Consider the following 144,179-nt stretch of genomic DNA (forward strand, 5'->3'; position numbering starts at 1 on the left):
CGTCCAACCACAATCAATGAGATGCGCAATTTCCTGGGGCTAGCAGGCTACTACAGACGATTTGTAAAGGACATCTCTCGCATAGCCGCCCCATTGACTCAGTTGACCTGGAAGGGAGCCCCTTTCGTTTGGAATGAGGCTTGTGAGAGCAGTTTCCAAGATCTCAAGCAGAGCTTGGTTTCAGCCCCAGTTCTTATAGTACTAGATGGATCAAGTGGTTTTGTCATTTATAGTGACATGTTCAAGAAGGGGTTGGGATGCGTATTGATGCAGCAGGGCAGAGTAGTTGCTTACACTTCATATCAGTTAAAGAATGATGAATAAAATTATCCCACATACGACTTGGAATTAGCAGCAGTGGTTTTCGCTCTCAAAATCTAGAGGCATTACTTATATGGAGAGAAGATACAGATCTTCACCGACCACAAGAGTTTAAAGTACTTTTTCACTCAGAAGGAATTGAACATGAGGCAAAGAAGGTGGTTAGAGCTAGTGAAGGATTATGACTACGAAATTTTGTACCACCCAGGAAAGGCAAATGTAGTGGTAGATGCCCTAAGCAGAAAGGTGGCTCATTCAGTAGCCCACATTACTCGACAGACTCATTTGTGCAAGGAGCTAGAGCGGGCAAACATTGCAGTAGCAGTAGGGAAATTCATGGCACAATTAGCGTAGTTGTTAGTGTAACCGAATCTAAGGCAGAGAATTATTGATGCGTAGCGATGTGACCCTTATCTGAAGGAGAGAGTTCGAATGGTGGAGTCAGGCCAGGATGGTGAATTCTCGGTATCAGCGGAAGGTGGTCTTCTCTATCAGGGATATTTATGCGTGCCAACAGATAATGATATTAAGAATGAGTTTTTCAGAGGCTCACAGTTCTTTATTTTTTATTCATACCAGCAGCACCAAGATGTATCAAAACTTGAAACGTTATTACTGGTGGAATGACATGAAAAAAGAGATTGCGGAGTTCGTCAGTAAATGCTTGGTGTGCCAACAGGTGAAAGTCTCGAGGCAGAAGCCAGCAGGCTACTTACAGCCATTGAGTGTGCCAGAATGGAAGTGTGAGCAAGTGTATATGGACTTCATTGTGGGGTTGCCATGGACAGTCAAAGGTTTCACTGTGATTTGGGTTGTGGTAGAAAGACTTACTAAATTAGCACATTTCATACTTGGAAAGTCTACCTTTTCAGTAAATAAGTGGGCACAGATATACATGAAGGTGAAGGAAATCGAACACGAGGATTTCCATAAGCAGCGGAAAGATCATTCCAAATTACAATCGTATATGAACTTTACAATTACAACCACAAACAAAAATATACAGTTATGCAAAAATACATAAATTACAGCATGCTATACAAATGATCAGGGACAAGAGCAACACATTTTGGTCGACTCATCACAAAGCTCCTTGACCACGAATGCTCGATCACAACAACACAGCAATACACGAATGCTCGTCCAACAAGATCGCTACACTGCACGATCACCATGCATCGAATTCAGCAATTGCTTAGGTCACGAACACCCCGAACAACACGAACGGCCTCCACAGAACTCGAAAGTTTCGAGTTGAGTATGACACCGCTAAGAAGGCTACCTTGGTATTCTCGGTGTGAGAATCCAGAGGGTGGGCTCTATGTGGACTTGGTTTGAGGCAGAAGATCGGAGGAAACACAATCGTGTAAATGATTGAGCAAGTGGGAGATGGAAGAACCTATCGCATAGGTCTATGCCCAATCGTTTAGGAAAAGTTATACGATCGTCTAGCAAAAGCTATGCGATCATTTAGCTCAACGCTTAGCCGAGTGTCTGACGATCGTTTACCTTACTTCAAGCTGTCGCTTAGTAAATCCAATTTACTTGACAACTTCCCGTGAGTATTTTTCCGAGATTGGAAAATCTCAAAACAACAATTTTCAACATTATTAAAATTAGGAAAACATTTTTTCTTTTATCTCACAGTTACCATAAAACCACCAATAACCTCCCACTCAATTGGTTATTAGAGAAAAAGAGTTAATTATCCAATAATTAATATTATTATAAATATAAATGATAACTAACTTACCATATTATATTTATAATCTATAGTTTTAATATTTCATCTCATGAAACATATAAACCATAGCTCTTTATCTATTTCATGGTATTAAATGTAAATCTCATTTATATTAATCCTCCACTAGATGTATCTCACACACCATACCGATCATATCATATATAATTGAATTACCTCTTGTCAATTTGAACATTTCAAATCAATACCAAGAACTGATCCTCAACAGAATCCATTGAGCTACCAAGGGTACCTTATGGACCTGTAGCTCGAAGCTCCAACGGTACATGAATAACTGACTAAACTTTTTAGTCATGGGGTCTACCATCTGTTAACTGCCAGACACTTCACTAAAGACCGACAGCTGGACTCTCCTTACCACAGATATATTATGTGTTCATCTTAACCAATCAGTAGTGCGACAACCCTTCACAGATCGCTCGTAAGTACAGTTCGACTAATAACCGTATGCCCCTATAGTTACATCTAACTCCTTAAGTACCACTGATCCCTCTAATGAACATAAGTCATAGTCTTACTATGAGTGAACTTCTAAAGAGAAGCTATGGCTACTATGTTCAAGCCCCAGAATCAACCCTTAAGGGAGTAAGCTCTCTACTTACCCCTGCTCAGGGAATGAGTGAATTCCATCTTGTGTATTGAGTACCCAGCTCCCAAATCAGACAAGTCCCCAAAAAGGTAGGCATGTTGAGTTCGTGTCACCTATGGTCATTTAGGTAAGATGTAAGTATCTAGTATCAACGGTGTTATATGCAGAGTCTAGTCATCTCGTGGTCTGGTCTTATACAAACACTTTGTATAGGATACCCCCATTCGCACGTCTCCACGTGAATGGTCAGGATCTACCATCTATAGTAGTTTACAACACTTGCAAACCTCTACAAAGCGGGTCGTATCCGTAGTATCACCAGGATCAGGTATCCCACCTTAATCCTTATATACAGACTATATTAGGTTTATCACTTAAAGCATGATCCACTTGTATATCACATATACATGTTTAAGTTTACATAAGAAAACCATAGAGATTTGTTTATTGGTTATGAGTAAATGCCAGAATGAAATAAGAATTATTTTATTCATCAAACAATGTGTATCATTACAAACAACGAGACTCCAAAAGAAGTAGGACACCAATCCCAACAATCTCCCACTTGTTCTAATGACCCGAGAGACTAATGTACAATACAACATAAAACATGTACAATATACAATAAACTAGAGCAAACCCTAGTATCATCTCCCACTTGCCCCAGACTTTTCAAGTGACCCTCGAACACTTTAGTCGTGAGAGACTTTGTAAAGGGATCAGCAACGTTGTGCTCGATGTGATCTTCGTGACTATCACATCACCGTGATGCACAATCTCCCTGATCAAGTGGTATTTTCGTTCTATGTGCTTACCCCGACAATGACGCTGAGACTCCTTCGAATTTGCCATGGCCTCGCTGTTTTCACAATAAAGAGTGATACACAAATCCATATTTGGAACAATTTCCAAATCGGAAAGGAATTTCCTCAGCCAAACAGCCTTCTTAGTTGTTTCACAAGCGGCTACGTATTCGGCTTCCATTATGGAGTCTATGATCCATCCTTGCTTGATGCTTCACCACACTACAACCCTTCCATTTAGAGTGAAAACTGACCCCGATGTCGATTTGCGAGAATCTCTATTATTCTGAAAGTCAGAGTTCGTGTATCCTGTAAGGATCATATTCTTATCTCTATACACGAGCATGTAGTCCCTTGTTCTCCGAAGATACTTGAGGATCGTCTTGGCCGTCGTCCAGTGATCAAATCTTGGATTAGACTGATACCGACTGACAATCCCTACTGTATAGCAAATGTCGGGTCTAGTACACAACATTGCATACATCAAGCTTCCTCCAGCTTAAGCATAGGGAATCCGTCTCATCTCTTTAACCCCTTGAGGTGTCTTAGGACATTAATCCTTAGACAAAACAATTCCATGCCTGAAGGGTAACAAACCCCTCTTGGAATCTTGCATTCTGTACCTGATCAACATTTGATCGATGTATGATGCCTGAGACAGGGCTAACCATTTGTTCTTATGATCCCGAATGATCTGGATCCCTAGAACATACTGTGTCTCACCCAAATCTTTCATTTGGAACTGGGCAGCTAGCCATTTCTTAATGTCAGTCAGATACTCTACATCATTCTCAATGAGTAGGATATCGTCCACATACAGTACCAGGAAAGCTACTGAGTTGTTGATGATCTTCTTGTATACACAAGGCTCATCAACGTTCTGATCAAAGCCAAATGACTTGACCATAGTGTCAAATCTGATATTCCAAGATTGAGATGCTTGTTTCAACCTATAAATAGACATATTAAGCTTGCAAACTTTTTTCTCTTGATCTAGAACTATGAACCCCTCTAGTTGAGTCATATAGATGGTCTCCTCAAGATTACCATTAAGAAAGGCAGACTTGACATCCATTTGCCATATTTCATAATCATAAAATGTGGCTATGGACAGAAGAATCCTGATAGACTTAAGCATGACAATAGGTGAGGAAGTTTCCTCATAGTCAACTCCCTCAACCTAAGTATAACCCTTTGCCACAAGTCTAGCCTTAAAGGTTTGCATATTTGCACCTACACATCTCTTTCGCTTATAGATCCACTTACACCCAATAGGTCTTTCCCCATCAGTTGGGTCAACAAGCTCTCTAACGTTATTGAAGTACATAGACTCCATTTCCTAGTTCATGGCCTTAACCCATTCATCTTTGTCAACATCCTCCATTTCTTTCTTAAAAGATAATGGATCATCAACTCCATCATTCGTAATGACGTTTTGGGCTTTAGTCAAACCCATGTAGCAATCTGGTGGGTTCATAACCCTCCCACTACATCGAAGCAGTCTCAACTCTTGAGCTGGTTGACTAGATGTACCGACCTCAACAACTCTTGTTGATCTGTCGGCCTGTTCAACAACTCTTGTTAAACCCTCAGCAGTCTAAGTCTCACTAGAGATCTCATGTAAAACGAGCTTACTTCGTGGCTTATGATCTCTCATGTGGTCTTTTTTCAAAAAGATATCATTTGCAGAAACAAACACTTTGTTCTCACTCGGATCATAGAAGTATCCATCTCTCGTTTCCTTGGGGTAGTCTACAAAGAGGCTTCGAACGCGGTTCCAACTTCTTTGGGTTAATCACTAGCACATGTGCCGAACAGCTCAAATCCTGAAGTGGTGTAAACTAACTTTACGACCTCTCCACAACTCAAAAGGTGTTTCAGAAACACTTTTCGAGGGAATGTTGTTCAGGATATAACATGCAGTCTCCACTGCAAAACTCCAAAACGAATCTGGAAGATGAGCATAACTCATCATAGACCGAACCATGTCCAACTAGGTTTTGTTTCTCCTTTCTGATACACCATTCTGCTAAAGTGTACCAAGGGCTGAGAGTTGGGACACAATTCCATGTTCTATCATATAGTTCTGGAATTGGAGGTACATATACTCTCCACCACGATCAGATCGTAGTGTTTTTATCTTCTTACCTAACAAGTTTTCAACATCAGCCTTATACTTCTTGAACTTGTCAAGGGTGTCAGACTTACGTTACATTAGGAAGAGATACCCAAACCTTGAATAATCATTTATGAAAGAGATGAAATATTCATATACACTCCGAGCTCTAGCATTCATCAGACCATAGAAGTCAGAATGTATAAGCTCCAAGGCTTCCTTGGCTCTGTAGCCTTTTCTAGTAAAAGGTCGTTTGGTCATCTTGCCTTTGAGGCATGATTCACATACCGGCAAAGAGTTTTCTTCTAAACTCTTTAGAAGTCCACTTTTAACCAACTTCTCAATCTTATTGAGGTTGATATGACCTAACCTTAGATACCAAAGATGGGTGTTTTCCTTAGGAGAAACCTTTAGTCTTTCAACTGTTGTTGTCGTACTGAACATCTCAGTGTTAAACAAGGCTTTTATGAGTAATGGCCTTAGTGCATATAAGTTACTTTCCATTGAATCATAACCAATCTCTATTCCATTCTTGAAAATAAACACTTTATTCTCAGAAAAATAGACGGTATACCCTTGTTCAATGAGACAAGAAACCGAGATTAAGTTCCTCTTAATATGAGGAACTATGAAAACATTATTCAGTAACAGATAACGTTTCTTGTCAACAAATAACTTCAGTCTGCCTATAGCAACAGTTGAAACAACCTCACCAGTACCGACTCATAGAGTCATTTTTCCCTGTGGCAACATTTTCTAGGAACTGAATCTTTGGTAAGAGGAACTGATATGATTGGTAGCACTCGAATCAAGGATCCAGGTAGAATCATCATTCTCTACCAAACACGTCTCTAAGACCAATAAATCAGATTTACTGTCTTGTCTTCTCTTTTGAAGAGTAGTGGGATCAGTGTCAAAACAACTGACACTACTGGTTTTGTCATCCATCCCTTTATGCTCGAAAAGTGAGAACTGACGTTCAAACAAATCTTGCAACGAGTCCATGATCTCATGTGCAATGACCATGTTCTCAACCCTTTTGGCTAAAACATCAAGTATGTTAGCAAAAATGTGAAGTCGAGCCAATGAATTAGCCTTCATTCCCAACTCATATGCATTGCGAACACTTTGCGGTGCATGAAGGGTCGGGACTTGAGGACATTCCTCAACCATGAAAAATTCAAGGTCGTTTGCCATGAAATACGTCTCACACGATTCTTTCCATTGTATGTAATCAGTCATAGTAAAAGCACTAAACGGAAATATTAACGAGTTGTTGAAAAGAAAAACATATTGACCTACGTTAGGTTTTAAGTAAATACCCATTGTAAAACAAACAACATCCAATAAGGTTTTAGCAAAACTAATATAAACCCCATGTGACATCTAGTTTCGCAATGACGCTTCAAAGGTTTAGGACAAAAGCTATCGAATGGAGGTCAATTATCCCTCCTCTGAATTAAGAAGTACTCAACCAGTCATTAATACCAGAATAACTCTTGCTCCTATAATGACTAGCCATCATTGAATTGGCCAAGAGATCATTAACTTACTTAACAATCTCCCGTAAGTGTGACCCACCATTTTAGGCCTTAGAGATTTGCCCCAAAAAGCCAATCCAAAGGGAAAAAATCCGATTGGGGAAAAACCTAAAGCGACCCTATCCATTTCTGGAGTTCACCTTGATCTTGACCAACTACACAAAACTCATCCGAAGAGGGACGCTCCTAGGGTGCCACGAAGGAGTACAGAATGATCTCACGGTGTGAACCAATGACAGAGACCATAGAACATGTTGACACACACCCTTCACCCACTTACTATAAACACTTTTTCCGTCCACCTTGATATTGACTCATGCAAACACCGTCCGAAGGGGGATGCTCCCAGGGAACCACAAGGCTAAGCATGAATCTCACAGTGTGAATATATAAGGAGAAACATGAGTGGAATTATAGACATATCAGATACATCTCTTCCTCCCACTAAGTATTTTATAACCTAGGGTTTAGCTTACCTAGAAAAAACACGGCTAAGAATTTTAACTAAGTGACTTTTAGGTTCGCCCAAGAGTAACTTTTACCTTGGTTAGTTAAACAAATTTTGATCATCATCCATTAAATTCTTTAAGGAGTCTTTAACCAAAATTTCGCATGCTTGTTAAAAATCTATCTAATTCACCTTTCCAAGTAGGTTCCCAGGTAGGGGTGTTACGTTTCCGTCAACTTAAGAACCCCAGCCTAGCCAGAACCCGTCTTAGATAAAAGGTCCTTTATAGATAGATTTAAAAAAAAAGTTAATCTTTTATGCCAATCAATTTAATCCTATTAAACTGATTTTAAAAGATTAATCTAGGTTACTAAACTCTTTAGAACCATTTGAACTTAGGTCTATCTTAATCCAATTTTAAAACCCTTTTAAAAAAAAATTGAATTCACCCTAAGTCTGCATTCAACTCTTTCTTATTGATTTTAGGTCTAATTTTCTTTATAACACTTATAAACGGAAACAACCAAAACCACAATGGAAAGCTAAGACATGCAAGGCATTCATAACGATTATAAACAGCCTAAGTGTCATGTTCAATGCATTGTTCATACATTGCTACTTCTTTTATATAAACTTATACAAAAACAACAACGAAACAAGCACAACATGCTTCCATTCACCCTTAGACTATAACACTTATAATAAAAGGATGATGCATGATAATGCTCACTGCATGCAAAATATAACTCTTATATTTCATGATGCATGCGTATGCTTTCATGTAATTTCTTCATGCTAAATTATAACATTTATAATACATGATGCATGAATAATTGCACAACTCAATGGAATATGGAGGTAATGAATTAGTCACGGTAGGTAATGGTGATAAATTAGAAACAAACTCAGTTGGTAGCTTTGCTCTTTTTTAAGGAAACTGTCTACTGAAACTAAATAATGTCTTATATGTGAAGGAACTCTTAAATAAGAGAACATTAAACGGAAGCAAGATCATTCCAAACCCATTGTGAAATAATAAAAAATTTACAAACATAGAACTATAGTTATACATTATCGAGTAAATTACAACATGTTTTTCATTTAAAACAAAGGGAATTGAGTAACGTACCTTTAAAGAACTCTTCTTCAAATATTTCCTCGATGTACACCAGTCAGGCGTCCCAGCAAACTCGATCACGAGCATGAACGCAACGAACAACCAGTGATTTCACAAACTGTCCGATCCTCGAACCCAATCGAATAAGACTCGATCCTTGACCCTCAAACAGCAACACTCGACACTATCACTCGGTTGCCTTGGTATTCTCGGTGTGAGAATCCAGGAGATGTGGGCTTTGTGTGGATTTGGTAGAGGGAATGAGGAAGTATACGATCGAGTAAGTGGGAGAAAGGCTTAAGTCTATCGTATAAACTGGGTACTCGATACCCGATCGTTTAGTAAATGAGAAGTTGTCGTCTAGTAAACTTGCTCGTCGTTCACTCTTTCAAAGGCTATCATATAGCTTTTCTTTTCTCTCGATCGAATGTTTTGCGATACTCAAAAAATGAAAACATTTTTCCTTTTATTCATCCGTTATTAAAACTGATCAAAGCTTCCCACTTGTAGTCGGTTAAATGAGAGAATAACCAACTAAACAATTATCTCATAATTGTTTTTATTATAAATAAATATAATAACTAATTTATCATATTATATTTATAACCTATAGTTTTAATATCATATCATATGTAATATTTAAACCATAATTATTTTCTCTTTTATTTAATATAAAACATATTTATATTAATTCCTCCAATTAATGTATCAAATATATCAAATCAATTATATCACATATAATTTAATTAATTTAATTATATAATATATAATCAAATTCCCTCTTGTTAATTTGAACACTTCAAACTAACCCAAAAACTTATTCTCAACTTGAATCCATTGAGCTACTAAGAAGACCTTATGAACCTGTAGCTTGAAGCTCTAATGGTACGTTAATAACTGACTAAACCCTTTAATCACGATATCTACCATCCATTAACTGTCGGACATTCCGATAAAGATCGACAACTGCACTCTTCGCACTACAGATATATTTTTGTGTCCATTGGATACAATCAATCAATAGTACGATGACCCTTCACAAATCATTCGTAAGTACAGCTGGGTCAATTTATCGTTTTGCCCCTGTAGTTACATCTAACTCCTTAAGTACCACTGAATCCTCTAATGAACAATACATCATAGTCCTACTACTGTCTCTTATACACATCTAGATGTGTATAAGAGACAGATATGAAGGTGTGGCGCCACATTGTTCAAGCCCCAGAATCAGTTCTTAAGGGAGCAATCTATCTACTTACCCCTGCTTTGGGGAATGGGTGATTTTCGTCTTGTGTAGTTGAGTTTCCAGCTCCCCAATCAGACGAATCCCCAAAGTGGTAGGTTTGAGTCGACGATCTGGCCACTCACACCCATGTAAATCAAAGGATTGCCCTCATAGGCAGGAGTTTCTAACTCACTCAAGATTAAGGTCATGTTACCTATGGTCATCCTAGTGAAATGAAAGTCTCTTTCATGAACGGCGTTATATAACGAGACTAAACATTTCGTGGTCTGGTCTTATGCAAACTCCTTTGTATAGGATATCCCCGCTCACATATCTCCACATGAATGATTAGGATCAAACCATCTGTAGTACTTTACAACATTTGTAATATCTATAAAGCGGGTTGTATCCGTAGTGTCACTAGGATAAGGTTTCCCTCCTTTATCCATATACTACAGACCATTTAGGTAATCACTTAAGGCATGATCCACTTGTATGTCTCCACATACATGCTTAAATTACAACGATAACTAGGGATATTAGTTTATTGGCTTGTGGTTAATGCAACTAAAATATCTCATATTTCATAGACAATAGTGAAGAAAATATATCAGTACATCACAAATGTTTGTTCATACACGTGTTTACAAATTACAGAACCCTATGAGATTTAGGGCATCAACCCCAACAATATGTTCCTAACATTACTAAGAACCTAGTAAGTGGTTCTAAATTAGCACAAGACAATAATATTTTCGTTGAATTTCATGACCATTATTGTCTTGTAAACGACAAGGATTCAGGTCGAACAATTTTGAGGGGGACACTTAAAGAAGGACTTTATCATCTAGAGGTCGCAGCCATGAAGTCTTCATGTGAGCTTAGCCCTCCCAACCTTGAGGTTCAGAAGGATGTGAACATAAATAATGAGGTCCATCAGCCTTTCCATGAGCTAATATATCTATCAATAGTGTTGTGTCCAAGAATACATGGCACCGGCGTTTAGGTCATCCATCGTCGCGAGTTCTTGACTTAGTAACCAAAAGTTGTAATATGTCATTTAAACGTGAACCTACTGAATATTATCAATCGTGTCAATGGGTAAATCTCATTCTCTTCCTTTCTCACTGTTTGAATCTCAAGCAACAAGAGCTTTTAACTTAGTTCATACGATGTGTGGGGACCTGCCCCTGTGTTATCATTAGATGGTTTTCATTACTATAAACTATTTGTTAATGACTTTAGTTGATATGTATGGATCTATCCTCTGCGTTTGAAGAGTGATGCAGCTGCAACCTTTGATCACTTTATGACACTGATTAACATAATAACAGTATAAAGGTCCTTCAATATGACAATGGGGGGGAATATAGAAAAATTCATCAGTTGTGTGGAAAGTTGGGAATAATCATCCGAATGTCTTGACCCTACACCTTAGCCCAAAATGGATGTGTCGAACGAAAACATCGTCATGTTGTCGAAATAGGGTTAACAATGATGGCTTAGGCTTCTCTCCCATTAAAATTTTGGTAGGATGCGTTTTGTACAGCAACTCAACTTATAAATGGATTGCCAACACTTGTTCTTGAAGGCAAGTATCCAATGGAAGTATTGTAGAATAAGAAACTTGATTTTCATGCTCTTAAAATATTTGGTTGTGCATGTTATCCCTATTTACAATCATACCAAACTAACAAGTTTTATTTTCATTCAAAGAAGTGCATTTATTTAGGCCCAAGCTTACACCACAAAGGTCATAAGTGTTTAAATGCAACCAGATGACTTTACATCTCAAGACATGTTAAAATTGATGAAAATGAGCTCCCATTCTCCAGACAGATTGACACAAGATTCCTCAATACCCGTTCAAATAACCAAAATTCTTGTACATCTATAGTCCAACCACTAATTCAAATAAGTTGTGATTCACTTCAGCCCAATACTAGCCCAACATGTTCTCCTTCACCTAGTCTAACCCAAATTCCATCAATTTCTCTACGATCTAATGAGCAAATGGATCTCTATCCTTCAACTATGAACTGAACCCTACCAACCCATTCAGCCCAAAACCCAACTCGGTTTTCACATTCTAGCCCATCTCAAGCCCAATCGGAGGTATGAAGAAACTCTTATTCAAGAGTATCTACGAGCGAAAGCAGATCTTTCCAATTCATTGTGATAGAATTACCACATATACATTCAAACATAATTTCATAATGCTAAAGGGATCAAGAAATCCTACCAAATGAAGATTTCTTCTTCACAGCGAGTCTGAAGTCCAACCGTCTATCTCGAACGGTCACCACTCGGACAGAAGGAAACAGAGAAGACAACACCACTCAGAGCCTTCAGTATTCTTGGAGTGAGAATCCAAAGTGTGGGCTTTGTTAGGATTTGGTAGAGGGAAGGAGGAAGAGAGACCGTACACAATGATCAAGCAAGTTGAAGATACGGTCGTCTATCGCATAGACAATATGCTTGATCGTTTAGGTGAAGTATACGATCGTGTAGTAAAAATAAGCGATCGTCTAAACAATCGTGTAGGAAAAGGTAAATGATCGTGTAAGAAAAGGGTGAGCGATTGTCCAAATGATCGCTTAGGAAAAACTAAGCGATCGTCTATACGATTGTTTAGTAAATACCGGGAGCTAAACGATCACTTAGGAAAAAGGTAAACGATTGTTTAGATAATAGCGCGAGACGGTGTAATTAGTATGCGATCGCTTAGTAATATCGTATATTTAAGCGATTGTACAGTCACTATCGTATAAGCACTGATTTTCTAAACGATGACACTATCTTTTTCACAATATCTGCGCACGCCAAGATCAACATATCGTCTGCTATTTATAATGCACTCATCTGTTATTCAGAACGAAGATGCGCCTTCCCATTTCCTTTATAACCGTCCAATGAATGTGATCTTATCACATTCATAACTTATAAATTAATATCATATATTAATTATAATATTTTTTCTCTACTGGATATAAATCATATTTATATCCAATTTCCTCCAAATTAATGTATCTTATACATAAGTTAATCGTATTTAATTAACTCGATCAATTATATCATATATAATCGAACTCCCTCTTGTCAATTTGAACATTTCAAATTGACCCAAAAACTGACTTTCAACTTGTATCCAAGCTACAAGGGGACCTTATGGACCTATGGCTCGAAGCTCAACGGTACATGAATAACTGAATAAACTTTTTAGTCACGGTATCCACCATCCGTTAACTGCCAGGCACTCCACTAAAGACCGACAATTGAACTCTCCTTGCCATAGATATATTTCTATGCCCATTGGATATAACCAATCATCAATACGATGACCCTTCACAAATGCTCGTAATTACAGCAGGCCAATTTACCGTTTTACCCCTGTAATTACATCTTCCTCCTTAAGTACCACTGATCCCTCTAATGAACAATACAACATATTCCTACTATATGTGAACACCTCTCGGGCCGTTGTCCTATAAAAAGGCAATGGAGGATGTTGACCAGGATGAATAGGTCAAAGTCATGAATCTCGAGATTGATTCCAGGGCTTGAACGATGTGGCGCCACGCACCTTCTCATGGCCCGAGAATAACAAGGCAACCGAGTGATATTGTCGAGTGTTGTTGTTCGAGGGTCGAGGATCAAGTCTTATTCGATTGGGTTCGAGAATCAGACAGTTCGTGAAATCACTGGTTGTTCGTTGCGTTCGTGCTGGTGATCAAGTTTGTTGGGACGCCTAACTAGTGTACATCGAGGAAATACTTGAAGAAGAGTTCTTCAAAGGTATGTTACTCAATTCCCTTTCTTTTAAATGAAAAGCATGTTGTAATTTACTCGATAATGCATAACTATAGTTTTATGTTTATAAATGTTTTATTATTTCACAATGAGTTTGGAATGATCTGGCTTCTGCTCAATGTTCTCTTATTTAAGAGTTCCTTCACATATAAGATATTATTTAGTTTCAGTAGACAGTTTCCATCAAAAAGAGCAAAGCTACAAACTGAGTTTATTTCTAATTTATCACCATTACCTATCGTGACCAATTCATTACCTCCATATTCCACTGAGTTTATGAGATTGTTGTAATCACAGGTCACATGATTGGATGCCCCACTGTCGACATAGCAATTTGAATCGTTCATGTTTTCAGAATTGGGGACAAATGAGTTTCCACTTTGCGTAGTCATCAGTGTTATAAGGGACTTACCATTGTTGTTCTTTGAGTTGTTCCCTTTATTAGAGTTGTGATTAAGGCCAAATTCCTTATTCTACTTGTTGTAGCACACATCTATTGTATGTCTGATTTTTCCACAGACTTGACATATAGGTCGAAATCATCCTCTGTCACAGCCTCAAGTTCCATTCTGATTACCACAACGACCGTGGGGTTGTACCTAATGATTTGATGTAGGTCTACTACTGACCATGTTAACTGATGGGGCATTGTTCGCAGCTCCTGCTCTTTGAGCATTTTGAGCTTCCAGGCGCTTTACATATGGCAGTAACTCATAATGCATTTGCAACTAGGTGATGTCTGGCTTGCCTTAAAGAGTAGCTACAATGGCATTGTAATCTTCATCAAGTTCGAGGAGAACTTGTGAGATTAAAGCTCTTGTTGGAACATGACTTCCAACTTGACCTAGATTATCATAATGAAGTTTCATTTGTCGTAAATACTAAAACATACTAGCATTACCTTTTCTTGTCTGCTGAAAAGTTTGGCAAAGGTAGTCTTCCTCTGCCCGAGATTGAATCCCAAAGAGTTCTTGGATTGCATCCCACAAGTCTTTTGATCATGCATATCCCATGACTATGTAGTTACTTCCAGTGTCATTGAATTATAGTGTCATCCCAGGAGTAGCTGATCAACAATAAGTCAGGTTTCATAGGCAGGATTTAAAACTTCTTCTGCTAGTAAATTTGTGGTGTTGCTTCCTTCGGTTTGAGATTTGAGGCTTCAGTGGTGGTTGTTCCACTTGCGCTGGTTGTGTTACGTCTGAGGAACATAGGAGGACAAACAATTTTTCCTAGGAGGTAGCCTTCAATTCTGTATCCACGAAGGATAGGGAGGGTCAAATTCTTCCAGAGGAGAAAGTTCCCTCGATCTAATTTGATTGTGGTGATCTGATTCAATAGTTGGTTGAGTGGAGGGCTGCTGAAATTGGGTGTCCCAGATGATGAGTTGCGAGAGGCATTAGCCATGATTCTCTAATACCAAAATAAGAAAAATGGACAAGCAATTTTGTATTTCTTTCTCACAGAGATAATAGCCTTACGACTAATTTATACAAAGGGCGCCTTAAATTAAGGCAAACAATTGAAGGAAAAGAATAACAAATATTACCCCTCTCATACAATAATTGGTACACAAAAATATTCATAAAAATAGAATATTAATAATCAGAATCTTCTGGAATTAGTCTAACATGGCTCCTGTTGTATAACTGGTTGAACACTTGGACTTATTTTTGCTAATTGTGTTGTTGACTTGTCTTTGGGCTGACTTTTTTCTTAAATAACATGGTCAATGGACTAGCATCTAATGAATATTTATTATCATAATATTTATAATACATTTAAACTTTTCAAATAGAAAAATGGAAAATTTCACCCAAAAATGACACACGAAAACCACGTGCTGATCACGTGACGGAGAAAAATGATGGCGAATTCCGCGTTTCCTCCTCGCTCGACAAAGCAAGCAGTCAACTAATTTATCGCCGTTGTATTTCAATTACTCGGCTCCTTTCCCTTTCCTCCAATCGGCCGTCACTTTCTTCCCGGAGTCCCGGCGGCCGGAATCTCATCCTTCCAACTTCGGACCTTCCGATGATACTAAACTTCTATTTCAGATCTTCTCCTTCTTACTAATTCTGTCTCCCCAGGTACTCTCACTGTTGAACTCTTCAACGCATTACTCTCTCTCAGCAACTTTTTATAAATATTGTTTTCAGTAGTCTTTGGAAGCTTAATTCTCATGGAATTCTGTTTCTATGAAGCTAATTTTTGGAATAATTCATTGTCTTAGCTGTTTCTAAAGATGGTAGTAATTAGCATGAGTTGATAAATTAAAGCTTAGTTGCATGTTTTAATTTAGAGCTTACCGTAAGCAAATGAGTTGTAGTTGAAGTCACTTTCAGATTCTGAATCTGTCAGAAAATGGGAAAGGGATGAGAAATGGAAAAGGGATGAGAACATTAACTTAAGTAAATGGTGTTTACACAAACAAACTGGATTTGTGAATAGTGGATAGATGTTGTTTGCTGTGTGGATTTTGGTATTTCTAATGTTTTATGAATAGAATTAGTAACTGCAGAAGTTCTGATGTGAGAACATAGTAGTTATGTGGTATTTTCAGTACATGAATGGATTGGGATGCTTTGGATTTGGAACATTTCCTTCATACTAGATTCACTTTTTCACCTGAAAGAATGAGGATTTCATTTTTCTACTTTTTCTGTGCTTATTCTTTGTGTTTTTAGTGTCAAATGATTGATCTGCCTTAGAAAGTAAAAGTGAAAAAACTTTTCCCGTTAATCATAACAGCTCAGGTTTGTTTTAGGCTCTTTGGGCTGCATCAGTGTAGGGGCATGTCATTGTTGAAATGTATATGCTGGATTTTCTACATTGTAAGGTAATGTGGAGGCTCAACACAAACTGAAGTGTAAGACTGTTCTCAGACAAGTTTGTGATAACTTGAATGCAAAACTTTGAAAACTCAAGAACACAGTTGTACAAGATCTCTTGTTCAAATTAACTATTAACTTGAATGATTTTTTTTTTTTTAAAAAAAAGGGACTTTTGGAATCTTTAGATGTAGGTGATGCCTACTTTAGAAAACCTGAACAAAAGTAAGTAGTAGGAAAGAGTTGGAAAGACTCTTCACAAAAGATAAGAATATAATATTTAAAAGAGAGATGGAAAAGAGCCTTGAGTGAGAATAACATCTGAATGTATTTTGAGTGAATGAGGATGAGGACCTTAAGACCTTTATATTGGCTTGCCATGAAGAAGAATTAGATGAAGTCTTGAAAGTTTAGAAAATCAAGGTTAGATTCTTTCTGCTGTGTCCATTAAGAATGTTCACCATTTGTCAACTGCCTGCAACATGGAAATGTTATAGTTGTGGACCTTGGTCTTCAGTTGATTTAAAGTCATCAGGTAGTCCATAGATGGTCTTTGATCAAGTATGTTCATCATAATAAACAATAGAGTTACTTTGATTCTGGCTCTGCAGTCGTCAAATAGTCTGTCTTCCCACCTGAAGGTGCATCTGATATGCTTCAAAATTTCTAGAAGTTAAGTACTAGTAGAACTTTGAGTTGATCTTCATTGTATTTATTTTGATCAACTGACTATTCAAGTGACTCTCTTTAGTCATTGCGATTTTTTTGGTTCTGTAAAGGCTAAAGATTTTAGCAATGGATCTCTCATCAGCTATCTTGAAGATGTATCAATCACCACTGTCTAATGAATGATGGAATCTAAAAAAAAAAAAACATGATTTTTTTAATAAAAAATTTAAGTAGAAAATTTTCAGATTTTTGGATTCCAGAAATTTTGTAACTCTGGAAGGCAGGCTTTTTTTAAGTTCCTGTTTAGAGTGACTTTCCAAGTCTTTAAAACCACTGTCTAACACTTAAAACCCTTTTTAAAACACTGGGTAAGTCATTCAAATAAGCTTTAAGTCTAGATCACTTTGAACTTTGAAGTCCAAAGACAGCTTTTCTAGTTCTTGCTAGGTCTTATCTTATTCTTTTCAACCATATCTTCCTCTTTCAATCTCATTTTCCTTCAATCCTGGGATAGAAGGGCAGAGGTCTTTGATATTTTCTCCAGTCAAGTTTTGGTCGTTCTTGAAAATTTGTTAGACCTCCCATTATAAATACTTATTATGCAAGGAAATGCAATAGTGAAGCTTTAGTTGGATAAGAGAGATTGTTCTATTTAGAGTAAGGGAGGGGTTGTAAAGAGAGAACTATTGTGAATTAGAAAGGGAGATAGTTGTATATGGAGTAGTGATTGAGGTCATCTTCTCTATTTGTATCCGTTGAAAGTCCTGCTTGTACATGACAATGATATTGAATGGGAAGAGATAGAGCTTGAAATTGAAACTGATGCCGTGAACGAAGTAAAGATGTCCCTCAATTTTGTCATTGTTCTTATGACACAGTAATATAGCAAAGTGAGGCACTGGTCCTAATCCGTCGTGAAGTAGCTAAAATTTTAACCCATGGCTGGATTTTCTTATCTAGAAGAAATTGTGAAGCAGCACGATTTTTATCTCCCAGCCATGGGATAAAAAATTAAATATTGAAGTCTCTGAGGTTTCAAGTTATGGAAATTTTTGTGGAAGGAAAATGAATTTGTAAAGGAATGGTTCTGTTACTTCAAGGTTCTACCTTTGTCCCTTGCTGATGAATTTTATCATTGGATTTAGGGGACATTGATATCATTTTAGGGATACTGCAGCTTAAAATATCAGGCACCAATGATGAAGATTATCTTGTGAAGTGAGGCAAGCTTACCCTTTCTTCTGAAGAGGAAGAGCAAGTCATTTTTATACCCAAGGTTTGCCACCCTAGAAAGAGAAGCATAGATCACCAAATTTAACTATTTGCAGGCACACTTCTTGTTTACCTCTTTTTGTTGGATAAGTCTTTTTGTATGCCTTCTTTCTTTCATTCTTAACTTATAACGGAAGCTTGACTTTCTATCTGGAAAAATTTAAAAAAAAAAAAACAATCACAGACACATCCCCAATTAGCATCCGACCGACTATATAGGGATGCTAAATTACCAACATGCTAGTCCCTTTTCCGCTCCTATTTCACTAGTTAAAAAAGTTGGAATTTGGCTTTTCGCATTAATTTTCAGCATGTCAGGATATTGGTCCTTCAAAGTTCAAAATTTTCTATCATCGTAATCAAGGAGCTCTTAGATGAATTAAAGGGAGCCACAATTCTTTCCTTGCTTGACTTAACTTCTGGATATAACCAAATAACTAAGGGCCAGAGAAGATGATTGTAAGACTACCTTTTGTGTGCACGAGTATCACTCTTAGTGAGCTTTGGGCTTAAAACTGCCTAGCTTACGTACCACTTATTAATTTCCTCCTCTCTCTCTCTCTCTCCCCATTAAATTTTAAATGTCTTCTCATCTATCTCTTCTATGTGTTATTTTTCCTCATTTTACTGTTATCATACTTCTGACCTACTGCAGTATTTATATTCTAGGGGCACAGAATATTGTATACCTTCTGCAATGGTAAAGGCATTCTACTAAATCATAGCTTAACAGATTGTGATACTTCCTACAGACAATGGTTCGAGGAAGGGATGCTTGCTGGGAACATTGTGTCCTTGTTGATGCAACACGACAGAAGGTTCGCTGTAATTATTGTCAGCGGGAATTCAGTGGAGGTGTATACAGGATGAAATTTCATTTGGCTCAAATTAAAAACAAAGATATAGTTCCATGTGCTGAAGTTCCGACCGATGTTCGAGACCATATTCAAGGTATATTAAGCACTCCTAAGAAACAGAAAGCACCTAAGAAACCAAAGGTGGATATGGAAACTGCAACAAATGGACAGCAACATAGCTCCTCAGCTAGTGGTGGTATCCATCATGGATCCAGTGGTCAGAATGAAAGCAACTGCCCATCGACGTTTCCGTGCCCTTCACCAAGTGCACAACCGCCAATTGATGATGTGCAAAAGCAGAAGAAGGATGAGACTGATAAAAAAGTTGCCATCTTTTTCTTCCATAATTCTATTCCTTTCAGTGCTGCTAAGTCCTTGTATTATCAGGAAATGGTGAATGCAATAGCAGAATATGGAGTAGGATACAAAGCACCAAGTTATGAGAAATTAAAATCTACTCTTTTGGATAAAGTGAAAGGTGACATACATAATTCTTACAAAAAGTATGGAGATGAATGGAAAGAAACAGGCTGCACTATCCTGTGTGATAGCTGGTCAGATGGACGCACCAAATCATTTCTAGTCATTTCTATTACGTGTTCTAAAGGAATGCTGTTTCTGAAGTCAGTCGATATATCGGGTCATGAAGATGATGCGACTTACCTGTCCGACTTGCTTGAGACCATCGTCCTCGAGGTTGGAGTGGAGAATGTTGTCCAAGTTATTACAGATGCTACTGCCAGTTATGTCTATGCTGGAAGGCTTCTCATGACCAAGTACACTTCCTTATTTTGGTCTCCATGTGTTTCTTACTGTGTTAATCAGATGTTGGAGGACATAAGTAAAATCGAGTGGGTCGGTACAGTATTGGAGGAGGCAAAGATCATCACCCGCTACATTTATAGTCATGCATCGATTTTGAATACAATGCGAAAATTCACCAGTGGGAAGGAATTGATCAGGCCGAGAATTACTAGATTTGTGACTAATTTTCTCTCCTTGAGGTCCATTGTGATTTTTGAGGACAATCTCAAACACATGTTTGCTCATTCCGAGTGGCTGTCCTCAATTTATAGCAGGCGGCCTGATGCACAGGCAATTATTTCCTTGCTGTATTTGGATAGATTTTGGAAGGATGCACAAGAAGCTGTCAACATTACTGAACCACTTATAAGAATTCTGAGAATTGTTGATGGAGACATGCCTGCCATGGGCTATATATTTGAAGGAATAGAGAGGGCAAAGGTTGAAATAAAAACATATTACAATGGCATTGAGGATAAATATGTGCCTATTTGGGAGACAATCGACCGGAGATGGAATTTGCAGCTTCACACAACGTTGCACACAGCAGCAGCATTCCTTAACCCGTCTGTTTTTTACAATCCAAACTTCAAGATTGATCTGAGAATCAGAAACGGATTTCAGGAAGCCATGTTGAAGATGGCAACGACTGATAAAGATAAAATGGAGATCACTAGAGAACATCCTGCTTATGTAAATGGACAAGGTGCTCTTGGTACTGACTTTGCTATCTTGGGGAGAACTATAAATGCCCCAGGTATGATATCCATTGAGCTATGCTCGATCCTTTAAAAAAAGAAAAAAAAAATCCTTTACAAACTATGAAATGTGGGTGTAGAAGCATTTGAATGAACCCATTTTCTATAAATTTTACATGGCTGCTCAAGGATTCCATTGGCCTACTATGGTACTTTTGTTTTTTCATTTTCATTTTCTATATTGCATCCTCAGGTGATTGGTGGTCTGGGTACGGTTACGAAATCCCCACACTCCAGAGAGCGGCAATACGAATACTAAACCAACCCTGTAGTTCTTATGGGTGCAGTAGATGGAACTGGAGCACGTTCGAAACCTTACATTCGAAGAAGCGTAGTAGAGCCGAACAAGAAAAGTTGAATGATTTAGTGTTTGTACAGTGCAATCTTTGGTTGCAACACATTTGTTTGACTCGGGATGGTAAATATAAACCCGTCGTATTTGATGATATAGATGTGAGTTTAGAATGGCCTACCGAGTTCGAAACCTCAGCTCATGTTTTAGATGATTCATGGTTGGATAATCTGCCTCTTGAATGTAGAGGCAGCCCTTAATATTTTCAAGGCAATCTGGAACAGATAGTTGATTCACCTGATTGCATATCATCTCCAAATATTGCATTCAAGGGTTCATGTATATCAAAGAGAAGTCAATTAGTATTTAACTCAAACTTAAATTTGATATGTAAATTAGAGGACACAAGTTCTTTGATCATGTATAGAGGGGTACAATCTGATCTCAATTTTTTTTAGAAAAAAAAAAAATTAAGTGGGATGTTGTCTTTATTGGATTTTATAAGAGTTTGACCCCTTTAGATTTTAAGTCAAATTACAAATGTAATTAGTTAATTACTTGAAACCTTAAAAATTTTACTCACTGTATTTAGAACTGACTCTTGTGATTCCAAAGATGGGCAATTTTCTAAAAATGCTATGAAAATCTTAGTTAAATTTCAAAAACTATAGAGAAATATTGAAAGTTGTCTTTTTAGTCTTTGAGTTTTAAAGAATATGTGTTTGGTTAATGAGTTTTCATAACATACATTTTGGTCCCGGTGTATACTTAAGTTTTCAAAATGTATCTTTATAGCCTCTGAGTATTTAAAAATAGGTGTAAAAGGTTCATGTAGTAATTTTTTTATTATTTTAAATTAGAAATAAAATTTTAAAAAATTAGCTATTCTCTCTCAAATTAACTTTTAAACTTTATTTTTTAATTTAAAATGTCATATAATTATGTAAAATAATAATAATAAAGTACTTTAGAGATCTTTTAAACATATTCTTAAAAGCTTGAAGACTACAAATATATTTTGAAAATTTAGGGACCAAATGTACTTATTTTAATAAATTCAAAGACTAAAAAATGTATTTTTTGAAAACGTTATAAAAAGTCTATAATAGCATTTTTTTTTTTAATGTTATTGTATGTGATATTTATTGTAGTACAACTACATAATTACATCAAGAGAAACAAGAGACTCAAAAAGGATAAAGAGACCAGAAGAGAAGATTGCTCCATCAACATCTTGGAAGCCGACGAATGGACCAGAACATTGCTCAAACGATAAACATGGTTAAAGAAACATTTACTTTTTACTTTAGTGTAAAAACTGTTAACATATTATTATTAAAATAATGTCACAAAATATTATTATTGTTAAATTTATGCCATTTTAGCTTAAAAGTAAAAATATGTCTAGTCAAGACTACATAATAAAAAAATTGATGTAAGGACCAAAATTGTTGACGATGGGACTAAAAAACAAGATTATCTTAAACATAAAAAGCTAGCGCCCTGATTGATATCTATTTTATTTTTTATTTTTATTTTTGAAGATTAAATTTATGAATACTATTTTTACCTCCAAATTTCTTTTTTTGTTATCTATTTTTCAACAATGGTTTAAAAGATAAAGCCAAATTTTGATAACTAAAAAAAATAACTTCAAAAAGTTGTTATTGTTTTTGGAATTTTGGCTAAGAATTCAACCATTGTAAATAAGAAATATGCAAATCATTGTATGAAATATGAATGAAATAGATTTAGTTTTCAAAAATAAAAACCAAAAACTAAATAGTTACCAAACATGACCTAAAATATCAAATTTAAAAACTAAGACCATGTTTGGTAACCATTTAGTTTTATGTTTTTGTTTTTGGAAACTAAGCTTATTTAATTTACATTTCTTACAATGATTTGCATCTTTCTTAAATATAATGGTTGAGTTCTTAGCCAAATTTCAAAAACAAAAACAACTTTTTGAAAGCTACTTTTTTTTAGTTCTCAAAATTTGGCTTGCTTAGTTGAACTATTGGTGAAAAGTGGATAATAAAAGAAGAAATTTGGAGGTGGAAGTAGTGTTCATAGACTTATTTTCAAAAACAAAAGCAAAAAATAAAATAGTTATCAAACATGATCTATGGAATTCAAATACAACCTAAGATAAATCTTAGGGACCAAAAGTAATATTTTCTTTTTATTTATTTTTTAGTTCAATAATTATAAAAGTGGATATTCGAACTTAACTATTTTTGTCAATGTAATAATTTTGTATACTATGTTCAAGTTTACAAAAAAAAAGTTAAAAAATGTATTTGGTCCCTAAATTTTCATAAAAGTAACAATTTAGCCTTTGAACTTTGGTTTGTAATGATTTAGTCTCTATACTTTCAATTTTGTTATAATTTAGTCCCTGAAATTTCATATGTAATAATTCAATCCTTGTATTTTTTAATTCATAACAATTTAGTCTCTAACATAAATCAATTTTTAAAGTGGATGTCAATTTTTATTAATTTATAATGTAGACTTTATATTTTATAAAAAATTGAGTCTCTAATTAGTTTATCGATTTATTTAGGCAAGAAATCTCATTAAATCTTAACATTAATTTCTATAAGAGTGACTAAATTATTACATAATTGAAAATTCAAAAACTAAATTGTTACGTTTATGAAAGTTTAGAGTCTGGTTTTTAATTAAAAAAATAAAAAAGAAGAGGACAAAAAGTTTATCATCAAATGTGTCTTATTTCCTTAAATACCCTTTTTCCCATTCTTCCAATTTTGTTGTGATGATGAAAGCAATTTTGTGGGTGGTGTGTTTTTTCTTTTTCCTTCTTCTTCTTCTTTTTTTTTTTTTTTTTTTTTTTTTTTTTTTTTTTTTTTGGCTCTTGTCTATAATAATAATAATCAACAACTAAGACAACCCTAACTTAAATTAGGAAACAAGATAACTTTCCCATATTCTCATGCCCTTTTGCCTTCTTTCCAAGTCTCTATAATTATCACCATTTCCACCCACAAAGGAGCAAAAGGTGCCCTCTTTTTATACATGTTTGATCTTTATTATTTATTATTTATTTTATATTCTCAATTTTACTATTACATTTTCTCAATCAAGTTCTTTCTTCATACATTTTTAAAAAAATGGAGGTTAAATTATAAGTTTATTCGTCTTAAATTATTTTCAAATTTGTGATTAATAGGTTTGTCAGATAGATTCCTAAATTTTTAATTTTGTCTATATATACAAATTCATAAACTTTCTATTTTATATTTAATACGCTTTTTTACACGTCTGGCATTTAAAAAAATGAATTGGTTAATTAGACATAAATTAAATTTTGTGTTTAATAGAATCTTAAACATTAAATTTTGTATCTAATTTATTCGTGAATTTGGAAAAAATATATATACTCTAAACATGGTGAAAATATATTGGATATATAATATTGAAAGTTCATAAATTTATTAGATGCTTTTTAAAATTTTGAGACCTATAAACGTTCTTTCTAAAAGTTAAGAATTATCGATTAATTATTAACATATTTGGACATTTGTGCAACTGAGATGTTAATTGACCTATACAACTTATCTTGTCTATCAACAAAATTCAGTTATTTCAAATGGCAAGTTTAAGTAAATTTTAAAACAATTTGCTAACAAAATAACTCAACACAGAATTTTTAATATATTTCTTATAAAAATTGAGATATTTAAAATATCTAAAAAAAAATTAAAAATAACCTAAAAGAATTGTGGAAGATATATTTACTTTAGGTGCACTAACTCTAGTTTAATTTCTCTTTTGTATTCTGATCTAAGAGTGAAAAGAGTGGTGTGAATGGTTCATAAGTTTTAAGAGAGTGTTATTGTGTAATTGAGATTATAGTGATAAATGATGTATATGTGATTATAATTGTTTTTTATATCTTTTCAATAATAATAATAATAATAATAATTTTTTGCATAGTAAATTTTTTTTTTATAGATAATTTTCTTTTGAGTTTTGAGTTTTGAATTTTGAGTTCTCTATGTAAATTCTTGTGTTTCTTATTCTTATTATTTTCTTTTAAGATTTTTTTTTTTCTTATTCTAGCTATAAAAGTGGAGGATTTTTGCCGATAAGTGTATTAGAGTTTTAAGTTTGTAGTTTCTTGGATTATGAATATGCTTTATATTAGGTTTTATGTCCTAACACTCGTGGTTTGTAAACATTAAACTTATTCTGAAAACTTAATAAATTGTTATTGAATATATAAATTGCTTATTTCGTTTTAGAAATAAAACCAATAAACTAAAAGATCCATGACTATTACATGAATACTTAAACTTTATGTGGAGACATAAAAGTGGATCGGGTTCGAGTAAATAGTCAAAATGGTCAATAGTATATGAATAAGGTTGGGTGTCTTATTCTGGTAACACTATTGGATGCAGCCCACTTTGTAGTTGTTACAAGGAGTTGTAAACTGCTACAAAGTGATCCTAATTCGTACATGTAATGACATGAGGATTGGGGGCGTTATGTGCAATGAGTTTATACAAGATCGGATCACGAAATAAGTCACTCTTACTTTATAACGTTGTTTACTGCTTAGGACTGATTCTTTCAAAGCGATGACCTAGGTAACTTGACCTAAATCCTGAGCTAACTATGAACTCCTGTTTATTCGGGATTGTCTTTAGATTTGCATGGGTGAGGATTGGCTCAACAACGCCGGCTCAATAAGCCTCCCATTTCAGAGGTAAGACGAAGTAGATAGCTAGGAACATAGGGTGCAAGATAGAATTCACTCTTACCCTCTTTTAGGGATAGTAGAGAGGTTGTTTCCTCTAAGTGCTGACTCCAGATCTTGAACAAGGGGCTCTACCCTCTCATTGGTCCGAAAGGGACTCAGTTTGATGATCGGATCGCAAACCAATTGTTCATTAGAGGATCAGTGGGACTTAAGAAACAAGAGGTAATCTTGGGGGTAAAATAGTCATTTGATCTAACCGTTATTACGAACAATTTGTGAAAGGTTAATTTACTAAGCATGATTATATCAAGTGGACACAATATATCTACAATGGGGGAGTGTAACTCTAGGCTTTAGAGGAGTGACCCAGTAGTTAACGAATGGGGGCTAATTAGCCAATTAATCTCAGATCGTTGGAATCCATGATCTGTAGGTCCACGAGGTCCCCTACTAGCTCACAAATGGTTTGGCCTTACAATAGTGTGATAAGTTGATTTGAAACATTCAAATTAGAATTAAGGGAATTAGTAATTATATGTGATATAATTACGCATTTAATTTTGGAAGTAAACGAAATTGGAGAATCAATTAATATTTAAATATTAAATTCATGAAAGTGAAATTGGTAATAAATTAATTTAATATTTGATATTAAATTAATTAGAATTAATTAAATTATTTAATTATTTATTTATGATTAATTTTATTAGATAAATTAATTATTTATTATTAATTTTATTAGATAAATTAATTATTGAATTAATTGTGTAAAATTAATAATAAATTTTCATTTTTGAAAAGAAAATTAATTTTGAAAATCAAAAATTAAAAAAGAAATGAAAAATGAAAAAATCCCAAAAAGTGGGATTTTCCACTTTCCAACCTAGAAATTTACACACTTTCCACTCTCCAAATTCAGTCATTAATCCAAGCATGAGCTACAATTCATGCAGCAATGGTTCTTACATGATTGTCACGTAATATATACTGAAGAATCTGAGTGGAATTGAGCATGCATTTGGGTGGAATAAGCTGAAAAACTTCAAAGGTTGAAGATAGATTTTCAGCTGGAAAAACCAGAATCTCTCCTCCTTGTTCTCTCAATTCAAACTTATTTTGAGTCCCACAACTCAATCCAAGACACCTAGAAGATAGTAGGGAAGCCCTTGTGGTGGTTCACAAGCCAATTTGGAGAAGATTTGCAACTGGAATCGTGATTCAAGTGTTTCTTCAAAGGTATATCATGAAACTCTCTTGATAGTTTATGAGCATGCTTAATTCAAAGCCAAAATTAATGAATTAGAATGCTTAATGATTCGTTTTTCTTCCGCTACATGTTTCTAACTTTAACACTTTATTATTGCAGAATTTTCTGAAACTTCCACGTAAAAAAATATTTCTTGAAATGAGTTATGATACGATGGATAATCTGGGTTGTTTACCATTTGCAAAATTTCTAGGAATCAAGTATGTATGTCGAGCTTTATGAATCAAGTAAATTAACATGAAGAAAATTGATGGAAAGATCAACTTTAGCTTGTGTCGAATCCAAATCAAGGATATGCTGATACAATATAGGTTATAGAAGGCCTAAAGGGATGATCGAGTAATCGTGTTCTGAAGAGCTAAGCCATAGATATAGATTGAACAATAGGAACTTAAATTTAAAGATTATATATAACAAGGCATGGACCTAGAATGAGGAGAAGTCCTATCCTTGTCCCAAGTCCCAAATATAACATGTTTATCATTGTTTGGTTAATCCCATGCAAATCATGATATATGAAGGGAGGTCATGCTTCCAAATTTAAGCCTCGGCTAAGATTGAATAACATAACTAAATACCCATAACTTAGGCATTCTCTTGCAGACCTAATCACCATGTTTTATCCTCACCCATGCTCTATAGAAAAATTCCCTATAAAATGACAATCTATAATTAGGGGTGTTTAGCTTTTGAAAGAATTTTTTTTTTTTCACCATTCCCTATCCCATTCCCCACCTAAACGGGCGAAACATAGGTAACTGCGAATTTTTATGGAGAAAATAAACATCCCTAGATAAACCTAACTATGAAGTTAATGTGAATGGAATACAAAAGAAATAGGAGCCTAATATACTTGTACTTGTCTATAATTCCTCTAATTTTTAGATTGATATCATTTCTTTCCTATACACCATTTGAACTAAAATCCTTCTAATAGTCACTCTCTATACATGCTTTTTCCTCTTATTTAAAATATCATTTTGATCTCTATAGTTTGAAAATTCTTCAATTTTAATCTCTATATTTTTTTTATAGATGTTTGAATCTAGTTTATTGTTTTTTAGAAAAAAAAAATTGTTTTTCATTTATTTTTAGTACAAACTTTTTGTTAACTATTAGCATTTTGTATATGGTTCAATATTCACATGTATTTCGTTGCATGAAAATTATTGTGGCTATTTAACTAATTTCTATAAAAATTAAAATTTTTTGAAAATACAATAATTAAAATTGAAATGTCAAGGTATAATATTTTTTAAAGAGAGATAATTGTAGGGTTGATAATAAATCTTGCAAATATGCATAAACTACATGCGTAAATTTTAAAGTTAAAAAGACAAAGTTTAAAGATTAAATTTATAATTTAAACTCAATTTTATTGAATTCAACTTCAGAATAATAAATGGTGCAAAATTTCCAAATGTTAAGCTTTTATTACAAGAATCATTATTTAAAAAAATATTTTCAAATGTTAGTCTTTTAGTACAAGTATCATTATTAAAAAGAAATAATTCCACATGTGTCCAATAAATTACAAAGACGTGTACTGATGGGGCTTAAGAAAAGATAATGCTATGATTAAATTTTTGGACAAACTGATGAATTATAATAGACATTCAATTGGATTTTAAAAGTTCTAACATTTTTTAAAACATTAAAAGTTTTAACATTGAAGAGTACAAAATCAAATTCTTAATTTGACTCTAATATGTAAGAAAGTTCAAGGGTAAAAGTTAGTTTTTTTAAAAAAAAAAATAATTGAAAAAGAACTTCATTAACAAACAACACTAACAACACGCAAGTTTCTCATTAAGAATAGAGGAACCACCATAGATAATCGACCTCCCAATAGGTAGCAAGATCTTTCTCCTTGGAAGAAATAAAAAAGATCTACAAATATGCTAGAGAGTGAACAACAAAATTACATGAACACTTGCAAGAAACAAAAGAAATCACATTCTTGGTTTCGAATAGATCGACTAATCTCGTTAAGGGTTCCAATGATATTTGTCAAATCTGACTCCACAATCAAAGGTGCACTGCCCTATTAACTTGAGGAGGGAAGTTAAGCCAACTCAAATAGTCTCCCCTTTTAAAGTCTTGAGAAGCTACCGGACGCAGATAGGAAAGTCCTGAGATTCACGAAGAACCCACGCACAAGACTTCAAAATCCCTCGTGAGACCATTTCTCCTGACTTCAAAATTACCTAATGACAAGCCACCATGTTTAAACCTAATGAAACCAAAATTACCATAGAGGGCGAATGGAAAATACATGGGAAATTGCAAAGAGTGAGGCAGTGTTACCTTAATGGGATAGATTTTGAATCTAAGAAAAATCCACACCCTTCAATTGAAAAAGTCAAGCAGTTGGTCAATAAGTCAAATAAGCCTCCACGGTTTGTTTCTATCGTCACTATTCCAACCCTTTCCTTCTCATTCACTCCCCCTTTTCTCCTTCTTTTTTTCCTTTTTCCTTTGCCTTTCTTTTTCCCCCACCAACACCCAAATCAAATCTTCCACTTCCAGGAAGAACCAACCCAATTGATAATGGCGATGAAAACCCACCTTTCATTCTGAAATCCCACAAACCCCTTTTGTTTTCTCACCAGCCAAACACTTTCTAGTTTCTACACCATAAATTTCCAACCCCAACTCCCAATTTGAGATTGAAGACGTTTTCATTTTGGCCAATGTCACAACAGAAGACCATTTCCCACATCGATCACTTACCATCAACGCCGGGGAAGTTCAAGACGGAGAAATCGCAGCCGTACATTCACCGGTTGAGGGTTCATTCCGCCATTTCCAGGCTGACTCTATGGTCTTTCTTGTTCTTGATTTTCATTATCTGTTTTTTCGTCCTCTCCCCTCCTTCATCCTCCGCCGCACCTCGCCGAGCCCTTGGTGGGGACTCTTGGGGTGGCCATAATTGGGAGAAAAAGGTCAGCCGCTCTGCTCAAACTGACTCTGGCCTCACCGTCCTCGTCACCGGCGCCGCTGGCTTCGTCGGAACCCATGTTTCCATCGCCCTGAAACGACGAGGCGATGGGGTTCTTGGACTCGATAACTTCAATGACTACTACGATCCACAGCTTAAAAGAGCTCGGCGGAAGCTTCTTGATCACGCTGCTGTGTTTGTTGTAGAAGGAGACATTAACGATTCAGAACTGCTTCGTAAGCTCTTCGATGTTGTGGCTTTCACCCATGTTATGCACCTTGCGGCTCAGGCTGGAGTCAGGTACGCAATGCAGAACCCAGGTTCTTATGTGCACAGCAATATTGCTGGGTTTGTAAACCTTCTGGAAGCCTGTAAGTCAGCAAAGCCACAGCCCGCCATTGTTTGGGCATCTTCTAGCTCAGTCTATGGATTGAATTCTAAGATACCCTTTTCAGAAAAGGATCGAACTGATCAACCAGCTAGTCTTTATGCTGCTACAAAGAAGGCCGGAGAGGAGATAGCTCATACTTACAATCATATTTACGGGCTTTCAATCACTGGTCTGAGATTCTTTACTGTTTATGGACCTTGGGGTCGCCCTGACATGGCGTATTTCTTCTTCACTAAAGATATTCTTAAACGAAGGCCAATAACAATCTATGAAGCTCCCGATCATGGTACAGTTGCTAGAGATTTTACTTACATTGATGATATAGTGAAAGGGTGTTTAGGGGCTCTGGATACTGCTAAGAAGAGTACAGGGAGTGGTGGGAAGAAGAAGAAGCCTGCACAGTTGAGGATTTTCAATCTGGGAAACACATCACCAGTACCAGTGAGTGAGCTTGTTTCCATACTAGAGAAGCTGTTGAAAGTTAAGGCAAAGAAGAAACTTCTGCCAATGCCCAGAAATGGAGATGTTAAGTTCACTCATGCCAACATAAGTTTGGCTCATAAGGAGTTTGGTTACAGGCCGACTACCAATCTCAGAACCGGACTGGAGAAGTTTGTGAATTGGTACCAGGATTATTATTCTGGTTCCAAGAACAGAATTGCCCGGGCTTTCTCTAACATTTAGATTCTTCACAATGTTGTTCGTGTCCACTGATCATCAATCTTTGATAGTTTGCTGCATTTTTTTAGTCATATCGTGCTTTCAAAGAAGCAGCACCTCCTCCTGCATTAGATTTGGTTTTTGCTCTTCGTCAGCAGGACTAGAAGCCTCTTTTCATAGCTGTCCCACATGTTGCTTCATTGGTTCTGTTCTTTTTCTGTATTTTTCCTAAGGACTATATTCTGTTGAGGCTTACAATTCATGACTGAGAGAAATGAAACATGCTGGCCGGTTGGTGGACTTCACTTATCATCTTGAATAGGTACCAATATATGAAATGGCTTCTGTTTACGGCAATACATATTAAAGCTCTAGCCAGTTCTGGTTAGCCATTCAGTTCTATAGTCAAGTTGAGGATGTACTTGTCCATGTTTCTGAACTCGTAACAATTCTCGAAAACTTCATGCCACTGTATCTCAGGCAATCGAAAACAAGTTCAGCCATTACATCTCATATGCATATAATTCACTCCGAACTTTGAATAAACATGTCATGGAAGTTACAAACAAGATTTTGGGAAGTCTGTTTCTTTGATTGTGAAGAATCCGTAACATGAATGGTCTAAGATTTCTACTGAGTAGGCAAAGATTTCAACCTATCTTCTTCAACGTTTGTTGTTTCCTGGCCAAACTTTATGAATAGCATACCATTAGTTTTCAATTTCTTTAACCAAAAATGGGTTTGGATGATATCTAATAATGGTTCCCAAATCCCTACAAGTTTTCAGGCCTCTTTGAATTTTTAAAATTACTTTCGACTATCAAACAAAATCCTAAAATTTGTTAAAGGATATTTAACAGGTTGGAAAACACTTTACATAATTCTAAAATTCTATCTCAAACCGCTCAAAACAATGTCCAACAATAAGTTCTAGGGTAGTATTCAACTAAAGATGAAGCAACAGGCTATGGTATTGGTAGAACTATTTTTGGTAGAAATATGCTTGAAAGGAGTCTGCTTATGCAAAGCCTATTTTTTTATTATTATCAAATGCAAACCATATATTCGCATATATACAAATCCAATCTATCATTTGATTTCTATTATGAACTCATTTATAGATTATAACTGAACCATATCACCCATGTCTTCAATTCAAAAGTTACAGAATAGAAAGAAGCCTTCAACACAAGGGAATTTGAACCATAACTTGTATAAATTATAGAGAGAACACGAATCACAAACCAAGGATACATGCTACAGTTAAGTCATTTCCATGACGGGGACGAAACAGTTTCAGTTTCAGCATCAGAGTTGAGATCCCACCAAGCACCCCTGTCATCATTTTGCATATTCTCACAAAGTCCCCCATCATCAGAACCTTCTTCATCATCTTCACCCGCGCCCACATCATCCAAACCAAACACTTCCTTCTCCAACTGAGGTTTGTATGTCCATTCCAATCTCTTCAAAACATCCCGATCCTTCCATTTTCCCGCAACAGAAACAGCCTGCTTCTTAGCCTTCCCCATTAAAATTTCCTTCCAAGAAAACCCAGTATCAGCATTTCTCTTCAATGGCCCATCATTGAGATCCCCTACAACAACTGTCCTGAGACATCTTAACTTGGCCTCCATCAAAACATTCACAAAATCAGAATCATCTGATACAAGAACCAGACACTCTGCTCTTCTCCTATCCATAATCTCAACCATGTCGTTTCTCAATTCTACATCAGCGGCTTCAGGCTTATCCGACACAGTCTTCACAAAAAACCCTGCCCTCTTCAACTCATCTGCTAAACCATATCCCACTTTTGGAGTCAAAACATCCCTAGCAGCATTCTTATACTTCTGTATTTTCATCGAATACTTAGCAAGCAACTTCACTCTTCTACTACCCTTCGCAGATTCAATCTGATTCAACCTCTTCTTATGCTCACTCTCATGAATTTGCTTAAAATGATTCACTAACTTCTCATTCGTATAAAAATTCCTCCCACAGACACGACACAGATACGGCTCGATCGATTTAATCACGCCCTTTCTCTCCAATTGATTAAGCATCTTCCTCTCTCTTCTCCGCTCTCTAACAACTTGCGGCACATAGCTAAACGCATGCCGATTCGCATATGCCACCATGTATCGAACCGCGCCGAAAGAAGCTGCTGCAGCCTTGAGCTTAACAGCGGCTTCGTAAGGCGGTAACGATTTCGGTGGTTTATTATCCAAATCCCAGAAAATAGCAACGGTAGAGAAGGAAGAGTCCGGAGAATTGGATTTCAGATTCGTTCCGGAATGAAAACATCTGACTAAATCAGTTTCGTTTCGGAATTTGTATGATAAATTCCGAAATCTAATCAACGCTATCATGGCGAGAAACTCATTTTACATATTCGGAGGATGAGCGGAAATGGATGAACGGAGGAGAAACGTGAAGAAGAGATGGAACTAACCTCTAGAATAGAAGAGTGAGTAGCAGAAGAATCGGCCGGTAGGGCCTTGACGGCGGGAATCTCGGAGGTGAGCGGTGGCGGGGGCTTTGTAGGGCGGCGCTAAGGAAGCAGATCGGTGGATTAATCGAGTGCCCAAATTAGAAGAAGCCCAATTTCAAACAAAGTTTGGGCTACTTTTACGTGGCTTTTTTTTACATACAACATATTGCTACTAAAAAGGGTTTTCTAACGTATAACCTCTTATTACACCATTGTTGAAATTTGAAAATGATGTTAATAAGAAAGAAGAAATTAAATGTTTCAAAATTTTATCGATGAAAATTAATATAATTAATGATATTTCAAAAAATGAAATCTTTATATAATTAATAATAAAATTTAAAAATGACATTTTTTAAAAAGAAATGTTGTGAAATTAAAATATGAGAGAATCTATCCAAATGTTAAAAATGTCTTAAAATATTGCTTAAACCTAATTACCTAAATCTTAGAACATTCGTGAAATAATAGTTATTAAGCTATAATTAAAATCTCATTATATATATATATAAACAAATAACCGTAAATAACCGAAATCTTAGATGCCTAGAATTATATATATTAGGTATTTATTTAGTAGAATTTCTACTGGGGAATATCTTAAATTTACATTAAGTTCCAAGAATGCCCTTACGACTATTACTTTATAATTAATTTGATTTAATTTGAACTTATATAACATATTTGTTTTTATCAATTTGAATTTCTTTTAAAATTAATTTAATTTATATTATTTTTATATGTTATTTTTCTCAAGAAAAATATATGATATACATGGCTGGCTGTGTGAATGTCCTCAACTCAAAAATTTGGAAAACTCATGTTTCAGGAGGACATCCAAAACTCTCCAGATGCCCTCCATCTGGACATTCTAGGATATTTGAGAATCTTCAGATGTCGGAGCATCACACAATACCACGAAACAAACATACTAATCTAAATGCCCACTCCATAGAAATCCAGGATGCCTGCAAAACAAACGGCCCCGTAATGTTTACTTTTATCTTTCAAGAAAATAAGTATAATTTTACATGTGTTTATGACTTAATGTAAATCAAAGAGTGTGCTTTGAAGATGAAGTTATGTTAGGGGGTGGCAAAGCTTTAGAATTGCAATGGGATGGCACAAACCTCCGGTTGAGATCGATTTTGATGTTCTGGAAGTTATTAAGCTCCTCACGAGGGAGCATGTTTCTTTTATTGAAATCAGGACTTTCATTGAGAACATTATTATTGTAAAGGATTTTGTTAACATTGTGCGCTTTTGACATGATCCTCAGGAGGAGAACAAAGTTGTTCATACTTTTGCAATTTTGACAACTTCTCGAGGTTACTCTTTGTCCTAGAAAGATGATTTTCCATATTATTTCCTCCCTCTCCTACTCGATGGGATGTTGGGTTCGTAGGTTTGTCAAGCTGTTTCCCCTATGCTTTGACCTAAAAAAAATATAAATTAGAGAGAAATATGGATATCAATTAGATAGTAGCAAGTTTCAATTGAATTTGAGTGATTTTCATTGATTCATTTTCTTTTATTTTACTTAGTCGAGTTTGAGTTTGATCATAGATGGAATAAAGTAAGAAAAAATAACTACAAATCATTAACAAAGTACTTGAGTTGATATATTATATAGGATAAATTGATACAATTTTCAATGTTTAGAATATAAATTGATAGTTGCTCAAAAACTTAAAACCTGTCACTTTTCTATTAAAAAAAAGTAATTTCATTTTGCTCTTACAATAGTATCTATATAGGCTAAATTATAAAAATTACCCATAAACTTTATATTTTATGTCAAAAATGACTCTGAAATTTCAAAAGTTTCAATAATACTTCTAAACTTCCAAAATGAGCTTAAAGATACCCTTATCATTAGTTTTAAATGGAAAATATAAAGAGTTTCAAAATATTATAAAAGTTTCAAAAATACACTTAACTTTCAAAAGTTTCAAATGAAGTTTGTAATGTTTTGAGTTTTTTTTTTTCTTCCTTCAATCAGTCAAAAAGCTTCTGAAAGAAATGTCATTTAAGAGAAGAAATTTGAAACTTCCAAATCTATGTTAGAGAACAAAACATACCTTTAGCCATAACAAAAATAAAAATAAAAATAATAATAAATTTAAAAAAAATAGAAAGTAACTTAATCAAGGACCTTTAATATATCAAGAGTAACTTTTGAGAGTTCTATAATGTAAAAAATCAAATTGAAAATTATCTAAGAAACAAAAGAAAAAAAGCTAATATTCACTCTACTTACATTCATGATTGGATATATATATATCATTATGCAATATATGGTATTCGACTTTTACATCGATTAGTCCTTTAATACAATAGATTGACATAAAGGTTAACCTTAACCCATTAAAAATTATACACTAGTTGTGAAGTATTTTTAAAAATAAGATAACCAAAAAACAATTAATGAACTCCAACTTTTGATTTTAAAAAATATATATTGAACTTTGCCACAAATTGCAATTTCATCATTTCACAGATTTTGACGAGTGTTGCAACTTATGTTCGTTTCTATGTCAATTTACTCACTAATTTTAATTTTTTTAAAAAAAAAAAAAGTAAAAATCTCAATTAAAAAAAACATAAATTTAAATGGATTCAAGTTTTGTACAAAATTAGATTCCATCGATGCGAAAGATTGGACAATTCTGTGATTCATTAAATGTGCATATAATAAATAAATGAATAAATAAATATACACGGGATTCTTCAACCAAAAGCTTATAGGATATAAGTTAATACACTTATTCATGTTGACATTCGATGAATTGTCTTGATTTCAAAATCATTATAAAGAATGACCAAATATTCTAAAATTTTTACATGCAATTTGAAACCTTAAAAGATATGAATAACATATGTAACTTAAAAATATATCAACCCAAGTAAAATAAACATGTTTTTTAGCTCAAATAAAGTGAAATTTCAGGGGCTAAAAATTTAAATCGATGCAAATTTACTAAAATATGTATCAGCCATTGCAATAATGCAAATAACAATAATGAAAAAGATACTACTGTCTCAGCCGTAGTTTCTACTTTTCTACTATATTACTCATTATCATGTGATGATAACCTGCTTAAAAACACTTCTAACTCAAGTTGCAAATTATAAAGCTTAAATAGGTCTTATTTAAGTAGTAGTTAACTAAGGACCTCTTCGGATTAACTTTTCAAGTGTTTATAAACACTTTTACGCACTTGTGGATCCAGACTACAACTTACCGTACTGCCTTAACTGGTTCACCTCATCTGGAGGAGAGTACGGGGAACCTGAATGAATGTCTCAACACACGTCAGGAACAAGCTTATTTAGAAGAGAACATCCTTTCCGAGAACCTCAAGAACACCCCTAATCACAACATAAACCGAATGCACGCTCTGCAGAAGATATGCCCTCCCACATGACAGACAAGTACAAGAAGAGGTGCAGTGTAGTTATAGCATAAGGCACCCGATCCCACAAAGCCCGATGTTTGATAAATCAAAAACTAGTATATCATATATAGCCCGATGTAGTTATAGTTATGAATCATCTTTCTTTACCATGGGATCGGAACTATTAAGTTATAGACACAATTTTTTAAAAAAAATAAAATAAAATAAAATCCCACTAAGCTTGAAATTTAAGTACGCCAATTAGCATACTTATGCAGGGGAAATATGGTGCAAAATGCTTCAGCAGAGACCACATTTTCAATATTGAGCTCAGAGGAATATCAATTATAATTAACACAGAAAAACTATCATGTCCAAATTAGACGGGGAACAAACTACAAAATCATTATGAGAATGACTAAAATTTAGCATTATGTTTCTGTGATACCATGGAACCATTCAATGTCTAATCTAGAACCACATAATGGAAATACCTTACATCGAATAGAGTAAATGAAAAGAGCTGAATCGCCCATAAGTGCAGCAGTCGACAAAATCAGGCAACAAGTGTGCTAGCAGTAGTTGACTCGCTGAAACAAAAAGAAAAATCCAACCAATCAATCACCGAGGAGGAAGGATGATAGTAGGAAGTTACTGAATATAAAAGAACTAAGCTTCAAATAACAAATGCAGTGAAAAGTACAATTCCTTTAATGTGATTCTGTTAACCATTTAGTTTTTCGTCTTTGGTTTTTAAATTTTAAGCTTATTTCCTCTCAATTTCTTCCTATGATTAGCATATTTCTTAAGTATATGAGTTGAATTCTTAGCCAAATTCCAAAAACAAGAAAAAAATTTAAAAACTGAGGTGAAAGAGGTGTTTATATGCTGAATAAATAGATATCAAAGCAAGAAGCAAGAAATTTAGAGGTGAAAGAGATGTTTGTAGGCTTAATTTTCAAAAACTAAAAATAAAAAACCAAACCGTTATTAATCAAAGTCTAAGCAATACAATACTTTGCATGAAGAGAGGAAACTTAAACCACCCTAATAATTAGTAACAACAATGGCTTAAAACAATCACCAGCTAACATAGATAACAAAATAAACTACAAAGAATTAGATAAGTGACCACTTACTATTTCCAAACAGGTGGGAGCTTCTTGGTCTTCTTGTAGTAGCGGGCTAGACGGTGAATCCTGCTCTCCACAAGAATCAACCTGAACTTTGAGTCTTTGTCCTTCCTGTTCCTTTCCAAATGCTTTCTAATCGAGACAGCCTTCTTAATCAAATGGTAAAGATCCTCAGGAATCTCCGGAGCAAGCCCTTTTGGAAGTAATCCAAATCACAACCATCAAAAAACACAAATTCAATTACCACTACAGCTAAAAGCTTAAACTAAACACTCTTCTCCTATATTCAGTTCATATAACATAAAATTTCGAATTGAGAAACAAGAGGAACAAATACCATGAGCTTTAAGAATGCGCAAGATCTTGTTGCCAGTAACGCTCTTAACCTGAGCAATACCATGAGAATCACGAAGAATGACACCGATCTGAGATGGAGTCAAACCCTTCTTCGCGAACTTACAGATGTTTTCCTCAACCTAATCAACACAAACACACAACACACATTCCAGAACTGTTCGTTCCAATCAAAGTAAGTCGCAGCTTAACTATTTCAGGTAAAAGGGACTTACATCTTGAGTAGAAATCTTGAGCCAAGTCGGTGGAGTCCTCTTGTACGGCAATGCTGAAGCCGAAATACCTTTTCTGCAATCGTAGATGAGAGGAAGGATTGAGTTATTGAATCGGATGAATAAGAAGATGGGAAAGAGAGAAGAAGATGAACTGACCCTCTGCTATGCATACGACCCATTGTAGACGACTATGGAGGAGATTCGAAAGCTCTCTCTGCTTCAGAAATTGGCAATGGCCTCAACTGGTAATCGACGAGCCTTACAGAAAACCCTAGCTTTGCTAAGATGGGCCTTCTTTTACAGTTTTATAGTTGTGATTTGCAAAGTTTATCCCTTGTGGGCTTACACTTCAAACGACGACGTATCATGTTTAATCCATTTTGTTTCTTTTTTCCGAAAATTTGATAAAATAGCAAAATTCGATGGTTTAGATTTCTGGCAAATTTGAGAATAATAAGATTTTTAATAAAACGTGTACTGAGATCGAATTTTATAATATCGAATTTGTCCTGGATCATCCATAAAAAATATTGAATATAGTTTAATTGATATATCATGAATCAATTCTAATTAAAAATATATTGTGAATGAATAAACGTCGGATATCAATTCTATTAAAAATAAGGTGTAAATGAGTCTGACGGTTATTTGATTTTATATAACTACTTTTCTGATTTTTATCTTTACGTTATCTTATTAACCACTCTTCAAAATTCATTCAAAAGAATCCATATTTGATTTTTATTTCTTCATTTAAATTCTAATTCATAGTTTTACATTATCTTATAAATTTTTTATTATTTTAAATTCTCATTATCACATCTAATTCCGGTTGAATCTTCAAATGTGTTGTTATCTTATTAATTTTTTATTATTTTAAATTCTTATTAACACATTTGATTCTGGATGATTCTTAGTGATGTATTTTATTCATATTCTAATTAAACTAAATGTATATTTCATTCAAATTTCTCCATTTTTCAGTTTTTTATCACTTATCATTTTATTATTGTATTATATCATTTTAAAATATATTATATATACTTTGTTTTATCAGTATCTTAGTAGAAATATGTCTTGTTGACAAACAAATAAGTAGTCGGTTTTCTTATTTTGCTTTTTTTTTATATGATTTTACGAGTTAAGCTTCTTTTTCATTATCAAGTTAGATTATATATAATTATTTTGTAAATTAATCACAATAAACAAAAACTTCTTGATTTTCCTCCAAAATGTATTTTTTTTTTAGTATCGAATTTGTTTAGATTTGTTCAATTTATTCCATCTTTCTGCATATTTCCATTCTTCTTCTTTTCTAGAGTCGGTGAAGAATATAAAACTTTTCAAGTTTTATTTAGATATTTAGCAAAATCAAAAATCAGTAAGAATTTTAGCAAATTGATTGGAAATCGAAGTTATATATACAATGTAATCGTTGAAGCTTCTGTTATCAAATTTTAATCAAACTGATTCGGTAAAATCCGACCTACTTTTCTTCATAATTTATCTCCTAAAGATTTTTTTTAATTAATCTTTTATGATTTATCTCCCCTAATATCTCTTTAAATTTATCTTTTATTATCAAATCTCGTTTTATCCAGCTATTTTTCATTTAGTCTAATTTTTGTTACAAATTCAGTTTATCTAAATCTTTTTGTTTTCTGTTTACCCAATTCATATTTTGTATATTAGTTTTCTAGTAATTAACTAATATCCATTTTGCACATACAATACAATAACAATATGATCTTGTAATTGTAATCTGAATTATGAGGTTTTATATAATGGCCCAACTTTTTTGGAGTAGTTATTTTCCATTAATAAAAAAAGTAATTATGGATTTTTGAGTTGTGGGTGGAATGAAATCAGATTTTGTCTTAATTTGTTTGGAGGTTTGAATTCTAATAAATTAGATTTACAATAGATTAAATTAAAATGTTTTAGTTTTCAAATTTTTGGATTGAAGAATTTTATTATAAGTCTTGAGTTCATAATTTAAGATGTTAAATGAATTTCTTTTAATTTTGGATTTTTAAAATCTAAATTGAGTCTATTGAAGAAATAATTATTTTATAAAAAGATGTGAAGAAGAAATTAGTATTCTTGTAATTTAAAAGGGAAGATATTGGTTAAGGATATATATATATATATATATAAAAGTTTAAAAAGGGGGTAATTCCAGAAGTAATTTAGATTTTTTTTAAAAAAAAAAAAGACAAAAATAGGATGGGGTGAAAACTTTTTCTGAAAATAATGTGGTAAAAGAAACAAATAAAAAAAGGGGTTAATTCCACAAATAATATAGTTTTCTTTTAAAAAAAAGGACAAAATTTGGGTTGTGTGAAAACTTTTTATGAAAATAATGTGGTAAAAGAAACAAAGTCTCATTGACAAAAGTAGGTGAGGAAATCGTGGATGGGTCTACGATTTCCTTCAATTCAAATTTGGTCAAATTTTTCGTCCATGTCATATCACAACATAATACTCGTCCACGAGTAAGGTGGAACTCTTGGACCCTATCCACGATTAAGCCATTATTAAAAAAAATCAAATTATATTTTAAAAAATTCTCAAATTTTCCATATAGAGAACCCCCTAGACTTTAGAGACAAAGATCAAAGAAAAAAGAAAATCCAACTCAAAAAAGCTTCTCAAAGAATCTTAAGTGAGTATTCACAAGTAGAGAGTAGAAATTAAATGGAAATTAGAGAGTAAGATGATGAAAAATGGATATTGACTAGAGGTAAAAGAGATGAAGGGATGAAAGATTGTTGAGGGTGAAGTATGTGGTGCTAAAAGTTAAAATATAAATGTTTCACAAAAAATTCGAAATATAAAAATGTCGATGAGTCAGAAATATAAATGGGGAGAAATACCAAAAAAACAAGGGAAAATAGAGAAGGAGAAATCTATCCTTTCCCAAAACAAAGAAAATTGGAGGAAGAAGAAAACAATGGCAGATTGAGATTCCCTCCGACATGACAGGTAGGTAGTAGACGAATGGGACGTGGTGCATGCTGTTAGGAATGACCCACATGCATTTAGATCTAAGGCCTACAAAAGCCCACATAGGAGTAACTCTTCACTTGTTCCACATCGGAGAATTAAGGAGTGGGTAGATAGGGTATATATAGAAAACTACTTCTAAGGACTTGCAAAAGTGGATAGAGAGGGAGTAAAGGCCTTTTTTGACATGTGTGTGTCATGCTGTCGTTCAGATGGATGGTTGGCGGGCTTAGGCAATTGTGCTTGTGAAAAAAAGAAATAGTTTTATTTCTTTTTGTTTTAAATTTTTTTACGAATAATTACTTTAAAACAAAAACACTTACCATTTATTTTCTATATCCGATTTTAATTTTTTTCCAAACGTTTTATTTTCGTTGAAACTCTTCTTCTTCCTCTTTGTGGCTTTACAAAACCTTAGGTCTCATATGTGAAAAATAAATCTTTAGCAATCACTATTTTTCACTTTCCCGATTATGAGCAAATCTGTTTTCTCACTATTCCAACCTTTCGTCTGATGAGTGCACGTCTGAAGGGGGTGTTCTGTTAACCTTAAGGAGCAATTGGCAACGACGATTTGCACTACGGTCGTGCTGAATTTGCTTTCAAGAGAGTGATTTCCACGACACAACAAATAAGTTTTGGATATATCAACTACTAATAATTTGAAAGCAAATGTTCACATATGTCGATCAAATCCGAAAAAGTTCTTATAGATCTGAGTAAGTTTGAGCCACTCGATGGAGCCAATTTATTGCCACTGGTCTTAGAAGTTGTTGATCTTCTTTAAATAGCTGAATGTGGATTACATTCTCAATAGGGATAGCCCTGACAAACCCAAGGATGTTGCTGTCATCACTGATCCAGCAACTTTCAAGGATACCGCTACTGATCCAGTTCATACCATGGATGCTGACAAGTTCGAGAAGGACAACAAGACCATTCGTGACCATCTGCTCAACCATATGAAAAATTCTCTATTTGACCTGTTTTTCGCCCAAAAATTTGCTTAAGTTATCTGGATTACCCTAGAATCCAAATATGGAGGCGACGAATGGGGCATTTCCAAATGTAGTCGATAAATGGTTGCAGTTCCATATGTTTGATGACAAATCGTGATGGAGCAGGTTCACGAGTACGAAAGTTTAGTGGCCGATGTATTGTCTAAGGGCATGAAGATGTGTGAGATCCTTCAAACCAGATGTTACTTGAAAATTTTCTACCATTTTGGCGTGACTACTGTAACCACCTAAAACACAAAAAGAAAGATCTGATACTTCAGGAGTTGATCAATCACATTGCGTACTAGAAAGGCGAACAGATAAAAAGATAAGTTGAATTCTCCATATGTTAATTCGGTTAACGCTAACCATATTGAATCTTCAAATGTGAAAGACGGGTTCAAAAACAAAGGGAAACAAATAGTAAAGACATCACAGAAGAAGGGCCAATTTAAGACAGTTGGTGGACGAAATAAAAAGTCCAAGGTGATTTGTTATATTTGTGGAAACTTGGACATAAAGCCTACCAGTGAAATCAGAAAAAAATGGAGGCCAGATCAAAACTTAGTCGCTACCGAACCTACTCCATAAGGCAATGCAGTTGAAGATGACATTGTTGTTGCAGTTGTGGTGGACGCAAATTTGGTGGAGAACAAGTCTAATTGGATCTTGGACACTGATGCATCAAGGCATTTTCTATTCAAACTGGGATCTCTTTCACAATTTTCAGGACACCAACAGTGGTGAATGTGTTTTAATGGAAAATTTGGCAACTGTTGGTGTTCTTAGAAAAGGGAAGATTTTATTGAAACTTACTTGCAGAAAGACTTTGTCCCTTAGTGATGTATTTTATGTTCCTTCTTTGCGTAGGAATTTGGTGTTGGGGAGTTTATTGAACAATATGGGGCTTAGAATTGTGTTTGAGGCTGACAAGGCTATCATCACAAAAAATGGTGACTTTGTTGGTACGAGATATCTATCTGATGGCTTGATTGTTCTGAATGTTGTTTATGCTCTTATTATCACGAATGAAAACGCCTCTCGTTTTGTTTATATGGTCGAATCATTTGTTGTGTGGTATGGTAGATTAGGACATGTTAATATTGCATCAATCAAAATGCTTAAAAATTTGCATCTTATTAATGTATCTAATTCACATGAAATTTATAGATCCCCAATATGTGTGAAAACCAAATTTACGGGAAAAAAAACCTTTTAAATCAATAACAACTCGTAGTATTGAATTACTTGAGCCAATTCACACAATTCTAACTGATTTTAGAAGCACTGTGAGTGGAGGTGGTAAAAAATATTATAAATCTTTTGTTGATGACTGTTCTAGATATACAAAAATTTACCTTCTAAAATTAAAGGATGAAGCTAATAGCATGTTTGTGAAATTTAGAGCTGGAGTAGAAAATTAATTATATTAAAAAAAAAAAAAATTAGATCTGATAGAGAAGATGAATATAGTGACATTTTCCTTAAGGAATTCTTTGAATTAAATGGTATCCTTCATGAAGTTATCACTCTGTATTCACCTCAACAAAATGGCATAGCATAATATAAAAATGGAACTTAAAAAAAATGATGAATGTTGTGTTATTAAGGTCTGGACTGTTTGATAACATGTAGGAGGAAGCTATGCTTTCTACCGGTTTTATTCTTAACCGGGTTCTTCACAAAAAACTGGATAAGACTCCCTATGAATTATGGAAGGGATGTCCACCTAATATAGATTACTTAAGAGTGTGCGGGTGTTTAGTCAAGGTAGTATATTCATAATTCAAGAAACCTACAGTAGGATCTAAGACTTTTGACTGCGTTTTTATTGGTTATGCTAAGAATAGTGTTGCATATGGGTTTATGTCTTTAAATGATAAATCATTGTGTGAATATAGAGATGCAGTGTTTTTTAAGCATATTTTTCCCATGAATAAAATTATTGACAAATTAGTAGATAATTTATCAAGTAGATATTTGATAAATTAGTAGATATTTGACCCATCTTATACGACAAATTTGGATGTGTGGGACTTCTTTGAATCTTCTGAAGAGAAAATCGGCAGAATTGATGGAACATCAAGTGTTTCCTTTGACTTTGAAATTATCTAGGCTTAATGTTATTTTTTTTATTCATCTCCATGTTTTTTTCCCTCTTAGTAGATGTTAATTTTTGTATATTTCAAATGTTTTTCTTTATTGTAATTATTTTCTTTTAATGAAGAAACCTATATCATTTTCATATGTTGGGCGACTCGAAAATGAGTAAAGAAGATCTATGTCTGGTAGACAGTACAACTACACATAAAATACTTACAAGTAATAAATATTTTTCCAAACTGACAATTATGGAAGTAAAAATCAATACAATATCAGGTTCTGCAAACCTAATTGAAGGGTTTGGGGAAAAAAATTATTTTGCCTAGAGGAACAAAATTTACAATTGAAAATGCATTGTTTTCTAGTCAATCAAAGAGGAATCTACTTATTTTTAAAATATACGTTGCAATGATTATCATATTGAGACTAATAAAAAAATAATATGGAGTATCTTTATATAACATCTACTGTCTCATATAAAAAACATATATTGGAAGAGTTGCATGCTTTATCTTCTGGATTATATTATACTCATATGTGATCAATTGAAACATATACAACAATGAAATTAAAGTTCATGAATCCAGACATATTTACAATTTGGCATGACAGATTAGGTCATCCAAGGTCTATAATGATGAGAAGAATTATTGAGAATTCAAATAGACATCCATTAAAGAGCCATAAAATTCTTCAATCTAATAAATTATCATATGATGCTTGCTCTCAAGGCAAATTAATTATTAGACCATCACCAATCAAAGTAGGGATTGAATCATCTACATTTTTAGAATGAATTCATGGTGATATATCCAAACCTATTAACCCATCAAGTGGATCTTAGATATTTTATGATATTAATAGACGCATCCAGCAAATGGTCACACGTGTACTTATTATCAAGTCTTGTATTTGCAAGATTACTTGCCCAAATAATTAAGTTAAGAGCACAATTTTATGATTATACAATTAAGACCATTCGTCTTGGTAATGCTGGTGAATTTACATCTCAAGCTTTTGATAATTATTATATGTCAGTTAGGATAAGTGTTGAACATCACATAGCTCGTGTTCATACACAAAATGGTTTAGCAGAGTCGTTCATAAAACGTTTGGAGTTAATTGCTAGGTCATTGCTTATAGGAGCTAAGATTCCTACATCTCTATGGAGATATGTTATTTTGCATGCAGCGTCATTTGTACTCATTAAGTCAGTATCTTTTCACAAGTACTCGCCATTACAATTAGCTTATGGCCATGAGCCAAATATTTTCCATCTAAGAATTTTTTTGATGTGCAGTATATAATTGCTTCACCACAACGTACTAAAGTGGGTCCTCAAAAGAGGTTAGGAATATACATTGGATATGATTTTCCATCAATTATCAAATATCTTAAACCCCTGACGAGTGATGTATTTACGCATGATTTACTGATTGTCATTTTAATGAGACAAATTTTCCAATATTATGGGAGGAATTAAGAAGTTGAAAAAATAAATTACATGGAATGCATCGTTATTGTTTCATTTAGATCCCCGTACAGATCAATGTGAACTTGAAGGTCAAAAGATAATTCATTTGCAAAATATAACATATCAATTACCAAATGCATTTATAGATGCAACAAAAGTAACTAAGTCACATATACCAGCTGCAAATGTTCCATCAAATATTGATATCCCAACACAGCAAGTTGTCACTAATGAGTCTGAAACATGGTAGAAGTGTGGTAGACTAGTGGGTTCTAAAGATAAAAATCCTCGAAAAAGAAAAATAATTGTCAAGAAGACTTGGTTGAGGATGTAAAATATCCATGAAGAAATTCATGGCATGACTAATGAGGAAGGTAGAATACATAAAGATAATAATGAAATTTTAATAAACTATGTCATGACAGGAAAAAGATGAAACCGAACTCATGTAGTTATTGACAACATTTTTTCATATAATGTTGCTCTTATATTATATCTGAAAATGATGATTTTGAACCAAAATTTGTAGAAGAATGTCGACATAGAAAAGATTGGCTTCAGTGGAAAGAAACAATTGAGATATAATTAAACCCACTTTCAAAATGTCGGGTTTTTTTTACCAGTAGTCTGAACACTATCAAATCTATAGGATACAAATGGGTATTTGTAAGGAAAAGAAATGAAAATAATGAGGTCACGAGATATAAAGCAAGACTAGTTGCAAAAAGTTTTTCACAAATACCTAGTATTGATTATAAGGAGACGTATTCTCCGGTGGTGGATGCAATTACACTAAGATATTTAATTAGTCTGACTATGTATGAAAGTCTGGATATGCATCTTATGGATGTAGTCACAACATATTTATATGGATCTTTTTTATGGTGATATTTATATGATAATCGCATAAGGACTTAAGGTAACTAAAACATATAAATCAAATTCCCTGGATTTATATTCAATAAAGTTATAGAGATTGCTATATGGATTGAAACAATTAGGATGAACGTGGTACAATCTCCTGAGTGGATATTTGTTGAAAGAAGAATATCAAAACAATCCAATATGTCTATGTGTTTTTATAAAAAAAATCACAGCCAGAATTTGCTATTATAATTGTATATGTCAATGACTTAAATATAATTGAGACTCTTGAAGAGCTTTCAAAGACAATATAATATCTTAGGAAAACATAAAAATAAAATTTTGACGTGGCTTGCAAATTGAGCATTTTGTAGATGGGATATTTGTTCATCAGTCAAGGAAAAGTTTTGAAAAGATTTTATATGGACAAAACACATCCATTGAACATTCCAATGAAAGTTCATTTACTAAATGTGAAGAAAGATATATTTCGACATTGAGTTGATAATGAAGAACTTCTTGGTCAAGTACCATATTTTAGAACAATTGGTGCAGTTACGTATCTTGTTGTTAATAATACAAAATCAGATATTACATTTTTAGTAAATTTATTAGCAAAATATAGTTATTCTCCAATAAAAAGACATTGGAATGGAATTAATAATATACTTTGTTATCTCCGAGGAACGATCAACATTAGTTTATTTTATTCAAATAAATCAAATTTTGATCTAATTGGTTATGGAGATTTTGGATATTTACCTGATCCATATTGTGATGTCCCAAAATGTTAAGGTAAATGCAATTCGTTTTAGCTTAGGTTAATTGAGGATTTTGCTATTGAAAAAAATTGGGTTTTATTTTAGGGTGGAGGAAAAAAAAGTAATAATAGTATATTTATGTTTGTTTTTTTCTAAAATGTGTTGAAGATTTGAATTGGAGTTTTGGGTTGTTGGTTGAAAGTTTTGGGGGATTTCCTTTTTGGAATTGGAAAATAAGAATAAATATATATTTTATATTTGTTTTATGAGGGAGTTGGGGTTAAAGTAAATAATATATATATATATATAAATATGTTTATCTTAGGGTTTAAATAAATAAATAATATATAGGATTGCCTTGGGAAGTGTGCCAGAGAAATATTTTCATTTTTTATTTTATTTTTCTTCTTCTTCTCCTCCAGCCCACGACGCCGAAACCTTCCTCATCTCTTCTATTTTGTTCGTGCTGTCGTGAGGGTAGCTGTCGTTCGTTCGTGGCCGCTGTCCAAGTCGTCTCCAACCGCGCCGGTTGTCGCTTCCCATGCTCGGTCTGATTCGCGCAAGCTCGACTCCAGCCACTGCCTGGCGTCGTGATCCAGTCGCGACCACCTGATCTCCAGCCACCGCCGTTGCTGGAGTTTAACCACTAAATCTGAAGTCGCGCTGCCATCCGTAGCCTGTGCTCAGCGCGGGTCATTGCCGTGAGTTTTCGTCGAGTTGTCTATTCTGCTGAACCAACTTTATGAGGAGGGAACTTTGAAGGAACTTGAAGCAAGATCATCCCAAAGTCATTTTTCATATATGCATTTACATAAATTATAGTTGCATTAATAAAGGAAAAATTAGAGTTTCAGAAACCCTTATTCTTCAAGAATCCTTCGAACAAGTCATGTATTCTTTTTAGGAATTCTCGTATTCTCCTTAAAGATTAAGAATGACCCTGACTTAGGGTTTTAGAAGAGGAAAGGAGATGGAGAGGAGGAGAGGGAGGAGAATAACTTTTCTTCTGTTTTCGTCCTTTGTTTTAGAGAGAACTATTCTCTCATAGAGAAAGATGAATATTAGCAAGACAATGCCTTTCTCTCACCCCTCTCTTCACGTATTTGGTTGAGGGAGTCAACTCCCTCCTTTAATTAATTACGTATCATAATTACCTTATTATACATATATAAACTATATGTTATATCCCATATAACAAATAATCTATAGTTATTTATTGTATCAAATATAATATAATCTTTAAATGAATTTTCTCTCAACTATACATGAAATTTAATATAAATCATATTTACAGAAAACTCACTTATATGAATCTTATTCATATAATGGATATTTGGATCAAATTCAAATATTTAATTTCTCTAAACTTATTTATGGTATTTAATATAAATCATATTTGTATTAACTTTAATTACATGAATCTCATTCGTATAATTAATATTTGAATCATATTCAAATTCCTCTCATATTACCTTATATTATAATGTATCAAATACATTATATTAATTATATCACATATATAATTAATTTAATTAATTATACCATATATAATTAATTCTCTTAATTAATTTGAACATTTCAAATTAATCCAAAAATAATTCTCAAAATCTCTGTTGAGCTACAGATAGGACCTTATGAACTTGTAGATTGTAGATTGAAGCTCCAACGGTACTTGGATAATTAATTAAACTATTTAATTAAATTACCCAACATACATTAACTGTCGGTCATTCCACTAAAGACCGACAACTGCACCATTTGCAGTACAAATAAATTTCTGCGATGATCCTTCATAAATTACTCGGAAGTACAGTTGAGCCAAAATTACCGTTTTGCCCCTATAATTAAATCTAACTCCTTAAGTACCACTGATCCCTCTAATGAACGATAAGTCATAGTCTCTAATCAAATGAACGCCTTCATGAGCAGGAGTTCATAATTCACTCAGGATTCAGGTCATGTCACTTATGGTCATCCTAGTAAGGTTGGCAAAAAAACCGGGGACCCGCCCTGTTCAGGTTGGGGATTCCCCGGTTCGACAGGGGATGAGGTTAAACCGGGGAATTTATTCAGGGCTCCGTCCAGGGACGGGGACAGTATCCCCGCCTCTACCCTGATTAATCCCCGACCCCGAATATATATATAATTTTATAAATTTATTATGAATATATATAAAAAGATCCAAAATGAAAAAGCCCAAAAGCCCAAATCCCTAAATCCCTAAACTTATTACTGCTACTAAAAATTGAAATGAAAAATCCCAAAATTCCTCCACTCTCCAGCCTACTGCTTCCGCTCTACAGCCTCCACTGCTCTGTCCGTCCGCTCCATTTTATTTGGAACTTGAAGACCCCGATTCTGTCTGCTCCACTACTCCAGCCTACTGAAGTTGAACTTTGAAGTTGAACAATCCCAACCTCCGTTGAGAAGTCCCATCCTCCGTTGAAGTCTGCCTTCGTTTTAAAGTCCCAGGCTCTAGCCTCCGTTGAAGACGGGACGCGTTGAAAAATCCCTAAATCCAACCTACTAAATCGAAGTCCGTCTGGCGACATTTCAGGTGAAGATCTAACTTCTGTGTTTGGCCATTTGATAATGAGTCTTTGTTTTTTTATATATTTTGACTGTTCTAACTTCTGTGTTGTTTTTCTTTTGAAAAAAACAGATTTGTGCTATTTCGAGAGGCGAGATCTTTCCGTTCAACTTTCAAGACTTCAAAGTTCAAGTTGGTGCCGATAAAAATTTCCTTTTGTTCTCTTCTTTGGCCGTTTGATATTTTTGAAAAGTATGCTTGAAATTAGTAAATAATATGTTTGAGAAATATGTTTGTGTATGTTTGATATTTGAATGTTTTGAATTTTAGGCTTGAATATATTTGAAAATATGTTCGTGTATATTTGATATTTCAATGTTTTGAATTTTAGGCTTGAATATGTTTGTGTATGTTTGAAATTTGAATGCTTTCAATTTTGGGGTTGAACCATTGAATGCTTTGAATATGTTTGAATGCTTTAAAAATAAAGTCCAAGTCTGAAGAGGGGTTTTTAAATTAAATTTTTGGTAGGTTGAAAACAATGTCGTCATCACCTTCTACAAATAAAGATTCTTCAAATTCAATTCCAATTCCAATCCCATATCCAACCCCAAATTTAACTCCATGCTCATCGAATGATGATAATTTGAATGTTGATAATTGTGTTGTTCTTGATGAGGATATTGAGAAGGGATATTTAAAGAGGAGATTGACATCGGTTGTTTGGAACCATTTTAAGAAACAAAAAATAGATGGAGTAGACAAAGCGATTTGTAATTACTGCAAACGAAAATTAGGGGTGAAAGTAAAAATGGAACCAAACATTTGCACGATCATATTAAGATATATCTATATAAAGGACAAAAGGACATACGACAATCTCTATTGAATCCTAATAAAGAGAAGAACAATACATTGAGTTTATATAACTTCGATCAGAAAGTTGCAAAAAAAGCATTAGCTAGGATGATAATAAGACATGAATATCCTCTCTCAATAGTTGAGCATAAAGGTTTTAGGGAATTTTGTAATGTCATCTAACCATTATTTAAGATGGTGTCAAGAAACACAATAAAGAAGAAGATTTTGAAAATTTATGAGACTGAAAAGTTGAAAACCATGGCATTGTTGAATGAGATCAAAGGAAAGATTGCCCTGACAATGGACATGTGGACTTCCAACCACCAAACAAAAGGTTATATGGCCGTCACTACTCATTTTATTGATGATAGTTGGGTTTTGCAAAACAAAATAATCAGGTTTATATATGTCCCTTCTCCATACACTTCTGAGATGCTTCATGAAGAAATAATGGAATGTCTGTTAGATTGGAATATTGATCGAAAATTGTCATCAGTAACTGTAGATAATTGTAATATCAATGACTCTTTGGTTAATATGCTTGTTGATAGTTTGTGTGGAAACTTAATATTGGATGGGAGTTTATTTCATATGCAGTGTTGTGCTCATATTCTGAACTTGATAGAAAAAGAAATTTGAGGAAACTGCTCGACAGTTGAATGTTTATGATGGTCAGATGTTGAGTTTTGATTGTTGTACTAGGTGGAATTCTACCTATTTTATGTTAACCACTGCATTAAAGTACAAAGCGGTTTTTTATCGATTAAAACAATGAGAACCAAAGTACAAGTGTTTGCCTTTGGATCAAGATTGGGTATTACCAAAAGAGATATGTGAGAAACTGAAAATATTTCATCACGTGACTGAAATATTTTCTGGATCCAAATATCCTACTGTTAATCTTTTTTTCCCAAAAATTTGTAAATTAAAATTGGCTATTTCTGAGTGGACTAATTCTGGCATTCAAAAGATCAGAGACATGGCTTCAAATATGATGTCAAAGTTTGATAAGTATTGGAAGACAATTCATGGGGTAATGGTCATAGCTGCAATTTTAGATCCACATTACAAATTAAAGTTGATTGAGTTTTACTTCCCCAGAATTTATGGAGATAGTTTTTTTCTTGAAGTGGAAAAGATTAAAAAAATTTGTTCAGATTTGGAAATAGAATATTAGCTGAAGCATGAAGGTGAAAGTGATGATTATCACGCTAGAAATTTAGATGAAACCTCACAAAATATCGAATTTGATGATTTTAATGATTATGACTTGTTTGTATCAAATTCCAATAATATGAATCAGAAGCAACAGTTTGATGTATATTTGGATGAACCTGTCTTACCTCGAACATCCGATTTTGACATTTTGAGTTGATGGAAATTGAATGGTGTCAAGTATCCAATTTTACAAGAAATTGCAAGAGGACATATTAAAACCATCCCATTATTAGTGTTGCATCAGAGTCTGCCTTTTAGTTACCTGTGGGTTAGGATTGTGAGCCCACATCGTAACAAACTTCATCCAAAGACGATTAGGGCTTTGATTTGCACTCAAAAATTGGATTGCAACTGAAGTTTTGACAGGGTTAGTTTGTTTATTTTTGTTTTACCATTCTTTCTATCATTTAATATATTAATAAATATTTTCTTTCTATTGCAATTTTTTGACAATGTTAAGGTACTGAGGCACGAAAAAGAAACCTACAAAATGATCGAATTTGATGATTTTAATGATTATGACTTGTTTGTATTCAAATTTCCATAATATATGAATCAGAAGCAACAGTTTGATGTATATTTGAATGAACCTGTCTACCTCGAAATCCGGATTTTGACATTTTGAAGTTGGATGAAATTGAATGGTGTCAAGTATCCAATTTTACCAGAGAAATTGCAAGACATATTAAACCAATCCTCATTATCTATTTGCAATCAAGAGTCTGCTTTTAGTACCTGTGGTAGAATTGTGACCCACATCGTTAACAAACTTCACATCCAAAGACGATTAGAGGCTTTTGATGTGGCACTTCAAAATTGGTTGCAACTGAAGTTTTGACAGGTTAGTTTGTTTATTGGTTTTACATCCTTTCTATCATTTAATATATATAATAAATATTTTCTTTAGTTGCAATTTCTTTTGACAATGTAGGTTACTAGCCCGAAAAAGAAATGGTTACACATTTAGCAACTGTTTTAGAAGATGCCAGACAATTCTGAGTGAAAGATGGCGTGGTGACTAAGTATGTTCAATGATTAAAACATTATTCGGTTGTCTGTTCTTTTTTTTTTTTTTTTTTTTTTGTAACTATTCATTTGTTATTACATTTTAAAGTAGGAATGATACAACTAAAGATGGGATGATGCCAAAAAAGGTGAAAGATTGATTGTGAAGTGTTGAGAGAGAATGACGAGTTTTATTGAATTTTAAGCTATTATTAATATTTGAATGTATAAGATGTTTTGCCTCTAATTGACTTCCTTATTCAAACTTTTATTGAATTTTAAGTTGTAAAATTATTTAATGGATTTTTTAGCTTTTAAAATTGTCAATTGATTGGCGATTATTTTTATTTCATATGATAGTCTACTGTTTTTTGTTTCAGTTTTGTTGTGCATTAGTCAAATTTTAAATAAAATCACTTGAATTAAAAAAAAAAGGAATTCGATAAATTATTTAATGGATTTTTTGTGGACTAATCAAATTTAATTAAAAAAATGGGGAATCCCCCATGAAGAATCCCCGCGGGGACCCTATTTCCCCGACGGGGAATCCCTGCCCCTGTCCCCGCCTTCAAGTGGCGGGGATGAGGGATAATTTCCCCCACGGAGCCAGGGACAGGAAATGCCCCCCGCCTCAGCCCAGTCCCGTTGCCAACCCTACATCCTAGTGAAATATAAGTCTATATTATTAATGGCGTTATATAAAGAGACTAATTATTTCGTAGTCCGATTTATACAAACTCTTTATATAGAATATCCCTGCTCACATGTCTTTACATGAATGATCAGGATCATATCACTTGTAGCACTTTACAACACTTGTAACACCTACAAAGCAGGTCATATTCATAGTGTCACTAGGATAAGGTACCCAACCTTATCCATCTACTACAAACCGTCTAGGTTATTATTTAAACAATATCTACTTGTATGTCTCTACATACTTGTTTAAATTACATAAAATAACCTAGGATCTTAGTTTATTGGATTGAGTATATGCTTATAAAATAACACTTATTTTATTAACAACAATATGTTTATACAGAGTTTATAAACTACGAGGTTACAAGGAGATTTAAGACACCAATCCCAACAATTGCAACATCCGATGTTTGGTCCGCCGAACTCATCCTTCGTCGGTCGCTGGTTGCTGCCACTGAGTCATCACTTTACATTGTCGAATTTTTAGAGTTTGATATGTTTTTGTGAGTTGATGAGATTTCGTTAGGGTTTTTTTCGATCTGTTGGTGTGGTTAGTTTAATTGAGTTTCAAGTGTGTCCATGGCAGGTTGGTCTAATTTCAGTTTTCTCACGCCACCTTGATCTTAGGTTTAATGTTATGGAAGAATTGAAGAATTTTGAAGAAATTTCCTTGGTGAGTTTTGTCGGTTCTTGTTTAATTGTAGATTACCCATTAAACTTTGCGTTGGTTTAAGTTTGTTACTCCTAATGCTTGTGTTAGATTGGAGCTTTGAAGGACTTTGAGACACTGTTAAGAAGCCGTTGAGTTTTTGAAGGTCTTAAGGCTTTGGGACCGTTTTATCTTAAGTTTGATTGTTAGGAAATAAGTCATTAAGTCTTACTGGTCATTTGTGCATAGGTTGGACTACTTGGTGGACGTCTTTAAGTGGAATATTGGATTGATCTTATTTTGATCTCCATTTGGTAATTGGTTTAAAGATAACTGAGGTAAAGTGTGTTGAGAATTTATGCTTTATGAGTTGAAACTGATTATGGAGGCTTTGGATCAAGAAGTTTGGTAAGCAAATGGAAGAGATCATTTGGATTTACTCTAAGGTAAGTGATTTACTATCGGTCCACTCTCAAATCCAAGTTGGTGTTAAAATTGTGATTGCACTACAAACATCATTCTATTTTGATTGGTTGAATTGCTATGACTTGCCATGGTTGGACTATTTAGGGTATTCTGGAAATCTGTATTTATATTACGAAAAATATGTTACTATGTGAACTATGTTTGAATGATGGATGGACTGTTGAGACTAATTTGAAAATTATTGAGTATGTTCTAAGACTATGACTGCATGTTTATGACTATGTTAGATTGATGGTATCTGTTAGCATTCCTAAGGAGTTGTGTACATCCCCTGTGCATGCATTGACGTTCTTATGGGATCGCTACCTATAATTATGATTTTTGGTGACTCTTCGAAGCCACTACTTATGAAAGCGTGCCTTCAGGTTTGCCCCTTATACGTATGCTCATGCCTATGTCGGGAAGTACACATTTGTCTTGTTAGGAAGACTAACACGTTCACCTAGTGGGCCCAGTAGTGAGAAGTATTTTTATACTTAATATTTTCTCTTCATGTTTTTTTTCTAAGTAAAGGTAAAGATAAACTGTCGAATGACAAGAGGAATCTGTGGCAGAGCCATTGAGACTTGACATCGCTTCCGCACATGATTTTCTTAAAGTGTTATATTTTGTTTTAGAGTCAAATATTTAAATTATTCAATTGTTTTGGTTATTTATTTATTTATTTTATTTTAGAGTGGATTAGGGGTACCTCAAATAGTGACTCTATTTTATTTTATTAATCTAGAGCTTCATTTAATGATTTTTTTTTCCTTTTTTGAAATTTTCTTCTAGAAATATGTTTTCAAGTGTATGCATGCATGTAGAAGCATTCTAGAAGTATATTAGAAAGTCAGGTCGTTACACACACAAAGCTAGATTTCAAAAGATTATCTGTTCACATGTGAAGGAGCTGTTATATCACGGCGATCAGTGAAACAGACCTTAACAACCACTCCCTTAAATCATGCTGAAACTCTTACAGTTCACGAGGCTAGTCGATAATGTATATGTCTAAGATCAATGACTCAGCATATTTGTGAAACATATGGTTTGTCTTATAGTAAAAATCTTCCAACGATATTATATGAAGACAACACGACATACATATCCCAAATCGGAGAAGGGTATATTAAGGAAGATAGAACAAAACATATTTCACCGAAGTTTTTCTACGCACATGATCTTGAAGAAAATGACGACATCACTATACAACAAATTTGTTCGAAAGATAACCTGGTAGACTTATTTACAAAGACATTACCTATTGCAACATTTGAAAAACTGGTGCACAACTCTGGAATGCGATGATTTAGAAATCTCAAGTGATGTTTCTACGAGAGGGAGTAAATATACTTTTTAAGAGTATCAGATTATATGAAACATGTACTCTTTTTTCTTCATTAGGATTTTTTTTTTCAGTATATTTTTGGCAGTAAGGTTTTAACTAGACATATTTCATATATATAATGGGTATCTAAAGGGGAGTATTATAAATATGTTAAATTAGGTATAATATAGTGCCCATTATTAATGTCCATTGGTCATGTGTCACTTATCCATTACCTCTTGTGTTATCCCATATTGGTCATCAATCCAAAAAGATTGAAGAAAGTGAAGAAATCCATTTTTTGTTATTTATTTATTTTATATATTCGTATATTGTATTATATATTATTATTATATTACATTTTCTCTATATTTGTTGTTGCCTAGGATTATGTTTATCAAATTCAAGACAATCAGAACTATTTCACATTTTTGTTTTCTATTTTGAATATTAATGACACGTCCTTTGTTTCACTGTTTTAAAATTTATTTTTAAACGGCAATTGCAGTACCACCACAGCCAAGCTTTACTCATTATTATTTTTAATTTTTTGAGTCTTAATTTCCATTTTCCCGTTCCTTTAAACAAAATCCAATCCAAAGATAAAACACAAAAAATAAAAAAATAAAAAAAAGGAAGAAAAAAAAAACGTCTCCTCCCACTCTCAGACGAGCGTCAAAGGGAAAAAGAAAAAGAAAAATTAAAGCTCTGTGAAGATTCAAACCTAAATCGAAACCGGAGATGGGGAAAGATCTGAGCGATGATCAGAAGTCCTCCATGAGAGAGGCCTTTACCCTCTTCGATACCGACGGCGACGGCCGGATCGCCCCATCGGAGCTCGGGATTCTAATGCGTTCTCTCGGGGGCAACCCCACTCAAGCCCAACTCAAAGCCATAATCGCCGAAGAGAATCTCACTGCTCCTTTTGATTTCAATCGCTTTCTTGAGATCATGTCCAAGCACATGAAGCCTGAACCCTTTGATCGCCAGCTTCGCGACGCCTTTAAGGTTCTCGATAAGGACAACACCGGCTATGTCCTCGTGTCGGAGCTCCGACACATTTTGACGAGTATAGGTGAGAAGCTTGAGCCGTCGGAGTTTGATGAGTGGATTCGAGAAGTTGAGGTTGGATCCGATGGAAGAATTCGGTATGAGGATTTCATTGCTCGAATGGTGGCTAAATGAGGAGGGAAGTAATGCAAAATTGGTTTGATGTGCTTTACTGGAATGAATTTATGAAGTAATTTGTGGTGATCTTTGTTGTTGTTTTTTCTTTTCCTTTTTCCCATTTCTGTTAATTGGTTTCAGATTACAAGACTTGGTTGGATTTTGGTGGGATGGATGCGGGTGATGTTCGCATTCTTTCCCAAGTAATGCTAATATTATTTGGAAAGATTTAGGATTATGATGAGATATTTCTGGATGGATTCGAAGTGTATTGAAAACTGTGGTTTTCTGGGTAACTTAGAATTTGATGATTTGTATGTGTTTCTTAGCTTGAAGTGCAGAAAAATGAGTAGCTTCTCCCACGATTTATTGTCTTGCAATGGTTTGATATTTCTTGGGGGTCTTTAAATTAGAGAGATTGAGATGGTGTCTTTATGTTCACCATGGCTTGTTTAGTTTGTAAGATTTGAAAGATTAATCTTCTCTTGTTTCATTTGGTTTAGCCTTATCTTTCCATATTAGCCTCATGAGATTAAAAACCTATGTGCATATGTTATATATTTAAATCCTCCCGATATATTTTAGGTGTCTTAGGGTTAATTATATTGTATGTGTTTAAGATGTGTAAAGGATTCATTACCATGATGTAAGAGTATCTAATGCATTGGATCGAGTCAAAAAATTTGCATCTAAAGGTTGGTTCTAGACCCCATTTCTATTCGATATAATTTTGCTTTTTTGTGAAAAGGAAAATTAGTTTACTCAAGGTAGATCCCTCTGAATTTGATGTAGAAGGGATCTCCTACGCGTGGGCGGGTGCACAGATGCTTTTAAAACTTACACCTTTCTGTATTTGAGATACTATACCTTCTTTGAGGTTCTGCGATGACAAAGTTTAGTTTTTAGCTGTAAGGCTGTGAAGCTGCAGGAAGTCAGTTGTAAATCTTCTTTGTTCTCCTTTACCATTTAGCTTTTGAACATTCTTTTTTGTTATGAATTCTGAGGAAACATTGTAGTTTGTAAGTTTTAGTACTGATTTACCACAGGACCATGGTTTGTCTCTCTGTTGGAAATCTGTGCATTCCTTGTATTTATAATGAACCAGATTTGAAGGTTTTAAGTTTGTCTTCATTGGATACCGTGGTGAGGTTTGTGGTGCAGTGTAGATGTTTGGGATGTTCCATTCCTAGCATGTTATTTTGTATGCCAACTTATGAGAATCTGTTATCCTTTGCCTTGTTAAAGCACATGCTTTGGAGGTTTATAGCCATGATCTATGACCAAATTCAAGGATCTTTTAAGTAGGTAGAAGGAATAGAAATTCAAATAGAGTCCTTGCTTTAAAAATTTTGGTTAGCCCTGTACTTAAAGGAATTAGTCCTCATTCCTGAACTTATAACTAGTAGGGTCAAGATGTCTTCAAACATAGGGGCAGATGTACATAAATTCGAGGCATTGTTATTTGTTACGTAAAACATTATCCGCATCTTATGGATGTCAAGAAATAGGGCCGGGCTGTGGATCATGTGAATGACTCTTAAGTTGTTGGATAGACTCCAGTCAGGTATAAAGGCTTCAGTTTTGAGTTGTTAGACCAACTGTGGAATGTATTGATGTTGAATTCGACAGAAGAACCCGCTTATTTTTCTCCCTTCCCATCATGTGTTAACCAACTTCTTCTCTACTCCTCTTTTTGCTTAAGCTGGATCTATCTCAAGATTTCTGGCCTCTCATGGTGTAACCCTTATCTCTGTTCTTATAAAATATATTTTTTCTTTTACATATTTTACGTATTTCTCTTTTGCTGGTAAAGTAAAGGGTTTTATGGTGTAATGTGAGCAAAAGCTCTTCCCTTCATGACTTTTGTTCAGCTTTTCTAATCAATCTCGATTGGAAAGTACTTTTGTAATCTTCCTTTGGATCTTTAAAATTCATTTCCTAGTTGTTTAACATATATCTTGATTATTGTTCATCATGGAACATGTAGAACTGGCATGTGATTGAGTTTATTTTCACTTCTAGTGCTTGATGATCCAGAAGCACTGAAGGATTGTATCTGGCATCTACTAACTATTTCAATTCTAATCTTTTGTGCTGTTTATTTCTTTGACCAGTTTAGTTGGTTACCTTGTGTGCAGAACTTTATATATTTGACATGCATCACCTAGATAAACCATAGACCGGAATTTCATTTTCTACCCTCTTGAATGTTTGCTCTTTATGTTCCGTAACTTACAACTGATAAAGTGATACATGAGATGTCAAACCAATTGAACAATTCTCAGGTTAGTAGTTCTTATGTTAGTTAAGAAACAGAAAAAGGTTTTACGGGTTCGTAATTTGCTATAATTTGAACTCATTCATATATTTGATGCTCCAAAAAAATGGGCAACTACTTTCGTTTTATTGAATTGGCTATTCTTGTGTATTGGTTCTCTTTTTCAAAACTTTAAATTGTATTGTAACTAAAGTATGCATCTGACCCAAGCTGTTCTTTGTTTTTTGGAAAAAGAAGAACAAATGAAATATTCATTTTATGAAGAAAAAAGAAGTCTTTATCCTTATTAAAGATATAAGTGTCTCTTTATTTTCTTTTTCATGTGGCTGGAGCAGGTTGAATCAGAGAAAAATCCAGACCAAATTGGTAAATATTTATTCAAGTCCAATCAAACTAATAAATAAACATTTTATACTTTTTAAGCAAGTTAGGATGTTAGATTATTTTTATACTATATTTACATTTGTGTCGTTTCGTAGATTTTTTTTTTTTACAATATAACCAAAATATTGGTATATTGAAAGATTAAACCTTTAATTTAACTAATATTATGCAAGCAACATTTAGTGGTTCATCAATCACACATTAAACCTTTGGTGGGCCAAATATTATGTCAACTTGTTTGTTGTCTTTCAAATTGGGAGATTCCATAAGTCAGGAAACAGAGTGTAAAGAGCGAACCATAGCATAGTTTTGAATAAAATTGAAGTACCTTTTCTTTTTCCTTTCCAATCTTTTGTTTGGTTCATTTTTAGCTTAGCTGGCTTCAGAGAAACTAGCAAAAAGACTGATTGACAGTCTGCATCCATCCGAGCGACTATATCTATTTCTTGTTTCTCGTTTTTAAGAAATGTTTTTAAAGTCGTATTTGAACTCCTAGGAGTGTTGACTTAGATAACATGCCAAATAGAGAATTTAATCTTCTTTGAAATTTTTACCTTCTACAGGAAGAGAAGTCAGAGTGGCTATAGAGGGAGAAGTGTCCAAACAAATAAAGAACAAGCTACAAAAAAGAGTTTCCATAGGGCTAGGACTCCAAAAATGAACATCCATTCTCCCTGGTCTAAGCTCAAACTCCTGGATCAAAGATAAAAGAGTCATAACATCCATTCTTTCCCAATCAAAAAAGGGATGAACAAAACCAAATGAAAGGGGAGAGCTCCTAGAAGGATCCAAGACATCAACCACTAAACAAGATTCAATGTCAGAATTTAGAAAATGGGTCAAATGAGAAGATTCAAAAAAGGAAAAAAGACTTCTAAAAGATTAAAACACCATATGAAGCTCTTAAAGCCCAAAGACTCTTAAAAGACAAAAAGACATTGATGATCATAAGCTTCAAAATCAATATCTTCTTTGAAGACTCAGAGACTTTGAAGGCAAGTTGAAGACATCCAAAGCAAGACTTTAAGATTTCGATAAAGGCTTCCAACTAGATTAATACGTCAATGGTCGATTATTCAAGAAGATCAAATAAGCCAAAGGTCGATTATCCAAGAAGATGAACAAACTAATAGTTGATCAAAGTAGATAAAGGAAACCAAGGATCAATCAATTAAGAAGATTAACAAACCATCGATCGATCCAAGAAGAACAAAAAATTGAGGGTCGATCTAAGATTAAAAAAAAAAAAGAAAAAAAAAAGCCAAGCTTGTTCCCATCTTACATAAATGCTAATTTTAAATTTTCGTAATTTTTTTATATAAAACTTTTACATTCATTAAAAAATATATGAATTTTTATTCAAATTTCTAAAATAAAATTATATTTATATATACATAGTCTCCAACATTTGGCTAGATTTTGAAAAATTATATAACAAAAGAATAAATAAATGTGAAAGTAGTAGTAATTTTTTTCAGTTCAACAATTGCAAAGATGGAGCGGGAGGAATTGAACCATCATCTTTGAAATAGTAATAAGTAGTATTGTTTTTTTTAATGAACTATACTTGAACTGACGATGTGAAGTATTTGTTAGCACGAGGTTTTTGGAGAAACATTTTGTAGAGTTAAATTTGTGTTTATATAGATTTATGCAGATGTGGTTCAATATCTAATATTTGATCATTTGATTCTCTTTATTGAATGTGTACACTTGACTTGAAGAGGCATAATGCGTGGATGTTCTTGAAATTGAAATTTTGGAAGAATGTTTGTGTATCTCCAAAGAACTTTAGTCTTCACGTATGATTTAGTTTAAGAGTTAGAGAGTCTTCTGATTATTTAGAGAATTCTCTCTGAGCTCTCTCAAGTGTAAAATTTTTAAAACTCGGGAGAGCTTCTCCATTTATAGAGTTTTTATATGCGCTTTATGAGCTTGGACTTGGTTAGCCCATGAACGGCCATTAGACCCAACTAATTGTATTTGGACTAGTTGTCTTTGAGCCAAATTAAATTTATTTTTGGGTTGAATAGGAATTGAGCCAAAATATTAATGCTAAATTGGACCAAATTATTTTATTCAATTCAACGGTCACGATGAAAATACGTGGAAACACCGAGATTTGTCAATTTATGTCTTCAGTTTCAATTTCGAACATATGTCTAATCTTTAATTAGTCCCAAATTTGATCATTTATAATATCGTAATTAATTTCAGAAATAACATGATAATTTTTTATTATTTAAAATTTCCCATTCAACATTAATGTTTATAAGAATAATTTTTTTAAAAAAACAACCAAATACTATCATCATATGCTAATGAAAAGGCACAACCAATTGAACCTCCAAAAGTAATGGAGCTAAAGAAAGAGGTACAGAAGGAAAAGGAAAAACTCATGATTTTTATTTCTCTTTTACCCTTTATGAATTCTCTCTCTTTTCCCAATTCATGATATTTTTTTCACCCTGCATATTAAACACATTATATGATATTCTAAAATAAGGTATAATTTAGGCTCCACTTAATCTCACATTCCTCAATTTTTTATACGTAAAAAATTAAAATTTTAATAATTTTTTTAAAAATAAAAACAAACTACCAGATGACAATTTTCTATTAGATGTAGTAAGGGTTAAATGCACCCAAGTTTTTCTCATCTAAAATTGGATAAAATTTGTAATTTTTTTTTTTTTTAGAAAAAACCAATTAATTAATAGATTATACGTGTATGTGTGTTAATTAGAAGAAAATAACAATTTAAGATTGCAAAGTAGTCAAGTATATATTGGGAAGATTAACATACTTATTTATAATCTTTTAATGTTTGATTTTTACTTAAATTTTATCGCTTTAAATTTGGGATAGATGGAATAAACCAATCAATTTAGTTGGACACCCATCATTGTCAAACATAGCATTCAATTACAAAGTGGGTGTAAGAAAATCTTGGTGCTAATTTAATAAATTCACAACTACTCGTAACAATTTAAACAATAATTATATTTACTTTTTAGTTTAAAGAATTAATTAGTTAAAGAAGGGAAGGAAATCAAGAAAATTTCTAGTTAAAAATTTGGAGTCCATAAAATAAAATAATAATATTATATCATCGTATCAAATATTTAATAGAAAGAGCATAAAACATTAAAGAAAATACATATAACTAATTATAAAATGTGACAAACTATCGATGAAACTTGAAATTTCAGTAAATTGATTTAACATTCTAAAATCTATACTTTACAGTTTTATACTTTTAAATTTTCAATTTTAATTCCTATTAATTTTCATGCACAATATACGTGTTCACTAAATTTAATAATTATTGAAAAGTATAGAGACTAAAATTAGATATTTAAAATATATAAATTAAAATTAAATAAAATGGATGAAAATACTATTTTAACCATTGATTAATTAAATATATATATTTTTTCAACTTATTTTTCCACTCTCAATCATATCGCAAATGGTGGTGGTGCCTTTGAAAATTTAAGCACCATATCAACTTTTCCACGTTACTTGCCACTAATAAATCACCCAATTAATTTCCTCTTTCTTTAATTTAAACTATCATTATCCCTAATCTTAAACAAATTTGAACACAAAATCAATTTTAATAAATTTAAAAAGTTTTGAGCACGGTGCATGTATTAAATATATTTGACTTATCTTATCTATCCATTTATTACCACAAGATACTTTATAAATAAAATCAATTAATACTTTATACGAGGCACGAGAGTCTATGATGATAAATATTTGAATACATGGATATATTTAGACATGCACTTTTCGTCAATTACTTTATCATACATAATTATTCTTCAATCCAATAATCTTATAATTATATAATTAGTTATATTTAAATACCCTTCCTATGAATATAGAACCTTCATTTACTTGGCATAATAATCAATTTCACACAAATACAATTTTTTTTTAAAAAAAAGACCCATTTGAATATTCTTACAAATTAAATTTCTAAAATTAACTACATATAGTGAAATATATATAATATGTAGTATCGTAATAAAGAAAAGTCAATGTCATAAACGATCTGATTGAACTTTCCATGATTTTTTTCTTTTATCACAAATTAATGTTTTTTCCTCAAATCATTTTGAAATCATATTCTCATTCTCTCTCAATGTAATTTGAAAAGAGAAATAATATATATATATATATAATAAAAAGGAAAAATATTGATAAAGTGAAGAAGGAAAATGATGGGCATAAATTTTTCTTTGGTGCCATCAACACAATTCAAACAAGGAAAAAGAATGGAAAGCCATAAAACAATAAATTTACTTTTCAAGTGGACCATTATAAAAATGAGCAAATTTGATTCAAATAAAGTGTTTTCTAATAATTTTCAAATGCATTTCAATGTCTATATCCTATAGTTGGGTTGGCAACATTACATTAATAACTAATCCTTTATTCTATATATCTGTCACATTTATATACGTTGATTATAAATTTAATTGCTTCTTAAATAATTTTAAAGATATGTTCAATCTGAAACACTTCATATAATAATCATTTAAACTTGGTTTCTATACAATATAATATTTAAAAGTATAGGCCGAATCAACTTAGTTCTCACATAAATTAAACTCTTTTTTATAATTCCAACATTAATTATTCTACTTGGAAAAAAAAAACATTGAATCAAACTACTTTACTCATCCAAACACAAATTAATCTCTTTTATATATATATATATATATATAAAACTTTAAAATCTACTACCATGTTCAACTACATATATACACACGCATTAAAATTAAAATAAAAGTTGAAATGCAATTTTTTTGAACATTCCAATTTTACCCCTTGAATGAGGGTTTCATTTGAAAGAGGTTTCTTAAAAAGACTTTGCCGCCAGAGAGTTTGTTGTAAAGTAACTTTTCCTTAGCTTTGTGTTTTTTCTTTAACTTTCCACTAAATTAAACAAAGAGAATCCAAAGTTTCATAGATGCTCCTACTTTTGTCCTTTTAACTGATTTTTAATCATTTCAATACTTCAAATTCAAAAAAATATTAAAGATAAAATATTTGAACCAAAAGGAATATCTCTTTTTAAAACTTATTAAAAGCTATCTATTCTTTAAATGAAAAAGGAGAAATTTGTGGTGTGTGTATATATATATATAATATTTGATACATCTTGAGCTATATTCGTCTTTGTACATTCCACTTAAGTGTCCAATCACAAGTTGTTGTTGAGAATGCAACCAAAGTTCCACATGTATTAGATAAGGGATGATCATGGATATATAAGTGAGAATAACTAAATCAATTGATATAAAGCATTTTGGGGCGAAACAAAAAACAAAGCCATGAGGACTTGTACCCAAAATGGACATTATTATACCATTGTGGAGATAGTTGAGGGGTCGTTGTTCCTAACAGGTAGTATCAGAGCATTAGGTTCATAGTTTTAGAAAAGAATTCTTGAAACGAATAGCAATTTGTGAATAGTTTGGGTTGTTCACTATTCACTGATTTGCTAGGAGTGAAACAGATGTGTCAAGCTTAATGAGTTAAATAAAGTTTGATGCGGGAAAATTTGATGGCTGAATCAACTTCGACTTGTGGCAGGTGCAAGTCAAGGATGTATTGATACAATATGGGTTACATAAGTGCTAGTTAAGCAGTGATGGTGGTTTAATGCAGTTCATGGGTGATTCTAGTAAAGGTGTCAAGGAGAGAGTTTTCAAGCAAAAGATAGGCTGTTGGGAATCGACAGTTTGGGCACATGAAAAATAGAAAAAGTTCGTCAAAGAGCTCTGGATTGAATGCTAACACTGTCTTTCTCATCAGGGAAGACAATGATTTTCTCTAAAGAAAAAATTACCCATCCTTCTAGTACGTTCGGCTTACCATGATAGAGGATGTGGTGTTAGCAGTTCCATAAGTTTACATACATACATTAACTTGGAGGGTATGCAAGTTGTGTGGTGGAAGTTACATCAATGGTTGAAGAACTTCCAAGTGAGTCAAGTAGGTGAAAGTTGCATCATAAATTTTAACAAAGTTTATCGACAATTTTCTAGTGGTCTATTCTTTATGGTGAAGTGAGTTACAATTCTATGAGATGAGAATTATGATTGTTGGTAAAGACAATGGACGTTGCAGAAGCCGTAGATTCTTCAAATATTTTGCCAAGGTGAAATTTGTTGAGTTTTGACAAAATATTAGAAGTGAAGTTGTCCCACATTGAAAAAGTTCAAAGAAATCATGAGCTCTAAACACTATAAAAGAAATCTATGCCTTTGGTTTCAAATTGTCCTAGTTAGAAACACTTTAAACTCAAGTGTGCTAATTATAATTAAATTCCCTTTTGTATTCTCTAGCTTAAGAGTGAGATTAAAGGGTGTGAGTAGTATAGCTCTTATAATTGGGGTTGGAGAGCGAATTATTTTTTCTCCAAAATTAAGAGTTTTCCATGCAAATTCTTGGATTTCCTAGTTTTATTGTTTTTTTTTTTTTTAAAAAAAAATTCTCTATTATTATTATTATTTTACTTATTCATGCAGTAAAGTTGAAGATTTTTCTCAACAAGTGGTATCAGAACCATGGTGCACACCCATTTAGAAAGATATCAAACTACTAAATCCAAGTCATTGGATTTGTTCGTACCATTTTGTCATCGATCACTACTGGGTCGTTTGGTAAGTCAACCCAAAAAAAGCATCGAGAAAGATAATGATCAACAGTCTCATTTATGTTATACCCTGCATCGTGTTTGGACCTGGTTTGATTCAGCTGGTAACTCTTTCTTCGAGCATTATACAGAAAACCTAGAAATCCTTTCTCTAGGGTAGAACACCTATCTGATGTTGATAGGCATCGAGTTAAGCTTTTCTTCTTTGAGTTATCTATCATTTTCTTTAGGGTGGATCATGATCATCTTTGAACACATTTTTCATCAGTTCAATCTTACTAGTAGCTATCTGATTCATAAAGATGTATGGAGCTTTAAGTAGTCATGGTCTGATCCGTGGTTGAACTTCGTTGGATAGGCGACGTGCTTTGATGAAGAGGAGTTAACCAAGATAAAAGTGAGACGAATGGATGACTATTTGAGGGGAGACTCAATGGTTCTTTGTTCGAGAGGAGAATTGTTGGAAATGCGATCAAAGTCCTATATTGGTTAGATAAAATGATGATCATGGGTACATAAGTGAGGATAACTATCTCCATTGGTATAAGATTTTTTCGAATGAAACCATAAGCAAAGTCATGAGGGTTTATGCTCAAAGTGGACAATATCATACCATTGTAGCACGTGCAGAAATTTAGTCCCTTAATTTTGAAATTTGTGTCATTTGGTTTCAAAGCTTTCAAAATTACAAATTTAGGCCAATACGCTTATTTTCTAAAAACAAAAAATAAAAAATGATTATTAAACGAGATATTAACTTTTGAATTTTTAATTTTAAAATTTAAGAATCTACTAGACACAAAATTGAAAGTTTAAGGTTCTATTTGACATATATTCAAATCTATATCAATTAATTTTTAAAAAATTTAAATTTGTCAGAAACTTATTAGACACAAATTGAAAGTTTAACAATCTATTGACACAAAATTGAACGTTTAAAGACCTACTAAACACTTTTGAAAGTTCAACAACTAAGTAAGTATACAAAAACTTCAAAGTTCAGAGACAAAATTTCCAATTTAACCTTAGTAATTTTAATAATATCGTCGAAGTAAGTGTCTATAATGTAGATATGTGAATCTACCTAAATATTCCAACCATTTATACTTTAGATCACTATGTTTTTTTTAAAAAAATTTATGTTAATAACAACCAAAGGGAGTCTTATTTTAATGAATTAGAGCACATAAAACCATCTCCCTTTTTTCTGTTTAGAAAAAATATAGTAGACTAACTTACTTATATTTATAATAGTTAATGAAAGAGTCTAATGCAAAAAAATGCATGTTGGGTCTTTGAACCAATTCAATTTTTTTTTATAATAATAAATTTGATCTGTTTTATCGAAAAGGTTTACGGTTCGAGTCATGTAAAGAAATAGAAAAATTAATATTGTTTAAATTTTGCTCATATGTAGTTTTATTTACCAAGACACAACGAGTGTGTAATGACTTTATAATATGCTAAATTTTTTTAGTTAAGAGTTAAGACCACTTATCTTTTAAATGCAATACAATTAGACACATGAAAGTACATCCAATTAAGAAGTTAGTAGAAAATTCCACTAGTTGTTACATATCATCCTAGGTCCAGGATTTAGATCTAGTGGCCCTAATACTTACTTGCGATCTTACTATGGTCCTTTTAACATGCTTCTTAGAAAAATTTCTAGAAGGTCACCGATCAAAAAATTGTCCTTAGTTAAGCATGCTTGACTTTGAAGTTCCTATGATTGAGCCACTAAAAAAGAAAGATGCATCTTGTTGGTATAGATAGTAATTTTCAATTTTTTTTAAGCCTTTATTAACTATACTTTCATCAATCTCTCTCATTCAGAGGTTGTTAGGGTTGATGCCTTAATCTCATGGGTCTTATAGTTTGTAATTGTAATGTACAAATAAATTTATTTATTTGGTAAAATATGCAATATTTTATTCGACATTTAATAGCATTAACTCACAAAACTAATAAACTAACATCTAAGGTTATCTTTTGTAAAACTAATAAACTAACATCTAAGGTTATCTTTTATAGCTTAAACATGTATGTAGAGACATACATGTGGACTTACATTTCACCAGGATAACCATAGGTGACATGACCTGAATCCTAAGTGAGTTGTGAACTCTTGCCTATAAAGGTGGTCATTTGATTTGTATGGGTGAGAGTGGCCAAATTTCCGACTCAATAAACCTACTATTTGGGGGATTTTCGTCTGACAGGGGAGCTGGGAACACAACTACACAAGACAGAATTCACTCATTCCCTAATATTGGGATAAGTAGAAAAATTACTTGGCTGATTCTGGGACTTGAACAATGTGACGCCACACCCTCTCTTAGTTCGAGAGGAGTTTGGTCATAGTTGGATTATGACTTATTATTCATTAGAGGGATCACTACGTAGACAAAATGGTAATTTTGACCTAGTTGTACTTACGAGCAATTTGTGAAGAGTCATCACTTTGTTGATTGGTAATATCCAATAAATATAGAAATATATTTGTAGTGTGAAGAGTGTAATTGTCGAGCAGTTAATGGATGTTGAGTAATTTAATTAAAGGACTTTAATTAATCATTCAAATACCATAGAAGCTTCAATCTACAGGTCCATAAGGTCCTCTTTGTAGCTCAACTGGGAATATTGAGAATTAATTTTAGATTAATTTGAATTGTTCAAATTAATTATATGTGATATAATTAAATTAAAATTAAAATTAATTGCATGTTATATAATTAATACATTATAATATAGAGTTTATTTTGAGAGGAATTAAATATTTGAATATGAATCAAATACTATTTATATGGATTGGATTCATGAAATTAAATTTAGTATAAATGTGATTTATATTAAATGTCGTATATTATTGAGCAAATAAAAAGTATAGGTTATATTGTATTTGATAAAATATAAAAACTATAGGTTATGTGTTATATATGATATCATATATATATGTACATATATAAGTTAGTTATTATATATATAATTATTATTTAAATTAAATTAATTTTAAAATTTAAAATTAAAAGGAGGGAAATAACTTCCCTCTCCTTAATTATCTCAAGACGTATGGAGAAGGGGTAGGTTTTGATGAATTATTCGTCTTCTTCCTCTTAAGTGAGAAAAAAGGTTTTCTGTAAGATTTATAGAAATTCATCCGAGAAACTTTTCCTCTCAATTTCTTCTCTCCCATTTCCAGAAGAAGCAGAGCCCGCACCTCCTGCCAATTCTCTGCCCAAAAGAGAATACGGAAGACTTCACTTGGTGGTGTAAGGCTTCACTTGGTGGTGTAAGGCTTCACTTGGTGGTGTATTCATTGGGTGTTAGTAGTCGGGTTGTTCGTGACAGATCGAGGAGGGATTTCGCGAAGAATCGGTTCTTCAAGAGTATGTAATTCCTAACATTAATTCTTTCTTTTTGCGTGTTGTAAAATTAGTCTGTGAATTGCATAATATTTCCTTTGTATTTTTAATTATATGAAAATTGGGAATTAGAAACGATTCCCGCTTCTACAATGGACCTCACGATTCCTTCAGAGGTGATATTGGTTCATTCATATCCCCTCCTAAATTCAGGGTATTACATGTTGTACAGATAATTATTTTTCTTTTTATTTTATAGGTCAGTTTTATGTCTATTTCATCAAATTAAAATGTAAAATGTAGTGCATTTGCAACTCACTCAAAAAGCAATTTTTGACGTTAGTTCAACATTTTGTCAATGAACTTTTAGGATTTTGTTACATTAAAGATTTAGCTGGAAAAAGAAATATATTATAAAGGGTGGATATTAAAATTTGCTTAAGAAATATTAAGAAATCGATTAGAAAATATATCAAAATATCATAGGGACTAAATTATATATTTAACCAAATTTTAAATCTTCTATACTTTGATCCTTAAAACTTTGTCAAAAAGTCATTTTCCCCGACCATTTATTTTCAATAAATCATTTAACAAAACTTCGATATAAAATTGTATTGATCATTGGACTATAAGTATATATCAAGACAAATATTTAAAGTTATATATATTATGTCTTTTTTAATCGATAATGATAGGTGATTTAAGATTTAACTATAAACTTTTGAAATAGTAATCAATAAATTATGTTCGAATTGCCCTACATAACAGGTTAAGTTGATTATATTTTGCTGAAAAATTAATAAATTTTCTTTATAGGTATCTGGAGCCCTAACTCAAAAAAAGATGCCTAAATACTAGCAACAAAAAATATATTATGCAATTACAGGAAGTCATTTACCAAATAAGTTACAAACTTTACTCCTCTCGAAAGTAAATAGCTCTAATTTGGAATTAAATCGAAAGTCAAGTAATATGAATTGAAGTGAATGACGCTAGTAAATAATAAACTCAAATTTTGTTTCAAAATTTGAAGATTAATCAAACATATAGTACTATCAATTGAATTATTATACCAGGGCTCAAATATCAATTTTAATTAATTTTGAAATAAAAAATGTAATAAATATAAAAGTCAAATTTCAACCAATCAACAATTGAGACTAACTAATGAAGCTGGAAACCAAACAAAGGTCATTGATTTTCTAAATGGTACATAGAAATGTCAACACCATGTGGAAGAAAGCCCATACTATATTCTAACAAATTAAATGTTAGGTTTCTATTCAAAATTTAAAAATAAATAAATAAATATTCTTTTAAATAATAATAATAAATAATAAATGTTAGGTCCCCTTGTTGACCTAAAGACTATCCCAAGAATGTCAGCTGCCTAGAAGACTGCTGTCATTTTATACTTTTTATTTTCTTTAAATTTTAGCATCTTTCATAATTGTTTAGGGTTATTTTTATTTCTTAGAAAACTACCACTTTAGTCTTCAAATTTTTAATATTGAGTTCTTTTGTTTCTAAAATTTTCAAAAGTTTTTTTCTTCTTTAAATAGCTGCATTTTGTCTTTGAATTTTTCAAAATATATTTTTTAACCTTCAATTTTTAATAATAGATCTAAAAGGTTCTTGAAGTAATTTTTATTATTATTTTAAATAATTATATAACTTTTTTAATTAGAAAAATAATTTTAGAGAGAATATATAATTTTTTTGATTTAAAATAAAAAATTGCTATAAGGATGTTTTAAACTTATCTTAAAAACTCATGAACTAAAAATGTACATTTAAAAATTTAAGGACCAAATGTACAAATTTTTAAAAATTTAAATACACAAATTCTTAAAATTTTAAGGACTAAGAAGATACAATTTCGAAAATTCATGGACAAAAAATAAAAAAAAACTTCCCCATATTTTTATCTTTATATAGAATAGCTTGTTTTTATGTCGAATTTACAATTTTAATATTTGATTGCTTTAAAATACTTTAAATTTTTATATTTTTCAAATGGTATTATTTTATCTTACATTTTTTTTAATTTAATTTAATTTATTTATAACGATTCGCATTAATTTTGATTATTAAATACTAAATGATTACTAAATGTTAACCTCCTATTTAATATGAACAAGTTTTTTATGACTTAGAATCCCAGTCTTCTTTTGAAATTTTACATGTAATACATTAATTTATTATTATTAAGTAAATGGAATATAAATAATGAAATTTAGAAAACAAAAGGTTTTAATTTTATTTTATATAATTATAAATTGTTATTTTAATTTTATTTTTAATTTGCTTGTTTGAAAAGTTAATTTGAAAACATCCCACCAGTTCCTTTTTTTTTCAAGAATTAGAAATGAGTCCATTCGAAATTAATGAATTGAATAGGCTTTTTTTTTTTTTGAAAAATTGAGAAAATTTATCTTCAAAAGAGCCTTGTGATATATGACGTTTCCAAGTTTCTAACATATAACGACATTTAAGAAATTCATATTCATATGTTTTGTCCCAACAAAAAAGAAAAAAAAAAAACTCATGAGTACTTTTTTAAATTGATTTAATTTTTATTTTGTTTAAATTTCCATCAAGTTTAAAATTTTATTTTTATTATAGTTTAGTTCTTAAATTTTCAAACATTCAATTTATAATATTTAAATTTTTACCACTAAACTATTTAACACAAATTTGAAATACCATTTCTTCGTTCTTTTACTTCAAGTTCGATAGTTTCAATGGTTCAAATTTAGATTTTGTATTTCCAAAAAATCTCAACTTTAGTTCATTATTATATTTTTAAAATTTATGAAAGGAATATCGATACAAATGTTAACTCTTTTTTTTTTTTTTTTTAAAGAAAAAAACAACAAATATTAACCTAAACTAAATTTGAAATGTATGACTATGAGAGTATTGACTAAATTTGGACAATTGAGAGTATATGGACTAAAATGTAATAAAACCTAAAATACATACATTAAAATTATATTTTAACCTATACTTTTATCTTTTCCTTTCTGATCCAAGTGAGTATAACTTAACGGTATTTGACTAAGGCCTTTGATGCTAGAAGTTGGAGGTTCGATTTTCCATCCACATAGTTATTGTACTTAAAAAAAGTAGGTATAGCTTGACATTAATTAATATATCTAATTCTTACTTATTAAATCCAAGGTTCAAATCTCCATAATCTTACTTGTCGTAATTTTTTTTTAAAAAAATCCCTTTCGATTGGTTTATCTAACAAATAAAAAAATAAGATGCAGTAAGTTAGTTCTTGAATTGTTTCAAGAAAAAAAAAGTTAGATTTCTTTTTAAATGGGCTTGAGTTTTTGCTAAATGAACAATGAAAAATTTAATGGTGAAAATTTAAATAATTATTAGAAACAAAAATATTTGAAATTTGATTTAAATTAAAATGAAAAGATATAACATTTTTTTTTAATGCAATAGAAGTATGAAATTTGTACCACAAACCTTTTAGGTTGTGTTTAGTGCACAGAACTGAATTGAGTTGATAATTATTATAGAAAACGAGTAATTGAAAGAGTTGACGCGAATAACGATGTAAAAAATGTGAGTTAACTCAATTAACAAACTAATAAATCTATTTAATTATTGGTAAACCAAACACTAAATGAATTTTTTTACCCGCCCATGATCCGACCTAACCCAACTTAAGGGATGAAACGTCCCCTAGTAACTAAGACATTTGTATATCACTTGCGTGATGTTTGATTTTGGCAAATATAGAATTTTAGGGACACATTTGAATCAAACTTTCTTTTATATATATATATATATATATATAATGTTAGAAGATTTTTTTCCCTTTTTAAAAGGATCTCTAAAAAGTTAGGCAATAGTTGAACTTTCTATGATGGAAATGATGGGCTGTGAAATGAAGCAGTTGGATGGATGGATATTTAATACCATTACTTTAATTTTTTTTTTAAAAAATGTTTAATATTGTCACATTGATAATTTGTGGATAAATTGACACCAAACTACATTAATAAAACAGGGAGTAAATGACATTGGAATCTATTTCTCAATTTAAATTCTAACAATATTTATTGAATAATGTTAAAGAAATATTAACTGAATAACTTTTATTTTTTTATTTTTATTAACTTTTAACCTTTACAATGTATTTTTTAAGATTACTCAATTTTCTTTTAGTATTTTGGTCTAGTAAATACTCAAATTTTAAGTTCAAAAACTAAAATTAATATCTTAAGGATTTAAAACTCAATATAATTATTTTTTTCAACATTAAATGACAAATAAAAATTTTAACATCTTAAAATTATTTATACATCGAACTTTGACATTATATGCTTGAGTAGTTGAATTACTTATATTCTTTTTAGACCCTTATACTCGATTTCTATCACGAATTTATGAAGAAAAACAATTAAATTATAATTTTAGTCTCTAAATTTTTAAATACATACCCGTAATTAAACTTTTAAGAGTATCCAATGATCTCATAAACTTTAATTTTAAGTTTAATAAGTCTTCACATTTTTAAAACAGTCTAATGGATCCTTAAATTTGATATTTTGTACCATCATCTTTTCTTGTTCAACATATTTCATTCAAAGACTTGACATAAAATTAAAAGTTTAGGATTTTATTATATATAAAATTCAATAGATTAATTAAATTTTAATTTTTTTTTTACTATATTAATGAAAATTGCGATAATATGTTAAATACCCTTAAACTTAGAAGTGTTTTAAACGATCCAATAACCCGAACAATCAAGACTACTCAATCTAAATTGTAAGAGTTGGATTGGAATTTTATATGTTTTTTTGAGGTTGGATTGAGTTCGTGTTACACTTTTAAAAATTCGGTTGACTCAACCCAATCCGAATTTTCAATATATATATATATTTTGATGTTTGTATTAAGTTTGTAATAAATATCTTTGATTTTGATATTTAACATTTGAGTTTATGAAATTTTAATTATCAATATGTTTTGTATACAAATTTAAATTTTTTAAGTTAATAAAAAATGAAATAACAAAAGAAAAAAAAAATAACCCGACGATCCAACCAAACCTGAATTTTAAGAAATGGGTTGGATTGGGTTGAAAACCTGATTCGATCATTCGAGTAGTCAACCCGACCAATCCAAATTTTCATGTTGATTAAAAAAAATATCGAATCCATGTAAACCCCTACTTAAATTTAATAATTTAGCCAAAAGAAAATGAAAAAAAAAAGTAATAGTCAATAATATTTATTACATCATAAATGACTAGCCTTGAAGTCACGACATCAAATAGTTGCAAATAACACTTGCCAAAATTGAAAGACACCCGACGAGCACTTCAACCTCAAAAGGCACAAAAATTGAAACACCCAATTGCTGCCACGTCAAAGCGTAAAATTGCAATCGACGGCTTAAATTGCATTAAAAGATCACAGCCATCGCATCCCCGGTAACGTTAACTTCTCTTTTTCCTTTCAAATCTAAACTCGAATCCAAATGTGAATTCGTCAGCAACTCCCACGACTAAACGCCCACAATGTCAAATTACCGAATTACCCCTCTTTTTTGAATTCCCTTTTTACAGCACTCTGTTCTTCTCTCTTTTTCTTCTCATTCCTTCCTTCTTCCGATCCATTTTCAGAGTTCAGAAAATGAAACCCAATTGAAAAATAAGAAGAAATTCAAAGTGGGAACTCAGAGAATCTGAGAAACAGAACGAAGCTCAGAAAAATCTAAATGGGCTCTTCATAGAACGATGAAACAGGGAGTGTTGAATCGCAATCAATTTCCAAGAAGAACAATCATGGGGTTCGCTAATTCCGCCATTTTTATATTGTTTGTAATTTCATTTTCATTTCCACAGCTTGTTTATGGAAATTCCGAAGTGAAAGCGCTGATGGAGCTGAAGGCGTCTTTAGACCCAGAAAACAGAGTGTTAAGGTCTTGGACAATCGACGGCGACCCTTGCGGCGGAAAGTTCGTCGGCGTGGCCTGCAACGAACACCGGAAGGTGGCCAACATATCGTTGCAGGGACGTGGACTCTCCGGCAAGGTTTCGCCGGCGGTGGCAGAACTGAAATGCCTGTCGGGACTGTACTTGCATTACAACAATTTATCTGGAGAAATTCCTAGAGAGATTTCTAGATTGAATGAACTTGCTGATCTTTATCTTGATGTTAATAGCCTCACCGGTGATATTCCTGATGAGATCGGAAATATTTCAAGTCTTCAAGGTTTGTTCTGTTCTTGATTTTGAATTCAAAACTTGCAACTTTAGAAACAGAGAACCAAATTCAAAACCAGAGAATTGAAAAGAAAAGTTTGTGTTGTGTGCAGTGTTACAGGTTTGTTGCAATCAATTGAGTGGGAAAATACCAACTCAGATAGGATCTTTGAAGAAGCTAACAGTTCTTGCTTTACAACACAATAGATTAAGTGGTGAAATCCCCACATCACTAGGAAGTTTAGAAATGCTTAAAAGGCTTTATTTGAGCTTCAACAACTTAACTGGGACAATACCTTTCAAAATATCAACAATTCCTCAGTTGGAAGTTGTTGATGTCAAAAACAATTCCCTCTTTGGTCATGTCCCTTCTGGTAATAATCCCTCTCTCTTTCTCTGTTTTCTTCTTTTTGATGGGTTTTCTTTGTTTAATCCGTTTGTTTGAATGGAAATGAAGGTTTGAGGAAGCTGAATGAAGGGTTTCAAGGAGAGAACAATCCAGGTTTGTGTGGAGTTGGGTTTACTACAGTGAGGAATTGTACTGTTTTTGACAATCAAAATATGAAAGGAGATGTGTTTCAGCCATTTCTATCAGAACCTAATATCACAGGCACAGCTCAAAAGAACATCCCTGAATCTGCTGACTTTTACAATGCTAATTGTAATCAACTTCATTGCTCAAAATCCACAAGAGTTCCAAAAATTGCTGTTGTTTCTGCTGTTCTTATTGTCTCTGTGATTCTGATGGTGTCTTTGTTTCTCACTGTGTTTTGGTACCGTCGTCGTAAACAGAAGATTGGCAACTCGTCTGTTTCGTGTGATGATCGGCTTAGTACGGATCAGGCTCGGGAATTCTACTCAAAGAGTGCTTCGCCGCTTGTGTGTCTTGAGTATTCCCATGGATGGGATTCATTAGCTGATGGGATCAAAGGATTGGGATTGTCTCAGTATCTCAGCAAGTTCATTTATAATATTGAAGAGGTTGAATCTGCAACTCAGTACTTCTCTGAGGCTAACTTGCTTGGTAGAAGCAGTTTTTCAATGGTTTACAAAGGAGTTTTGAAGGATGGTTCTTCTGTAGCCATTAGGAGCATTAATATGACTAGTTGCAAGTCTGAAGAAGCCGAGTTTCTTCGAGGGTTGAACTTGCTAAGCTCTTTACGACATGAAAACCTCATTAGTTTGAGAGGCTTCTGTTGTTCCAGGGGCCGAGGTGAGTTCTTCCTCGTATACGACTTTGCTTCGAGAGGAAGCTTGTCTCGGTATTTAGACGTCGAAGACGGTAGCAGCCTTGTTCTTGACTGGTCTAAGAGAGTTTCTATCATCAATAGCATTGCAAAAGGTTTGCTTCTCTACACAGCCTGTCTATTGACCCTGGCATTATTAGATTGTAAAAACCTGAGCAGTATCTATGCTAACCACCGACGATCCTTTCGTTATTCATTCTAAGACTGGTTTCTTGTTTTCTAAACAGGCATTGCATATTTACATCGTGAAGAAGCAAACAAACCAGCCATGGTTCACAAGAACATATCGATTGAGAAGATTCTCATTGACCATCAGTTCAATGCATTGATCTCGGACTCCGGCCTCTCCAGACTTCTTGCAGATGACATTATCTTTTCGTCTCTTAAAACCAGTGCAGCCATGGGATATCTTGCACCTGAATACATTACGATCGGTCGTTTCACAGAGAAGAGCGACATATATGCATTTGGAGTCATCATATTTCAAATTCTTTCAGGGACACGGAGACTTACAAACTCTCTTCTGCTGGAAGCGGAAGTATGCAAATTCGAAGATTTTATTGACAAAAATCTGAAAGGAAACTTCTCAGAATCCCAAGCTACAAAGCTAGCAAATCTTGCTCTATCATGTACCAATGAGCTCCCCATCAATAGGCCAACCATTGAAGATTTGATAGAGGAGCTTACCAAAATTTAGTTACCTTCAGCTTTAGGAGCAGCACATTCTGGGTAGTTGAGAGTCGATGCTTGTTTGAGAATACACCGACAGGATGCTTGTTTGAGAATACACCGACAGAAGAGAACGATGTTCAATGAAGCTTCCATTGTTGGAAGCTTCAAGAAAGGCAGGAACTGAAAGTTGAGTCTCCTGCAAATTGAGATGCACATTAATGAGGAAGAAGGGCATGTAAATTTGGGAAAAATCTGTCTCTATGGTTCAAGATGTATAATAACATGACTTCGCAATGACCCTGCAATTTAGAACTTCACTTTGTATTCCTATAAAAATTGTACTAAATCTTACTTTTAGTTCCTGAATTTCATTTTTCAAAGTATAAATTTAGTCATTAAATTATACAAAATAATATAATATAATTCTTGTTATTTTTCCATAACTGATTCAACCTGCGTAATGAAGGTTTAAAAGGATTCAACGTGCTGAAAGATGGTTTAGAGTTCCCCCTTTGTTTTAAAATACCTTTGGATTACAAATCCCTTGGAAAGTTGTCCCAATTCTAGAAAGGAAATTGAGACCTAGACACCATTCAAAACTCTATCGAACTACTTGAGTGTAGACTTGACCCAGACAACTTTCTAAGAAAATATTATTTCTGGGTGTTGTTTGAATTGAAGCAGCTCAAAGCAGCTGTTCAATAAAATAATAATAATAATAATAATAATTGTGTCAAGAAAAAGGAACACGGGGTTAAATGGTTGATTAGGTTGCACCTAATCATTGTACTTCATATTAATCTTACACGACACTTTGAAGCTTGGAAGATCAGAATAAAGAATAACTTTAAAGGTCAATTAAGAAAACTCAAACTAGACCAAAAGTGATAGGACTTAATTTGAACAAGAAAGATGTTCATGTGGGATTTTTGTCCCATACATAAGCCTGCTGAACAAAACTTAAATCTCATCTAAATTTCAAGAAATAAGAATTGGGTTTAAATACAAATATTATTCAACCTCTAAAGTTATAATTGAAAGTTTTGAAGGTTCATACATCTGAATTATTAGTGAGCTAGCTGACAATAAACAAAACCATGCCTGAAAGATATGCAGAATCGATCAAACTTAGCAGTTCCCTAACTCTATGCACCAGCAGTATTGTGTTATTGATGCTCTTGAAACCATTTGGCCGGCCACCAATCCGGTCTGACGGTTTCAACCCTCACGCCTTCAAGACCTTGTATGGCCAAACTTTGTGATCCTCTGAAAGCTTCCTCCAAGCGCAAGAGACCAAGTCCACGATACCCAAGTGCAGCAATCACATTACCTGCTTTCTTGTTGGATGCAGAGTTGATCACTTCCGATCCGGATGATACTTTCTGCTCTACATCTGAAGCAGAATCAAGTGGTTGTTTACTGTTATAAGACTTTAACAGGCAAGAAGAATCCTGATAAACAAGGTTGTGACAGTGAACATTAAGCTAGGCTTGAACCAATTAGTAAATAAATTGGTTACCTTCCCCTCTGTCGTTTAGAAACTTCAAAGGAACCACACGTTTACGGATAACTCCCCGGTGGTGTGTGCGAGCGACAAGCTCTTGCCCTACATAGCAGCCTTTGTCGAAACTTATTGCATTTAGACCCACCAAGTTGTATTCAAGAGGGATTGCCTCACCTGTAAAATAATAGAAAACGATCCAAACCAAAAGATCTAAGCATTCGACATTCACAAGCCACTTGATGCAACTTAGCAGTAGAAAACTAACCGAAACATAAAGAAACCATCATATACAACGACGAGACATGAAAATGAACCTTTTTGAATCTCAGTTGAACCTTCGGTAACTCCCTTCTCCAATCTCCACAGTACATAATTATCTTCATCTGTTTCTTTATCTGCCTCAATAAGGGGAGCTTTAAACAAATACAATCGGGAGACACTATCAGAAGAATCTTGGCAAGAATCCATGCATATGATGAAAGCATAATCCAATTAACTTCATAGTACTAAAAAATTCATAAGACCCCTTAGAGCATGAGGGAAACATACGTGTTTGGTTAGATGGAAAAATCCCTCTGAAACCAAGGCATTCCAATCTTGGATCTTGAAACCATTGCCAACCAATGTCTTCCCCACGCGAAGCTGACATTGCTGCTGGATCAACATTAGCACCCCACCCAACACTGGCAGCCTCTGGTTCCTCTGCAGAGGAAGCTTTTCTAGAAAGCTTTTCACCAAAGCGTTGCCAGCAAGAAAACTCCTCTGCCACATTCTCAATATCAACCTTGGACCTTAAGCGGTATCTGTAAAGCATAATGGAAGTTAAAAATGGATTTTTATAGGGCGATAAGTTATTAAAATATATGATTAAATCCTATTAAATTTTCTTGCTTATAGTTATCTTGTTTTGGTCCTAAATCTCAAATACCTATGCTTCAGCCCTTCAACTTTCGAACATTTTGTTTTAGTCCCAATATAAAAAAGAAACTACCATAGTTACGTTAATCTTTCATTAGTTATTTCCCAAGAACCTAAATCTATTTGAAAACTCGATACCCAGCCTACTCTGAGAGGTATGCTTTGAATTCTCAAACAAGCCATTTCCAACTTAAGAAACTGCTAGAACCAGTGCATTCAACTACAAGTTCTTCAACTTAGAGGATATCTATCATGAAGGGCAATGATCACTGCACAAGAAAATTGTATGTAACATGATCAGACTCAAAATGGACCAAAAACATTGCAATTCAATCATATTCAGCATTTCTAAAAGGGTATCATTCAACTTATCTAAATCCAATCAAACCATCAAACCACCAAACTCAAAACAAAAAATCATCAAACAAACAAACAATTTGAACCAAAACAAGAAAGAACAGTTTAAGCAAAGGAACTAACAAAGAGCTCACTTCTTTAGCGTCACCAAAAGCTCATCCAACACAGAAGAATCCACATCGGCCATCAATTCCACCGGCTCATCCGAGGCCGGACCAGGCCCAGAGCCAGTCCGATCAAGCTTCTCCTCAGGCCTAGGCGGCCTATACAAAAAGAAATCATATAAAAACCTCCCTTGTGGCGTCAACATAGCCGCATACATAGGCAGAACCGACACCGGCGCCAAATTGGGGGTGGGCAACGATGACGTTTTATCACTTGGGGGTTCCCCAAACCGCCGCACATCGTTGGTCAACAGGCCGTGAAGGAACTTGACGGTGTCGGGACCCCGAAATCGAATAACAGAGCGAGATTTCAAATGGGCGGCCATTGGCCCACCTGCGTTGTTGAAGTGGGAATGGGTGTTGGATGAACAAAACCCACGACGGCTTTTGTATCCATTGGCGAGTAATTTGCAGAAATGGGAAGTGAGTGTTGAACGGTGCATTTTGTGGATTGTTCTTCTTGTGCGATTATGGTAATGGGTTTGCTTAAAGTGAAAATCAAAGGAAGGGAATTGTGGGAAATGACGCGTGTTAGAGAGGAGCTATGAACTTACCGCCACGTATATGGAAAGCTTTGAGATTTTAACATTCTGCGATGTGTTTGATGAAAGTCCTCTGAGAAGCTACTGTCGACACACGGTGAAATTGGGTCGGGTCGGTTGCGACAGGCAGGACCCGAACAGGTCCTATCCCCAAAGAAGGTCGGATCGGGTCAATACGGAATAAAACCCAGACCCAACAACAATGGCCACACTCTTTTGGTCCCCATATCCCCAAAGTCCAGGTTCTTCCAACATAGTGCACCGGCGAAGAAGCAAAATCCAGCAACGATGAGTACTCGTTGGGAGCCCGGCTGCCGAGGATCCGAGAACCGGGCTGACAGAGAGGGGAATGAGGGAGACTAGCAACGACGACCCGGAATCAAGAAGATAATCGGACGGCGATCCGGCGGACAGCCATCAACGGCGAACGACGACTAGGGACGGACGGCGATCAGCACCAATACCAGCGGCGAACAACAAACGACTGAGGAGAGAGAGAGGTGGGAATGCCGAATGGAAAAAGGATCGGTTGAACCGGCCAACCGAACCGTCGATTCGATTAGAAAACTGGCCGGACCGATGGTTCGGTTTCTTACTCATCTCGATTAGGGGTGTTCAAAAAAATTCGATGGCTCGAAAAAACCGATCAACCCAACTCAATCCGTACGATTTGAATTCGATTATCAATTTATTTGAATTGGATTAGGTTCAAATAAATAAAAATTTTATGATTTGATTGGTAAGAGTTTACTTAATATAATCCAAACCAACTCGAACCAACATGAGTTTATTATTAATTTTAAAATATATTTTTTATTACTTATAACACAATTATTTATATATATATTAATTTTAATTTTATTTACTTTCAATATTTTTTTAATAATTTATTCTTCAGTAACTCATAAAAGTAATTTCTTTGCATTTTAGAAATGAAATTTTCACTATATAAATTAAAATTGAGTTGTTAATCTTAATTTAATATATAAGAACAATTAAATTAGATTTTTATATATTTACGTTTTACTTATTTTTAGAACAAAATTTTAAATAAATGACCCGATTAACCAGAATCAACTCAACTCAAATATTTTATGGTTGGATTAGGTTGAATTGGATTCATTTTTTAATAAGGGTCATTTTAATTGAAAAAATTTACAATTAAAACAATTGAGTTAGATCTAAAAAGTCTTTCAACCCAATCTAACCCAACACATGAACGCTTCTACTCTCTCAATTAGGATAGTATTAAAAATTGTTAGCCAATTTGCAAAAGTAGTGTTGATTTTGATTTTATTTACCATTTAGCGTACAAACGAAACCCATTCAACTTTTTTTTTTTTCCCTAAAAGATCTCGTTCCTTATTTCAATTATAATCCCTCGACATGTATAAATATTTATTTATTTAGATTTTCTTTATAATATTTTATTTTAGATTTAAAAAAAATCTTTTTATACAGTTTGTATTTAAAGTCCCTTTGATCTCCCATACCACAATTTGAGAATTTATATCGTGTATGTTGCACAGTTTAAAACTTATTACTTATTAGGAAAATATGGTAGTTTTAAAATAATCTTCTTACAAAATAGTTTTTCAAGAGAAAAATCTATTTTATTTTAAGATTTTAGGGAAAAGGATCCATTTTAATCCAAAATACATCCAAAATTCATACATACACATCAAAGTTAAAAGTCATACATTCACAAAATAACGGTATTTTTTTAGCATGAATATATAAGTACACTAAATCGACCGTACATCCAAAATCCATAAAGGCATCAAATTCAAATCTTCAAAACTTCAATCTTCGAGTCTTTAGATCTTTGACCTTCAATTCCTCTAACCTTCTTTAGTAAATTTTTTTATTATAGACTTAAATTAGATTAGGATTTGGATCCGAGCGATTTTATATCAATCCAATTTATAATTTCATGCTCAATCAAACTAGCCAAACTAATCAATCATTATCTTTCTTTCCTTTGCTTTGTCATGCTTGCACTTGAGACTAAAATAAGTATTGACGAGTAGATTCCATTAAAAAAAAAAAAAAAACCTAAACCCCTTGATGACCTACTTGTTTTTTATTATTATTATTATTTATTTTCTTTTCATACATAGTACTTTATACGATTAAGATAAAAAATAGTATTCTTTTTTACCTCAAGTACAAAGGTTACATGCACAAAATTGTAAAATACATGTGAAAACTTTAAGTTAGTATCACAAAGTATTAGAAATTTAAGAAAATATGAGTTTAATTGAATGGTTGCATAAAATAGTTAACAAAACAAAAACAAGTAGAAAATTTAACTCTACATCCTAAACATAGTTTTATCAATTTCACAAAACATTATTACCTGAAACTTTGTGTGCCAAATGCTCCCTAAAATGCAATTAACTTGAACTAAATGTCAAAATCAACTTAGCCCATAAAAATTAATTTTCAAACCAATTGACAAAGTAAATTTAGCCCATTGATACTTGGTATTTACTCCCTCTCTTAAGAAAATCAATCTCTAAATCTTCTACCATTAAAGTTCTGTCATTGTCACTATCTCAAATCTTTTTTGTGTCCACTTTCCTTTAGCATACAAGTTGTTGAGTTCAGGAAAAGAAACACATGGAATCCCTCACCAACTACTAAGCTCTTCCAAAATCAGTGGTAATGAGCTGGGTTCTTGCTTATAAATAAATAAAGGGGGTTAGTATTTCTTTGGAGGGTGTGGATCATTTTGGTGAGTGTCTATTGTAAGACTTGGAAGAGAGATAGACTTCTTGAAAGGCCATTGATATTGTAATTTCTTCAATGACATTGAAGAATAGATAAAGATATAGATACCTTTACCCTTTTCTATTTTCTTGTCTTTGGATACCTAACAAATTTATGTAGCAACAAAAAAAGAAAACCAAGGATGCAGTACAACAAGCATAACTACACTACACTTCCTGGTAAAATTACTTATTTTGCGTATCATGTTTTTGGAAATGAACCAACTTAGGCATGCATATGACATCGACAAAGCAAATAAAAAGAAGCTATAACTGAATTGATATTAGTTTAACATACTGACGAGACGAGACATTGCGTGTCAATGTTCTCGCAAGTCGCATCAGAAGAGAGGTTCTATAAAATTTAATCTAAGCCGGTGCTTCAAATATATCATTCACCAATCAAGTGAAAAAAAAAATTGTTATCTTGTATCTATTTCTAGCAAATTTCCAGAAATCACCTGAGAAGGAAGCAAATCTCCCAGTCCTAGTCCTCTGCTTTTAACAGGTTTTTCTCTGAATGGTTTCTTCATTGCACCAGAAAATCATAGTATTACCTTTTGATTTTGTATTATCTTCCTGAGTTGAAAGAGCAAGCTGCTAAGTCCCAATCGGAAAAAACAAAATAGAAACAAGTCAGTAACCTTTGTGAGAAAAAAATTGGGAAGTATGAAGTTGTAATGTTGATGAACTCTACAGTTAGCAAGATGATTAATCCCAACTGTTCCGACTCCTTCGAAACGCCTTCTTATCAGACAGGACCTTCTTGCTTTTAAGGCGCTTCTGTTCCCCAATAGCCGCCCTTTACAAAAATACAAAAAGTAAACCTCACAATAAACAAATTGCGGGAGCTACATAAACTTTTTGGAAATCAAGTGACCAAGGAAGGTGAAAGATCTCACATCTTAGCAATTTTCTTCTTTTTCTCTTCTGAGGGAGGTGGCGGGACATAAGAAGCAGCATCAATTATAGCCTAATTTTCAGATAGAAATAAGCCATTCAATGGAAATTTATATTCAGTTAGGAAACAACGGCAGAATGCTGAATCTACCATACAAGAAACGGCCACATACAATGTTATTTTCCATATATTCTCCATCAGATAGACAAGAAAAGAAGGATCTAATGAGAAGGAAATGTACCTGAAGTTTCTCCAAGGCATCTTCAATGTTACCCCTGAAGAAAAGAAGAAAAAAGTTAACAAAGTCTTCTTTGGTAGAACAAACATGGGAGGAAATGAGAAAAGATGATGAGGACAGAAGTTAACTTCTGTGTTCTAGTTTTTGTGGATGAAATTACAAGCTCTCCATCCTTGTTGATCCGATTTTTCTCCTGTTCCGAAGCAGGAAGCAATATTCATGTCAAGATAGAGACAGAAATCAAGGAGTAATATCATGGTGAAAGATTTATGAACACTTGAACCACTTCCAATTTTATGTATGATTTTGAAAGAAAGACGGAAAGAAGATATTTGTAAAGTTTAGCGCCTCCAAAATAATATCATCTAGTGGAGAAGAGGCAAGATATGGAACAGAACTTGAGTTACAAACCATTTGTATAATCCTTTCCCTGATTCTCTCGCTTAGCCAATATGCATCTTTAACATTGAAGCGCATGTCAACCTTCGTGTTCACTGCACTATCATTTACAGAAATGATACCTTATAAAGAAACAGCAACTCTAAAGCAGAAATAAAACCAATCAGAACAAAGAAAATAAACTGACCTTTGTTAACATTCTGACCTCCCGGCCCACCACTTCTTGCAAAATTCACAGTGACATGGTCTGAGGGACAGGAAAAGAAAAATCACACTTGAAGATATTGATTGAGAGTAATCCTATCACATTCACCGTCTTAGCAATTGCTAATGAGGGAACCTTTTTCTTTTAAGGCTAGGAAAGTACAGGCAATTTGTATTAACTTTTTCCATTTTAGGATATATTAGCCAAAGACTTTTTGTGTTTTGTCAACAAAATCATCCTAGCACCAACTTCGTAGACAAAATTTGATAGAGTAATTAAATATATAAAGAATGGGAAAAGAAATAAATGATTTGTACATTTTACTGATGTTCTGCTGCAATGGAGGGAAAAGGACTAAGGTTTTATGTGGGGAAAGTTTTAGTGAGAAATTACAAGAAAGAGATTAGCCATTTTAGGTAGTTCAGGACAAAGTATGGGAAGGAGAGGTTGAACTTTTTGGAAGTCAAGAATCTAGTAAAATAAATCGATGCTAATGTCTCCTATACTGTGTTGTGCCTTGGCTTCAACATCCTTACCTCAACTCATGTTACAAGTTCCAACTCGTTTACTGAGTTCCCTTCTAAAATCTCCTCCACCAATATCGAGTGTTAGCTGACACGAAATTGCATAAAATCCACAATCTCTCCAATGCTTGTGGCACTCCCCTCTCGACTCTCCTGTTTGGATGCAAGAAACCATTTACATTATACCACAACAGAATAGGAAAAGAAGAGTCTTGAACTCAGCCAGCTCCACAGTGATCTACAATTATTGGCCCGTTGGAACATGCCAGTGTTTCCTATCTAATTTCTAATCTTAGCCTCATATTTATCTCTCACTATGTTGACTGCCAGGCATGTCTTTCTGATCTTAAAATCCAACATTTGGTTTTCTCTTTTCACCCACAAAAGCTAGTAACTCAATTTTTCATCCCACGTTCTCAAATCATCTCACTTCCTCTTTCTCAATTCATTTTAATACCATTTTCTCCTATCAAACATTAATTGGCTAGAATTCTCCTGCCACTAATAGCTCCTTTTTCTCGAGGACAAGCACCTTTTTTTTTGTATGCCTTTTAGCATAGCTTCAAATCACGTCTATTTCTTACAAAGAATCTAGGTCTTCAATCCTACTCTGCATCCCGTTTCTCTTTTCCATGATGAAAGATTTTCCCTACCAAAAATTTTCTCAAGGACAACATGATATATTAATTAGAAAAAAGAACAACGGAAATGGGGAGAAAGAATTGATCTACCATAGGCCAAAAGAGTTGTAAAGGTGTCTTCAATTGGCTAGAATGTCAATTATAAGTGTAACTAAAAGAGCTCCTAGAATGAGTTCACCATGTAGACACAAAAAAACAAACCAAAAGTCTAAGGGAGAGGCTGGGAATATCTCCAAAGCTTCCCATTGAACACTTCTCAAGCCAATGATTCACTGCAGCAATAATTATCTTAATCCAGAATTTGCTAGTTTTCCGCGGAGCCCTTTCCATGAAATATTTTGAGCCAGAAAATCAACCACCTTATGGGGTATACACTATTTAAGGTTGAGAACTTCACAAAGGAAAGCTTATATTTTCACATAAAATGGGGACGGCATAGCATATCAAGGAGGAGATAAACATGTTGGGATTCTTCTATTTGACTGTATCCAATGCACTTAGCTTTCCACTTTCCATGTTAAAATTCCAAAAGAAAAATCACACTCCTAGTGCGTTTTCCTTCTCCACTCAAATATGAAGACCTATGCTTTTACTAAGACTCTAGAACCTATCATTTCACCCTCTATATGTTTACACATGATGAACTAGAGAGAGTTCCTTAGGAAGAGGAAGAGAGTATAAAAATCTATCCTCTTCCAACCTGCGAATTGCATTCCTACAGATTGAAAACCAGAGGATGGGAACGGCAACCACTAAGTTCTCTCTCAATGGAAATTGCACAGGAGAAGGTTAAGAGGGAACCTAAATTCCATAACCTGCCATCCTCCATATCACTCAGCCTGAAATTCTCAATCAAGAGTTTAAAGAGAAACAATCTTCAAACTCCTTTTATTAAGATTCCTCTTAATCCCAAATTTCAATAAGCATTAGCATAATCCCAAACATCTTTAGTAGTTCTCTCTTTATTGGTTGAAAGTGAGTGCATTTCAGAGACCCAAAATCAGGCAGGAAAAGGACATTCAAGGGTTCAAGGCGATTCCATAGGGCTTATGTATAATGTACTTTGAAGATAGGTTAATAACTGAACAAAATCCAGGAGTTTCGATTCTTCCAACACTCATTGGACAACAGAGTTCATCTTCTTCAAAGAATCTGCGAGCTTCAATAGATGTGAGCTACTTTCTACACAGAAAATTTAGGGTTAGAGAAAAAGACTTTATGGACGTAGAAAAGTGAATCTATATCGACTTCAGCTGGAACTAAACCACAGTAGTCAGTAAAGCAAAGCAACAATCACTTTATCAAAACACAAACAATAGTCAATCGAGCTCTCCCTTCGCTATGCTTCTATACTACCCCAATCAACATGGTAGAACAAACTCAAATCCAGAACTAAAGAAGTGATGGCTAGTTCCGTAGCATTTCAATCCGTAATCGAGTTTAATAAAACATACCGAGAGTGATTTTAGGGGCGGGTTCGCTGTCAGCCAATAGAGCGCGCTCCTCCGCCTCTTGCAACAGCTGCTGAACCTGAGACAGCCGGGAAGACACCTTGCCTCCGGCACCGGCCGAGTCCGAAGCGGCGCATAGGACACGACCGAAACTGATCTCACGCAGCCGGAATCGCAAAGCGGCATTGGGATTGTGCAAAGTTATAGGGAAGATTGGGGGTGATGATAGAGTAAAATAAGGTTGGGAATGAAGGATTTCTCTGAGGATCATGTTTGTGATGGTTCTAATGACCGTCATTGTTTTCCAAACCACCTTCAGCCTGGGGAAGACGAATGAACGGTTCTTCATTTTTAGGCAAAATTGAAATTTCTGTCTTTTATTAAAATAATAATAACAATAATAATAATCATAAACATATTATAAATATTATAATAAAAATAGATGCCTATTAGTGCCAAACCTTGGTGTTCTAGAAGATCAAATGACATTCTCCTACTATCCTACGTATCTTTGAAAATGTAGTCCATATGTTTTACGAGTACACATCCTTAGTGTCCAACTAATTTCACCTCTTACTTGCCAATTCTCCTCTAAATAGTGGTCATTTTATGGATTTTGTAGGGAGGAGTGATGATTGGTGAGCAATCCAAAAGATTGGGAATTAGTGGAAAATATTGAGAAAATTTCATGATTTTATCATTTTTATCATTTTCTTTATTTCTTTATTTTATTTAAGTTATTTATTTTATATCTAGATATATTTATATTTTTTTATATTCTTTTGTTATTTATTTATTTTATATATTATATTATATTTATTTATTTTAATATTATATTTTGTCGGCATTCGTGTTCTCATTGTGCTCCTCAAATTCACAACACGTTATCAGCACGAGCTCCTATTATTTTTCCTACTAAAGGTAGGTCCTAAAGGTATGTCGATTTTTTTCTCTTCATTATAATTAATAAATTTAATGTTATTTTGCATATTTAATATCTATTAAATTTCTAATATAAATATAATATTTTACAATAGTGTTGCCATGATAAATCTTACAAAATCAGAATTTGTTGCCTTTGGCAGTAACGACAGTAATTATTTGTCATGAGTACTTGATGCCGAAATCCACATGGATGTTATGAATCTTGGAGAGACTATTAAAGAAGAAAATATGACATCCAGTCAGGACAAAGCAAAAGCTATGACTTTCCTTCGTCATCATCTCCACGAGGGATTGAAAATGAAGTATCTTATAGTAAAAGATCATCGTGTCTTGTGGAAAAATTTGAAAGAGAGGTATGGTCATAAAAAAACAGTTATTCTTCCTAAAGCTCGTTATGAGTGGATGCACTTGAGGCTACAAGATTTTAAATCAGTAAGTGATTACAACTCCACATTATTGAAAATCACTTCGAAATTGTTGTTATGCGGAAAGAAAATTATTGATGTTGATATGTTAGAGAAGACATTTTCTACATTTCATGTCTCAGATATGTTCCTACAGTAGCAATATCAAGAGAAATGTTTTAAATAATATTCTGAACTAATTTCATGCCTTCTCATGATCGAATAGAATAATGAGTTATTAATGAAAAATCATGAATCTCGACGAATCGGGACGACACCATTCCTTGAAGTCAATGTTGTGAATTTTAATAATAATCATGGTCAAATTCGTGGTTGTGGTAGAGGTCGTGATCGTGACCATAGAAGAGGAGGAAATAATTATTATTTTCGTGGTGGTTGTTCTAATCATTCAAATTTCAAAAGAACTACACAAAATGATGATCACAAAGGAAAAGTTTTACAAGATAAGAGTTCAAAAAGTGTTGAAAATAAATGCTTCCCATGTAGAATGACTGGGCATTGGTCACGTACCTTAAACACTTAGTTGATCTCTATCAAGTATCCCTGAAGGTAAAAGAGAAAAATGTGGAAGCAAATTTTGCATACCAAGATAATGACATATTTGACTCATCCCATATGACAAATTTGGATGTGACGGACTTCTTTGAATCCCTTGAAGAGAAAATTGGCAGAACTGATGAAACATCAAGTGTTTCCTTTGACTTTAAAAATATTTAGACTTAATGTTGTTGTTTTTGTTCATCTCCATGTTTTTTCCCTCTTAGTAGATGTTAACTTTTGTATATTCCAAATGTTGTTTTTCTTATTGTAATTATTTTCTTTTAATGAATAAATTTGGATCATTTTCATATGTTGGGTGACTAAAAAATGAGTAAAGAAGAACTATATTTGGCAGACAGTGCAACTACACATACAATACTTACAAGTATAAAATATTTTTTCAAACTGACAATGTTGGAAGCAAAAGTCAATACATTATCAAGTTTTGCAAACCTAGTTGAAGGGTTTGGAAAAAAAAATATTATTTTGCCTAGAGGAATAAAATTGACAATGCATTGTTTTCTAGTCAATCAAAGAGAAATCTACTTAGTTTTAAAGATATACTTTTCAATGGTTATCATATTGATATTAATAGAAATAATAATATGGAGTATCTTTACATCATATCTACTGTCTCATGAAACACGTACATTGGAATAGTTGCCTACTTTATCTTCTAGAGTATATCATACACATATACGAGTAATTGGAACATATGCAACAATGAATCTGAAGTTTATGAATTCAGACATATTTATAATTTGGCATGTCAGATTAGGTCATCCAGGATCTATAGAATTCAAATGGACATCCATTGAAGAGCCAGAAATTCTTCAATCTAATGAATTATCATGTGATGCTTGCTCTCAAGGCAAATTAATAATTAGACCATCACCAACTAAAGCGGAAACTAAATTACCTGCATTTTTAGAAAGAATTCATAGTGATATATGTGGATCTATTAACCCACCAAGTGGACCACTTAGATATTTTATAGTATTAATAGACGCATCCAGCAGATGGTCACCGTGTGTTTATTATCAAGTCAAAATTTTGCATTTGCAATATTACTTGTTCAAATAATTAAGTTAAGAACACAATTTCCTAATTACATAATTAAGACCATTCGTCTTGATAATGCTAGTGAATTAACATCCCAAGCTTTTGATAATTATTGTATGTCAATTGGAATGAGTGTTGAACATCCTGTAGCTCATGTTCATAACACAAAATGGTTTAGCAGAATCATTCATAAAACATTTGTAGTTAATAGTTAGACCATTGTTTATGAGAGCTAAGCTTTCTACATCTGTATAGGGACATGCTATTTTGCTTGCAACATCATTTGTATGCATTAGATCAGTAGCCTATCATAAATACTCGCCATTACAATTAATTTATGGTCATGAGCTAGATATTCCCCATCTGAGAATTTTTGGATGTGCAGTATATGTTCCAATTACTCCACCATAATGTACTAAGATGGGCCCTCAAAGAAGGTTAGAAATATATATGTTGGATATGATTCCCCATCAATTATTAAATAACTTGAACCCCTGATGAGTGAAGTATTTACTGCACATCTGTTGATTCTCATTTTAATGAGACAAATTTTCCAATATTAGGAGGAGGAATTAATAATTGGAAAAAGAAATTATATAGAATGCATTGTTATTGTCTCATTTAGATCACCATATAGAATAGTGTGAACCTGAAGTTCAGAAGATAATTCATTTGCAAAATATAGAAAATCAATTACTAGGTGTATTTATAGATGCAAAGAAAGTAACTAAGTCACATATACCAGCTACAAATATTCCACCGAAAATTGATATCCCAACACAGTAAGTTGTCACTAATAAATCTGGAACACGACAGAAGCAAGGTAGACCAGTGGGTTCTAAAGATAAAAATCCTCAAAAACAAATTATAGTTAAAAGTCAATAAGACTTGGTTGATGATGTAAATACCCATGAAGAAATCCTTGACATGACTAGTGAGGAAGGTGAAATGCCTAAAGATAATAATGAGATTTCAATAAACTATGTCATGACAGAAAAAAGATGGAACCGGACTCATTTAGTTATTGACAATATTTTTGCATATAATGTTGCTCTTAATATTATATCTAAAAATGAAGATCATGAACCAAAATTTGTTGAAGAATTTTGACACAGAAAATATTGGCTTCAGTTAAAAGAAGCAATCGAGGCAAAATTAAACTCATTTTCAAAAGGTCAGGTTTTTGGACCAATAGTTCGAACACCAGAAGGTGCCAAACCTGTGGGATACAAATGGGTATCTGTGAGGGAGGTCACAAGATATAAAGCAAGACTAGTTGCACAAGGTTTTTCACAAAGACCTAGTATTGATTATGAGGAGATATATTCTTCGGTGGTGGATGCAATTACACTAAGATATTTAATTGGTTTGACTGTGTATGAAAATATGGGCATGCATCTTATGGTTGTAGTCACAATATATTTATATGGATCTCTTGATAATGATATTTATATGAGAATTCTAGAAAGATTTAAGGTACCTGAAACATAAATTGAATTCCCAGGAATTATATTTAATAAAGTTATAAAGATCGCTATATGGATTAAAACAATAAAGATGAATGTGGTACAATCGCCTGAGTGGATATTCGTTGAAAGAAGGATATTAAAACAATCCAATATGTCTATGTGTTTTTATAAAGAAACATGGTCAAGATTTATTATTATAATTGTATATGTTGATGATTTAAGTATAATTGAAACTCCTAAAAATCTTTTAAAGGCAATAGAATATCTTAAGAAAGAATTTGAGATGAAAGATCTCGGAGAAACAAAATTTTGCCTTGGTTTACAAATTGAGCGTAGCAGATGAGATATTTATTCATCAGTCAACTTATACAAGAAAAATTTTAAAATGATTTTATATGGACAAAGCACATCCATTGAACATTCCAATAGAAGTTTGTTCATTAGATGTGGGGAAAAATATATTCTGACCTCGAGATGATAATGAAGTACTACTTGGTCCTGAAGTACCATATTTTATGCAATTTGTGCACTTATGTATCTTGTCAATAATACAAGACCAAATATTGTATTTGTTAGGGTTGATGCACTAAATCTCGTGGGCCTTGTAGTTTGTAATTGTAATGTACAAACAATTTATTTATTTAATAAAATCTGAGGCATTTTATTCGAAATTTAGTAACATTAACCCACAAAACCAATAAACTAACATCCGAGGTTATCTTTTGTAGCTTAAACATGTATGTAAAGACATACAAGTAGATCATGTTTAAGTGATAACCTAAATGGTCTGTAGTAGATAGATAAGGCTGAGTACCTTATCCTGGTAATACTACGAATACGACCTGCTTTATAGATGTTACAATTGTTGTAAAGTGCTACAAATGATCTGATCCTGATTACTCATGTAAAGACATATGAGTAGAAGTGTTCTATATAAATAGGTTTGTATAAGACCAGACTATGAAATGAATAGTCTCATTAAATAACACCGTTAATAATAGAGACTTACATTTCACCAGGATGACCATAGGTGACATGACCTGAATTCTGAATGAGTTGTGAACTCCTACCTATGAAGGCAGTCCTTTGATTTGTATGAGTGAGAGTGGTCAGATCATTGACTCAATAAGCCTACCATTTTGGGGATTCATCTGATTGAGGAGCTGAGAGCATAACTACACAAGACAGAATTCACTCATTCCCTAATGTCGGGGTAAATAGATAAACTGCTCCCTTAAGGGCTGATTCCAAACTTGAACAATGTGGCGCCACACCCTCTCTTGGCTCAAGAGGGGTTTGGTCATAGTTGGACTATGACTTATTGTTCATTAGAGGGATCAGTGGTATTTAAGGAGTTAGATGTAACTATAGGGGCAAAACGGTAATTTTGGCCCAGCTGTACTTACGAGCAACTTGTGAAGGGTGATCGCACTGTTGACTGGTTATATCTAATGAACACACAAATATGACTCAGTGGGAATGATGTAGGTTTTCTGACTGATGTAAAGAAATGGTTGGCTGCCCAATTGCAAATGAAAGATTTGATAGAGGTGCAGTTTGTTCTAGGGATCTAGATCATCAGAGATCAAAAGAACAAAAAGTTAGCCTTGTCTCAGGCATCGTATATTGATAAAGCTTGTCAAATATTTGATGCACATTTCCAAAAAGGGTTTATTACGTTTCAGACATGAAATTGTATTGTCTAAGAAACAGTTTCCTAGGACTCTTTAAGAGGTTGATGCAATTAGATGAATTTCCTATGCATCGGCTGATGGTAGCCTTATGTATACAATGTTATGTACTAGACTTGACATTTGCTATGAAATAGGGATTATCAGTAGATATTAATCTAATCCTGGATTAAATCACTGGATAACGATCAAAACAATCCTCAAGTACTTTCAGAGAATGAAAGACTATATGATTGTATATGGAGATAAGGATTTGATCCTTATAGGATACACAGACTCTGACTTTCAGACTGATCGAGATTCTCGGAAATCCACATTAAGGTGAGTTTTACTCTGAATGGAGAAGCTATAGTTTAGTGGAGTATCAAGAAAGGATGCATCGCAGACTCCACTATGGAAGTTGAGGGTCATCTAGAAAGTTTAGGTCTACGGGATATGCAACATGTTTGTTGGGGTTGATGCCCTAAATCTCGTAGGGTTCTGTAGTTTGCAAACACATGTATGAACAAACATTTGTGATGTAATAATATGAGATATTTTCTACACTATTGTCTATGAAATATGGGATATTTTAATTACATTAACCACAAACCAATAAACTAAGATCCCTGGTTATCGTTGTAACTTAAGTATGTATGTGGAGACATATAAGTGGATCATGTCTTAAGTGATAACCTAAATAGTTTGTAGTATATGGATAAATGAGGGAAAACTTATCCTGGTGACACTACGGATACGACCCGCTTTGTAGATATTACGAATGTTGTAAAGTGCTACAGATGGTCTGATCCTAATAATTCATGTGGAGATATGAGAGCGAAGGTATCCTATACAGAGGAGTTTGTATAACACCAGACCACTAAATGTTTAGTACGTTATATAATGTCGTTCATGACAGAGACTTTCATTTCACTACGATGACCATAGGTAATATTGAAGGAAATCAGACATGAGGATTTCCATGAGCAGCGGAATGTTCGTTCCAAATTTCATTCGTATTTGAACATACACAATTACAATCAAGAAACGGAAACAAATTGTTCATGCATACAACGAAATTACAACATGCTTTTCTATAATATCAAGGGATAAAATTAACATACCTCTGAAGACTCATCTTCAAACATGCTCGATCAATCAGCAAGACTGCAATACACAAACGCTCGTACACCATGACTGTAACACTGCATGATCATAGCGAACTCGAACACAGCGATCTCTAAGATCATGAGCACCACGAACGGCCTCCAAAAACCTAGACTATGTCAAGTTGAGTACGACACCACCATAATGGCTACCTTGGTATTCTCGGTGTGAGAATCCAGAAGTGTGGGCTCTGTGTGGACTTGGTTAGAGGATGAGACCGAAGGAAGAATAATCGTGTAAACAATTGAGCAAGTGGGAGATGACAAGGTTTATCGTATAGATGATGCCCAATCGTTTAACAAATGCTATGCGATCGTTTAGAAAAAGCTCCGCGATCGTTTAGCTATCGGCCAGCTGAGTGAACTATCATGTAGTGTCACTTCACAATTGTTTAGGTCTCTCTTCAACTATTGTTTAGTGAATCCTATTCACTTGACAACCACTGTGAGTAATTTTCGAGAATAACAACTCTCACAAATCATCAACTACTAAATTTAGTAAAACATTTTTCCTTTTATCTCACGGTTACCATGAAACCACCAATAACCTCCCACTCATTTGGTTGTTAGAGAAAAAGAGATAATTATCCAATAACTAATATTATTATAAATATATATGATAACCAACTTACTATAGTAGTTTTAATATGTCATCTCATGAAATATATAAACCATAGTTCTTTTTCTATTCCATGGTCCTTAATGTAAATCTCATTTACATTAATCCTCCACTTGATGTATCTCATACATCATATCAATCATATCATATATAATCGTATTACCTCTTGTCAATTTGAATATTTCAAATCAACACCAAGAATTGATTCTCAACTTGAATCCATTGAGCTACCAAGGAGACCTTATGAACATGATGAAACACGAGACATATGCAGCGGAAAAAGGATCTAATTACACTCTAATTGCTTCTAATTAAAAGAAAAAACATGCAACCCTAAATTAATTAATTAGGATTTTTTGAAAAATTACCTTTGAAGCTCCCAAAACGCTTCTATCTCCACCCGAACACGATCGAACAACCACTAGAGCTGATCTCCCATCCTCTGGACTTAGAACCGGGTTGTGGGACCCGATGGATGAAGAAACTGAGAGAGAGAAAGAGATGGAAAATAGGAGATGACTTTTTGGGTTGGGTTTTTATTTTTTCAGCCCAATTTTAGAAACTAATTTTGGCAAAATGTCAAAATTTTTTCATCCAATTTGAAAGCCTAAATTTATAGAAAAAAGCCATGCAAAATTTGCATGAAACAAATTCATAAGTACCCAACACCTCAAAATCCACTATCTAAGTGGGCTTGATGTCTCCACTATAAGGCAACACCTAGCCCACTATCTTGTTAGTAGAATTATCCAACAAAAGTTTGGATTTTTCCACTAACTTTAGTCAAATGACAAAATAGTCATTTTGTCAAAGTCAAACTTTGACCGAAAAGTCAACATTTTGACTTTTTATGATTTTTTTTGTGTTGACTAATTTTGACCTCCTGAGCATGAATCCGCATTCATTTTCTCAAAATCCAAATCACATTTGAATATAAGATCGGTCAAAGTTTGACTTTTCAAAGTCAAAAGTCAACTCTGACTTTTTACATCTTTGACCATTTTCATTATTTTCGAGCTTCTGAATATGAACGTATTCATATTCTTGATATTTAAATCACATTTAAATATTAAAGTTGTATCTCTAAACTGAAAAAACCGACCACTATATCATATATACTTGTCAGTTTCTCTCTCTTCACCTAATTCGAACTATTCGAATTATTCTATCATACTGTTCTAAGTTTATTCCATATGAGCTAGTAGAGGAACCTAATGAACCTATAGTTCATGGGCTCCAACGATCCGAGATTAGCTGGCTAAACTCTTTAGATGGAGCTAATCAATATTCGTTAACTCATGGGTCATTCCACTATAGTCCCGTAGTTGCACTCTCCTCACTATAGATATATTTGTGTCCATATGATATAACCATGATTAGTAAGCTAATCCTTCACAGGTTGTTCATAATCTCGGCTGGGTCATAAAAATCGTTTTACCCCCAAGACTACATCTTATTCCTTAAGTTCCACTGATCCTCTAATGAACAATTGGTTTAAAGTCCTACCTATAAACCGAACCCCTCTCGGGCCAAGGAGAGGGTGGGGCTCCTTGTTCAAGACCTGGATTCAGTACTAAAGGGAACAACCTATCTACTATCCCTATAACGGGTAGAAGTGAATTCCGTCTTGCACTCTATGTTCCTAACTATCCATCTGATCTTACTTCTGAAATGGGAGGCTTATTGGGCCAACGATAATGAGCTGCCCTCACCTATGAAGATCTAAGGATAATTCCGAGTGAACAGAAGTTCATAGTTAGCTCAGGATTAAGATTAAATTACCTAGGTCATCAATTAACGAAATAGTCAGTTTTATACATTAAACGGCGTTTAGAACGTAAAAAGTGACTATTTCATGGTTCAGTCTTATGTAAAATCTTTACATAGGATGCCCCCATTTTCATGTCTCCACATGAACGGTTTAGGATCACATCGTTTGTACCAACTACAAAATGAGTCGCATCCATAGGGTCCGCAGAATAAGGCACCTAACCTTATTCATATACTATAGACCATTTTGGCTATATATTTGAACTTGATCCACATTTACGTCACTACATAAAGTTCAAACTTAAAATTAATAGCCTCGAATCCTTAGTTTATTGGATTCATGAATATAGAATTTAAATTTACTAAAGATTTTCAATAATAGCTTTATTGAACAAGAATATGATATTACAAACTATGAGTTTTAGGACATAAAATCCAACAATGAACCTATAGCTCGAAGCTCCAACGGTACATGAATAATTAACTAAACTCTTTAGCCACGGGATCCACCATCCGTTACCAGACACTCCATTAAAGATCGATAGTTGAACTCTCCTTATTACAGATATATTATGTGTCCATATCAATCAATCAACAGTGTGATAACCTTTCACAGATCGCTCATAAGTACAGCTAGGCCAATAACCGTTATGCCCTTGTAGTTACATCTAACTCCTTAAGTACCACTGGTTTCTCTATTGAACATAAGTCATAGTCCTACTATGACTGAGTCTTCTCTTCCAAAGAGAAGTTGTGGCCACTATGTTCAAGTCCCGGAATCAGCCCTTAAGGGAGCAATCTATCTACTTACCACTGCTTCGGGGAATGAGTGAATTCCATTTTGTGTAATTGAGTTCCCAACTCTCAAATCAGACAAGTCCCCAAAAAGGTAGGTATGCTGAGTTGGCAATCTGGCCACTCTCCCAAAACACCCAGGATTGAGGTCATGTCACCTACGGTCGTTTAGGTGAGATGTAAGTCTCTAGTATCAACGACGTTATATATAGAGACTAGTTATCTCGTGGTCCGGTCTTATACAAACTCTTTGTATAGGACACCCCCGCTCGCATGTCTCCACATGAATGGTCAGGATCTACTATCGTAGTGTTCACAACATTTGCAAACTTCTACACAGCGGGCCGTATCCATAGTGTCACCAGGATCAGGTATCCCACCTTAATCCTTATACTACATACCTATTTAGGTTATCACTTAAGGCATGATCCACTTGTATATCTCATATGCATGCTTAAGTTTACATACAATAACCATGGAGCTTTGTTTATTGGATATAAGTAAATGCCAAATAAAATCTCTTATTTTATTCATAACAATATATATAGATTACAAATTACGAGACTCTGGGAGAATTAGGATACCAATCCTAACAAATATGACCTTAATCCTGAGTGAGTTTGGAACTCCTGCCTATGAGAGCGATCCTTTGATTTGCATGAGTGCGAGTGGCCAGAGTGCCGACTCAAACCTACCACTTTGGGGATTCGTCTGATTGAGGAGCTGAGAACTTAGCTATATAAGATGGAATTTATCCTTCCCCAAAGCAGGGGTAAGTAGATAGATTGGTCCCTTAAATACTGATTTCAGGACTTGAACAATGTGGCACCACACACTTTCTTATGGCCCGATAAGTGTTCACTCATAGTAGGACTATGATGTATTGTTCAATAAAGAAATCAGTGGTACTTAAGGAGTTAGATGTAACTACCAGGGCCAAATGGTATATTGGTCTAGTTGTACTTACGAGCGATCTATGAAGGGTTATCGTACTGTTGATTGGTTATATCCAATGGACATAGAAATATATCTGTAGTGAGAAGAGTGTAGCTGTCGGTCTTTAGTGAAGTACCTGGCAGTTAACGGATGGTGGATATCGTGATTAAAAAGTTTAGTCAGTTATTCACGTACTGTTGGAGCTTCAAGCTACAGGTTCATAAGGTCCCCTTGGTAACTCAATAGATTCAAGTTAAGAATCAATTTTTGGGTTAGTTTTAAGTGTTCAAATTAACAAGAGGGAATTTGATTATATATGATATAATTAAATTGATTCAATTATATGTGATATAATTGTTTGATGTATTAGATACATTAATTGGAAGAATCAATATAAATATGATTTTGATAAAAGAACTATGTTTTAAATATTACATATGATGTGATATTAAAACTATAGGTTATAAATACAATATGATAAATTAGTTTTAATATTTATTTATAATAAAAATAGTTATGAGATAATTGTTTTGGTTGGTTATTTCTTTTCTCCATTAACCTGTAAGTGGGAGGTTATTTTCAGTTTTAATAACTGAAAAATAAAATGAAAAGAGTTTTCATTTTTTGAGGTTGATCATTTCATTATTGCATGACTAATCGATCGCTCATGAGAGACTAAACAATAGCCTTTTCGAGAGACTAAATGATCGAGTAAGAGATTGCTAGACGATTACTAGACGTTCGAGTACCCATTGTCTATACGATATACTAAACCTTTCTCCCACTTACTCGATCGTGTAGCTCAATCGTATACTTCCTCATTCTATCTACCAAATTCACACAGAGCCCACACCCCTTGGATTCTCACTCTGAGAATACCAAGGTTGCCGAGTGGTAGTGTTGAGGGTTGCCATTCAAGGATCAGACGGTTTGTGATTATGATGAGAGCGAGAGGTTGCTAGATGATTGCTTAGAGAGCAAGAGGTTACTAGATGATTACTCACGAGAGCGAGAGATTGCTAGACGATTGCTCATGAGAGCGAAATATTGCTAGAAGAAGAGTTCTTCAAAGGTATGTCTCTCAATTCCTTTTGTTTTAGTTAAGAAAGCATGCTGTAATTTTCTTTAAGATGCATAACTGTTCTTGTATGTTTGTGAATGCGTTTATTCTTTCCCAATAGGCTTAGAAAGATCTTGCTTTCACTCACTAGTTCTCTTGAATAAGAGTTCCTTCAATGTTAACTAGGGAAAGTGTGAGATGTTACTGAGGTATAGTGTCTGTCCTAGTTTATTGTATTTTGTACTTTATTTATATTGTACATTTGGCTCCTTAAGCTTTAGGACAAGTGGGAGATTGTTGGAATTGGTGTCTTAAATCTCTCTTGTATTCTCGTAGTTTGTAAACTTTGTATAAAAAATTGTTATTATTAAAATAATTGTTATTTTATAAACATACACTCAATCCAATAAACAAAGATCCCAGGTTATTTTATGTAATTTAAACATGTATGTAGAAACATATAGATGGATCATGTTTAAATGATAACCTAAATGGTTTGTAGTAAATGGATAAGACTGGGTACCTTATTCTAGTGATACAACAGTTACGACTTGCTTTGTAGATGTTACAAGTTTTGTAAAGTGCTACAAATGATCCGATCCTGATCATTCATGTGGAGACATGTGAGCGAGGGTATCCTATACAAAGAGTTTGTATAAGACCGAACCATGAAATGAATAGTCTCATTATATAACTCGTTAATAATAGAGACTTACATTTCATTAGGATGACCTAGGTGACATGACCTGAATCCTGAGTGAGTTATGAACTTCTGCCTATGAAGGCGGTCATTTGATTTACATGGGTGAGGGTAGCCAGATCGCCAACTCAATATGCCTATCATTTCGGGGATTCGTCTGATTGGGGAGCTGAAAATACAACTACACAAGATGAAATTCACTCATTCCCTATGTCGGGATAAGTAGATAAATTGCTCCCTTAAGGGCTGATTTCAGGGCTTGAACAATGTGGCCACACCTCTCTTACCCCGAGAGGGATTTGGTCATAATTGAACTATGACTTATTGTTCATTCGAGGAATCAATGGTACTTAAGGAGTTAAATGTGACTATAAGGGCAAAACAATAATTTTGGCCCAACTATACTTACGAACAATTTGTGAAGGGTCATCGTCTGTTGATTGGTTATATCCAATGGACACAAAAATATATTTGTAGTACGAAGTGTACAACTGTCGGTCTTTAATAGAGTGATTGACAATTAATGGATGTTGGGTAATTTAATTAAAGGAGTTTAATTAATTATCCAAGTATCATTGGAGCTTCAATCTATAGGTATATAAGGTCCCATATGTAGCTCAACAGGGATTATTGAGAATTAATTTTGGATTAATTTTAATTAATTGAGAAAATTAATTGATATAATTAATATAATGTATTTGATACATTATAAGATAAAGTTTATTTTGAGAGGAATTAGATAATGTCATTCAAATACTAATTGTATGGATGAAATTCACATAATTGAATTTAATATGAATTGGATTTATATTAAATATCATGATTGATTGAGAAAAATTCAAACTATAGATTATATGTTGTGTTTGATATAATATAAAAACTATAGGTTATGTGTTATATTCAATATAACATATAGTTTGATATATAATATATGATAAGTTCGTTATCATATATATATATTTATTAAATTATTTGAATTTAATAAACAGTTCAATTGAGGAGATAGTTATAACTCCTTGCCCCTATTTTTTTTCTCTAACTCAATCGTGTGGCTAAAAAATAAGGAGGAAGTTTTTTTTTCTATGTATTCATTTCCTTCACGAGAAGGAAGACAGTGAGTTGCTCTAGGTGTGTTTTCCTTCTAAGAAAAAAATCCTCTCACTCTTCCCAAAAAGATAGTAGAGCCCATGCCTCATGCTTATTCTCAATCCCTAGGGAGAATACAGGAGATTCACATGTGGTGGTGGCCACTTGATTTTATTCTGTTTGAGTTTTTAGTCGAGGAGAGTTCATGACTAGACCGAGGGAATACGTGAAGACCTTTTGGGGATAAGTGTTAATTCTTCCCTTTTAATTCCCTTTTCAAATCATGCAATAAAATTCTCTATATAATGTATATTTTATGTTCTATAATTTTAATTCCGTGAAAAATTGAAAATTGGGAATGATCCCGCTTCTGCTTCAGACCTTACGATTTCCTTCAGGCTGAACTAAAAAAGAAAGTTAACATACTGATGAAGGCAGTCGAAGAAAGGGACCATGAAATTGCATCCCTTAAGAATCACATCGAGAGTCGTGATGCCACTGAATCAAGTCATATGCTTGTAGTTAGGAATGATGACAAGGGAAAGACTATTCTGCAAGAAAGTCAACCACAAAATTCGACGTCAATTGCTTCGCTGTCTATCCAGTAATTGTAAGAGATGATTGTCAACTCCATCAAGGCTCAGCATGGTGGACCTACTCAAACTTCCCTCTTATATTTTAAGCCATATATAAAGAGGATTGACAATCTAAGAATGCCAAATGGATACGGGCACCCAAATTCCAACAGTTTGATGGGAAGGGCAACCCAAAACAAGATGTTGCTCATTTCATAAAAAAAATCTGACAACGCTGGTACTCGAGGAGATTTAATGGTCAAATAGTTCGTTCAACCTCTGAAAAGAAATGCCTTCGATTGGTATATTGACCTTGAACATGAAACTATTGATAGTTGGGAGCAACTTGAAAGAGAATTCCTCAACCACTTTTACAACATGAGGCATATTGTCAGCATGATAGAGCTCACCACCACCAAACAACAAAGAGGCAAGCCGGTCATTAACTACATCAATCGTTGGAGAGCATTAAGCCTTGATTGCAAAGACAGATTAACTGAACTGTCAGTGGTGGAAATGTGCACTCGAGGAATGCACTGGGTACTTTTGTATATCCTGCAAGGGATAAAACCTCACACCTTTGAAGAATTGGCAACCCATGCTCATGTATGGAACTAAATATTGCCAATAGAGGAAACAATGATTTACTGGTCCCAGAAGTAAAGAAAGAAAAGAAAGAAGTGAAGAGTGTCCAAAAGGCATTGAAATGTGCTACTAAAGAAGCTATGGTCGTCAATACGACCCCTTTAAATTTTATCTCCAAGGAGAAAAAGATTGAGAAATACCAAGATAGGGGCGAGAAAAGACGACCGACGTTGAGAGAGACAAGAAAAAGGCTACCTCTTTCCAGATTATGATATTCCTGGTATGTTAGAACAACTACTGAAAAACAACTCATTGAACTTTCTGAATGTAAATGACCTACAGAAATGGGGAAAGTAAACGATCCCAATTACTGCAAGTATCATCGACTTGTCGGTCACCCAGTAGAAAAATATTTTGTACTAAAGGAGTTAATTTTGAAGTTAGCTCAAGAAAAAAAGATTGAGCTAGACCTCGACGATGTAACGTAGACAAATCATGATGTAGTAATGATCCATTCTGATATTCGATTGTTTGCAATAGGGAATTTAATCCAATTTGGATCTCTTGAGCCTGTTATTATATATTCTCTTCCAAAGGCCTCACAAAAGGCAGACTTCTAGAAAGTTGACTCCTAGGAAAAAGAAGAGCAAGTGAAAGATGCAAATGAAGGATGGATGCTGGTAATTCGTCGAAAGAGTCGTAAACAAAGTTTCATTAAAAAAGAATCCCATTCATATCTAGACTATAAAAGGAAGAGAAAGTCACAAATAAAAAAAGCAAGAAAGAATACGAGAAGACTTTGCCAATCATCGAAGAAAGCAGAGAGCTTTCTCGACCTTGAAAATCAATAACCTTGAAAGACTTCTTTCCAAAGAGTTTTCTGACTGAAACTGTTTCGTGTCATGTCATTAGCATGATTGAAGATAATAACACTCCTTCAAGTTTTACAGAAGCAATGACCAAGCTAGAGGAACTACCTTATTTCAATATCAATGATTTGTTGGCACTCCTGCGAGAGACCAAGAATGCCCTGTTCGAAATATTAAAAGTATATATGCTTCATGTTGTTTATCGATATCATTCATTGACAAGGCTTTACTGCTTGGGTCAAAGCTTCATAACAAGAATGCCCTGTTCAAAATTTGGTGGTTAGAGATGTCGAAACTTTGAAAGAAAGCTCACCGCACCACTTACAAAGATGGATAAAGGAGAAGTAAAAAAGGTTGAGAAAGAAGAAAATAAAGCAATTCTTTCAGACAAACGAATAAAAGATGGCTTCAATCCAAAGACATATAAGTTGTTGGCAAAGGCGGGATATGATTTTACAACTCGCACTGAGCTTAAAAGCCTAAAAATATTTGATGAAAGGCTCGAGCTTTCCCCGATGCAAAAGAAGCTTCAAGAACAAGGATATTTTATAACTAGCTTAAGATTTAGACTTGGATATAAGTCCTCTCAGCCAATTCACATAACTGGAAACGGGACTATGACTTATTGTTTGTTAGAGGGATAAATGGTACTTAAGGAGTTAGATGTAACTATAGGGGCAAAATGGTAATTTTGGCCTAGTTATACTTATGAGCAATTTGTGAAGGATCATCACACTGTTGATTGGTTATATCCTATGAAGCACAAATATTTCATGTGAGGCAAAGAATCCGTATCAGACATGTGTCGAATACTGATACTTCCAGATACTTTTCACATACGTATCTAACACGCGATTTGGCGTATCTATTTCTACGCGTACCTTTTTTTTAAAGAAAAAGACAAATAACTCATCTAATCTTTCCTAATCTAAAATTAGGCAACCTATTTAAAAAGCTCGGTACTCGAGTCCAAAACTAAGGAAAATAAATAAATAAAAGACCAAGCCCTCGAATCATCTAATCTTCATATTCACATTTGAGTCCCCGCAAAGTTACCAAAATATAAACTATTTGGATATCTTCAACAATTCAATGAAGAAGTTATTCATTTATCTTCATACTTCTCCCTCTAATATTCTTCTTCTTCTGTAATATGTGTCACCTTTCTATTGCATTTTATTAACTATTGTACTTCAACATCTTAGATGTTGCTTTTTTTTGTATTGTACTTTAGTGTTTGTATTCTATTTTGTGCTATTATTATTAACTTGTATGCTAAATTTATCTATAATCTAGATTTTTTTAAGAAAAAGAAAATATATCTTCAATTTATCAGTATCCTCATTTTTTAGAAATATATATATTAAAAATATATATAAAAAAATGACGTATCCTTAGACATATATGTATCTTAGTTTTTTAGAAATTGACGAATCGTCGTATCCAATCGTATCCGTATCTTGTAACCGTATCTGTATCTGTGCTTCATAGGTTATATCCAATGGACATAGAAATTTATCTGTAATGCGAAAAGTGAAGCTGTCGGTCTTTAGTGGAATGACTGGCAGTTAACAGATGTTGGGTAATTTAATTCAAGAGTTTAATTAATTATGCAAGTATAGTTGGAGTTTCAATCTACAGGTCTATAAGGTCTCCTTTGTAGCTCAATAGGGATTTAGTTGAGAATCTTTTTAGATTAATTTGAAGTGTTCAAATTATTTGAGGGAATTAATTATACATGATATAATTAATTAAATTAATTATATATGTGATATAATTAATATAATATATTTGATATGTTATAATTATCAGGTTAATATGAGAGGAATTTGAATATGATCAAATACTATTATATGATGAGTTCATTTAATTAAAGTTTTAATATAAATATTGACTTTTATATTAAATACAAAATAAGTTGAGGAAATTAATATTGGATATGATCCCAAATATCAATTATATGAATGAGATCATATTAAGTGGGTTTATGTATAAATGTGATTTTATATTTAAATGCCATGTTATGGTTGAGAGAAAATACATCTATAGGTTTTATTGTATTTGATACAATATGTTGTTGGGTTTTTATTCCTAAAACTCGGTGTTTTGTAAACATAGAACTTATTCTGAGATCAATAAAGTTGTTGGTTTGAATATATTGTTTTTTTTAAAATCCAATCAAACCTAAATCCCTTGCCTATTATACTGTGTACTTGAAACTTTATGTTGGAGACATACAAGTGGATCAAGTTCGAGTCTAATGTCAAATGGTCTATAGTATATGAATAAGTTGAGTACCTTATTTGGTAAATATATGGGATGTCGGCCTACCATTGTAGTTGTTAAAGGAGTTTTTAAAGTGCAATTCAACGGAAGTTGATCCTAATTATGTAACATGGTGAGACATTGAGGAGTGGGTATGGTCTTGCATGAATAGTTTTTGTGCAAGATCAGACACGAAACTATCACTTTCTTTTAACGGTATTTACGTTGTTTAAAAACTGACTATTTCAAAAGCGATGACCTAAGTACTTAGACCTTAATCTTGAAGCATCATATGAACTCTGATTTGTCTGAGATTATCCTTTTGATCTGCAAACGGAGCGAGTAGACTAAATTGCCTCTGCTCAATAAGGCTTACCATTTTGGGGATAGACTGGATGAATAGCTGGGAACATTAGGTATGCAGAGGTGAATTCACTCTTTACCCGAATAGGGTTGTAGAGAGGGGTTGTTCCCTTCAAGTTTACTTGATTCAGTGGTCTTCTGAACACGAGGCCTCACCCTCTTCATTAGCCTGAGAGGGATTCGATTTGTTGATTGGATCACAAATCAATTGTTCATTAGGGGATCAATGGGAACTTAAGGAACAAGAGGTTAATTTTGGCGGGTGGTAAAACAGAGATTCGATGATGACATGTAGAAATGCATTGTCATCTTAGGCCTTTTACTTAGAATTATGAAGGTTGTTAGGCAGGGAAATATGTTTTTTTTACGTCGATTCTGAATAGAATTCACAAGATATTGAATTGCGTCGATCAACATGTCAGAATCTCAGCATAACCCGTTATTTTCGTCTAATTACGCGTTCAATGTTTCTATTTTTTGGAGCCAATGCCGGAACATTGAACGCAATAGGGAAACCGGGACCATTTGTATAGACGACCGCCATGTGGAGAAACACTCCATCACAAAGGCAAACGCATCGATCAAATGCATGGATGTTTGCGGTATATCACCGTATTGCGTCCATCGCATGGGAGATTGCGCTCGTTCAAGAAAATTGCGGGTCATCATGTAGATTTGCGGTTTTTAAGTGGAAAATTGCGGCCACTTGAATGATTACGGCTATTTGACAACGTCATTCTAATTGGGATCAACGCAAGGTAGGTGGAACGAACGCTTTAACGCATCTACCTCGGAGAAAATCCAAGCTGATGTTGACATTTTACCTTACCACGCCTGTTAGTGGCAGAGGTCAGAAAAGACTAACGCTGCCGAACTGTCAGACTCAGAGCAGTCCAATTAATGCTTTCGGCGATCCCCAAAGCTCTATAATAGAAGCCGATTGAGTTGAAAATCATTTTATCTAAGGTTTTTTGCCTGAGGTTCGCCTATGGCGTGATCCTTGCGATCCAGAAAAAAACGCCATGAGAAGACCGGTTGAGAGTTCTTCACCTCCTTTATCCATTCCGAGTGACGATTGGAGCCTTTGACTGAAGTTAGATCTCGAGAGAGTCAGCTCCTCCGTCCATCCATGGCACCACCGGCAGCCTTGATGCACATTCGCTGGGAGCAAATCTTTACTTCCAGCTGGTTCATTTCCTTTCTTTTCTTTTTCTATATTGTATTGTATGACATTTTGAATTAAGGAATTAATACAATTTTTTTCCAATACACTTCTCTGTTTCCTTCAACTCTATCTCCATCTTCTTGCTTAGCATCTTTACTTTCATTGCAATACTTAGTGGGATTGCTTGGGTATTGCATACTTTGTCATGTGGATTAGGGATATGAAGCATGTAGCAAACCACTGAGAGGTGTGTGTTGCGTAAGTGTGTGAGAAAACCTTATTTGCTTAGTGTGAAGCTGCTATAACGGCTGTCTATATGCTAACGCATTGCTTGTCTATGAGTAAAGTCAACAACAATCACTGCCCGGGAAGGTAACTGGTTGGACGCATTAAGCAAGGTATGCATTGTTCACTAGGGATAGTAACAATCTTAGGTCAGCGAAGTTTATGCAGTTGTTTTGTATTATGTATGCTTCATTTGTCCATTAAAGATACTCGGGAGGGTAGTTTAAGGATAGGATCTAGGCTTGAGAAGGTCAGGTCAAAATCTAGGCTTGGGAGAGCCAGATTATAACATATAATATAAGAGATAAGTGCTTAGGAATGAGCACTATTTGTTATTAACGCATCGCATGCATCCTAGAGATAGGATACGATTGAATGCAGTCACCTTGCTTTCATGCATTTTGCATCATTGCATAGGACAAGAGTAGAGACTTAGAAATAAGCTCTATGGACACTTTGCGTTCAACACATGCATCCTAGAATTAGGAGCACCACATTTCAATTGGAAAATGACTTGCCGTGTATGGTTGTAGCATGATTGCATGGATTGCGTCGACTAGGGTTGCCCTTGCGATCACTCTTAAGTTTTGCAATGAAAACATCTCGCATTTTATCTATTTTCCCACACATTTATTTCATGTCAAGGCTTGTCGCATCTTTACCTTCCAGGCATATTCTCATTGCATTGTCTGTTAGATAGGAGTAGGAGTAGGATTAACGTAGCAATATCCCCTCCATTCTTTTATTCAATCGTCGCATGCATAATCACCGTAAACATATAGTTACAAGTCTCTGTGTTCGACCTCTGATTACCCGAGAAACTTGCGTTCATATTATACTTGGCATGAACGCAAGAAAACTTGTGGCAGGACCGCATGGTCATGCGTACGAACATTATTAACCCCATACTCATCTCAACGCATGACCATCGACGCATGACTATCAACGCATATCTGGGAACATGCATTGCATACGCGTCCAAGGAAAGTTGGTTGTCGAGTAAATTGACTTCCAATTTCCCAGTCATCATTCGACCCAACCGTTATTACGAGAAACCTGTGAAAGATAAATTACTCCAATCAATGGTTATATCGAGTGGACATCAAATATTAATCTAATGTGAGGAGAGTTCAGCTATGGGCTTAGTGGATCACCCATTAGTTTAATGAATGGGGGTTAGATCGGTCTAATGAATTTAGCCGCATTAATCTCAGATCGTGCGGAGCCCATGATCTGCATAGTTCGCAAGGTCCCAACTAGCGTCGTAAATGGTAGTTTTAGGTAGCATTGAGAATTAATTTGAAACATTCAATTAAAACAAATAAGAGAATAAATATTTAAATATATGATTTAAAATAATGAAGATGATATTGTTGCAAAATTAATTTAATATTTAATATAAAATTAAATTTATGAATTAATTTAAGAAAAATCAAATTTGAATTTAAATGGTTTAAAAGCATTTTTTGTTTTAAAAAAGAAAATGGAAAAACGTTTTGTATGGTTGCACAAAATGGAAAATGAATTTTCTCCATTACCATCATCTTTATGCTCACACAAAAGCCATTATCCTCTCTACTTTGATTCTCCAAGCATGAGCTGCAAGCCATGCACTCTATCTCTTTGCATATTCGTCTAATATATATAAAGAAGATTGGAGTTGTTGGAGGAAGAGGAATGCAGAATTTTGAGAGAAAAATTTATGTGAAGAAGAAACTGTCTTCTTCAATTGGCTGCTTTGAGCTTCTCTTGTTTCTTCATATCTTCAAGCTGTTATTGAGTCCCACAACTCTGCTTAAAGCTCCAAGAGCATAGTAGGGAAGACTTTGAGGTGGTTCACAGTGATATCAAGTGAAGACAACAGCTGTACAAACGTTTTCTTGGAGAGTTCATCAAAGGTATGTTCTGAAAACCCACTTTCTAAGAAGAGCATGCTTTAGTTTTTGCCAAAATTAGTAAATTAGAATGCTTATGGACCCTTGATACTTCCACTGCATGTTGTTTAACTCTTACATATGTAACTATAGATTATGTGTTATATGAGATATAACATATAGTTTATATACATGTAATAAAGTTGTTATTATATGTATAATTATTATTAATTTAATTTTATTAAATTAATATTAATTAATTAACGTAACTCCCTCCCTCTAATTTCTCTCAGCCAAATACGTGATGAGTGTTAGGTTTTATGTCCTAAAACTCATGGTTTGTAAACAATAAAACTTATTATGAAAATTCAATAAGTTGTTATTAAATATATGAATTGCTTATTTCGTTTTAGAAATAAATGCAATAAACTAAAAGATCCATGACTATTACATGAGTACTTGAACTTTAAGTGGAGACATAAAAGTGGATCCGGTTCGAGTAAATAGTCAAAATGGTCTATAGTATATGAATAAGATTGGGTGCTTTATTTTGGTAACACTATGGGATGCGGCCCACTTTGTAGTTGTTACAAGGAGTTTTAAAGTGTTACAGACGAATTGATCATAATTCGTACATGTCATGACATGAGGAGTGAGAGCGTCATGTGCAATGAGTTTGTACAAGATCGGATCACGAAATAAGTCAATCTTGCTTTATAACGTTGTTTATTGTTTAAAACTAACTATTTCAAAGCGATGACCTAAGTAACTTGACCTTAATCCTGAGCTAACTATGAACTTCTATTTATTCAGGATTATCCTTAGATTTGCATAGGTGAGAGTTGGCTCAATAACGTTGGCACAATAAATCTCCATTTCAAGGGTAAGACCAGATAGATAGCTGGGGACATAGGGTGCAAGATGGAATTCACTCCTACCCGCTTTCAGGGATATTAGAGAGGTTGTTTTTTTAAGTGCTGACTCTGGGTCTTGAACAAGGGGCCCCACCTTCTCAATGGCTCGAGGGGCCCGAGAGAGATCGGTTTGATGATCGGATGACAAACCAATTATTCATTAGAGGATCAGTGGGACTTAAGGAACAAGAGGTAATCTTGGGGGTAAAACAACCATTTGATCCAACCGTTATTAGAAACAACCTGTGAATGATTAACTTACTAATCATGGTTATATCGAGTGGACATAATATATCTACAGTGAGAGGAATGCACTTATGGGCTTTAGTGGAGTGACCCAATAGTTAACGAATGGGGGTTAATTCGGTGTAAAGAGTTTAGCCAATTAATCTCGGATTGTTGGAGTCCATGATCTGTAGGTCCACGAGGTTCCCCTACTAGCTCACAAGTGAATTAGCCTTAGAGTAGCGTGATAAGTTAATTTGAAATGTTTGAATTAGAATTAAGGGAATTAGTAATTATATGTGATATAATTACGCGTTTAATTTTGGAATTAAACGAAATTGGAAAATCAACTAATATTTAAATATGATTTAAATATTAAATTCATGAATAAGGATTCATGATGGTGGAATTAGTGTTAAATTAATTTAATATTTAATATTGAATTAATTAGAATTAATTAAATTAATAAAAATTTCTTCTTCTTTTTTTTTTTTTTTTGAAAAATTGATTTTAGAAAATAGTTGCAAAAGAAAATTTAAAAAAAGATAGAAAGTGGAGAAACCAAGAAGCTCACACACACGCGTAATTATAAATACTGAAACTCACACACACTCCACCATTGTTTTAAGTCAATCTTCCAAGCATGAGCTGCAATTCATGCAGCAATGTTGTTTGAATGATAGTCATGCAATAAATACTGAAGATTGAAGTGGAATTCAAGCATGCAAAGGGTTGCATTTGGCTGAAAAATTGTTGTGAAGAAGTGTTCTTCACACTGTCTTAAAACCAGAGATCTTCTTCTCCAAATTTTCTTAATCCAAGCTTATTTTGAGTCCTACAACTCAATCTAAGGTACCAAAAGGATAGTAGGGAAGGTCTTGAGGTGGTTCATAAGCAGATTTGGAGAAGAATTGCAGCTGGAATTCGAGTTTCAAGTGGTTCTTCAAAGGTATGTCATGAAACCCTCTTATTAGTTTATGTGCATGCTTAATTTAAAGTCAAAATTAATGAATTATAATGCTTATTGATCCGTTTTACTTTCGTTTGTCTAAATCTAACAATGAGAGGGGTCAGAGAGAGGGATGATGCTAAATCATCTTCAATCCCTCAATCATCTTCCTCCATGAAAACTGAGAGAATAGTTCTATCGGAAAAAAAACGAAAAGAGAAGAAAAGTTCTTCTCCTCCTTCTCCTCCTCTCCATCTCCTTCCCTCTTCCAAAACCCTAAGGCAGAGCCCACACCTCCTTCTATTCTCAATCCCTAAGGAGCATACAAGAGGCTTCATTTGGTGGTGTCCCTTTTGGAAAAGTAGATCCGTTCGTGACTTGTTCGAGGGTTCTTGAAGAATAGTCTTCAAAGGTAAGAGTTTCTAAAACCCTAAATTTTAGTTTCTGAAACCCTAAATTTTCCTTTATTATTGCATGCTATAATTTATATAAATGAATATCTTGTTTTTGATTTACTTTAAAACTTACATTCAATGAAAAATGGGTTTTGGGACGATCTTGCTTCCATTCAAGGTTCTCTCCTCATAGAGTTCCTTCAATTGGTATCAAAGCCAGGTTGCTAGTTTTCTGATCCCAAATTTCATTTTTTTCATTGAATCCTTTTTACAGTGTTGGTGGGTTTTACTACATTATGTTTAAAGTTCATGCGATGAATGGTTTCATTATGAATGTGGTTTTGTTGATGGATGTTTCGGTATAGGATACTTATTTTTAAGGCTTTATTTCGTTTACAAATTTGGTTTGTAAAGGCGCTCCTGTTTTGGGGGTAATTATTGCTATAAAGTCTGTATTTGTTGTTTGAGTCGCTCGTGTGTTCTCGGGAAGCTTCATAAACGTTTTTCAGAGCACTGCTTCGATGAATAAGACGAAGCAGTTCTACAACATCGTGTAGCTACAGTTAGATGATCGTGTAGCTTTTGCTAAATGATCATGTAGCTTTTGCTACATGATCGTGTAACATTTATTACACGATCATGTAGCTAATGCTATAAGATCGTATAGATTTTGCTACACGATCGTGTAGCATTTGCTACAAGATCGCACAACAAATTTGTTGCACAATTATGGTAGAAAGTTCGTTAAAGGGCGATTTGGTTCGAGCGGCTTGAGACCTGGTACACCTTTTTCGAACCAGATGACTTTTATGTTGTAATAGCTAGCGTTTTAACTTTCCTTTTAGGTGTCTTATCCCGGTCCATTAACTGTTTATATTAAACATACATATAATGTATATTCTATATTCTATATCATATTGTATTTCATATAGTTTTAAAACCCACCATAGATTATGCATTTATATTCATGCATCATTTTATATTATAAGTGTTATAAATATATGTATGTGCATGATTTAAATTATAAAGCATGCTCATGCATCATATAATATAAATGTTATAGTATTTGTATGCATGCATTATAGCATTTCCATGTATCATTTATATTATAATTGTTATAATATATGGTTGAATGTATGTATGGAAAGTATGCTATAGTATGTTTTATTACCTAGTTATATAATTGTTATATATATTAGTAATGAATGGAGATTGTATGAAGCATGACATTACCTTAGGTTAATTTATAATTGTTATGATTAACTGAAGTATGTTAAGCATGCAATTGATGTTTTAATTGTTTCATTTATTTATAATCATTATAACTTAATGAAATTAGAATTAAAATCAATAATTAAGCATTGCATGCAAAACTTAGGTTATAATCATTTTTTAAAATTGTTTTAAAATATGATTGAGTTAGACCTAAATTCACAAATTTCTAATGAGATTAGAAATTAGATTAATCTTTTTTTTAATTGGTTTAATAAGATTAAATTGATTTTAATGAAATATTAAATTTGCAGTAAACATATCTATAAGGGACCTTTTGTCTAACGCGGGTTTTGGCTAGGCTAGGTTACTTAAGATGACGGAAACCTCGCACCCCTACCTAGGAACCTACCTGGAAAGGTGAATTAATAAATTTGCTGCAAGCATACAGTTGTTGATTAACATTTGTTATAGTATTTAACGAATATTAATAAAAATTGTTTAACTCTCCAAAGTAAGCATTAATTTTGGGCAAACTTAAACAATCACTTAGTAAAAATAATTAGCCATATTTTTCCTAAGTAACTTAAACCCTATGTTATTAAAATACTCAGTGGGAGGAAAAGATGTATATGATATGTCTTTTTTTTTTCACTCACGTTTCTCCCTTCATATTCATACCGTGAGACTCATGTTTGGCCTTGAGGTGCCCTGGAAGCGTCCCCTTTGGATGGTGTTTGCATGGGTCAATATTAAAGTGCATGGAGAGAGTATTTATAGTAAGTGGGAGAGGGATGTGTGTCAACATGTCCTATGGTCTCTTTCATTGGTTTGCACCATGAGATCTTCTTGCACGGCCTCAAGGTGCCCTAGGAGCGTCCCTCTTCAGATGGTTTGTGCAGTAGGTCAATATCAAGGCAAACTCCAGAAATGGATAGGATCGCTTTAGTTTTTATCCTAATCGGTTTTTCCTTCGTTTGGCTCATTGGGGCGGAACTCTAGGGGTCTAAAATGGAGGGTCACACTTACGAGAAATGATTAAGCAAGTTAATGATTTCTTGACCAAATAAATGATGACTAATTGTTATAGGAATAAGAGTTATTCTGGTGTAATGATTGGCTGAGAGTGTCTCAATTCAGTGAAGGGACAAATGACTACCCTTCGATGGCTTTTGTCTTAAATCACTAAGGCGTCATTGCAAAATTAGATGTAATTGAGGTTCATTTAGATTTTGCTAAAATTGATTGGATTTTTAAGAGTTATGCTAAAATTAATGTACATCAATGTGTTTATTTTTCAGCAAATATGTCAAATAGTGTTTTTCCGGTTAGTTGCCTTTTCTAGTTTAATCGATTTTAATTACACGGTATGGAAAAAATCCATTAAAAATTTTTTCGTAGTAAACGACCTCAAAATTGTCATGATCGAGGATTGTCCTCAAGTCCCAACCTTTGATGCACCACAAAATTTTCGTGATGCATAAGAGGTATGGACGAAGGCTAATTTTAATGCATGAATTCACATTTTGGCAAGCATACTTGATGCGTTGGCCAAAAAGTTCGAGAACATGGTCATTGCACATGAGATCATGCAATCAATGTGAGAATTGTTTGATGAAAGTTCTCACGATTCAAGCAAAACGAGATTGATGACAATGAAACTAATAGTGTCAATTCCCAAGATAATCTCCAATCCGTATCGAATGTCAAGGGACTAACAGAGAAAGAAATCATTGCCAACTCTGATGAAGTTCATTGAAGAGGATTGTCCTCTAAGATGAAACTTAGAGTTTATGACTTGGGTTGTGGAAATGATCCCATTACTCTCTAGAAAAGGAAAAACTCCAGAGAAATAAATTTGATTTATTTGTCTTGGAGACGTACTTAGTAGAGAATGATGATTTTGCCTGGATAGTTGATTCAAAAGCTACTAACCACGTGTGTTCTTCCCATCAAAGATTTAATTCTTGGAAACAATTGGAGGCTGGAGAGATGACTTTTAAAGTTAGTACTGGAGAGGCCGTTTCAGCTGTTGCTATAGGCAAGATTAAGTTATTTTTGGTCAAGAAATGATATATGTTATTAGGTGACGTATATGTAGTTCCTCATATCAAGAGAAAACTAATTTCTGTTTCCTGTCTAATTGAACAAAAATATTCCATATCCTTCTCTGAGAATAAAGTGTTTATTTTTAAGAATGGAATGGAGTTTGGTTTTGGTTCAATGGAAAATAACTTATATGTACTAAGACCGTTGGTCATAAAAGTCGTGCTTAATACTGAAATGTTCAAAACAACAACAACTGTAAAAAGATCGAGAATTTTTCCTAAAGAAAATGCTCATCTTTGACATCTAAGGTTAGGTCACATCAATCTCAATAGGATTGAGAGGTTGGTGAAAAGTGGACTTCTAAATGGTTTAGAAGAAAACTCTTTACCAGTATGGGAGTCATGCCTTGAAGGAAAAATGACCAAACTCCTTTTATTGGAATAGGTTATAGAGCCAAAGAAACCTTGGAGCTTATACATTCAAACCTCTATGGTCCGATGAATGTAAGAACATGAGGAGGGTATGAATATTTCATCATTTCATAGATGATTATTCTAAATTTGGGTATCTATACCTAATGCAACATAAGTCTGAAGCTCTTAAAAAGTTTAAAGAGTACAAAACTAAAGTTGAAAACTTGTTAGGTAAAAAAATAAAAATACTCCGATGTGATTGTGGTGGAGAGTATATGGACTTAAGATTCCAAAACTATATGATAGAACATGGAATCGCATTCCAACTCTTAGCCCTAGGTACATCTCAATAAAATGGTATATCAGAAAAGAGAAACAGAACCCTGTTAGACATGGTTTAATTGATGATGAGTTATGCTCATCTTCCTGACTCGTTTTGGGGATATGTAGTAGAGACTGCAGTTTATATTTTGAACAAGTTCCCCCAAAGAGTATTTCTAAAACACCTTTTGAGTTATGGAGAGGTCGTAAAGGTAGTTTACGCCACTTCAGAATTTGGGGATGTCCAGCCCATGTGTTAATGGCAAACCCCAAAAAGTTGGAATCTCATTTAAAAGTGTGCCTATTTGTAGGCTACCCAAAGGAAACGAGAGGTGGATACTTCTATGATCCAAGTGAGAATAAAGTGTTTGTATCGAAAAATGTTACCTTCTTGGAAGAAGACCACATGAGGGATCATAAGCCACGACGAAAATTTGTTTTAAGTGAAGTTTCTAATGAATCTACTGAGACTTCAGCAAGAGTTATTGAAGGGGCTGATACATCAACAAGAATTATTAATGTCAGTTCATCTAGTCATCCATCTCAAGAGTTGAGGTTGCCTCGACGTAGTGGGAGGATTATGAACCCACCTATACGCTACATGGGTTTAACAGAAGCCCAAAACATCATAATCGATGATGGAGTTGAGGAACCATTGTCTTATAAACAAGCAACGGAAGATATTGACAAGGATGAATGGATTAAAGCCATAAATCAAGAAATGGAGTCCATGTACTTCAATTCTATTTGGAGCTTGTAGATCAACCTAATGGGGTCAAACTCATAGGTTGTAAATGGATCTACAAGAGGAAAAGAGGTGTAGATGGAAAGGTACAAACCTTTAAAGCTAAACTTGTGACAAAGATTTATACCCAGGTTGAGGGAGTGAACTGTGAAGAAACTTTCTCACCTGTTGTCATCTTAAAGTCTATTAGGATTCTCTTGTCCATAATCACATATTGTGACTATGAAATATGGTAAATGGACGTCAAGACTGCCTTTTTGAATGGTAATCTTGAAGAGACCATCTACATGAATCAACTAGAAGGATTCATTGAACTAGATCAGAGCAAAAGATTATGGAGTGAAACAAGCATTTCGATCTTAGAGTACAAGATTTGATGCTGCGATTAAATCTTATGGCTTTGGTCATAATGTTGATGAGTCTTGTGTTTACAAGAAAATCATCAACAACTCAGTAACTTTCCTCGTGTTGTATGTAAATGATATCCTACTCATTGGGAATGACATAGATTTTTTGACTGATGTAAAGAAATGGCTAGCCGCCCAATTCCAAATGAAATATTTGGGAGAGACGAGTTTGTTTTGGGGATCCAAAATATAAAGGATCGTAAGAACAAAAAGTTGGCCTTGTCTCAGACATCGTATATTGACAAGATGCTTGTCAAATATTCGATGCATAATTCCAAGAAAGGTTTATTACCTTTCGGGCATGGAATTGTATTGTCTAAGGAACAGTTTCTTAAGACTCCTTAAAAGGTTGAGAAAATGAGACGAATTCCCTATGCATCGACTGTTGGTAGCCTTATGTATGCAATGTTATGTACTAAACCTAGCATTTGCTATGCAGTAGGGATTGTCAGTCGATATCAATCCAATCCAGGATTAGGTCACTGGACTATGGTTAAAATGTATGCTCGTGTATGGAGATAAGGATTTGATCATTATAGGATAAACAGACTCTAACTTTGAAACCGATTGGGATTCTCTAAAATCTACATCAGGGTCAGTGTTTACTCTGAATGGAGAAGCTATAGTATGCGAAGCATCAAGCAAGGATGCATCGCAAACTCCACTATGGAAACCAAATATGTAGCTGCTTGTGAAGCTGCTGAAGAGGCTGTATGGCTTAAGAAGTTCCTTACTGATTTGGAAGTTGTTTCAAATATGTCTTTGCCCATCACACTTTATTGTGATAACAGTGGCCCTGTGGCAAATTCTAAGGAACTTAGGAGTCACCAAAGAGGTAAGCACATAGAGTGGAAATATCATTTAATTCGGGAGATTGTACACCGAGGTGATGTAATTGTCATGAAGATTTCTTTGGAGCACAATGTTGTTGATCAGTTTACAAAGGCTCTCACCGCTAAAGTGTTCGAGGGTCATCTAGAAAGTCTGGGTCTACAGGATATGCGACATATTGTGTAGAGAAAGTGGGAGATGTTATTGGGGTATAGTGTATGACCTAGTTTATTGTGATTTTGTACTTTATTTGTATACATTAGGCTCCCTAATCTTTAGGACAAGTGGGAGATTGTTAGGATTGGTGTCCTAAATCTCTTTATAATCTCGTAGTTTGTAAACTTTGTATAAACATATTGTTGTTAATAAAATAAGTGTTATTTTATAAGCATATACTTAATCCAATAAACTAAGATTCTAGGTTATTTTATGTAATTTAAACATGTAAAGACATATAAGTGGTTCTTGTTTAAATAATAACCTAAACGGTCTGTAGTATATAGATAACCTGGTGACACTACGGATACCGCCCACTTTGAAGGTGTTATAAGTGTTGTAAAGTGCTACAAATGATCTGATCTGATCATTCGTGTAGAGACATGTGAGCATGGGTATCATATACAAAGAATTTGTATAAGACCGAAACACGAAATGATTAGTCTCTTTATATAACATGGTTAATAATAGAGACTTATGTTTCATTAGGATGATCATAGATGACATGATCCGAATCCTGAGTGAGTTGTGAACTCTTGCTCATGAAGGCGGCCCTTTGATTTGTATGGGTGAGAGTGGCTAGATTGCCACTCAATAAGCCTACCATTTTGGGGATTCATTTGGCTGGGGAGCTGGGAACACAGCTACACAAGACGGAATTCACTCATTTCCCGATGTAGGGGCAAGTAGATAAATTGCTTCCTTAAGGGCTAATTTTGGGGCTTGAACATAGTGGCCACACTCTCACCTGGTCCGAGAGGGACTTGGTCATAGTTGGACTATGACTTATTGTTCATTAGAGAAATCAGTGGTACTTAAGGAGTTAGATGTAACTACAGGGGCAAAACAGTAATTTTGGTCCAGCTATACTTACGAGCAATTTGTGAAGGATCATCGCACTGTTGATTGGTTATATCCATGGACATAGAAATTTATCTGTAGTGCGAAGAGTGCAACTGTCGGTCTTTAGTGGAATGACCGGTAGTTAACGAATGTTGGGTAAATTAATTAAAGAGTTTAATTAATTATCCAAGTACCGTTGAAGCTTCACTCTACAGGTCCATAAGGTCTCCTTTGTAGTTCAACAGAGATTTAATTGAGATTTTTTTGGACTAATTTGAAGTGTTCAAATTATTTGAGTGAATTACTTATATATGATATAATTAATTAAATTAATTATATATGTCATATAATTAATATAATTTGTTTGATGCATTATAATATAAGGTAATATGAGAGGAATTTGAATATGATTCAAATACTAATTATATGAATGAGATTCATGTAATTAAATTTAATATAAATATGATTTATATTAAATACCATAAATAAGTTGAGAGAAATTAAATATTTGGATATGATCCAAATATCAATTATATGAATGAGATTCATATAAGTGGGTTTATTATAAATGTGATTTATATTAAATGCCATGTATGGTTGAGAGAAAATACATCTATAGGTTATATTGTATTTGATACAATATGTTGTTGGGTTTTATATCCTAAAACTCGTGGTTTGTAAACATTAGAACTTATTCTGAGAATTCAATAAAGTTGTTGTTGAATATATTGTTTTTTTAGAAATCCAATAAACCTAAGTCCCTTGACTATTATATGTGTACTTGAACTTTATGTGGAGACATACAAGTGGATCAAGTTCGAGTCAATAGTCAGAATGGTCTATAGTATATGAATAAGGTTGAGTACCTTATTCTGGTAACACTATTGGATGTGGCCTACTCTGTAGTTGTTACAAAGAGTTGTAAAGTGCTACATACGAAGTGATCCTAATTTTGTGCATGTTGAGACATGAGGAGTGGGGGTGTCCTATGCAAATGAGTTTTGTGCAAGATCAGACCACGAAACCTGTCACTCTTACTTTATAACGCTATTTACTGTTTAAGACTGACTATTTCAAAGTGATGACCTAAGTAACTTAACCTTAATTCTGAACAAACTATGAACTCCTGTTTGTCTGGGATTATCCTTTGATCTGCAAACGGAGCGAGTAGACTAAATTGCCTCTGCTCAATAAGCTTACCATTTTGGGGATAAGACTGGATGAATAGCTGGGAACATAGGGTGCAAGAGGGAATTCACTCTTACCCGAATAGGGTTAGTAGAGAGGTTGTTCCCTTCAAGTACTGATTCAGGGTCTTGAACAAGAGGCCTCACCCTCTCATTAGCCTGAGAGGGATTCGATTTGTTGATTGGATCACAAATCAATTGTTCATTAGGGGATCAATGGAACTTAAGGAACAAGAGGTAATTTTGGGGGTAAAACAGAGATTCGATGATGACATGTAGAAATGCATGTCATCTTAGGCCTTTTACTTAGAATTATGAAGGTTGTTAGGCAGAATATGCGTCGATCATGATAGGAATTCACAAGAATATGAGATTGCGTCGATCAACATGTCGAATCTCAGCTAACCCGTTATTTTGCGTTAATTACGCGTTCAATGTTCTATTTTTGGAGCCAATGCCGGAAATGAACGCAAAAGTGGAAACCGGACCATTGTATAGACGACCGCATGTGGAGAAACACTCCATCACAAGGCAAACGCATCGATCAATGCATGGATGTTGCGGTAATCAGCCGTATGCGTNTCCCTCCATGAAACACTGAGAGAATAGTTCTCTCTGGAAAAAACAAAGAGAGAAGAAAAGTTCTTCTCCTCCTTATCCTCCTCTCCATCTCCTTCCCTCTTTTAAAACCCTAAGGTAAAACCCATACCTCCTGCCATTCTTAATCCCTAAGGAGAATACAGGAGGCTTTGTTTGATTGTGTCCCTAATGGAGAAGAAGATCTGTTCATGACTTGTTCGAGGGATTCTTGAAGAAAAGTCTTCAAAGGTAAGGGTTTCTGAAACCCTAAGTTATTTATGTAAATGAATATCTTGTTCTTGATTTACTGTAAAACTTACATTCAATGAAAAATGGATTTGGGATGATCTTACTTCCACTCAAGGTTCTCTCCTCATAGAGTTCCTTCAAATCCCACATGTGATTAAGTTGCATGGTCTTTTTTTATAAAAATGGAAGAGAAATCAGTTGAAGAAGAAGATGAAACTCAAATAATTTGAAAAGTTTTTGAAGAAAAATTGTGTTCTAAAATCTTGTCACCAAAACTCAAAACTCTCCAAGTTTTCCCTAAGAATTCACTTTCATTTTGGATTCACAATCCAATCTAAGGGCCAAGAGGATAGAGGATAATAGGGAAGATCTTGTGGTGATCTACAAGCATTGGGAGGAGATTGTTGCTGGATCTGAAGGATTTGGAAGGATTCTACAAATGTATTGTATCTCTTGAAACCCTCTTCTTAAGTTTCTGAACTAGCTTAAATCTAAGGTCAACACAGGATTCAGACCTCCCTAGGGCCAAGATGATCCAAACCTCTAGGATCAAGATGATCCAGACCCTTCTAGGGTCAAAATTATCAAAATCCCTCTACGGTCTAGACCTCTTTAAGGCCAACATAGGCGGCGGTCGCATATCAAGACATTTTTTTTTCAAAAAAAAAAGGAAAAAACAAAAAACTCACCTTTTGATAATGTAGGAGGAAAAGTTGTCTGTTCTTTAATGGGAATAAAATTTGTCATCAGCTTAAGCCTATAATATATATGTATAGTATTTGAAAAGAATGCAAATAATAATAATAATAATAAAGAAGTAAAGAAAAGAAAAAAAAATCTACTAAGAGGAAAGCCTAATTAAAACTGAAATTGCAGTAAAAAAACCAATAATCAACGAGGAAAGCCAATTAAAATTGAATTTGGAATAAAAATTCTAATGATCATTTAAAGGAGGAAAGATAATTAAAATCGAAATTGGAACAAAATTTCTAACAATCATTTAAAGGAGGAAAACCAACTAAAATTGAAATTGGAATAAAAATAATAATAATTTAATAAGAAATAAAAAATAATAAAAATATTAAAAAAGGGAGTTAAACCTAATGTTACCCCCCTTCCCCCCTTCTTTCTCTCTTGTCTCTTTCTCCCTTCCCCCACTTTCATGATCCAAAAGAAAAAAAAAAAAAAAAAACTCCCCTTGCGTGTTACCCATGTCCTGTAGCGACGGTGGTGCTACAGCAGCTGTCACTCGCCGGTGATGAAATTGTTTTTTTTGGAAAAAAAGAAAAAATACATAGAATCCAACATTTTTTTCTCCTTCTTCTCCAAAAGATTGGTGAAAAGTTAAAGAAGAAAAGGAAGTGAAAACAAGAAAAGGAAATTGGTCTTATTCATCACCTAAACTTTAAAAAAAATGTTGAAAAGAGATGAAAAAAAAATCTAATGGGAAAAAGCTTGATAGCAAGTTAATTTTATGGTCGATTACATTCAATTTATAAGTGATGATTAAGGGTTGGTTGAGATCTAAAATCCAAATCTCAAAAGAAGTTAGATTTTATTTGAAATCCAAACCTCATGGGAAGTTTAGGGCCTGAAAACAAGAGATTAGATAAAAACAGAGTTGTATTTCATGTTTTCATTTACGTGTTTGATAGCAGAATTCAGAAATTGAATTCTAATTTAAATAATTGCAAACTAGTCGTAGTTATCTATTGAATATTAGTTGATAATAAACGATTATTAATTTTATTTATGAACATGTTTTATGTTAAAAAATCGTAAAATTAATATTTTGTAAGAATATATAATTTATAAGATAAATTGAAATTTTTGTCCCTATAGTTTGGCAAAAGTTAAAATTTAGGTCTTATGATTAATTTGAATTTACCCTCTATAGTTTGATAAAAGCTTCATAAATAATCCTTATGGCAGAGATTATTTTAAACGATTTAACAAACCATAGAGACTATGTGTGAAATTCTATCAAACCATAGGAACTAAGATCTAAATTTTAAAACCATATGGACTAACTTTTAACTTTATCCTAAGCATAGAGACCAAATTTGGAATTTAACCTAATTTATAATATATTACATAATAAATATTTTAATCTTTTAAAAATTGAATTGAGTTTATAACGTGACCATATACTATATTTCTAAATATTTTTAACATTATTTAATATAATTATGTATTTTAAATTTTAAAGTTCAAATTCTGGATACAATGAAAACATAAATATTCCGAAATCAGTTTTCAGAAACAGAATTCGGGTTGTCTGCCAAACACATATTCACTGAATTCAATAAATCTAAAAACATAAAAAAGAATCTGGATTGCGAACCAAACAGGTCTTAGATTTTAGTTTGAAGATTTGATGTTTTTGGATTTGGTTGGATAAAATATTCTAGGATTTAATTTAGGCAAAGTGTTTTATCTTTATTTATTTATTTATTTTCTCCCATTTGCCCTAGACAATATGTTGCATATCCCGTAGACCTAGACTTTCTAAATGATCCTCAAACACTTTAGCTATGAGAGTCTTTGTAAACGGATCAACAACGTTGTGCTCTAGAGCAATCTTCATGACAATCATGTCCAATCTCCCGAATCAAGTGATATTTTCGCTTAATGTGTTTGCCTCTTCATTGACTCCTAGGTTCCTTAGAATTTGCCACAACACCATTGTTATCACAATAAAGTGTGATGGGCAAAGACATATTTGGAATAACTTCTAAATCAGTAAGAAACTTCTTAAGCCAAACAACCTCTTTAGCAGTTTCACAAGCAACTAAGTATTCGACTTCCATAGTGAAGTTTGCGATACTTCCTTGCTTGATGCTCTGCCAAATTATAGCTCCTCCATTTAGAGTAACACTGACCCTGATATGGATTTTCAAGAATCCTGATCAGTCTGAAAGTTAGAGTCTATTTATCCTGTAAGGATCAAATCCTTATCTCCATACACACGCATAGTTACTTGAGGATTGTTTTGATCTCTATCTAGTGATCTAATCCTGGATTGGATTGATTTCTATTGAGAATCTCTACTGTATAGCAGATCCCAACAGTCGATGCATAGGGAATTCGTCTCATTGCCTCAACCTCTTGAGGAGTGTTAGGACATTGTTTCTTAAATAATACAATTCCATGCCTGAAAGGTAATAACCCTTCTTGGAATTATGCATCGAATATTTGACAAGCATCTTGTCAATATACGATGTCTGAGACAAGGCTAACTTTTTTTTCTTATGATCCCCAATAACCTGAATCGCTAGAACAAATTGTGCCTCTCCCAACTATTTCATTTGGAATTGGGTGGCCAGCCATTTCTTTACATTAGTCAGAAGACCTACATCATTCCCAATGAGTAGGATATCATTCACATATAACACAAGGAAAACTATTGAACTATTGGTGATTTTCTTGTAAACACAAGACTCATCAACATTCTGATCAAAACCATAAGATTCAATTGCAGTCTCAAATCTTATATTCGAAGATTGAGATGCTTGTTTTAGTCTATAAATGGACTGATTAAGCTTGCAAACCTTTTATTCTTGATCTTCTTCAATGAATCCTTCGGGTTGATTCATTTAGATGGTCTCTTCAAGATTACCATTCAAAAAAGTAGTATTGACGTCCATTTGTCATATTTTTTAGTCATAATATGTGGCTATGAACAAGAGAATTCTAATAGACTTTAACATAACAACAGGTGAGAAAGTTTCTTCATAGTTCACTCCCTCAATCTGGGTATAATCTTTTGCCACAAGTCTAGTTTTAAAGATTTGTATCTTTCCATCTACACCTCTTTTTCTCTTGTAAATTCACTTACAACCTATAGGTTTTACCCCATTAGGTTGATCTAGAAGCTCCCAAACATAATTGAAGTACTTAGACTCCATTTCTTGATTTATGACTTTAATCTATTCATCCTTGTCAACATCTTCAATTGCTTGTTTATAAGACAACGGATCCTCAACACCATCATCATTTATGATGTCTTGGGTCACTGTTAAACCCATGTAGCGTACAGGTGGGTTCATAACCCTCTCACTATGTATCAGCCCCTTCAACAACCCTTGTTGAAGTCTCAGTAGATTCATTAGAAACTTTACTTAAAAACAATTTTCTTCGTGGTTTATAGTCCTTCATGTGGTCTTCTTCCCAGAAGGTAGCGTTTGTCAATATAAATACTTTATTCTCACTTGGATAAAAAAAGTACTCACCTCTTGTTTCCTTGGGGTAGCCTACAAATAGGCATACTTGTGAACGAGGTTCCAACTTTTTGGGATTTGTCATTAGCACATGGGTTGGACATCCCCAAATTCAGAAGTGATGTAAACTACCTTTACGATCTCTACATAACTCAAAAGGTGATTCAGAAACACTCTTTGAGAAAATGTTGTTCAAAATGTAAACAACAGTCTCTACTGCATATCCCCAAAACGAGTCAAGAAGTTGAGCATAGCTCATTATAGACCGAACCATGTCTAACAGGGTTCTATTTTTCCTTTATGATACACCATTCTATTGAGGTGTACCAAGGGTTGAGAGTTGGGACGTAATTCTATGTTCTATTATATAGTTCTAGAATCTTAAGTCCATATTTTCTCCAACATGATCAGATCGTAGTGTTTTTATCTTTTTACCTAACAAGTTTTCAACCTCAGTTTTGTACTCCTTGAACGTTTCAAGTGCTTCATACTTGTGTTGCATTAGGTATAGATACTCATATCTAGAATAATCATCTATAAAAGAGAAATTTTTCATGCCCTCCTCGTACTCTTACATTCATCAGACCGCAAAGATCTGTATGTATAAGCTCCAAGGTTTCTTTGGCTCTATAACCTCGTTTTGTCATTTTGCCTTCAAGGCATGACTCACATACAGGTAAAGAGTTTTCTTCTAAACCATTTAGAAGTCCACTTTTCACCAATCTCTCAATCTTATTGAGATTAATGTGACCTAATCTTAGATGCCAAAGATGGGCATTTTCTTTAGGAGAAATTCTTGGTCTTTTAACAGTTGTTGCCATTTTGAACATTTCAGTATTTAGCACAACTTTTGTAACTAAAGGCCTTAGTACATACAAGTTACTTTCTATTGAACCAAAGCCTAACTCTATTCCATTCTTAAAAATAAACACTTTATTTTTAGAGAAGGATAGGGAATACTTTTGATCAATAAGACAAGAAACATAAATTAAGTTCATCATGATATTGGGAACTTCATATACGTAATCCAATAACATATATCGCTTCTTATCAAAAAATAACTTAGGCCCGCCTATGACAACAACTGAAATGACCTCACCAGTACCGACTCTAAGAGTCATCTCTCTAGCTACCAATTGTCTCCAGGAATTAAACCCCTGATAGGAAGAATATAAGTGATTAGTAGCTCCTGAATCAACTATCTAGGCAGAATCATCATTCTCTACTAAGCACGTCTCCAAGAAAAATAAATTAGATTTATTTTCTTCAGAATTCTTTCTTTTCTAGAGAGTAGAGAGATCAACTCTATAACCCATATCATAAACTCCAAGTTTCATCTCAGAGGACAATCCTCGTTGATTAACTTCACTAGATTTAGCAACTTGTTTTCTCTCTTTATCCCTTGACATTCAATATAGACAGAAGTTTATTGAGGGAGCTGACATTACTGGATTCGTCGTCATCAACCCCATTTTGCTTGAATTGTGAGAACTTTCAATCAAACAACTATTGGATTGATTGCATGATCTGATGTGCAGTGACCATGCTCTCAAATCTTTTGGCTAAGGCATTAGGTATGCTTACCAAAATGTAAACTCGGGCCTTATCATTGGCCTTCGTCCATTTTTTATATGAATCACAAAGATTTCAGGGGTTGCGACTTGAGGATAATCCTTAGTCAAGACAATGTTGAGGTCGTTAACCACAAAAAAAGTTTTAATCGAATCTTTCCTAGTTGTATAATTAAAACCAGTCAAACAAGTAGAGGCAAATAACGAAAAAAATACAATTTGACATTTTTGTTGAAAAAAAAACAAATTGATCTATATTAGATTTTAGCATAACTCTAAAACATCAAATCAAATTTTAGCAAAAACTAAATTAACCTCATTTAACATCTAATTTTTTGCAATGATGCTTCAGTGATTTAGGAAAAAAGTCACTGAAGGGTAGTCAGTTGTCCCTTCACTGAACTGGGACACTCTCAACCAATTATTACACTAGAATAGCTCTTATTCCTATAACAATTAATCATAATTGATTTGGTCAAGAAATCATTAACTAGCTTAACAATTTCTCGTAAGTGTGACCCTTCATTTTAGACCCTAGAGTTCCGCCCCAATGAACCAATCGAAGGGAAAAATCGATTAGGGCAAAAACTAAAGCGATCCTATTCATTTTTGGAGTTTACCTTGATATTGACCTAATGCACAAACCATTCAAGGGGGATGCTCCTAGGGTGCCTCGAGGTCGTGCAAGAAGATGTCACGTTGCAAACTAATGAAAGAGACCGCAGGACATGTTGACACACATCCCTCTCCCACTTACTACAAATACTCTCTCCATTCACCTTCATATTGATCCATGCAGACACCGTCCAAAGAAGGATGCTCCTAAGGCACCTTGAGGCCAAGTATGAGTCTCACGGTGTGAATATTAAGGGAGAAATGTGAGTGGAAATTGACATATCGTATACATCTTTTTTCTCCCACTGAGTATATTAAAAACCTAGGTTTATTTAACTTAGGAAAAACACGACTAATTATTTTTACTAAGTGATTGTTTAAGTTTGCCTAACAACATCACTTGCTTTGGATAGTTAAACAATTTTGATTGACGTTCATTAAACATTTTAACAAACTTTAATCAACAATTGCATGCTTGTAGCAAATCTATTTAATTCACCTTCCAGGTCAGTTCTCAAGTAGGGGTGTTTTGTTTCTGTCAGCTTAAATACCCCAGCCTAGACAAAACTAGCCTTAGACAAATGTCCCTTATGAAGGTTCCCTTTGAAGGGACCATGAACAGAAGCGATGGATCGTCCTAATCTTCCCAATTTTATAGAATACACAATTTTACAGAAATAGAAAGAACATGTGCATTTAACCCAAAAATACAACATGCATTAATAAAATTTCACAAGAATAAATGAGGGTTACTGGAACCCTTACCTTTTAAAGGACGTTTCTTCAAATGGGGAAAACCTCGATCTCCAAATTGGACAACACCACGATAGAAACCTCGATATTCTTAGGTAAGAACCCAGGAGTTTGTGGGGTTCTGACTATTTTGGTGAGGAAAGGGAGATTGAGAGGAAAGGAAAAAGATATTGGAATTTCACAGAATTATTCAGTATATCTTATTTTCTCTTTCTTTTTTGCGGGAAGAAGAAGAAGATGCCTGGAAGACTTTTCCCACTTACGTGAAGTGGAGGAAAAGTGGGGAACTCCCTCCCATTAATTAATTTTTTAAAAAATAATTAATTAAAATAAATAAATAAATAATTTATTTATTTATTTGATAAATAATTTAATATATATTAATATGATAACTACCTTATCATATAATATACATTAAACTATATGTTATATCAAATATTACATATAACCTATAGTTTTAATATTGTATCATCAACAATATAACCTATAGTTTCTTTTCTCTCACTAATGACATTTAACATAAATCACATTTACATTAAATTTAACTATATGAATCTAATTCATATAATTTATATTTGAATCATATTCAAATATTTATTTCCTCTCATAAATAGTTAATATTATAATGTATCAAATACATTATATTAATTATATCACATATAATTAATTCCCTAAATTAATTTGAACAATTCAAATTAATCCAAAAACTTATTCTCATTTAATCCCGTTGAGCTACCGAGGGGACCTCATTTATCCGTAACTTGAAGCTCCAACGGTACGTGAATAATTAATTAAACTCTTTAATTAAATTATTCACCATCTGTTAACTGTTGGGCACTCCACTAAAGACCTACAACTACACTCTTCGTACTATAGATATATTTTTATGTCCATTGGATATAACCAATCAACAATATGATGACCCTTCACAAATTGCTCGTATGTATAGTTGGACCAAAATTACCGTTTTGCCCCTATAGTTACATCTAACTCCTTAAGTACCACTAATCTCTCTAATGGACAATAAATCATAGTCCAATTATGATGAAACCCCTCTCAGGTCAAGAGAGGGTGTGGTGCCACATTGTTCAATCCTCGAAAGCAGTCCTTAAGAGAGCAATTTATCTACTTGTCTCGACATTGGGGAGTGAGTGAATTCGTTCTTGTGTAGCTATGTTCTCAACTCCCAATCAGATGAATCTCCAAAATAGTAGGCTTGTTGAGTCGGTGATCTGGCCACTCTCACCCATACAAATCAAAGGACTGCATTTATAGGTAGAAGTTCACAATTCACTTAAGATTCAGGTCATGTTACCTATGGTCACCGTGGTGAAATGTAAGTCTCTATTATGAACGTTATATAATGAGACTAAACATTTCATGGTCTGGTCTTATACAAACTCCTTTGTATAGAATATCCTCGCTCACATGTCTCTACATGAATGATCGGATCAAATCATTTGTAGCACTTTACAACATTTGTAACATCTACAAAGTGGGCCATACTTCTAGTATCACTAGGATAAGGTATCCAGTCTTATCCATCTACTATAGACCGTTTAGGTTATCACTTAAACATAATCCACCCGTATGTCTCTACATATATGTTTAAGTTACAAGATAATCTTGGATGTTAGTTTATTGGTTTTGTGGTTAATGCAACTTATTTTGAAAAAAAACATCACATATTTTATTGCATAAATAAAATGTTTATATACAATTACAAACTATGTGATCCTACGAGATTTAGGGCATTAACCCCAATACCTTATAGATACGTTTGCTACAATTTTAATCTTTTATTTAAACCAATTTAGTCCTATTAAATTGATTAAAAAGATTAAAATAATATCTAATCTCATTTGAAATTTTATGATCTTAGGTTTATGTGAATCATACATCTAACTATATAGTATAACTCTTATCATATAAATGATGCATGACAATGTTATTATGCATGCAAAACATATAGTATAACACTTATATTATATGATGCATGAGCATGCTATAAAATAAATCATACAACTATATATTATAACATTTATAATATAAATGATGCATGAATAATGCATAACTTATGGTGAGATTTCACTATATGGCATACATTATGATATATATAATTAAAATTAAACCATACATCAAATGCATAATTTAAACAACAACTATTGGATCGAGATTGGACTCCTAAACTATTAACTAAATTAATATAACATTTATATTAATTTAATTAATAAAAAAGAACTAACTATTAAATAAATAATAGCTTAACCGATTTAAAACCGGTGAACCGGAGCTTGAACCGCACGAACCAGATCGCCAAAAACCTGAACTGCCCACGAACCACTCGAACCAAGCGAACCGAACATGAACCAGTTGAACCACGAACCGAACCGCATGCAAACTGGAAAATTTTTTCCGTCTTGGAGTGTTGCAACACTATGAAAAATTTTTCCGTTTCGTCTTTCATAGCGTTGCAAAGCTAGGGCACAGCGATGCAACACTACTGTACAGATGCGAAAACCTTCGATTTTTCTCCGATTTGGGCCTCGTTTTCTCCAGAAAGTCATCAAAAACTGCACGGATGACTCAAGACTATGAATTTACAAACGCTATTACAATTAATGCCAAAAAACAAAGGACCCTTACAAATAAATTTTGTAAAAATAAAGCTATAAATCTAAAGCCTAATCCTGAAACATCCAAAATTGCAAAAATCATTCAACATCCATTCATCACATGAATAATACAGAATGAAATCCACCAAAATTCTGTGAAAACAATTCTAAAAAAAAATGAAATTGGAAAACAAAAACCCTGCTCTGATATCAATTGAAGGAACGGTGAGATCCACTACGGAAACAAAATTGTCCCAATTTCATTTTTACAGAATAAAATTACAGAACATTCAAATTATGCATAATCAGAAAAATGTACAACATGCGAAGGATGGAATTAGGAAAGAAATACCACTTACCCTTGAAGCCAAAAGGTCTTCATGTATTCCCTCGATCCGATCATGAACTCTTCTATCTCCAAAAACCCGTAGCAACCCAAATGGCCACCACTGCAAGAAAACCTCCTATATTCTCCTTAAGGGATGAGAATAAGTAGGAGTGATGGGCTCTGCTAAGATTTTGAGAAGAGAGAAAGAATTTTGAGAGGAAGAGGAATAAAAAGTATTGGTTTTCTTCTATATGTTCTCTGAAAAAAATTTCGGAGAGAACTTTTTTTTCTTCAGAAGCAAGAGAGAGAAGAAAAAAAAAACTTACGGTAACTCCCCTCATATCACGATAGATTGAGAGAATGTTAAGGGGAAGGAAGTTGTAACTTCATCCCTTTAATTTAAAAAAATTAAATTAAAATAAATTTAATTTAATAAATATATATATATATATATACACAATAACTAACTTATTATATGTAACTGTATGTTATATCAAATATAATACATAACCTATAGGTTTTATATTGTATCAAATACAATATAACCTTTAGTTTTTATTTCTCTCGATCATTCATGGTATTTAGTATAAATTACATTTATACTAAATTTAATTAAATGAATCTCATCTATATAATTAGTATTTGAATCATATTCATATTTAACTCCTCTCAAAATAAACTTTATCTTATAATATATCAAATACATTATATTAATTATATCATATATAATCAATTTAATTAACTACTTCGTTTATAATTAATTCCCCCAATTAATTTAAACAATTCAAATTAATCCAAAATTAATTCTTATTAATCCTAAATATGGGATTTTATGGACTTGTTGATTGAAGCTCCAATGATACTTGAATAATTAACTAAAGTCCTTTAATTAAATTATTCAACGTCCATTAACTGTCGGTCACTCCACTAAAGACCGACAGCTGAACTCTTCATACTACATATATATTTCTGTGTCCATTGGATATAATCAGTCAACAGTGCGATGACCCTTCACAAATTGCTCGTCAGTACAGTTGGGCCAAAATTATCATTTTTCCCCTATAGTCACATCTAACTCTTTAAGTACCATTGATCCTTGTAATGAACAATAAGTCATAGTCCAACTATGACCAAATCCCTCTCAAGCCAAGAAAGGGTGAGACTACATTATTCAAGTCTCGAAATCAGTCCTTAAGGGAGCAATTTATCTACTTATCCCGACATTAGGGAAGAAGTGAATTTCTTCTTGTGTAGCTGTGTTTCCAGCTCCCCAATCAGAAAAATCCCTAAAATAGTAGGCATATTGAGTCGGCGATCTGGCAACTTTCACCCATGCAAATCAAAGAACCACCTTCATAGAGGAGTTCACAACTCACTTAGAATTCAGGTCATGTCATTTATGGTCATCCTGGTGAAATGTAAGTCTCTACTATTAACGGTATTATATAATAAGACTAGTCATTTCGTGATTCGGTCTTATACAAACTCTTTGTATAGGATACCCTTGCTCACATGACTCCACATAAATGATCAGGATCAGATCATTTGTAGCACTTTACAACACTTGTAACATCTACAAAGCGAGCCGTATTTGTAGTGTCACAAGGATAAGGTGTCCAGCCTTATTCATCTACTACAGACCATTTATGTTATCATTTAAACATGATTCATCTGTATGTCTCTACATACATGTTTAAATTACATAAAATAACCTAAGATATTTCTTTATTGGATTGATTGTATAGTCATAAAATAATAATTATTTTAATAATAACAATTTGTTTATACAAAGTTTACAAACTAAAAGAATACAAGAGAAATTTAGGATACAATCCTAATAGCTTGCTCTCAAGGTAAATTAATAATTAAACCATCACCAGCTAAAGTGGGAACTGAATCACCTGCATTTCTAAAACGAATTCATGGTGATATATATGGACCTATTAACCCACCCAGTGGACCATTTAGATATTTTAGGGTATTAATAGATGCATCTAGTAGATGAGCACACTTGTACTAACTATCAAACTGAAATCTTGCATTTGCAAGATTATTTGCTCAAATAATTAAGTTAAGAGCACAATTTTCTGATTATACAATTAAGACCATTCGTCTTGATAATACTGGTAAATTTACATCTCAAGCTATTGATAATTATTTTTTTTTCAATTGAGATAAGCGTTGAACATCTTGTAGCTCATGTTCATACACAAAATGGTTTAGTAGAATCATTTATAAAATGTTTGCATTTAATTGCAAGACCATTACTTATGAGAACTAAGTTTCCATCATCTGTATGGAGACATGCTATTTTCCATGCAGCGTCACTTGTACGCATTGAACCAGTAGCTTATCATAAGTACTCACCATTACAATTAACTTATGGTCATGAGCCAAATATTTCTCAACTAAGAATTTTTGGATGTGCAATATATGTTCCAATTGCTCCATCACAATGAACTAAGTGAAGGAACTCTTATCAAAGAGTGCCTCTGAGCGAAAGCAAGATCATTCCAAACTCATTGTGATAGAATTACTGCATTCACAATCAAACATACAAGTTATGCACTATTAACAAATTACAGGCATGCTTTGAAACTTTAATCAACAAAAGAACGAGATAGTACCAGTTGAAGAACCCTTCTTCGCCTCAAATCTCGCTCTCGTCAAACAAACTGCAACTCTCTCTCTCACTGAGACCGTCCAAACCAGTCGTCCACCAAATTGCTGTCGTCTACCCACGAATAGACTCCTCACAAACTCGACAGTAAGGAAAACACTACCATTCAGAACCCTCGGTATTCTCGAAGTGAGAATCTAGGAGGTGTAGGCTCTGTTGGATTTGGTAGAGGGAAGGAGGAAGAGACGATCGTTTACCACGACCAAGCAAGTGGGAGATATCGGGTGTCTATCGTATAGACGGATGCTTAATCGTTTAGGTAAAGGTAGACGATCATGTAGTAAAAGGGGCGAGATCGTATGGACGATCATTTAGTAAATGCTCAGTGCGAGATCATGTAGGAAAAAGCTAGATGATCGTTTAGTAAAACCTATGCGATCGTTTAGTAAACTACGTACGTGTATACGATCGTTTAGAAACTTTGAGCTGTTGTGTATGCTCTCGGTTTGCTATGCGATAGGCAGTATACACGAATTGGTGAGCGAAATATCTGATTCTTTGTAAAATGAAAACCATTTTCATTTTATCCTTCAGTTACGAAAACTGAATGCAACCTCCCACTAACTCATTCGGTTAAAGAGAAAAGGCCAGCACAATTATACATAGTCTCACTATATGTGGACACCTCTCGAGCCATGAGAAGGTGTGTGGCACCACATCGTTCAAGTCCTGGAATCAACCCTTAAGGGAGTAATATATCTACTTACCTCTGCTTCAGGGAAGAAGTGAATTCCATCTTGTATAGCTGAGTTCCCATCTCCCAAATCAGACGAATCTCCAAAGTGGTAGGTTTGAGTCAGTGATCTGGCCACTCGCACCCGTGCAAATCAAAGGACCGTCCTCAAAGGCAGGAGTTCCCAACTCACTCAGGATTGAGGTCATGTTACCTATGGTCATCCTAGTGAAGTGAAGTCTCTGTCATGAACGATGTTATATCACGAGACTATAACACTTCGTGGTCCGGTCTTATACAAACTCCTTTGTATAGGACACCCCCACTTGCATGTGTTTACATGAATGATCAGGATCAGACCATTTGTAGCAAGTCACAACACTTGTAACTATTCTACAAAGCGGGCTGCATCCGTATCGTTACTAGGATAAGGTTTCCCTCTTATATTCATATACTATAGACCATTTTGGTTATCACTTAAGACATGATCCACTTGTATGTCTCTACATACATGCTCAAGTTACAACAACAACCAGGGATCTTAGTTTATTGGTTTGTGGTAAAACAAATAAAACATCTAATGTTCCATAGACAAAAGTGAAAAAAATATCAAATATTATTACATCACAAGCGTTTGTTCAAAACTATATTTACAAACTATAGGACCCAAAGAGAATTTAGGGCACCATCCCCAACACTAAGATGGGTTCTTAAAAGAGGCTAGGAATATATGTTAGATATGATTCCCCATCAATTATTAAATATCTTGAACCCTTGATGGGTGATGTATTTACTGATTTACTGATTGTCATTTTAGCGAGACAAATTTTCCAATATTAGGGGGAGGAATTAAGAAATAAATTGGAAAAATAAATTACATAGGACGTATTATTATTGTCTCATTTAGATCCCTGTACAGATCAATGTGAATATCAAGTTTAGAAAATAATTCATTTGCAAAATATAGAAAATCAAGTACCAGATATAGAAAATCAAGTACCAGATACATTTGTAGATGCAAAGAAAGTAATTAAGTCACATATATTAGTTGTAAATGTTCCATAAAAAATGGTATCCCAATACAACAAGTTGTCACTAATGAGTCTAGAACACGCCAGAAGCGTGGTAAACTAGTGGTTTCCAAAGATAAAAATCCTCCACAATAAAAAAATAGTTAATAATAAAAAAGACTTGGTTGAGGATGTAAATACCCATGAAAAAAATCCTCGACATGACTAGTGAGGAAGCTGAAATATCTAAAGATAATAATTAGATTTCAATCAACTATGTCATGATAGGAAAAAGATAGAAGCGAACTAATGTAGTTATTGACAACATTTTTGCGTATAATGTTGCTCTTGATGTTATATTTGAAAATGAGGATCCTAAACTAAAATCTGTTGAAGAATGTCGACATAGAAAATATTGGCTTTTGTGGAAAGAAGCAATCGAGACAGAATTAAACTCACTTTCAAAACAACAGGTTTTTTGACTAGTAGTTTGAACACTAGAAGGTATCAAACATGTGGGATACAAATGGATATTTGTGAGAACAAGAAATGAAAATATTGAGGTCATAAGATACAAAAAAAGACTAGTTGCACAAAGTTTTTCACAAAGACTTGGTATTGATTATGATGAGACATATTCTCCAGTGGTGGATGCAATTATGCTAAGATATTTAATTGGCTTGATTGTGTATAAAAGTCTGAATATGCATCTTATGGATGTAGTCACAACATATTTATATAGATTTCTTGATAATGATATTTATATGAGAATCTCAGAAGAATTTAAGGTACCTAAAACATATACATCAAATTCCCAGAATTGTATTCAATAAAGTTACAGAGATCACTATATGGATTGAAACAATCGAAACAAATGTGGTACAATCGCCTAAGTGGATACTTATTGAAAGAAGGATATCAAAAGAATCCAATATGTTCGTGTATTTTTATAAAGAAATCACAATCAGGATTTGCTATTATAACTGTATATGTTGATGACTTCAATATAATTGAAACTCCTAAAGAGCTTTCAAAGACAATAGAATATCTTAAGAAAGAATTTAAGATGAAAGATCTCGAAAATTTACTTTTGTCTTGGTTTGCAAATTGAGCATTTGGCAGATGAAATATTTATTCATCAGTCAACTTATACAAGAAAAATTTTGAAAGATTTTATATGAACAAGCACATCCATTAAAAATTCCAACGGAAGTCCGTTAATTGGATACAAAGAAAGATATATTTCGATCTCGAGACGGTGATGAAGAACTTATTGGTCTTGAAGTACCATATCTTAGTGAAATTGGTGCACTTATGTATCTTGCTAATAATACAAGACCATATATTGTATTTTCAGTAAATTTATTAGCTAAATACAGTCTTCTCCTACAAAAAGACATTGGAACGAAATTAAACATATACTCCATTATCTCCGAGGAATAATCGATATGGGTTTGTTTTATTCAAATAAATCAAATTTTGACCTAGTTGGTTATGCAGATTCTGGATATTTATCTGATCCACATAAAGCTAGATCTTAAATAGGTTATCTATTTACATGTGGAGGAACTGCTATATCATGGCGATCGATAAAACAGACCATAACGGCCACTTCCTCAAATCATGCTGAAATTCATAATTCACGAGGTTAGTCGAGAATATGTATGGGTAAGATCAATAACTCAACACATTCGTGAAACATATAACTTGTCTTCTAATAAAAATCTGTCAACAATATTATACGAAGACAACACATCTTGCATACCCCAAATCAAAGGAGGATATATTAAAAGAGATAGAACAAAACATATTTCATCGAGACTTTTCTACACTCATGATCTTGAAGAAAATGGTGACATCACTTGACAGACTTATTTACAAAGGCATTACCAACCGAAACTTTTGAAAAATTGGTGCACAACATTGGAATGTGATGACTCAGAGATCTTAAGTGATGTTTTCATTAGGGGGAGTACATATATTGTAATATTTTAGAAGTATATATGTACTCTTTTTCCTACCCATTGGGGTTTTCCTAGTAAGGTTTTAACGAGACATGTTATATATATATATATAATATATATATAATTATATATATAAGGCATCTAAAGGGGAGTAGCCCATTGCTTATTGTCCTAAATGACATGTGTCAATCTTCATGTTGTCCATGTGCCTTGTATGTTGGGTTTATTGTCCTAGAACTCTTGGATTGTAAACAATAAAACTTATTCTGAAAATTCAATAAGTTATTATTGAATATATGTATTGTTTATTAGAAATCCAATAAACCTAAAAGCAATGGGCTACTCCCCTTTAGATGCCTATATATTGGATGCCTTATTATGTGGAAACATAAAAGTGGTGGATCATAAAAGTGAATACTCCCATGACTATTACATGAGTACTTGAACTTTATGTGGAAACATAAAAGTGGATCAGGTTCGAGTAAATAATCAAAATGATCTATAGTAAATGAATAAGGTGGGTGCCTTATTATGGTAACACTATTGGATACGGCCTACTCTGTAAGTTGTTACAAAGAGTTGTAAAGTGCTACAAACGAAGTGATCCTAATTCGTACATGTTATGACATGAGGAGCGGGGGCATCCTGTGCAAATGGGTTTGTACAAGGTCGGACCACGAAATCAGTCACTCTTACTTTATAACGATGTTTACTGTTTAAGACTGATTATTTCAGAGCGATGACCTAGGTAACTTGACCTTAATCCTGAGCTAACTATGAACTTCTGTTTATTCAGGATTATCCTTAGATTTGCATAGGTGAGAGTTGGCTTAACAGCGCCGACTCAATAAACCTCCATTTCAGGGGTAAGACCAGGTAGATAGTTGGGGACATAGGGTGCAAGAAGGAATTCACTCCTACCCGTTATTAGGGATAGTAGAGAGAGATTGTTCTCTTAAGTGCTGACTCTGGGTCTTGAACAAGAAGCCTCACCCTCTCATTGGCTTGAGAGGGACTCGGTTTGTTAATTGGATCACACTGAAAACCATGCCTTTTGAACTTTTCCAAATCAAAAGAAAAATGGGTATGGATGATTTGAACTTAATAGCCAAGAAATGCTTTTTCCGTCACGAATCTCTCATCAATTGTTCATTAGAGGATCAGTGGGACTTAAGGAACAAGAGATAATCTCGGGGATAAAACAGACATTTGACCCAACCGTTATTACAAACAATCTGTGAAAGGTTAACTTACTAATCATGGTTATATTGAGTGGACATAATATATCTACAGTGAGGGGAGTTCAACTAAAGGCTTTAGTGGAGTGATCCATTAGTTAACGAATGAGGATTAATTCGGTGTAATGAGTTTGGCCAATTAATTTCGGAACGTTGGAGTCCATGATCTATAGGTCCACGAGGTCCCCCTACTGGTTGTAAATGGATTAGCTTTAGAGTAGCGTGATAATTTAATTTGAAATGTTCAAATTATAATTAAAGGAATTAGTAATTACCAACCAAAACTTTTGAAGGTGGTTTTGTGTAAAATTAATTTAATATTTGATATTAAATTAATTAGAATTATTTAAATTGTTTAAATAATTATTTATTAATTATATTAAAAATTAATTTATGAAATTAATTTTGTAAAATTGATAATATTTTTAATTTTTTTATTTCTGAAATCAAATTTATTTTTAAAATCAAATTTGAAATTTAAAAACATAAAATGGAATTGTGTTTTTTCCATTATCATCTTTAACTTGCTCACACAAAACCCACATACTTTGGCTTCAATAACTCCAAGCATGAGCTACATTCTCATGCAGTCATCTTCTTTGCATGAAGGTCTTGCAATATATTGGGAAGATTGGAGTGGAATTGGGGCATGCAATATATGGAATTTTTGCTAAAAAATTCGTGTTGAAGAAGGTGTTCTTCAAGTGGGTTGCTGCAGTGAGCTATTCTCCAAGTTCCCTTCATTCAAGCTTATTTTGAGTCCCACAACTCAATCTAAAGCTCCAAGAGGATAGTGGGAAAGATCTTGAAATTGTCTACAACAAGATTTGGAGAAGTTTGCAATTGTGAATCAGGATTTGAAGAAGTTCCACAAATGTATGATTTGAAATCCTCTTGTTTTAATATGAGCATGCTTTAGTTACTGCCAAAATTTATGAATTAGTGTGCTTATTAATCCTTGTTGCTTTCGTTTGCTGATACACTCCAACATTATAGTTGTTCATGTTTGGTATCCATGTAAGGCCACATCCTACTTGCCACTTTGGGTTGATCTTAAAATTATACACATTGGTGGGTTAATCCACTTCAAATTCCACTTAAATTTTCATATTGCCCAATTTTTATAGTTTTAAGTATTTTATAATTTTAGTTTATTATTATATCACATAATATTTATTTATTATTATATTAAAATATATATTATTATATTATATTTTCTTCATATCTGTTGTGCTCCTCAATTTCACAACAATTAAATGGTTTATGTATATTTTGGTTTCACTTATTTTTAATACTTTATCTTATGAGTTTGTGAAAAAAAAAAAAAATTAGTAGACTTAATGAGTGAATGAGCGTAAATTGAATTGAATGGGAATTGCGACACTTATTTAAATTTATGGTATAATTTAATAAAATTGAAAATTATCAAAATTAATACAACCTAACAAGTTTATGAATCAAATTGACTTTTTTTTTCCCCAACGTAATAGGATAGAGATTAACCCGCAACTACTTGGTTGAAGCTACCTTAGGCTTAGTTAAGTTTCATATTGATTTTATTACTTGGTAAGCCAAATCAAATATTAATTTTAGATTTAAATGACAATTTGGTCGGTATACTTTTGACTTTAGTTTATTTTAGTATTCATAATTTTAGAGGGTTCAATTCAATTTCAATACTTTTAAATTTTGTTTACGTTGGTTTATGGACTTTTAAAATGTCATTTTGGTCTCTTACTTTTAAAAATGGAGTATTATAGGCTCCGTTTGATAATCATTTGTTTTTTGTTTTTGTTTTTAAAAATTAAGTCTATTTCATCCACATTTCTTATAATAATTTGCATATTTTTAGATACAATAGTTGAATTTTTAGCCAAATTCAAAAAACAAAAACAACTTTTTGAAACTAATTCTTTTAGTTATCAAAATTTGATTTGATTTTTTAGACGCCATTGGTGAAAATAGATAACAAAAGAAGAAATTTGGAGATGAAACTAATATCCATAGACTTAGTTTTCAAAAACAAAAACAAAAAAACGAGATGATTACCAAACGGGACCTTAGTACTTTTATTTTCATTTTTGTACCATTAATTTTGGTATTACACTTTCATTTTCATTCTTACTTTCAAAGCGCGCATAAGTTCATATAAACTACTTTGATACAATGCTATTTAAAGAGAAAATCGGTGAGACTAAACTAATTAATTTAAAATGTTAGGATATAGAAATTAGTTTTGTGTGGAATCTATTAAATATACAAATGAATTTTAATTTATAAATAATAAAATTGAAAATTGAAGATTTATTAGGAGTAATGGATAATTCTATAACAATTTATTTTCAAAAGTGGGTATAAAATAGATTTTAAAATAATGAACCTGTGATTAAGCCAGCGATGCTTACAAATTTATTAATAATCAATATTAGCAAACACTTAAAAGCAGATAAGATTTTTACGTAATCACTTTTAACTCGATCCAAAACAGAGGCTTAGAGGGATGAGAAAATAGGGAAACCAGGTAATGTGGCACCTGCATCAACAATAAAAATGTTGCCCGACAAGTATTTAGAAGAGTCGTGCACCAGATATCGAACGACCGTCGTTAAAGCCGGATCAGAAGTTCCAAACGTCCTTAAAGGGATAGTTTTCAATGCTACGTTGTTAAGCCAATCTTTCTCCATGAGACCTTGTGTAATCTCAGACTTAAAAAGGCCTGGAGATATGGAATTCACTCTGATATTATGTGCTCCTAATTCAAGAGCCATCACCTACATTATATCATACCATAAAGATTTCAAAGTCACATTGTTTTAACAAAACAAAAATGCTATATATATATATATATATATAGGTCCTTAAATTTTGAATCTTCGATTTCAAAATGTTATGTTTTTAAGTTTAAGTTTTGAGTTTAATTTCAATTTATTTCTTGATTTCAAAATGTTACAATTTACCTTTGACATTTGAATTCGTTTCGATTTGGTCTCTAGATTTCAAATTTTACATTTTTAACTTTTAATTTTTCGCTAAATAGTCATTTTTAGTAAAGGACATTCATGTCTATTAATTAATTTAAAATAATTCTAAAGTGAACTTTTAAGTATAATTTTAATAATAATGAAAATTAGTGAAACTTAATTAATTAATAAACATTAACACTATAGACGGAAAGTGAGTATTTAGTGAAAATTTGAGATTACAAGTGTAAATCTTGAAATTTGGAGACTAAATTGAAATAGAACTCAAATCTCAATGGCAAAATTGTAACATTTTGAAACTTAAGATTAAATTGAAACCAAATTCAAAATTTAAAGATTAAAAATGTAACTTTTTGAAATTTAA

General features: G+C 33.6%; 9 protein-coding genes across 14 annotated transcripts in view; 4 read left to right on the forward strand and 5 right to left on the reverse strand.

The window, feature by feature from the left end:
* Positions 1-15,619: 15,619 nt before the first annotated feature.
* On the forward strand, positions 15,620-21,635 carry LOC120069237. Of its 4 annotated transcripts, none has more exons than XM_039020947.1 (4): positions 15,620-15,822; positions 16,484-16,571; positions 19,257-20,922; positions 21,117-21,635. In XM_039020947.1, exons 2-4 carry the CDS (start codon positions 16,542-16,544, stop codon positions 21,473-21,475), a joined length of 2,055 nt encoding a protein of 684 aa, XP_038876875.1. In that variant the 5' UTR covers positions 15,620-15,822; positions 16,484-16,541; the 3' UTR covers positions 21,476-21,635. The 4 variants fall into 4 exon arrangements, with proteins under 4 accessions (XP_038876875.1, XP_038876874.1, XP_038876877.1 ...); XM_039020946.1 differs by having other exon boundaries at positions 16,500-16,571; XM_039020949.1 differs by lacking the exon at positions 16,484-16,571 and having other exon boundaries at positions 19,174-20,922.
* Positions 21,636-29,521: 7,886 nt separating this feature from the next.
* On the forward strand, positions 29,522-31,511 carry LOC120069202 (UDP-glucuronate 4-epimerase 4). Its single transcript, XM_039020886.1, has one exon. The coding sequence runs from the start codon at positions 29,908-29,910 to the stop codon at positions 31,228-31,230; it is 1,323 nt and encodes a 440-aa protein (XP_038876814.1). The 5' UTR covers positions 29,522-29,907; the 3' UTR covers positions 31,231-31,511.
* Positions 31,467-33,848, reverse strand: LOC120069203. Of its 2 annotated transcripts, none has more exons than XM_039020888.1 (2): positions 32,461-33,848; positions 31,467-31,605 (listed from the first exon to the last, which is right to left on the reverse strand). In XM_039020888.1, the coding sequence occupies exon 1, from the start codon at positions 33,576-33,578 to the stop codon at positions 32,475-32,477; it is 1,104 nt and encodes a 367-aa protein (XP_038876816.1). In that variant the 5' UTR covers positions 33,579-33,848; the 3' UTR covers positions 31,467-31,605; positions 32,461-32,474. The 2 variants fall into 2 exon arrangements, with proteins under 2 accessions (XP_038876816.1, XP_038876815.1); XM_039020887.1 differs by having other exon boundaries at positions 31,547-31,675.
* Positions 33,849-37,384: 3,536 nt separating this feature from the next.
* Positions 37,385-39,115, reverse strand: LOC120069197 (40S ribosomal protein S13-like). The gene is made up of 5 exons (XM_039020882.1): positions 38,957-39,115; positions 38,801-38,873; positions 38,569-38,707; positions 38,238-38,424; positions 37,385-37,688 (listed from the first exon to the last, which is right to left on the reverse strand). Exons 1-5 carry the CDS (start codon positions 38,977-38,979, stop codon positions 37,655-37,657), a joined length of 456 nt encoding a protein of 151 aa, XP_038876810.1. The 5' UTR covers positions 38,980-39,115; the 3' UTR covers positions 37,385-37,654.
* An 18,233-nt stretch (positions 39,116-57,348) lies between these two features.
* LOC120069241 (probable calcium-binding protein CML13) lies at positions 57,349-58,292 on the forward strand. The gene has a single exon (XM_039020954.1). It carries the CDS (start codon positions 57,505-57,507, stop codon positions 57,946-57,948), a length of 444 nt encoding a protein of 147 aa, XP_038876882.1. The 5' UTR covers positions 57,349-57,504; the 3' UTR covers positions 57,949-58,292.
* Positions 58,293-75,957: 17,665 nt separating this feature from the next.
* LOC120069205 (probable leucine-rich repeat receptor-like protein kinase At5g63930) lies at positions 75,958-79,159 on the forward strand. Its single transcript, XM_039020889.1, has 4 exons — positions 75,958-76,884; positions 76,988-77,248; positions 77,332-78,216; positions 78,349-79,159. Exons 1-4 carry the CDS (start codon positions 76,407-76,409, stop codon positions 78,816-78,818), a joined length of 2,094 nt encoding a protein of 697 aa, XP_038876817.1. The 5' UTR covers positions 75,958-76,406; the 3' UTR covers positions 78,819-79,159.
* A 508-nt stretch (positions 79,160-79,667) lies between these two features.
* Positions 79,668-82,937, reverse strand: LOC120069206 (putative transferase At4g12130, mitochondrial). The gene is made up of 5 exons (XM_039020890.1): positions 81,707-82,937; positions 80,847-81,100; positions 80,612-80,710; positions 80,313-80,471; positions 79,668-80,186 (listed from the first exon to the last, which is right to left on the reverse strand). Exons 1-5 carry the CDS (start codon positions 82,177-82,179, stop codon positions 79,960-79,962), a joined length of 1,212 nt encoding a protein of 403 aa, XP_038876818.1. The 5' UTR covers positions 82,180-82,937; the 3' UTR covers positions 79,668-79,959.
* A 2,363-nt stretch (positions 82,938-85,300) lies between these two features.
* Positions 85,301-89,767, reverse strand: LOC120069236 (peptidyl-tRNA hydrolase ICT1, mitochondrial). Of its 2 annotated transcripts, none has more exons than XM_039020945.1 (8): positions 89,412-89,767; positions 86,775-86,834; positions 86,600-86,682; positions 86,317-86,381; positions 86,192-86,225; positions 85,952-86,022; positions 85,747-85,851; positions 85,301-85,649 (listed from the first exon to the last, which is right to left on the reverse strand). In XM_039020945.1, the coding sequence occupies exons 1-7, from the start codon at positions 89,755-89,757 to the stop codon at positions 85,761-85,763; spliced, it is 750 nt and encodes a 249-aa protein (XP_038876873.1). In that variant the 5' UTR covers positions 89,758-89,767; the 3' UTR covers positions 85,301-85,649; positions 85,747-85,760. The 2 variants fall into 2 exon arrangements, with proteins under 2 accessions (XP_038876873.1, XP_038876872.1); XM_039020944.1 differs by having other exon boundaries at positions 85,301-85,646; positions 89,412-89,766.
* Positions 89,768-143,215: 53,448 nt separating this feature from the next.
* The window catches only part of LOC120069201 (3-oxoacyl-[acyl-carrier-protein] reductase FabG-like), a 4,944-nt gene continuing 3,980 nt past the window's right edge, over positions 143,216-144,179 (reverse strand). The window contains exon 3 of the mRNA XM_039020885.1: positions 143,216-143,605. Within this exon, the coding sequence (XP_038876813.1) occupies positions 143,327-143,605 (279 nt within the window). The 3' untranslated portion in view covers positions 143,216-143,326. The remainder of the gene's footprint in view (positions 143,606-144,179) is intronic.

Source organism: Benincasa hispida, unplaced genomic scaffold (assembly GCF_009727055.1).
Source record: "Benincasa hispida cultivar B227 unplaced genomic scaffold, ASM972705v1 Contig285, whole genome shotgun sequence".
NCBI classification, from domain to species: Eukaryota; Viridiplantae; Streptophyta; class Magnoliopsida; order Cucurbitales; family Cucurbitaceae; genus Benincasa; species Benincasa hispida.

Coding starts and splice junctions, on each gene's coding strand:
- LOC120069237 (XM_039020947.1), top strand. CDS start 16,542: ATGTATATGCTGGATTTTCTACATTGTAAG. Junction 16,572..19,256: donor TGGATTTTCTACATTGTAAG/GTAATGTGGAGG, acceptor TACTTCCTACAG/ACAATGGTTCGAGGAAGGGA. Junction 20,923..21,116: donor GAGAACTATAAATGCCCCAG/GTATGATATCCA, acceptor TTGCATCCTCAG/GTGATTGGTGGTCTGGGTAC.
- LOC120069202 (XM_039020886.1), top strand. CDS start 29,908: ATGTCACAACAGAAGACCATTTCCCACATCGATCACTTACCATCAACG.
- LOC120069203 (XM_039020888.1), bottom strand. CDS start 33,578: ATGATAGCGTTGATTAGATTTCGGAATTTATCATACAAATTCCGAAAC.
- LOC120069197 (XM_039020882.1), bottom strand. CDS start 38,979: ATGGGTCGTATGCATAGCAGAGG. Junction 38,874..38,956: donor GGTCGTATGCATAGCAGAGG/GTCAGTTCATCT, acceptor CTACGATTGCAG/AAAAGGTATTTCGGCTTCAG. Junction 37,689..38,237: donor CTCCCACCTGTTTGGAAATA/GTAAGTGGTCAC, acceptor TTTTTGTTTCAG/CGAGTCAACTACTGCTAGCA.
- LOC120069241 (XM_039020954.1), top strand. CDS start 57,505: ATGGGGAAAGATCTGAGCGATGATCAGAAGTCCTCCATGAGAGAGGCC.
- LOC120069205 (XM_039020889.1), top strand. CDS start 76,407: ATGAAACAGGGAGTGTTGAATCGCAATCAATTTCCAAGAAGAACAATC. Junction 77,249..77,331: donor CTTTGGTCATGTCCCTTCTG/GTAATAATCCCT, acceptor ATGGAAATGAAG/GTTTGAGGAAGCTGAATGAA. Junction 78,217..78,348: donor CATCAATAGCATTGCAAAAG/GTTTGCTTCTCT, acceptor TTTTCTAAACAG/GCATTGCATATTTACATCGT.
- LOC120069206 (XM_039020890.1), bottom strand. CDS start 82,179: ATGCACCGTTCAACACTCACTTCCCATTTCTGCAAATTACTCGCCAAT. Junction 80,472..80,611: donor TTCAACTGAGATTCAAAAAG/GTTCATTTTCAT, acceptor ATTATTTTACAG/GTGAGGCAATCCCTCTTGAA. Junction 80,187..80,312: donor TCTAAACGACAGAGGGGAAG/GTAACCAATTTA, acceptor ATTCTGCTTCAG/ATGTAGAGCAGAAAGTATCA.
- LOC120069236 (XM_039020945.1), bottom strand. CDS start 89,757: ATGAAGAACCGTTCATTCGTCTTCCCCAGGCTGAAGGTGGTTTGGAAA. Junction 86,382..86,599: donor GGGAAAGGATTATACAAATG/GTTTGTAACTCA, acceptor GCTTCGGAACAG/GAGAAAAATCGGATCAACAA. Junction 86,226..86,316: donor ACAAAAACTAGAACACAGAA/GTTAACTTCTGT, acceptor TCTTTTCTTCAG/GGGTAACATTGAAGATGCCT.